Source organism: Uranotaenia lowii, chromosome 2 (assembly GCF_029784155.1).
Source record: "Uranotaenia lowii strain MFRU-FL chromosome 2, ASM2978415v1, whole genome shotgun sequence".
Classification (NCBI taxonomy): Eukaryota; Metazoa; Arthropoda; class Insecta; order Diptera; family Culicidae; genus Uranotaenia; species Uranotaenia lowii.
This window is the reverse complement of record NC_073692.1, coordinates 250543677-250681293: the sequence shown is the minus strand read 5'-3', so window position 1 is coordinate 250681293 and position 137617 is coordinate 250543677. Positions and strand designations below refer to the sequence as shown.

General features: G+C 34.7%; 7 protein-coding genes across 11 annotated transcripts in view; 3 read left to right on the top strand and 4 right to left on the bottom strand.

Moving 5' to 3' along the window:
- Positions 1-21737: 21737 nt before the first annotated feature.
- LOC129747864 (probable arginine--tRNA ligase, mitochondrial) lies at positions 21738-25725 on the bottom strand. Its single transcript, XM_055742241.1, has 5 exons — positions 24330-25725; positions 23280-24095; positions 22818-23139; positions 22120-22477; positions 21738-21955 (listed from the first exon to the last, which is right to left on the bottom strand). Exons 1-5 carry the CDS (start codon positions 24363-24365, stop codon positions 21802-21804), a joined length of 1686 nt encoding a protein of 561 aa, XP_055598216.1. The 5' UTR covers positions 24366-25725; the 3' UTR covers positions 21738-21801.
- On the top strand, positions 24782-81594 carry LOC129747866 (probable tRNA N6-adenosine threonylcarbamoyltransferase, mitochondrial). Its single transcript, XM_055742244.1, has 8 exons — positions 24782-24977; positions 25088-25231; positions 25332-25465; positions 26474-26935; positions 27008-27549; positions 27608-27702; positions 39751-39954; positions 81276-81594. Exons 1-5 carry the CDS (start codon positions 24928-24930, stop codon positions 27433-27435), a joined length of 1218 nt encoding a protein of 405 aa, XP_055598219.1. The 5' UTR covers positions 24782-24927; the 3' UTR covers positions 27436-27549; positions 27608-27702; positions 39751-39954; positions 81276-81594.
- LOC129747863 (muscle calcium channel subunit alpha-1) lies at positions 31543-69705 on the bottom strand. 2 transcript variants are annotated; one of them, XM_055742239.1, is made up of 26 exons: positions 69335-69705; positions 67258-67771; positions 66938-67183; positions 66776-66882; positions 65883-66035; positions 65613-65806; positions 65035-65548; positions 63104-63329; positions 62818-63028; positions 61370-61490; positions 60840-61044; positions 60689-60774; positions 60505-60625; positions 57557-57853; positions 54178-54265; positions 53849-53956; positions 38505-38557; positions 38290-38436; positions 37672-38143; positions 37512-37613; positions 37254-37442; positions 36241-37161; positions 35648-35952; positions 32710-32753; positions 32144-32253; positions 31543-31975 (listed from the first exon to the last, which is right to left on the bottom strand). In XM_055742239.1, exons 1-26 carry the CDS (start codon positions 69429-69431, stop codon positions 31778-31780), a joined length of 5829 nt encoding a protein of 1942 aa, XP_055598214.1. In that variant the 5' UTR covers positions 69432-69705; the 3' UTR covers positions 31543-31777. The 2 variants fall into 2 exon arrangements, with proteins under 2 accessions (XP_055598214.1, XP_055598215.1); XM_055742240.1 differs by lacking the exon at positions 53849-53956.
- Positions 81595-88637: 7043 nt separating the features above from the next.
- Positions 88638-105582, top strand: LOC129747865 (transcription factor HNF-4 homolog). Of its 2 annotated transcripts, none has more exons than XM_055742242.1 (7): positions 88638-88795; positions 100787-100991; positions 101055-101149; positions 101775-102314; positions 102772-102871; positions 103025-103161; positions 105169-105582. In XM_055742242.1, exons 1-7 carry the CDS (start codon positions 88705-88707, stop codon positions 105252-105254), a joined length of 1254 nt encoding a protein of 417 aa, XP_055598217.1. In that variant the 5' UTR covers positions 88638-88704; the 3' UTR covers positions 105255-105582. The 2 variants fall into 2 exon arrangements, with proteins under 2 accessions (XP_055598217.1, XP_055598218.1); XM_055742243.1 differs by lacking the exon at positions 88638-88795 and adding an exon at positions 97054-97473.
- An 801-nt stretch (positions 105583-106383) lies between these two features.
- LOC129745350 (uncharacterized) lies at positions 106384-110563 on the bottom strand. 2 transcript variants are annotated; one of them, XM_055738370.1, is made up of 5 exons: positions 110300-110563; positions 108975-109120; positions 108558-108880; positions 108066-108205; positions 106384-107959 (listed from the first exon to the last, which is right to left on the bottom strand). In XM_055738370.1, the coding sequence occupies exons 1-5, from the start codon at positions 110483-110485 to the stop codon at positions 106421-106423; spliced, it is 2334 nt and encodes a 777-aa protein (XP_055594345.1). In that variant the 5' UTR covers positions 110486-110563; the 3' UTR covers positions 106384-106420. The 2 variants fall into 2 exon arrangements, with proteins under 2 accessions (XP_055594345.1, XP_055594346.1); XM_055738371.1 differs by having other exon boundaries at positions 108975-109110; positions 110300-110440.
- Positions 110564-119875: 9312 nt separating this feature from the next.
- LOC129745146 (uncharacterized) lies at positions 119876-125553 on the bottom strand. Of its 2 annotated transcripts, XM_055738060.1 has the most exons (6): positions 125300-125553; positions 125136-125215; positions 124057-124170; positions 121376-121492; positions 120300-120790; positions 119876-120238 (listed from the first exon to the last, which is right to left on the bottom strand). In XM_055738060.1, the coding sequence occupies exons 3-6, from the start codon at positions 124156-124158 to the stop codon at positions 119992-119994; spliced, it is 957 nt and encodes a 318-aa protein (XP_055594035.1). In that variant the 5' UTR covers positions 124159-124170; positions 125136-125215; positions 125300-125553; the 3' UTR covers positions 119876-119991. The 2 variants fall into 2 exon arrangements, with proteins under 2 accessions (XP_055594035.1, XP_055594034.1); XM_055738059.1 differs by having other exon boundaries at positions 125136-125551.
- A 9409-nt stretch (positions 125554-134962) lies between these two features.
- Positions 134963-137617, top strand: part of LOC129742507 (unconventional myosin-XV-like) — a gene marked incomplete at its 3' end in the record, with an annotated part of 22013 nt that continues 19358 nt past the window's right edge. The window contains exons 1-3 of the mRNA XM_055734408.1: positions 134963-135114; positions 136207-136372; positions 136742-137617. The exon at positions 136742-137617 is cut by the window's right edge and continues 218 nt beyond it. Coding sequence (XP_055590383.1) covers positions 136247-136372; positions 136742-137617 — 1002 coding nt within the window. The remainder of the gene's footprint in view (positions 135115-136206; positions 136373-136741) is intronic.

Genomic DNA, 137617 nt, shown 5'->3' with positions numbered 1-137617 from the left:
CCATTTTCAGAACACAAATCTCCTTCAGGCGACCCAAAGATAAGTTAAGAAAGTCTGACGTCATCTACTCCGCGACATTTATTTCATGTACATTTGAGTTCTGTAAAAACATAGATTCAAAAAGATAAAAATATGCGAGAATTATGTTCTCTGTAAAATTTACAAAAAATTAGTTTTATCTTTAAAACAACTTTTGTCCTAGGAAAAAAAACTATCGTTGGAGTAAATTTTTCAACAGTTTTTTGAATTGCATAACCACAGGGGCTGAAAAACTAGATTTTTATTACTTTTTTGCTTGTAATATTTTAACATTTCATCAATTTATTCCCAAGTTTTGAAACATATATAGCTATAGTGGAATATAGTTTTGTTAAAATTGTTGTTAAAAACTGTGATATTTCAATTGCTAAAGTCTGCTTCATTTACTATTGGAACACAAACAATTGCGTGTAGTTCAGTCATTTATTAACGAATTCATAATTTGTTTTTCATACAAATGTAGCATTTTCTCCACTCTTTCATAAAAAAAATTAAAAAAATTATTCATTGCTGTTTCGAAGAAATTCTCGTAATTTTCCCGTAATACGGCACATTAGGCGGCGCACACACTTTTCGTCCACCGTTTTGGCGATTTGATTCCACCAGTTCTTTATTTGAGTCATGTTCCTAACAAGTTTTCCCTTTGCCTTAAGCCTCCGCTTCGTGATTGCCCAGTATTTCTCTATCGGCCGGAACTGGGGGCAGTTTGGGGGGTTGAGGTCCTTCGGTATACGCTGACCCCGTTCGTTGCGTACCATACCATAACCGTTTTGCTGTAATGGCAGCTTGCGAGGTCCGGCCAAAACATTACTGGACGGTCGTGGGCACGAGTAAACGGCAGAATCCGTTTCTGTAGGCACTCTTTTTTGTAGACTTCTGATGTTATTGTCTTGTCAGTGAGAAAGACTTTGGTTTTCTGTCCACAACTGCATATCCCCTGCCAAATCATGTACTTGCCGGCGAATTTATCCGCAAACACGAACTTAAATTTTGCAGGTACATCCCCCCGAGCCGTCGCCAAATAAAATTTTTGACCTGGGATTTGCCCAAAGTCCGCCTTCACGTAGGTCTCATGGTCCATCAGAATACATCCGTCGAACTTGGTCAGCACTTGGTCGTACAGCTTTCGAGCACGGATTCTGGCCACATTGTTCTGCTTCAGCGTCCGGTTTGGCTGTTTGCTGGCTCGGAATGACCTTATTCCTTCCCGGAGACGAATTCGTCGCACCGTACTGTGAGCGGCCTGGAACTTATTGGCCAAATCGCGGTCTGAAAGATTGGGATTCCTCTTGACGGCCTTGATGACTTTCCCACGCAGTTTCCGGTCGACAGTTCCACTCCGATGAAGCATTCCAGATTGCTGTTGGACACAAAAAAAACTCAGCCTCAGTTTTTTTTTCGCCTTTGCAAAAAATGGTAATAAATCAGAAAAAACCGGGCTTTTCTCGCTAATTCTGCTCAACCGGCCGGACCGATTTTAATATTGCACATTCGTACATGCCAGGCTTAGTTTAACACTAAACATACCGACACTTTGTATATACCTATTCATACCGCGAGCGGTCAAATGACGGTTTACACTGTTTTCGCTAAAACTCTCTTGTTTTTCAACCGATTTCTTTAAAATTTGTAGTTTTGAAAAGCCTATAATGTGACTCAAATATGTTTCTCAGACAACTTCCAGCTACAATCACTTATTTTAAAGTTGTTTTAAGTCCAAGAAATATTTTATGAAAAAACATGCTTCAAGAAAATTGCTATAAATCAGTTATTTAGTGATCGAAAAAATTGCCAATGCAGTTACATCACTAGAACCGGTATGAAATTTGCTTTCTTTTGCATATAGTTTTATTACCTGAACCTTACGTTAACGTACTCAACATCCAGTGCAAAGCTGAATTTAGGTGCACTCCGAAAAATACTATTAAGTTTGCCATAAGATTCTCTTATAAACTGGCGCCATAAGAAAAATCATTGAAATTTATAAGGTTGTCTTATCACGCGAATGAATTCTTCAAATGAACGCCTACTTCGTTGAGAGGTTTTTGCTTTTTATAAGAGGGTCTTATGAAAACAGAAAATGTCATGTTTGATGAGAATAACTCAAGATAATTGATATTAAAAACATTTTATTTATTTTCTAGCTTGTTTCTATCTAGTTACATCATTAGCACTAACAGCAGCACACAAACACCCGGTTCCAACACATTTATTCTGCCGCATCGGATCCTTTGAGTTTTTACTTTTTCCCGGTCAACAAGCTGAAAAGTAAACAAAAAATAATGTGTTTGAGTTTACAAATAATATCAACGTTTACAAAAAATAAACTTACCATTTAGAATGAGATAATCACTTATCCATTAGAAAAACTATAATGGTTTCACGCCCCGTGTTACGATGAAAAATAATGACTGATGGAATGAATGTGTTCATTATTTATTCACAATACCGTTTATTCTATTTTTCATAAGAACTTACTTTGAAAATTGGAAGAATTTCATAAGACTCTTATGAAAATCAATTTTACACTCTAAAAAGCGGTTCATAAGATGCATCTTATGAGAATCATAATAAGAATTTGCCTGAGTGTGTAGGATTTTTTTCTCAGAAATACGAATTGATAAAAAGTTCGAAAAACAGCTTCTTTTGAAAAGTCGTCATAAATTATGTATCTCGTATTTCAAAAACCTCAAAATGCCAAAATCTGACAAATTACGTCAACTTTCCAAATCATTTTTTGAAATATTTCTACTGTAACAGGAACTGCTTTGGCGGTTAATTGATTGAAAAGTACGGGTTTAACACAACTTTTTTACATTTTTGTGGCCATGATCTTAAAAAAAATTGATAAAAATTTCCTTATGTACAGCATAGCTTCATACTTCAGCTTTCTCAGACACTAAGTGAAAATTTTTTCGAGCACTAAATAACTGATTTATAGCAATTTTCCTGAAGCATGTTTTTTCATAAAATATTTCTTGGACTTAAAATAACTTTAAAATAAGTGATTGTAGCTGAAAATTGTCTGAGAAACATATTTGAGTCACGTTATAGGCTTTTCAGAACTATAAATTTTAAAGAAATCGGTTGAGAAACATGAAAGTTTTAACGAAAACAGTGTAAACCGTCATTTGACCGCTCGCGGTATGATTAGGTATATCACATGCGTTATTCGAAAACCACAATACTTAGAAAAATTTAAAAAACGCAAAAATACTTGCATTTTGAAAATAAATATAGTCCTGTCGTTAAATTGGCGAAAAAAAAATTATATAATGTTTAATCATCATTCAAATTTCAAAAACCGTCATTTGACCGCCTCCGGTACGTTTAGTGTTAAATACAGCTTACAACCTTACAGACAAAATTATTACTAGGTAACAATACTTTTAAGAGACATTTTTCATTAAAATAGAATTCGTGTTCCTTATGTCAATTAGTGTGGTAGAAACAATGGAAATTAAACTATTTCATAATCGTCAACATTTCGAATTCATCGTCTCTTTCTTCGAGATTTTGAAGTCTCTAAAATTATGTTTTTTTAAATTAGAAGAAAGAAATTTTTTTTTTTTCCATTAGAATTATTTTTCTTTCCACCCCAAACATGATGCAGTCTTAGGGTGAAATATTTGTGATGATTTAGGCTTCCAGAAAATCTATCTTAAACAGCAATCGACTTATTTAAATTTCTATCATCGGAATTTAATGGGACAAATGTAAGTAACCCTATAAGGAAAAAGAGATAAATTCTAGAGTTTGTTTTGATTAGGTCGTAAGAACCATTATAAACAAAAATTAGTTATTGACTGCAAACGATTGATAAACACGTATTCTATGTTAGATAAAAATTTGGTTTCATTCAGTCAATAAATAACTTGAATATTAAGATTAGAATTTAAGACGTATAACGATTTTCTTATTTTTGAGTGCGATTTGGTTTTAACGTCCTTTTGCGTTGCCTTGCATTGTCGTGCATGCAAAAGGTCTCAAAATAACAGTTCGGCGAGTTGGTTTATGGGTCCTTTTGCATTTTCGCGGAAAGTGCAGTATCAAGAGCCGCAAAATTAAAAGTAGCAATCGGGAATCATTCTTAAGAGTTGTTCTTTGCTTTATCAGTGCAAACAATGTTTCAAATTTATTGCTGGTAAGTTGAATAAACATTACTTTTAGGCTGAGCAAATGTTTACCTTACATTTTTTCACTACAGAGGCAGCCAAAATAAGTTAACACACCAAAGGTCTGTTTCCGCACTCCCTGGGTTTAGCGGAGGCACCAGATAGTAACCAGCGATGAACAATCAACTTTCGAGAATGCTTCCTTAAGGACAGTCTCAAGTAGCCCGATTCCGCAAGCCTCTGAGCGGGCACTCCCACATGTCACTGCTGCTTCCTGCTACCGCTAGTATTAAATTCGGTATCTGAACAGGAAATTGCGAAGTAAGTTACAAATAGAATCAAGTTTTTGGGTAAAATTTAAAAAATGCTAAACGACGTTAGCGCCAGATGTGTAATGCAAATGGTCGCAAGTGCCTGTTTGCTCAAACAATTAAACTGATGCTCATAACGAATACAGTAGCATATTTCTCACTTGATTTTGTATCGCATACTAAATTTGTGAATCTTTCTGAACTATACTTTAAATACTAGAATAAAAAATGTGTTACAAAACTTCAACATCGATTTTCTCGAAACACGTCATGTGGCTGATACGACTTAATCAAAACAAACTCTAGAATTCATCAAAATACACTTCGACTATCACCATTTCTGGTATTCTCGAGTGCATATGAGCGTTGCGATAATTAAGGTTTCTGGACAACGTAGATCTCCCTAACTGTCGTTTCCTAGTTCTTTATTGTTCCTTAAAATTTTTGTTCCTTCTTAAACTGCCTCTAAAAATGAAGTTGGAATATTAAGATTTGGAGATATTTTGAGGCGTTTAGCGATATTATACTGTTCTTACTCTCGTACAAAATGAGCAATTTTATCGGCTGTGGCAGATCTCTTGCCGGAATTTTTTATATTGCAGCAATCTTGCTGCTCTGCAATCTGTGCACGAAATGAAAAGAGTGCGTCAGATGCGAATCAAACCATTAGTAATGAAAAACCATAAACCTTAAGCTTACCTTGATGTTTCTGGTGATATGTTCACATTCGGAACATCACGCTCCTCCTCTCGGCAAGAAAACGACGCAAGAATCCCTTCAGCGCTCGAGGCTGGAACACTAGCTTGACACGCCTTGTTGGGCGGCAATTCCCGGCATCAAACACTGGCCTTTGCTCGGGGCCGGATCACGAGCAAGGTCCTTTTGGCGCTGGGGGCCGGATGAACAAATGGCCACTCAATCAGCACTCACAAACCCGACATCCACTTATGGACATTGCTCGGGGTCGGAACACGAGCAACGTCCCTCTTGGCGCTGGTGGCCGAAATACGAAAAAAAAACAGCACCTTAATCGGCGCTTAAACAACGGCACTCAAATTCCCTTCGGCGCTCGTGGCCGGAATACAAATAACCGCTGACCCGGTTTTGTTCTCCGGGGTAACTTCCCTTACGACGCTAGTGGCCGGGGAATAAAGTACAATAGGCAAAAGTGCCTGAAATGATTTGCAATCGGCTCCGGTGGTGTTGGTCGCTGCGCACTGAGGGTCACCACAGTTCACTTCGAGGTGAACAGCTCCCTCAAGTGCTGGCCGGAATTGACCTTTCTTCGGCCGTGTACACCCTTGAAGCGATCCAACACCGGCAATCTCCTGCAAGCGATGATCCAACGCGGCGACGATTCCACGTGTGTGTGGAAAATACCACACCATAAAAAAGCCCTGCAAAAAGACCACCATGAGTTTTTTATTCCTAACCACAAATTTAATTTGCCTACCTCTTTTTCAGAAGGCCTCTTTTTGCTGGATCACGTCGGATCTTCGCCGGGTCGATTCGCAATCAAAAGGGGTTCCGTTCCCCTAGCACTTTCCGGAATTCCTGTGTGGAAACGGGAGATGGTTACGGTTAGCATTTTGTTAACGAAAGTTTGCCGCTAACCGTTATCCGTCTTGGGATTCTGAACGGAACGGAATTTTTATTTTCGATAAAATGTCATCTGACATTCACTTACCCGAAGCTTCTTAATAATTCGGTTTGATTACCGGGAACCGGAATTCTGCCTCGGATTTTCGGCTTTCGAAATGACGCGGCGTGTTTTTTCGACGGCAACCACTTTCTTTTTTCCCGCTTGATTCTATCCTATGATGTGTGATAGACCGGTCGGCGCTTACGCATAAATTTTATGTGGTATTAGACTTTGGGTTTTTTGTGACCCAGTTAGAAATTGTAACACGGCTTCAATACAACGGAGCCGGAAACCCAATTTCTTCACGAAAACTGAATAACTTCGTGTTTTTTTTACCTTTTTAGGCGAAGCCGAATTTTGATTATGAAGTACGGTTTAAGGTTTTCTACTTTGCAAACTTTCTGAAGCTAAAAGAGTATTTCATTTGGTTGGTTCCATTGGATATGTTTTTTTAAATCATTCCCAGTAGCCGCCTCAATTTATTTTTTACATTTCCTTTGGAGAAAAAAGGAATAATATGCTTTCATGTTTTTAAACATGACATTTTCCAACACAACGATGTTCCAAATGGATTGCTCGACCTGCAACATTTCGTGAAGATATAGGATTTTCCAAGTAATAATTACTTCAAATACGGTATTGAAGCCGAGTAAATTGCTCATTTTGTACGAGTGTAAATACTGTTTAATATGCCTAAATGCCCCAAAACATCTCCAAATCGTAAAATTTTCAACTCCATGGAGTGTTTTGAGAGGTAGGTTAAGAATCCTCCAAAGAACATAAATTTTCAGGAACCATAAAGAACTGAAAAACGGCAGCTAAAGAGATCTGAGAGTGTCTACATGGTCCAGAAACCTTAACAATAAGGCGTCGCGACGCTCACATGTACTCGAGAATATCAAAAATTTTCGTAATCGATGCTTGATTTGAAAGTGGTTACTTACTTTTGTCCAATTAAATTCCGATGATAAAAATTGAAATGAAATCTTACACATTTGGTAATTTATTTTTCCAAAGAATAACTTCATGGTATACTTGAGGGACCGTTTATTTAATAAAATAATCATTTTTTAAGGCACACGAGAAAAATGACGGTGGAGTGGAAAATCTTCTGGGTTACTAACTTTTGTCACAGACTGTATGTAGTCCAAATCATCTTTGTATATTAGAAATCAACCAATAAGCCTTTATTAAAAATCAGAAATGTTAAATTAAAGACAAAAAACGGCGCTCGGGAAGAATCAAGTATTTTAGGTAACACTACGTGAAACATGTTTGATGCTAATTAAATTTCTTTAGATTTTGTTTGCCTTCTAGAAATCTAATACTTTTCATCAGTTCTTAAAGATTAACTTTGCTGTTCCGCGAGGTTTTAAACTGTGTTGAAAGTTGTAAGTATAAATAAACGTAATGTTTACTTCTTTGTTAGATGAAAAAAAAAAACAAGAAAAAAAATAATGGCAATGAATTTATTAAAACCATCCGCATGAAACCGGACCAGTTGCATTAAATCACTTTTCCGATAAGTAAAAGCGTTGTGAGTCGTTTTTTGTAATGTAAACTTGGGGCAGTATTCTTGAGGCTCGTTTTATTACTGCACACGCTTCTGATCTCATTCAAATTCCAGAAAGAAGGTTCATATACGATTGACACAGTATTTTGTCAAGTCCGTTTTCAATAAAAAAAAATCTGATCGTTTCAAATATTTCAGGACTCACATTTCATCGGAATTGTTCATAATTTTAGAAATCAACAACAATCCAACAAATTCGATGAGTCGGTCCACAAAACTCCAGACAAGAATAGATTTCACCTCAGGAATAGTTCGCCCCGCCACGAGCAGGTCAGGTGTTCTGTCCAGCGTATCCAATGTATGCAGTTGCGATCTGTTCTGAATGACTGAGTCTTAGCTGGATGACTAAGAAGAAGGCCATCCAGGTGATTCAGAACAATCTTTAGTTTAATACACCATCGACTATTGCTGAGGTTTGAAACTTAAAGTTTTTTTTAGTTCAATACTGACAAACATATTAAATTAAAATTACCTTTCAATTTGCAATGAATTGTTTAAAGCTTGAACGGGTTTAGATACCAAATATAACAATTTTACACGATAAAGACATATAGAAAAGCCCTATATTAAGTGAAAGCTTAATCAAACAACAAATTATTCCGAGTTGACACATGTGCTAAGTTTGGAGAACATATGCACATTTTTTTTCATTTTAGATACTTGCATGGATCCGTTAGTTATGTCGGTGCAGATTTTTTTTCGAATGGTGTCACTGAGAAAGATTGTTTTTTTTTCGGTGACAGTACAGGTTTAATTGTGGCAACGTCGTTTTAATCTCGTCTTCTCTCGATCTTTCGCGCCTCGCGTAAAAAAAAGTTTTCTATCCCGCTGTATCGGTTTGAAGTTGATTGAAAAGGGCCCAAAATTCGAAATGACAGAAATTTAACGTAAACCACTTGATATCGCTTTGAAGCTCTTCGGTGAACTTTCCTTTGTAAGATACAGATCTATTGAGACCCGTTTCGAGAAACTGCTTCTAGGACAACGAATAATCCTGAAAGTTCATCCCCCGCACTCATCCGGACAGATCAGCTTGCGCCTCCGATATATTCAGGTAGATTGAAGTTCAGCACCTCCAAATACAATAAGTTGTACCACACTCAGTTCCCGAACGAGCTTTGACCGACCGAAAATCTCAAAGCGAGATTCGCACGCAACTACTTAACTACTTTGTGATTCGAGAAACATGATTAAACTAAAATCTCATCCCCACGAGCCTCAATTTGGAAACCACACATGTATGAAAATTGAACGCGTCAGCTCAACTCACCTCCACACGTAACGGTTTATAAGAAGAAAAATATACAATAGTGCGATCATCGGTTAAGCTATACTTACACACATAGTTTATCCCTGAAAAGGTTGTAAATAAATTTGACGATAGCAAGAGGATAAAAATATTTTTTAGATCAAACTGTATCTTCCTTAACTTAACATAAAATTTCACACTACACCTTTCCAAAAATACATCTCTCGATTTTTTGGGTGCATGAATGCTGCAGACTTTGCTATAGAGGTAGCAAAGGAATGAATAGAGTTCTAGCAGATAACATCAGAGTAGGTACACACGTCCATAGCTGGTCCTCTGGCTAATCAGTGATTGAGAAAAGCTCCAACATTTGATGTGTCAATAAAAAAAAACTAATTAATGTAAATGCATATTGAGCTGCATAATGCTTATTGTCGAATGAAGGTGGCGTATGAATGAAACATAGACGGTTGGTTAGTTATATGTACGTACAGTATTTGAAAAGTGAATGCTATTCTGAATTTTACCTATCCAAGATATGAACGTAAAGAAGGAAATTTGGAGATTGATTTCTGAAACACGACCAGAATTTCAAGAAAAGGAGAAAAACAGGGAAATCAGAGAAATTAGAGGTGAGAAGTATCTTGAACTAAAATACCATAATGAAGAATTTGAACAATTGCTTAACATTTTCATGCAACATGACAACATTCTAGACACGCATTCAATATACAGGATCAGGAAGTTGAATTTATTTTTTGAAACATTCGATTTTTGACAAGACGATTTCAATATTAAAGTTGAATGAGATCTGACTTTAAGTTTGAAGTGAAATATAAATTTTTCATCTGAAATTTGAAATTGAAGTCTGAAACTAAATATAAAATCCTAATCTAAAGCTCGGAACTGATATTGGCATATAATCTCGTTCTTTTCAGATTTTTTGAATTTTATTTTTATATTCTCAGGTTCGACCTTTTTTTTTAAATGTTGTAATCCGTATAAGAAAGAACAATGCAGTGAATTCACAACTAGTGCTTTTATTAACGCTTATCCACATGAGAGTGTCATTTTGACATTATTGCAAGTTTGAAGGCTTGTAACTTTTTTCAGAAGCTTCAAAAAACAAAAATTTCTTCGAGGACGCTAAATGAATTCAAAAGTTCTCTAATATTGCATCTTTACTTTTTTTTATGGACGAACCCTGGAAGCCTGGACAAAAAAACTCCCTTTTCCGACTTAGAGTGTCAATTTGACACTACGAAAGTAAAATCTATCTAAGTCGTTTGAATTATTTCATATAAATCTTATATCACTAGAAACCTTGTAATGTCAGTAAAATAGGTTTAGAACATTATATATAGGGGAGAATGAGGATACTTGATCCCTGGGGATACTTGATTCCTTAGCTATATCTCGAAACTGGAATGTCTTACAAAGATCAAATGTTCTAGAAAAATGTGCCAAAATGAGCAAAATAACAATGCTTGTAGCTTAAAAAATTTTAACAAAATAATTGTTTGAGTAATTGAACTTTGTTTGAAAAATTTCACAAAATGCAACTTGAAGATCTTTTTTCATCACTTTAAAATGTTCCTTACATGGGGAAATTATGAATAAAATATTCGTTCCAATGTATCAATCGTTCGAGCGTAAAATGAACTTCATAATTCCATATTTTCAAAGTAATGGAAAACTCTCAAATTTTTTTAGAAAAAGTTTTCTAAAATGTTGATTCTGGGTACAATTGATCTCCCAGAGTTGGGTACAATTGATCCCCCTTCCAAACGGCATATTCTTCCTCTGAATTGATCGTTATGATTGCTGATTTCGAAATTACAGATATTTATCCAAAACTAATATTTATCAAACAATTGTCTGAGGAAAAGAGCAAAAATAATTAATTTTCTCTTCATTATAAAAAAAAGCGCCTTTAAGTATGCAATGTTATTAGCGTTGAGACCAAGTTATAGAATTTTCTTCTTATGTCTGCTATAAATTGTGAAATGAGAACAAACATGACCAAAATAGTCAATTAACATTCTATCTTGGGGTTTTGTTTGATTTTTATACAAGGATTAGGGCTTCCTGAATAAAAGATCAAGTCTCCTTCAATAGGGGATCAAGTCTCCCCTAACTTCAGAAAAATCTCAATTTTTTTACTCCCACGAAAATGCTTCTATTTCATCAACGGGTTCAAGTATCGTTCTAATTTTTGGAGCATAGAAACTTGAAGTTACAAGCTGTCATAAAATGTCAAAGACAACGAGTTTCTAAATTTTTCCAAAAAGATATGGTGAAAATAAGAAAAGGGGATCAAGTATCCCCACTCTCCCCTAAGGTACACCGGGGTAAGTGTGGACGCGGGGTAAGTGTGGACGATGGCTATTAAAACAATACTGTGCGCTATTTTTTCAAACTTTCAATGCAGAATGTTCAATTTACTTGTAATCTATCCAATAACTGTGAAAAAGATAGGATTCAGACAATAACGGATGTTTACAGCGACTTTTTTTGAAATTTTCTATTTTCAACTACGCTTTCGAGTTGATGTGCATCTTTTTCAATTGCAAATTTTTCCTAAACTAGCTGGCTCTCGATGAAAAACTCTACATTGAAACAAGCCTTATATTCCAAACAACCAGTTAGGAAAAGGAACGGCGGTTAAATATGAAGAAAAAAGAGTTTACTTACAAAAAAACTAAAAATTTGTCTCCAACCCCTACCTGGGGTAAGTGTGGACGGCTTTAAAAAGACTTGATGTTTACACATTTTTTTTTTCAATTTTCTGTTCTTCATTCTTCATGAATTGTGTTATTTAGCTATATTTAGCATTCGGATCATGAAAAGTTGGGTAAAGTACTTGTTTGACCGGTGTTTTTGATAAAATCGGTTCTCGTGTATTGCAACATAAATTACACACAATAATCATTGAAAGATGCCTTACTAATAGTATCATGAACTTTTTTCAAAGTTTTGGACGGTTCGAGCAATAAAGTAACGTATTCAACCAAGAAAACACAATTTTTTTTGAAAATTTCCTGAGAAATCCAAGGGAAAATCTACCGTCCACACGTACCCCATAAAGCGGGGTAAGTGAAGACACCAGCAGTCCATAACAATTTACGTGATAACTTTTCTCGCGTTGCTTCTATCGCGCTCATCTCTTCAGCGTTTGTAAACAACATGTTCTGCATTACATTGAACGTAATTTTATCAAAATTGATCCACTGCTGATTTTTTAATGATTTTTTAAAGTTGAACTATATGAGAACCCGTCCACACTTACCCCGGTGTACCTTAACTAAATCTACTAGTTTTCTCGTTATTCAGCATGAAAAAAAAAATCCGAAAAAACATGCCTCAGGAAAACTGCTGTAGTTCATATATTAAACGTTCAAAATTATTTGCTTTATGCCTCTAAAAGCTGAAGTTAATGTCTACATCACGAAGCCATGAAATATTTTTTTAATTTTTTTTAATGAAAGGGTCACAAAAAGTTCTAAAAAGTGGTCTGAAAAACCTACTTTTCATTCGATTGCTAGTAAAAGCTGTTTGAGCGAGATAGAGTTTTTGAAAAAATATGACTACAAAGTTTATTCTAATTCTATCATTTCGTTGTCTTTAGATTTTCGATGCAACAAAAATTGAATTTACTGGAATTTTTCAAAGTTGACTACTTTGCGCGATTTTTTTACAAATTGAAATTTCATCTGTTTTTGTGGTCCACCGTCATGTTGTATCCGGATTTTCGGTGCTTTTACTTTGTTTGGACCTTTAAAAAGTATATTCGTTGGAAAGCAAATTTAATCTACATTCTAGTGAGGTTCAAAAATTCACGCTGTAAGTTTTCACAAAAACATGAAAATTATAAACGTAAAATCATTCCATCTCTAGAACCACAAGCAGCGCGTCCAGCAGAACGTGTTTGTTTGCTCTCCAGGTACGGTGGGTGGTGATTTGGGCAGAGAGCCAAGCCGAGAGAAGAAATAATGATGCGTGTCGTGACTAGCAAACGCGAACTACTATCAATAGAAAATTTCCAACTAAGAAACGCACGACACGCATCATTATTTGGGCTCTCGGCTTGGCTCCACTTTTTGACCACTTTTTTGAACTTTTTGTGACCCTTTCATTAAAAAAAATTTAAAAAATATTTCTTAGCTTCATAATGTAGACATTAATTTCAACTTTCATATGCATAAAACAAATATTTTTTGGACGTGTAATATATGAACTACAGCAGTTTTCCTGAGGCATGTTTTTTTCGGATTCTTTTTTCCTTCATGCTGAATAACGAGAAAACTATATCTAAGCTTTAGCTATATATAATTAGTGATATGAATAAGGTTTAGCAATTGCTTCGGTAGCTTTTACTTAGCTCGAAATCAATCAAAGCAAAAGTCTAAAGCATTTGCTTAGTTTGGTATGAATAAACATTTGCTTAGCGGATGTGTACTAAAGTCTTAGAACATAGCTTTTGCTTCGGAAAATAGAGCTATCCAACCAGCAGAATCTGAAGTTTTCTATAGTAAAATGAAAGAAGACGGTCAGAAAATTGAAAAGTACACTCAGCCGAAAATGGAACGTTGAATTCACCTGGATTTTCACGTAGCCATTCATCACGTGAATTTTTGGTTGATTTACGTGAAGCACGTAGGAGCCAATAAAAATTTACTTGATTCTTACGTGAAATTCACATAGTTGAACGCTGTCAAAACAAAGACACACGCAATTTACGTGAAAATCAAGGGGTCCGCTAAGTATAGACGAATCTGGTGTATTCTATGTGAAGTTCACATAACTCTGAATGGCTCAATCACGTAAAATCTATGTGAAGGAAAACAGTTCTCAATATGGCGTGCATCTAAGTACTATCAGCTTACTATTAGAAGGTTTTTTTTGGTGATCTAGCAGCTGTTTTTTCGTAAGTAGTAAATATGTTAATGTTTGATGGTTATTTCAATCTTTTGCCATTTCAACAGATTGAGGAATTTGAGCCGCTGGTCGATCAAGCGACTGCAACGGAGGCGCACCGAATACAATTTCTGGACGGCGTCGTAAGTCGTAAGTTAAAGTGAAGTGATTTTTTTGTAAACAGTGAAGTGTAAATCAAAAGTTATAGTTGTTTTTATCCCGTTAAATAAAATTGCTTTCAGAATCCAAATCTTAATTTTAAGTATACGAAAAAAAACAAAATACGTTAATATTTTATTGAAATTTACGTGAATCGCATGTAGCAGAGCAAATTCCCCCTCGTATGCTTCAAGTGGAATTCACTTGCAACTCATATGAAAATTACGTGAATTCTATTTGCTGCGCGAGCTCTGTTTGCTACCTGAAATTCACGTAGATTTCAAATGATTTTCATGGTGGCAAAAATCTATGTACATTTTCACGTAGCGTTGATGTGAAAAGTTTTTTCGGTGTACGGCTAGAGTAGCCTTGAATTCGACGAAGCGGGTGGTGGGTGTAAGAACGAGCGGAATTTTTTTGTTAATGCGTGCTTGTATGTTGATGTTTAAAGAAAAATGAATACATACATATTCGAATATTGTCAAACGAAAAATGGCCTAACTTTAATATTTATCATAAGCTCTCCCACATGTATTTGGATCGGGATAATCCGATGTTTAAAATAATAGGCAATAGGCCCGCTTTTAATTTAGATTTTTTTTTTAATCTTTGAATTATAAAAAAATTATATAAAAATGAGAGATCTGAATAATGTTTTAAATTATTACAATTTATTTCTAACTTTGAAACAATGACTACTTCCACGATAGCCGGATTTTTTTTTAATTTGGAATATTTACTAATTGATTTGTTTATTTTCATCTTAGACGAATGATTTTATACAACGACAGGAATATGAAAAAAGTTGGGTTATCACTTCGACTTTCTTTATCCATGTTGAAAATGCCTTTTTGAATTGTTTTGAAGTGAAATATAGCTAATTTGATAAATTCATGACGTTATTAAAGAATTTTTATTGGAAAAGTCTGCTACCGAGCATGCTTAGAAAATAAAGCAATTGCTAGGAGATTGGTCGAGCAATTGCTTCAGATTTGAGCTTTATTCATACCAAACTAGCTTGTTCTAAAAGTAAAAGCTCCTGACTGAGAAAACAGCTGTCAAAAAAACTTTATTCATAACAACCGAAGCAATTGCTTTAGGCGACTGCTCGACTGCTCGATTCAGTTTAGCAAAAGCAATTACTAGGTTTTTTGCATACCACCCAATGTTCTAAACATATTTTACTGACATTACAAGGTTTCCATTGATATAAGTTTTGTTTTGTTGAACACGCCAAAAGTTCTAACGATTTGAGCTTGTAGTGTCAAATTTACACTCCTATTGCTGATAAGGGTAACGAAATCTAATGCGGATGAGGGTTAACTGAACTATTTTTTTTTTCGTGATTATAGACTTTGAGTAGGCTCGTCTCAAGCAACTGAACTTAACTGAACAGCTAAACAGGTTGCCCCTGCCAATAAACGAAAACGAAGGGCTTGAAAAAGTTACAGCTCGAATGCCCGATTGCTTAAATTCAACATGCAACATATGGAAAATTGAGCAAGATGGAAATTTCAAAGCGTACGTGTTTTTTCAGAAAGTACCTAAACCTTTTGTGACGCGGCTTATGAAGCAATAATAGAGCCACAAAGATATATAGTTGTCGGTTATTTTGGCTAGTGTACTGTCTACTAAACGATGATAAACTATACCATTTTGACTTAGTTTCACCTGTTCGCCGTACTAGGATATATAAATAGCTTCAAAATTGTACCAAAACTTGGTTTTCAGTGTTTTTTTTTAGATTTTGCGTTTTTGAAAAAAAAAGTTTAATTTAGCCATTGGGTCTTGCACGGTACATTTAAGTCAGTCTCCATCGTAACCTTAAAAAATGCTTATCTAAATACACTGAAATTTTACTCAGGCTTGACAATTTACAGTCATTCGTATGGACGGCGAAATTTATTTTGGATCACTATACCCAAGAAAATAAGATCAGTCATGGATCATGTCATGACAGAAATATTCAAGTAATGTAAATAGATTTTACGTTTGAGGATGCATAAAATTCGAAACCAAATGGAATATTAAAAAAAGGCGTCTAAGAACGCTTATCTCTATTTTAAATTTGTTTATACTATTGTTAGTTAGCCTTTGTCATAGTACAGGATATTGAAAATTAGCTTGGCAAACAAAAGTGGCAAAAATTGCACTGGTGATCTTTCTCATGACCCATTTTAACCATCATGTCGTGACCGAGATGTTGAAGATCTCAATGATCAATGACATAATGGAAAAATCTTGTTTTACCAAAACAATCATTCATAGCATGCTTGCATTTCGAAATAATCTTAAACTAACGACATGTAAGGAAGAAAACGGGCCACTAGTCGCAATTTTTGGCTGATGACTATGACATAAACCCGTCCCTGATTCTACTAACTTTCGGATAAAACTAATTGTTGCCTGTGGACTGTATATGCGGATATGAACCTTGGCTAAACAACCACTGGTGTGGCACATTTGTCCGCCCCCCTCGTGGGATTGGACCTCAAGGGACAACCACGCATGGTTGTCCCACCAGTGGAGGCAGGTTATCAGAACGCTGCCTGGAGGCCAAGGCTCGGGGGGATCTCGGTCGCCTAGTTGACCGGTATCCAAACTCTTTCGGAAGGGCTCTGATAAGAGCCGATTAATTGCAGCGGCTGAATTTAGGACGAGCAGATGCCGGAGCGAGCACAGAAAACACACTTTTTAGCACTTCATACTTTTCTCTTTATTTTTCTCTTAATAATCACTTTCACTTTTCCCTGAGATGTTACTAGTTTGGTGGTTTAATGCGAACTGACTTCAGGCGCTTCGAAGAAAGCGCCCTTAAATAGGCTAGCGAGAAGCACACAATCACGTGCTTGCGCTAGATGGAACCTCCTAGAACTTTCTATAGCGATTCTCTCGCGGTTATTCATCGTCGCTCTCTCTTTCTTCAGTCGACTCGTCGGACTGAACACTAATACTAGATTCATAAATGAAATTGTTATGAAAATTGTTTTAAAAAGTGAAAACTGCATGATATGTCTCATGGAATAATAAATATATATTGTAATTTTTTTGATAATTTTATTTAACAATTATAGAGATCAAAAATAGAAGAATTAGCGCAAAAAAAGACGCACCTTTTCGCCAAACAGCATTTTTTCGTAAACCCATACGCTAAATTAACGAAAAATTCTCTGAAAAGATTTGTTTATTTAAGCCCGAATCTCACCAAATCATTTTTGTTGCGTTACTTAAAGTGTTGAGATTGAATTTATTTACCGTTTCTTCACTATACATTCCAGAATTATGAGCTACAGTACCGTTCATAATTGTATAGAAATAAGAAGCACGCGCACTGTCACTTCGGCTTTGAAGTTCAATAACTTTTTACTCTGATGATATTTTTTGATCAAATTTTCAGCATAAGATGATCAACTATCACACTGTTATATCACAAAATTTGAGCTTACTAAAATTTGTGTGACCCGAGATACAGTAATTCTACGAAAATCGGACTTTTTGGACTTCTACCTTTCAAACTGCAATATCTCAATAGCATGTTTGAAGTTTTTGAAAAGTTCTATCGAAGGGATCAAAAGTTTCGCGAAGTACAATATTTCAGGCATGAACCTAAAAATCCGATTTCTTTGAATTTTGGACGCATGTTTCCATAGGAAAATCACATAAATTTTCAACAACCAGTAAATCTATTTAAATCAAAACCTCAAATCAACATCGCGAGATTCGGATTTCAAAACACAAATTGATCATTTATTCGATTTTTTCTTTTCTTTAATGCTATTGTCAGACATTTTTTTACTGATTTGTGGATGGGAAAGATATTGTTCTCATGAATCGTCCAAAATTCTATAGAAATCGCATTTTTAGGTTCATGTCTGAGATATTGTACCTTTCGTAACTTTTGATTCCATCCATAGAACTTTTCGAAAACTTCAGACACGTTAACTTTATGTTTCAACAATCACTGTGCAAAATTTCAATACAAAGCGTAGCGTAGTTTCTGAAATATCTCAGTTAGAAAGGTAAAAGTCCAAAAAGTCCAACTTTCGTAGAATAAATTTTAGAAAGCTCAAATTTTGTGATATAATAGTGTGATAGTTGATCTATCTTTTGCAGAAAATTTGATCAAAGATTATCATCAGAGTAAAAAAGTTATGGAAGTTCAAAGTCGAAGTGAGAGTGCGCGTGCTTCCAATTTCTATACAATTATGAACGCTACTGTACGTAATGGAATGTTGATGTACTTTTTTGACTGCACTAGTTAGCTCTCGTATGCCTGAATTCATCGCGAGCAGATGGTTTTTTGCTTGTATGCTTTATTTATCAAGGGATTAACTACATGTTTTTACCCTGAGCAAATTGTTATAAATTCTGTATTTGCTTCAACTTCTGAGCTTCTAAATTCTTGACTGTCGGATAAATTTTAACAAGATAGAAAATTTTGTAAAAATAAACCTAAGTAAAAAAGGTTATAAGACAGAAATTCCTAAAATATCCTCTTCGCTGACGCTGACTCTGGATTCATCTACATGCATAACCTTTTTTATTTGCTAACATAGAAAAATCAAGAATATTGACATAAAATTTCTATAAACGGCATCATGTGATTTGAAATTATCTTCAAGTTTTAAAATTTTTTACCAGTTTTGTGAATCAACAGGTCCTAAGCCTTCCAAAAAGTGAAAAATACTTCGGGCCTTTAATGTTATTTGGCAACTTGATCTGGAATCTGTATCTGAATCCAATTCTAATTTTCTTTGTTTAGAGAGGATTTTATCAATCATAGCCATTCGTCCTCTGTATGAATATTTTATGGTGATAAAATGTGGATAAATTAAGGTTTTTAACAAACACACGAAGTATGATACTAAACGGAAGATAATAAAAAGGTAAAATTTACCGAGATAGAAAGGTGAACGCTCGTGAAAGCCAAAAAGGTAACTTCTACCTCTTCGGGGTGAAACTCACCTCACAGCGAGGTAAAGTTTACCCGAATCGAGCTGGAAAAAAAGATACAATTCACCGAGAAAAAAAGTGAATTCAAAAAAGGTAAATCTTACCTCGTAGTGAGGTGCAGTTCACCTTTCATCATAGACTAAATGTTGAAACTCAGAAGATCTTGTTCAGCAGAGCATCCGACTTTATTTCTAGGTGCATTCGTTCAAAATGCTGGAGCAAAAACATTTTCATAATGTTAATTTTTCCGGCAAATCAGTCACATTTTTTTATAAACGAACGATATTTATTTTACTCCAACGTTTCGGTGTCGTTTAACACCATCCTCAGGGATTCTATAAGTGTTATAATGTGTTTTACAATTTAAAAATAGTGTTTGTTGGTTCAATTAGTGTTATGTTGTACTCACAAAATGGTCGTTGTTTCTGTGCTTTATGTGAAAGCGTACTATCCGGATTTTGTTTTTGGGTTTAGTTTCAACATAATTTAAATTTGAGTTCTCACTATTTCCACAATCAACTTTCAGGCGGTACTTGTATCGAATCTTCTTGCGTTGTTTTCGGTGTTTTATCACTATCGATATTTTTGACGGATTTTTGACGTTTCTTTCTGTAGTTGTGTTCGTGTAATATGCTTAGAACAGAGGCAAAAATTGTGCTGAGATTTTTGCAATCTGTTCTCTGGTTTACGGTGTTGGGTGTATTGAAAATGTGACACATTTCCAAGAAATTGAGTGTGTGTTTGTTGTAGCTTGTGTCTAATACAGATGTGTTGCTTATATTAAATGTGTGTCCTGTTTCGATAATATGGTCGATGAGAGCCGTATTATCTTTCTCTCTGGTTTTCTCTGTTCCTATTGGTTTGTTTATGTTTTTGTCTCTCTTTTTCTTTAATGTTTTGATGTTACTACGGTGGCCCGAGAGCCTCTGATCTAGTGTGTTCTTGGTAAGACCAATATACACGCTTGAGCAGGGCTCTTGGCATGGGATTTGGTATATTAAGTTGGACTTCTCACCGATTCGTTTTGGGTCCTTCACTCGGCTGAACACACTGAAAATCGAAAATACCCAAACTTGAGAACTGTCACCCGCCAAACCTAAGTTCAAGATTGACAACTTAAGTTTGTGAAAAAATCACAGCTTGCCAATAAGCCAAACTTGTCCTTCAAGCGAAGAACTGTTTTTTTGGGGGGTTTTTGTTGTAAGCGCATCTGATTCTGTTACCTCCATCGTGGCAGATTTAGGTTTGGGGGGTAAGTTCAAAGCGAAGAACTGTTTTTTTTGGGGGATAACTTTTATTCCCGCTTCATTCGCAGAAAGTCTCACATATACGATGATGTAGCTGCCTCTCTCAACAACTCTTCGGTGGTCGAGCGGTTAGCATCCTGAGATGGCAATCGCAAAGCCATAGCAGGTATGGGTGTGATTCCTGAACCTGGCGATAGTTTTTTTATTTTGATTTCCATTTTATTGTGGTATCAGATTTTGGGGGATGAGTTCTCCTTTAAGAGCTTAACTTTGAGCTATGCCACCAATAGCCAAACCTGTAGGGAGGGAGTTTCATTCGGGTTGGCGGGGAAAGTTCTCAAGTTTGGGTATTTTCGAGGTTCAGTGCAAGTCTCCCACTGTCATGTTTTTTCTGCTCGCTACTCTGACGTTGGGATAGTCGGTAGCTAAGCATTGGATCAGTCGATCGGTGAGCAGCGGTACATACGGTACTGATCGGTATGACACTTCTGGTTGGCATGCTGGATCGTTGATCTCGATGTTGACTTGTTCAGCCGAGTGAAGGACCCAAAACGAATCGGTGAGAAGTCCAACTTAATATACCAAATCCCACGCCAAGAGCCCTGCTCAAGCGTGTATATTGGTCTTACCAAGAACACACTAGATCAGAGGCTCTCGGGCCACCGTAGTAACATCAAAACATTAAAGGAAAAGAGAGACAAAAACATAAACAAACCAATAGGAACAGAGAAAACCAGAGAGAAAGATAATACGGCTCTCATCGACCATATTATCGAAACAGGACACACATTTAATATAAGCAACACATCTGTATTAGACACAAGCTACAACAAACACACACTCAATTTCTTGGAAATGTGTCACATTTTCAATACACCCAACACCGTAAACCAGAGAACAGATTGCAAAAATCTCAGCACAATTTTTGCCTCTGTTCTAAGCATATTACAGGAACACAACTACAGAAAGAAACGTCAAAAATCCGTCAAAAATATCGATAGTGATAAAACACCGAAAACAACGCAAGAAGATTCGATACAAGTACCGCCTGAAAGTTGATTGTGGAAATAGTGAGAACTCAAATTTAAATTATGTTGAAACTAAACCCAAAAACAAAATCCGGATAGTACGCTTTCACATAAAGCACAGAAACAACGACCATTTTGTGAGTACAACATAACACTAATTGAACCAACAAACACTATTTTTAAATTGTAAAACACATTATAACACTTATAGAATCCCTGAGGATGGTGTTAAACGACACCGAAACGTTGGAGTAAAATAAATATCGTTCGTTTATAAAAAAATGTGACTGATTTGCCGGAAAAATTAACATTAAAATATACAGTCGACATCTCAAAAATAACATTTTCATAATTTTGACGATATCTTTTCCCTAACGTAAGATTTCTAAGATCAAAAGAGTCGACAATTTACTCTCTATTCAAACTGCTTCCCATTCGCCCAACGCAACGGTTCAAACTTATAAGGCTTCGTTTTTAAAATAAATGGGTATAAAACAATAGTTTTTTTTAAACTTATATTCTTTGAACTCTATAACATGTGTTGTTCAAAATTCACTTTTGTCACATTTCACATTTCTTTTAGCACCCGTAGTCCCAAAATTTCCATACCACGCTCCAACGTTTTGCGAGCAGCTATAAACAATGCCATCCGTTGTGCAGCTTTCTCTTTGCAAGACTCATTTTTGATTGACAGCTTGGTCATGGCTCGGTTTATTGCATTGCTGAGAGAAGAAAAATCATATTACTTCATGTTTTTATTTTCGTATCTGCTAATTCTTAAATCTTTGATCTTCAAGACTATTGAAGTTCTATTGGGCTTAATATCCCAGAAAAAAAAACTATTAAAGTTATTGAACAAGCAGGGCAGTTGTAAAAATAATATTACCTCAATCCGAACAGATAATTCACCAGTACGCAGGATTCTAAGCTATCGGCACTCTCCATTAATATTTCATCAAATTTTGAAATTTCAACAACGATAGCTAGTGCCTCTGGCTCAGGTAACAGTTGAGGGTTGCACGTTGTACCGCTTTGAACCAAGTCAGCGTTCAAACACTGCAAGCTCCATAATCGGCAGTGTGTGTATTGTAACTTGATGCCAGTATCACCATCAGTTTGGAGAGCCTTCTCCCAGCTGAAATTGTAATCACGCATGCGTCTCTGTTTAAGATCATTGACAACAACCGCTGTAGCACCCAGCACAGAAGTAACAGAAGAATGTACATGTACGTCTATTTTTGTAGCTGAAAGTAAATGTGTTTTCAGTCAGTTGAATAATTTAATTATTAAGTTTTAAACGGTATAGTAATCGTTGCGATTCCTTTCTATCAATAGACTATTGTGTTTTGCTTTTGTTTAAGTATTTTTAGAATATTTCTTTCCTTTTATTCCACGGGTACGAATGCGTTGCGATGTGTACATTTCCATTTGTTAAGATTGTGACAAAAATAATTGTTTCTCATGGTCCTGATACTTTTCTATTTTTCCTTTTTGGAATTTCGCTCTTTGATCTGTTTTTCCTTTCCGGGTCAGCAAGGCACCTTATAAACCCATAAAAAAACGAATATTTCTTTTCATACATACTTTTGCTTTCAATCTGCTTCTTTTTCATTAGCGCATCTGCTTCATCCAATATGTCTTGCAAGAATATTGCCGTTCCCTTTCTAGTACTCATTCCCAAAACTCGTCCAAATTTAACATGTTTTATTCCGGTAGCACACGGTAAGTTCATATTCCGAGCAATCGAACTTAAGGCCGCAAAATGATCACTTTGTGCGTTATCCACCACGTACAAAGCGTTGTTGAATTGAAACTTCTCAAATCGATCGATAAGCGCCGCAATATCTCGTGCAATGTACAAAGTTGTACCATCGCTTTTCACTATCGGAATCACCCGAGTGCCAACCTATTAAAAATAAAATGGATTTGGTTATAAACTGGAGTATTTGTGCACCTCTTTCTAGGTTTAACATGATTAATAATGGGCAATGAAAATACTACAAAATGGGCTCATAACTGCAGAGATAATATAACTGTTCGACTTACCTTGGTTACCCGTCTACCATCATCCTGGAGGGATAAAGTGTTTGTCTTTTCCATCAGACTCAATACGTTGTCGATGTCCTTGATGCCATATTGGGACTCCCAGAAGTAGTGATCGAATGAGATTCCTAATCGGTTGTAAACATTTTTCAATTCATCAACCGTATATGATCGAAGCTCATTCCAGTTTTCCATGTGCAACTGTGAATTGTCTTCCAGATTTTTGAAAATTTGGCGGGCTTTCTCGTCGAGATCGTGTTGTGCAGATGCCATTTCGTGGGCATGGACATATGCGTTATACAGACATTGTATGGGATTTATTTTTATTTGATGTTTGGTTAGCTTTTGCAGTTCAATACCAAGCATAAGGTATCCCAGCTGGGTGCCCCAATCGCCCAAATAGTTGATCTTTGTAACGTCATGCCCTAAGTGATTGAATAAGTTCGATAGGAAATTCCCTATAACTGTAGAACGCAGATGACCAGCGTGAAATGGTTTAGCAATGTTAGGCGAACTAAATTCTATTATAGTTCTAGGAGTTTCATGCAACTTTTTCCTGTTTAATGATAACGTTGACATCGTTTCATGAATGAAAGAATTTCTGTTCAAATGAAATACTAGCGCTTGTCTTCTACCAACGCGTGATGAACTGACGTCTTCAATCGCGTGTTCATGCCTCAATGCAGTTTTAATTGAATTGATTTGCTTATCCGAATATACTCCGTCGCATGGCCAATGGAATTGTGGAGTATTTGAAACATTCGAAACAATTGGAACCAACCGATTGCTAAGCGATTTCCTATCACTTATTTCCAATATCTGGAATAGAATTGTAAGAAAGCCTGACATTATTAAGCCTAGTTGAGGTGATTCTGATCGCTGCAATGAATTCTGATGTTCAGAAGACTTGCAGCTACCAAAATTCAGACAGCGCTGAGATAAAAACACTAGCTGTTGATTCTTTTTAAAAACTCTGATACTAAACTCTTTACTACACTAACGGAGTTCACATACAAATTTGTAATGTAGGATATTGAATAGTAAAATACACACCTTTTCAGTGATTAATTTATAAAACCGTTGAGCCATCGCTACTACTATTTAGCTCTGGACCGCCTGACTCTGACCGATCTACCACCCACCCACCGGCTACCAACAAAAGGTAAATATTATGATTTTCTCATCTTTGAACACGCCCGTTCATAAGTAATCATTGATGGGCTATATCAAACATATCAAGCAATTTCTAATAATATGAGCTTGAAATTAGAACTAAAAATAACATTTGTTCAATGCCCGTTGCAAGTTACAACAAATTTAGAATTATGGAATTACCCTAAATTTTTGATTTTTGCGTTAGATAATCATAGCGCTCGGTCGAGGAGTCTCCCAATTATCTTAGGACCTAAGTATTTGACCAAACTCTTGATACACAGGAACTACTCAGAAATGAGTTAAAGGAGTGTAACATTAAAAATATCCCAAATGCTTAATATTTTTTTAAAGTGTTCAAAATAAAAACAAAAATTCGCATCACTCATCCCACCGCCTATATACCCCATATACGATTGTGACCAGTTTCGCGAATTAAAGGAACCGGTAGTTCTGCAGGATGCTGTAAAATTGTTTTAATCAACCGCTGCTTTGAACTATGAATTGGATTAAATTACAACGTCCTGGTTTGAAACTAGCTTCATATCGGTAAGGAAAAAGCCATTTAACCATCTTCATCAATTCTAAAGCTTGGATAATTTACAACTTTGAATGTCTGAATCTTTAATCTTATATTTTAACATTTAAACGATTTCCAGGAACTATCATCAGAGGCCAGAGCCAATACGGCCTTACGTTTTGGGAATTGAAACCAGTTGCGATGACAGCGGGGCGGCCATTGTCAGTTCCAACGGAATAGTACTAGCCGAAAGCTTACATTCGCAACAAAATAGTCATTTAAGGTAAGACCTTTAACATGATTTCAGTGGAACAGAAGTTTGAAAATTATTTAACAAGCATAACTAACGGTGATTAAAATTAAAATAATTGATTATTTCTCAGATTCGGCGGTATAATTCCTCCTCTCGCCCAAGATTTCCATCGATATAATGTTGAAAAAACTGTGCAAGGAACTATGACTAAGGCAAAGTTAGGTTTCTCCGATATTGATGCCATCGCAGTGACCAATCGACCAGGTACGTGTTTATTTCATTCTTCTCTAGAATATGGCTGTTTACTCATTTGTTTTATTTTTGGAAGGCAAACAAGCTCAAAATTTTTGAAAAAGTACAGTATGGATATTTTGAATTTATGATGCATGTATGGGAATTTATATTGGAAAACCAAATTTTCTTTCAAAAACCTCCAGAGATGTACTGAAAGTTCATAAAAACTTGGGATGATACATGTTCCTTATTTCTTGCTGTACCTACATTTCATGCGAACAAATCGCACTCTTAACTTATATCCCGAAAAAAAATCGATGTAATACAAAATCAAAATTTAAAAAAAATATATGTTTCTATATTTTTAAATTTTGAAGTTTTGACAGCTAATTTCAAGCTGTTTAACCGTAGAATGAAAGAAAAAATCACAAAAAAAGATTTTTTGAATTAATAGAACTTTTGCGAATCATTTAGGCAATTTATGAAAACTTTCAAGCAATAACTGCCATTTTTTCCAATGGATTCAGATTTTTTTATTTTCCAATGGTTATAACTTTGTTCATGAAATACAGAACTGCTTGTCAGCTAAGGAAAAATAAAGCTTTAGAATAGACAAAAAATAATTTTCACGCTTATTTGAATTTTTTTGATAATTGATAACCCACTATTGATGAACGAAATAAAATAAATCTAAAAAAAAATCTTAATCTAATAATGCTGAAATTTCTCCCATATAGATTTCCATACAAAATTGGAAAGCGTTGCGTTTAGGAATCAATTAAATTATCCCAATTTTACACTGATGCTTGATAACCCAGAAGGCATCGAAAAAGCACATACCTAGAAGCTAAAAGTCAACTTTGCAGCGGTCTAAAACACATTGTTTACCTCGGTCAACGATTGGTCTGAAAATTGTTCATGCCACATCACAAATTCATTGTTGCTATTTTCCAATAATTATTTTTTTTAGTTATTATTTTCGTAAGTTTGATAGGTGTGAATATATATTTTAAATGACGAATTAAATTTTTTTTGCAGGTCTACCGCTCAGTCTTCTAGTTGGAGTGCGAAAAGCCAAATATTTAGCTCGCAAAATGAAAAAACCTTTAATACCCATCCATCACATGGAAGCACACGCCTTGATGGCAAGAATGGAGAACGAACTCCCGTTCCCTTTTGTATGCATTCTGTTGAGCGGAGGTCATGCCATTCTGACGTTTGTTAAAGATGAATCAAGTTTCTACTTACTTGGAGAAACACTTGATGATGCTCCTGGTCAGGCATTTGATAAGATTGCCAGAAGGCTAAAGCTTAGGAATATCCCGAAATATAGTTTGCAATCAGGTGGGCAGGCGGTCGAAACTGCCGCTAAAAATTGTGTTGATTCTAGCAAGTATCCATTTCCTTTACCGCTTGCCCAATACAGAGACTGCAATTTCAGTTTTGCAGGACTGAAAAATACTGCCTTCCGTCACATTACCAAAGAAGAAACAGTAAATGGTAGGTATTCTAAACAAAATCGATCTTGTATTTTTGTACACAAGTGTAAAAATGATATTTATTTATTTGCAGAACTACCAGCAGATTACGTTATTCCAGATTATAAGGAATTTTGCTACGGATTTTTGCTTGCTTCAGCCAAACACATAGTCCAACGAACGGAGAGAGCCATTCGTTTTTGCGAAAAAAATTTGTATGATAACACCGATGTGCCAAGATCACTGGTTGTTTCTGGGGGTGTAGCGAGAAACGATTTTATTTATGATTACATTGGACGTATGGCATCGTCCCACAATTATAAAATATATCGCCCCTCTAAAGAACTTTGTTCTGATAATGGCGTTATGATAGCTTGGAATGGAATAGAAAAGTTTCGTGCTTCAAAAGACGTTATCTTTGAGTATGATTCTATTGATATCTACAGTAAAGCTCCGCTCGGTATTTGTTTAAAAGAAATGGTAGCATCTGCCAATATACCAAATAAATGGAAACAAAGATAGTTGCCTTCAGCAACCTCAATCGAAGCTTTTTTCACTACATCCCTAAATTGAAAAAAAAATCAACTTAACAATATGTAGCGGCACATCGAATGGAATTAAATAACCTTCAAATAAGTGAGTATGCGCCATTGAATTTAGTTATGAATGTTACAATTGAGGCGTGCTTTTACAGGGCCGTTGACGGAGGAGAACCTATTTCACGAGTGAGCTATATCACCTCCTTAGGACACTTGACAAAAGAGGAGGTCCGGTTTCCGTTAAATGCAGGTAAGTTTACGATAAATATAACTTAGTCAAAACAAGCAGCATTTTGATTGCCTGTTAGTAGTAAATGCCAAGCTTTAAAATAATAACTGAAGAATTGAAGCAGGTCTAATTTAATTTAATTTATTTTATTAGAGAGGCTTGCTTGGAAGATTCGCCTCTAGCAGGTCTAATCGGTTGGGAGACAGTTTATCAGTGATGTTATGGAGTGGAAAAAAAGTTGTTTAACTAACTAATCTTCAAAGCCTCGTCCACATTCGGCAATTTGAAGTGCGATTTCGGTTGATGAGACTTGTTTATGTTTACATTTTGGTTTCTGAAAGGCCGCGTTTTCACAAAACTCATTATTCATGTAAACGTATTGATGCGTTCATCTTTAAAATTTTATACGTAATATACATACTTTTAAAGATAATTTTGAGTTTCGAAATATCAGAATATTTTTTTGAAAATGAAATCAACTTGTTTTTATACTTATAGAAGTTTTAAAATACTATATTCAATGATTTTTAAAACCATAATTTAAGTGCAATTATTGCACTCATCAATAGAAAAAGCCCCTAGATGTAGACTTTTGATGTCTGTATAACAATTTAAGGCTCTGCAGGAGCTTTCAAATGAGCTGTCAAATCTGGCAAACAATATGCTTCTCTTTCCAACATAGGTGAATTTAGGCTAAGGAGGAAAAGGAAGACAACATCTCCAACTGCTCGATTTTTCGACTGTTATAATGTGTGTAACATTTCATTTATGCACGCATCAATTAGAAATTTTGTGAAAACGAGGCCAAAGTATCCCATACTTGTCGGGAGACTTGAGACATGCATCTCTTCATCTAGTTCAAAATGTGAACATACACAAGTCTCAGCAACCGAAATTGCAGTTAAGTTGCTGAGTGTGGACTAGGCTTAAGGATACAGTAAAACCAATGGATACTTCAACATCCCCTTCTATTGACGCGTTTAGAAAGTGGAGTGCTTCCTGGAGTATTTCTTGGTAGCCAGATAACGCCTTATGGAAAAACATCGAAACCCGGATCAGAAAGGCCGGATTTGCGTTTGCGCGTCTCCGGAACATTTCTACGAACAAAAATCCGAATCTTCAACTCAAACGTCAAATTCGTATTGTTGTACAGGAGTGGAGCTTGGTACACATATGCGGTGACAACGCGAAAACTGCAAGTAATTGTGAATCGCTGCCTACGGAACATCATCCGCACTTGGTGACCTGGCAATTGGATCTCAAACAAAGAATTACATTGCCCGTGTCATCGAAAGGCGCTAAAAGGAGATTCGGAAACGTTAGTGGAGATGGATTGAAAATGAGATTTGCAGGGAGGAATGGAAACCAGAGGGACATCGAAGGAGAGGCAGATCCAAAAACTCGTGGCGGCGAAGCTTAGCCGCCGAAATCCGAACTGTCGACGAGAATCTTGACAAGTGAAGACGCTGGCTCCGGATCGTCAACAGTAAAGGTCTTTTACCACGGCCCTATGCGCCGGGTAATCGACGCAGGATCATTAAGTTTATTGTTTAATGTTTTTTGTTAGGAGTACGTGAGCCTGTCAGTTATAAACTATAGTTCAGGTTAAGGATATGTAACATAAGGATTTCACTAGTTGATGTTCGAATGGAGGTGAAATAAAACCTAGATCTAATCTAAATACAAATTAAGTAAGTAAGTAAGTAAATAGAGTCGTTGCTGATTGCCGCGACTTCGGTTATCTCCTCGCAATGCAACGCAGCTGTCTCGTTTTTCGTCAAATCATAAAAAATCTAAAATACCTCTAAATTAGAGATGTACCGAATATTCGGTTGGCCGAATATTCGGCGCCGAATACCGCCTAAAAACCGTTAAGCCGAATATTCGGCTCACCGAATAGTTGAGCTAAGTATTCGGCCGAATAGGCCGAATTTTTATTTTTAAAATCTATACAATAACATAATTGTCAATTTTTCAAATGAATTTGGATAATTTATAGAATAGCTAAAGTAATGTTGAAAAAGTTACGCAATCATCAAAAACTTATGGTTTCAGTTAAGCATCTTAGGTGTATTCGTGTATCTTTCACTGTAGATCGTACAGGAGAATGCTGACAAATATCACTTTATACTTTGATTATAGTTTATTCCAGATTTTCTCAAATTATTCAGGCTTGCCCATATATCCAATAAAGAATTCAAGATTACTCAAATCTGGCCGGGATTCCCAGATATTGTTCAAAACTTCCCGGATTTTTCCCGGCTTAATTCAAATAGTTTGCTAAATCAAATAGTGAATTCTGATTTTTCTATGAAAATTTCAAAATTTTGTGATCAAAAACGATTTCTAACAATGCCAAACTAAACATAAATTTTTGTTTAATCCTTAGATACGTTTTTAATACTGCTCCTGCGATTCAATGAAAATATTAAATTTCTAGTTATTTTCTTTCACTTTCCTATTGTATGTTTTTGGCCATAATTTTGTTCAGGTTTGCCCATTTTTTATTTTTTTTCCTAAAATTGTTCTGATTTGCCTAAGGTTAAAGCACAGACTGATAAAAATCATCGTAATTTTTAACAACTATTTTGAAGATATCTTGCTCAAATTCGACTTTCATCTAATTTGATGTCAAATAAGCAATTTCAAATTGCTTGGCACCAGTTTCGACATGTTTTTTTCCCCAGATTTCAGAGGAACCCATCTCTTTGGTGATAAACGCCCTTGAAGCAACAGGTCATCTGATATCCTTTCAGTTTTTGGTAATTTTTTTTTAAATGAGAGAGACCCCTACTTGAAAAAGATCTTGTAATATATCATCAGGTTGAAAATAATCGACTCAAAAACATGAGGGGCATTAAGATGAAACAAAAAGAAGGAAATTGAAATAATCGCTTTTGTATTTTTATGGAAAACTCAACAGTATATTCGACCGAATATTCGGCCGAATATTCGTTTGGCCGAATAGTTGAAAAGGTCAATATTCGGTATTCGGCCGTTCGCCGAATACCACTATTCGGTACATCTCTACTCTAAATGAGCCTCTGTCGCCATAACCACCTCTACGCCATCAATTGCTCATACCATCTTTGCTGCGGTTGCACTCGTTACACTATTCCAACGTTTTATTCTTGCATTTGATATTAACAGATGCATTTAACAGATTCAGTAACCTTGTCTTCCGTCACAACGTACGAGATCACATTCTCTGCCTTTGAACGGGTTTCTGTCATCACCTCCATCACGTCTGTCTAGTCCATAACCGACTCTGCCGCTACCGGAAGCACCAGTGCAACGATTCCACTCGTGATGCCAGGGATTTTCATCTTCATGAACAGCGTCGTCACCAGCATCAATCGCAACGGCTCTAAAACAACTGCTACCTCGTTGTCCACAAGAATCGCTACCATCGTAATCGTCACTTGAAATCTCCAGGATCATCATGATTTCCCAAGCTTCCTTCCTTTTTCTCAGTTCTCCGATGGGATTATACGGCTTTCCTGGCACTGCTTGTCATTTCCAGTTATTTTCTTCAAAAGTTCTTTAAGCTATCTTGACAAATAAATGAAATTTTCAGCTTGTCTCTGGGTCCATATCCTGAAGAAGTAAATCCGGGCTAATCGTTTTGGGATATAGATTATTTGTGATGTTGAAGAGAGAATAAAAAAAGTTGTTAAAAGAAGAATCCAGAAAAACCAAAGGCTAAAGGCTTCAGCAATAAAAAGTTAAAAGCAATAAAAATATCGAAGGAAATTCAGAAAACTCTTCTTACCGTCAGGCAACATGATGTTTAGGTTATCCATTTAGAGACTTCAATTATTAAAATTGAACATATTTTTCGATTTGAAAATCAATAGGTTTTTAAACATTTTTTTCTATTGAAAATTTATTTCAGTCATTTTTATAAAAGAATCGAGTTTTTACTATAACCATATTCGCTTCCGTCAATGAGTGTTCTAATGGTAAGGGATCTAGAAGATTCTTAGTAATCGACTTATAATGTTTTCATTCCATGTAGTATTTGATCGGAGTTTGTCGGTTTCACAAGCAGATCCAAAAGATAAAAATATTAACCCAATGCATATTTCAAGGTGTACTATAACGCTTGATTTTCTCGTTTCCTTTGTGGTTTGGAAAGGTGGTTGTTTCTGTTAAATCTTTCTTGTAGCATTAATTCATGCGCTGCTAGATCCATTTCTTCCTGGGTCATCTCCAAGGCCTCTTGCATTTCAATTTGAGCACAATGCACTAAATCTGGATCGCAATACTTTCCTAGACCTTGTTCGATGAGAACCTGTTGAAATATAAATCATGTTATTCTTCATTTTCAAGTTTTAATGAATCGATTCCGGTCAGAAATTCGAATCGCGTGAGTATGTTGATGAATCAATTGCCATTTTTTTAAAGGAAATTTTGTGTTTCGCCTTTTGCAACAACTACCTACAGTGAATGAAATACTTACCCGTCCTACTAAGCTCTCAGCAGAGCCAATTACTTCTATACCCTTATTATTTTTTTCTTTGGGACTACAAGGTGTAGAGTGTGTCATCCTTGTAGTACTTGCACTATTGGCTGTAAATAAAATAAAATGTTTCAATAAGTACGATTCGAGAATTTTGTAAAGTGAGTTGTTTTGGACGATTAGCTAGAAGCTGTGTCTTTTTGTCACTAATAAAGTCATGTTTGGAGATCTCTGCGAATCTGGCAAAGCAAAATAACGTTTTTATTCCGCATGAACGCATAAAGCATGAAACATTAAAAAGCAAATGTACATAGCTCAAAGCCTTCAGTCACTAAGCCAAAAACGAAATTCAAAATCAAAATTCTGAACTCAGAGTAATAAGTAACAATTATAAATTGTAAATTACAATTCAGCCTCAAACATAGAACTCATATTCAAAAGCGAAATTCAGAATCGGAATGCGGCATTTAATTTCAAAATATATTCTGACAGCGTTAAATAACGAGAAAAAAATCACGCTAGTTGAAATATTTAGCGTTCATGAGAATAATAATAAATCGTCTTACCGCTTCTTAACCGGACTTCTGGTTCGATATCACCCATGTCAGTGCTGAAAGTAAAGAAAACAATATATATTTTACATTCCGGAAGATTAATTTAAACTTCGGATAGTCACATTCTGGAAATCCCTTTCGAGTTTTTGCGAGAGTGTTTGGTAATCTTTACAACCAGCGATGAAAGGAAATGTCGAATCAAAGTATTCTAGTACTACTAACAATAAGTTTTGTTCAGTTATGTGAATTCATTTTTTTTTTAAATTATGCTAAAAAGTTCTTGAATATTTCGAGCAACGCTGCAGAATTTATTTGTTATTATCTTAATATTTATCATTAATTTTCTAAAAACTCAATGTTGTTAATTAATCCAAGAAGGCTTGCCGAGTTGGATAAGTACGTCGAGTGCTGAAAAGTCGATCTTTCGCAACGAGTTACATACATACACAGTTTTTTGCAATACCTCTAAACATTCTTCAGAATCAAGTGTTTTTAACCTGAAGAAACGGATTAGAGTTTTTTTCCTGTTTTGAAATCTGTACAATTTTTCGAGTAGCTTTTGTATCATTCCAACAATTAAAAATTTAGTCTTTTCTGAGTCATTTTAAGGCAAAATCAAGTATTCCCAAGCAACCAAAAGTCTCATATCTACTTAAACTCGTTCCTCCAAAGTTCGAATTTCGCTGAATAAAGGTTTCAAAGGGAATTGGTACCAAATTTTCTCGGATGTGAGCATGAAAGTTACAAAAGGTTCCTCAAATAGCCTTCTATGAACTTGAAGTTCCAAAAAGTTCCTCAAATAGCCTTTTTTGTGACATATCAATCGCACCCACACAGTATAAAAGTTACAAATTAGGTGTCAAATAGCCTTCTGTGAACTTCAAGTTCCAAGAAGTTCCTCAAATAGCCTTCTGTGAACTTCAAGTTCCAAGAAGTTTCTCAATTACCCTATTTTGTGACATGTCAATCGCATCCACACAGTATAAAAGTTACAAATTAGGTCTTAAATAGCCTTCTGTGAACTTCAAGTTCTAAGAAGTTCCTCAAATAGCCTTTTGTTAACTTCAAGTTCCAAGAAGTTCCTCGAATAGCCTTTTCTGTGACATGTCAATCGCATAATTCAGAATAAAAGTTACAAATTGGATCTCAAATAGCCTTCTATGGACTCGAAGTTCCAGAAAGTTCCTCAAATAGCCTTTTTTGAGACATGTCCGCCATTTCATGAATATGAAATGTGAACGAACGTCTCAAAAGGGCATATAATAAATAAATCATTTTTTGGAGCTTGGAAATTGTTGAAATGTATAATTTATTTTGAAACTTCAACTCAGAACAACTTAAAGCTAACTCGCAAATAATTGGTTTTGAAAAGTGTAAATACTTTGACTTTATAAAGTTTCGTCCAACTGTATTTACTTACCACGAATTTATTGAAAGTCAGTTGAAGCAATTCATTGATTATATATCAAGAATTATTTTTTGTTTTTGCTGATTAAACGTTTACTTGTGGGCTGAATAGAAGGTCGTTCAAATCTGTAATGGAACTTCAAAGCTTCAATAAGAACTTAAATTTTGGGCTGAGTAAAAGGAACTTCAGCACATTGATTATGCTGATTAAGCTGTGTTCGACCTTTTTAACGAGACTTTTGGTTGCTTGGGTTTGGTCGGTGAGTCTATAAACATTTTGGTTTTTTGAAAATCCGTTGTCCATATTTTTTCAATGTGAACCTACAAATGCCATTTTTGAAAATCGAATAAGATGAAATTATTCCGCGTTTAATTGTGATAATTCACGTTGTCCAAGTGAAACAAAATATATTTTGGAAACATTGTTTTGGTTAAGTAAAACTTCAAGTTAGATAAAATACAATAGTCCAACATCTATTGATTAGTTTTCTCGAAATATATATTTTTTAGAACTCTAATCTGCGGTTTGAGACTACTTGATTGAATAATTTAACTGAATCAAAGTAATCGAAAGATTCCAATTTCAACTCAACCACGGTACCTTACTCGATTATTAAGAACCTTATTCTTTGAATTCGAAAAAACTATAGAATTTCTTTTGACGTTAATTTAAATCAATTTAAAAGTTAATTTAAAAGAATTCTAAAAGTTTGTCTACAACTCTTTACGTCTGTTTTATGCCGAAATGACGTTCATGCCATTTTTGTTTCGTTAATAAGAGCGTTTTTTCTTTATCCACATTTTCCACTTCTCCGCAACTTTTTTTGAAAGTGATCTGTATTATAGACACTATAATTTCGCGAATGACAGTTCGATTGGCTCCCGTCATTCTCTTTGCCAGACTATATGAAATTATAGTGTCTATAATCTGTATTATACAGATCACATTTTAAGAAAAGTTGCGGAGAAGTAGAAAATGGAGAGAAAGACAAAAACGATAGTATAGGCGAAAACAAAAAAAAAGGCATGGCCGCAGGCGAAATGGAAAAAAATAAGATCTGCGGCCGTCAAATTCTAAGGAACATTTTTTTCTATTTTCGCATGCTGAGATGCAGAAATATTGGGATTTATATCAAGGAATATTGAAATTTAAGTAGAAACAATGTTGGGAAAAAATTGACGGTTGCATATTTTAAGCGAAATTTCGCATTTCGCGTGCTTCAGCTGTCAAAATTCCTAATATTTTCTCCGACATAAGTGAACTTGCTCTAAGCAATTATTTCGATATATTTAGAAAAAATATAGTCTTTTGAAATTAAGAAATCAAACCCATAACAAATATTTGGAAAAAAGTTGAGAGTTGCTTTGAATATATGGCTTTGAGAGGTTTATATTACAGTCTTATCAATGGCATATTCGAATGAATACTTCAATTATAATTTTCCCATGTTTTGAACATTGTCGGTCTGTTTGTTCTTAATTTTTGTTTCATGTTTTTCAATACAAGCATATCATAGTTGGAGTGTAGAATCAAAATACTTACTTGTTCGAATTGTACACCCGTCCTGTTTGTTCCATACTGCTGCCATCGAGCAGTAACGGGTGTAGCGGAATATTGTCAATTTTGATATCACTAGAAGCATTGTTCGTAAGACGACCGAAACCATTGCTCATTTGGCGATACGTGGAGGAAGTGTATCCTTCTGCGCCTGAAAACACCGCGTGCATCGCTGCCGTTGCGGCTGCCGATGTTGCGGAAGCTTTCGGTGCTACGTTGTTGGTTTTCTTTGGAAACTGGCCGGGTCGACGTATCGATGACCACATACTTCCGAACAATGTGTGATTTCGCTGAAAATTTAAAAAAAGTCATAGTTGGAAGCGGTTTTATTTCTTGTTTTGAAAAACTTCCTGATGTACAAAAACAACGTAGATTTGTGTGAAATATTAAAATATTAGTTACTGATTTCCGAAGATATGTAGTAATGATCAAAATTGAAAATGCGCGGCAATTGGTACTGCGCGGCCATTGGGTCCCGCATGGTTCCAGTAAAACATATCCCATTACTGTTTTTTTGCCAATTCCTAATCATATATAAGTTACCCTATATATATGTAGGTCGTGTAAAAGAAACTTACCCTGTGCATCGGCTCGGGATTGTCGTCACCCATGTCTTCCAAATTGCCGGAAATGGCTCGTTTGAGTTCGGGACCCGCCTCGTGCAGGGTTCGTAATCCAGCTTGTAATGTAACTGTGCGCCTGTCGTAATCGGTATGTTTATTGTCATTTTCTTTCCGTTTCTTGAACCGTCTGAAATAGTCTTGGATCAAAAATGTCGCATAAAATTTACCAACAGTGACTTCATCGTCTACGCCTGGTGGTGGCACCACCTGATCCAGCAGTTTGGGAGACGTTCGCTTCCAGATCTGCTTGATGGTAGCGCGAAGTTCAGCATTTGCGTCGTCAATGTTTCCTTCGGTTTTGATTTTCAACGATGTCCTCACGACCGCAAACAAAGTTGCATTGAATAGGACTGTTCCATCACTGTTCAAAGGCATATTCATGGACACCAGTCTTTTGCAAGCCACTCTATGAGGACAAAGTTTACCGAATCCAAGGGGTGGAGAAATTTTTCTCAATAGAGTGACGACGTCGAGGTGCTTTATCCTGCCTTTAGCATCGGGATCATATTCACTCCACAATCGTACAAACTCGTCCAGATGGTGTGGTCCAAGAATCGACCAATCTCTTGTGAGATAATCGAAATTGTCCATGATGACGGCGACGAATAAGTTTATAATCAAAAAGGAGCACAACACGTAAAACGAAATGAAATATGGGAACGCTATGCTAGAACCACACCCGTCGGGCGATCCAGCATCGTCGGAACGTTCGTCGCAGTTCACTTCACCTGGTCGATTTGAGCAATCCAGCATAATATCTTGCCACGCTTCTCCTGTCGCTGATCTGAACAAAACGAGTACAGCTTGAGGGAAGGTTTGGAAGTTATTATTCCTGTGAATAGATGTTTCGTCGTTCATTGCTATTTTGCCGAAAACCTGAATAGGAAACGTTTTTAGAAAGCAGGCAGTTAGAACATTTCAGTTCGTGATTGGAATCAGTAATTCTGATCCAACGGATGAAATATTACCTGCATGCCAATAACAGCGTAAATGAAGAACAGCATCACGATCAGCAGAGCAACGTATGGAAGTGCTTGGAACGATTTGATAAACGTCCAAAGAAGTGTTCTAATGCCCTCACCTCTCGCCAAAAGTTTTACGAGACGCATAACTCGAAACAGTCGGAAGAAGTTGATGGAAATAATACTTGAGCCACCCTAAAAGACAGTTTGAGAAAATATTTGTTATCCATATCAACAGCCATGTTCGTTGATCTTTAGACTGACCTTCATGCCTTTGCTCACGTTAACTTCTGAATAAACTATATCTATGAAACTGCCTAAGACTATTATAAAATCGAAAACGTTCCACGCATCACCGAAATAGTTCTGAAATGTTTCAAAAGTTGTTAAGTTTTTTTCCTAAATGTGATATTTTTAGAAATACCTTAAATCTGAATGCTGCTAGCTTGAACACAAATTCTAGGGCAAATACTGCAGTGAATATCAAGTTCAACAAATCTAAAACTTCTGTATAAATCTCCGGTTGTCGATAAAATTTCATAGATAATGTTATGGTGTTGATCATAATCAGCACAAATATCATGTATTCGAATGGTTGAGATGTAACGAACCACCATACTTTATACTGAATTCTGTGTTTTGGTATGTACCGCCTGATAGGCTTTGCCTTCAAAGCAAATTCTATGCAGTTCCGTTGATTTTTGTCCAGATCGCAGTTTTTGTACTCTTGTTCACCTTCGTTTTGGAACGTCACGATAACGAAACCCACGAATATATTGACCATGAAGAAGGCGATAATGATGATGTATATGATGTAGTATGCGGCAACAATTGGTCGAAAATTGTGAATTGGTCCAGAATCTTCCTCGTGCGAGTCAATAGAAACGTAAAGTAATCTGAAACAACAGAGATATTATAAATATTCACAGTCAATGATTTGAACTTAATATCTTGAATATGACTTTTCCGGAATTTTATATTCAAACTTGAAATCTGAAACTGAAAATTGTTGTCAGATAGAATCAGCTAAACTTAGCATTACCCTGGCCATCCTTCAAACGTTGAAACGGTGAAGAGAGTAAGCATAGCTTTGGAAACATCGTCAAAGTGAAATCGATTCCTGGTCCATTCTCGTTCTTTCGATACCGGCTTATCGACTTTTCCATCTTCATATACAAGATATGTGCCACTGGAATGAAAAAAAAAAAAACAGTTATCTGAGCAAATGCCCACAGCAAAAGATCTCTCTCCACTCACTGGCAATCGGATTCTTGCATTTTTGATCCATCTGAACAAGAGAAAAACTTGCCCTGTGAATAGAAAAAAAAATATTTTAAGCTTTAAGACACCCAACGTAGATGAAATTAGCACGAATTCACACCAACTTTGTTCAAAATGTAAAACAGTTATCATGCGAACAAATAGAAAACAAAAATTAGTACTTACATAAATATGTTTTTATTACGCTTGATTGTAGCCTTATAAGCGTTAGATACTTCATGTAAAACCGTAAAAAGACTTTTCCATAAAATAAAACGAATACACAAAAAAAGCTTTACGAAGCTTGCTGCTTTGATCAGTAAATATATATTTATCAAATTAGAGAAATAATGAAAGGGATCAGCCCAAGTTAGCTATTAGATTCTTGAAACTTCAATTAAAATTCGAAGTTTAATTCAAGGGATAAAAATTTGAAATTTATTGATTTTTGTTTAAAATTTAAATATTCAATAATAGTTTAGGTACCTATTATGTTAAGACAAATTTACTGTTTAATTTAATTTTATTAGGGATTTCATTTCATCTGGAAGTGTTCTTCCCTATATGCGTAAAGAACAACCATTTTACCTCTTATTTACATTTTTTCCCCATACTTTTACCATTCTACGGTTTTGCATGTAAACGAAAAAGAAAAAGTGGTAGAAATTTAGATACTTGCAGCACATTTTGAAAATTTGACCATGCAGAATGTTATCAATATCTTTAGGCGTTGAATTTTTTTACAACACCGTTTCTATTTCAGCCGAATGTGATAGAAATCGAGCTAGTTTTGCATCACAGCATACGGAACAATAACACGTGTTGTAAAAAAACTTGAAGGCTGCAGATCTTGAAAATGTTTTTACATAGTAAAGTTTTCAAAATGTGCTACAAGTGTAAAAATTTCGACCACTTTTTCCCAACACGAGTAAAATTGCTCTAAGTTTTGGATATTGCCAAAGTCAAGCTCGTGTTTACTACGGCATAATAAATTTGAGGATTTCAGAGTAGGCGAGTCAAAACTCTGCTAAAACCATAACGCGAGAAAATTAATAGCTAACTGGTTCAATGTCAGTTTTAAGAAAGCGTTGCAATTTTACATTTGAATTCAAAACTTGACTTTTAATCGCCTCAGTAGGCCATTAACTAGTGTCTGATTTCAAGCTCTTAAGAATTGTTGCATGTAAGATGGTGGAGGTGTAACTTCAAACTTATTACTTTGTTATTTTGTTCACTTTTCCAGGTTGGTCTTAATAAGTTTCTTCAGCGGATTTGCTGAGGAACATAATCTACCCTCAGAAGCCTTAAATCTCATCAGGTTCGTCTTCATGTGTTTATAAGTACTCGGAAGGGCGAACAGATTAGCCGCAGTGGGTTTCCCCTGAAAACTTTTTACCCGTATTAAAAGGCTTCGCCGCACACTCGTCATACGATGACAACAAAATAGGTGAGTCAAATCTTTACTTTATTTTACTTCATTCAAACAGCAACAGGTTTAAATATTTTTCGTGAAAGAAAAAAAATGTACTGGGAGGCTTTGTCAGACAGACGGTCAATATCGATCCTATGTTTTGAATTTTGGGTCAGCTTACAAAGATGAAGGGTAAAACGTTCATCGATCTTTTCATCGAATTTAAGGACAACGTTCAGGGAAAGGCCTACACAAACTGTAGCGTCGAAATACAAAAAGTTTGCAATATCGTCATGTAAATGCGATCTTTCGTATCGAATTTTGAGCACCTAGAATATAAGTGAAAATAATCGACAATTTTTTATTTCTTAAAACTGTCATCGCAGGGAGTATCCAAAAGTAATGAAGAGATTAATCACCGCAATGTATGTTTGTTACTTAATTTATCGGCCTTGAAAAGTGATGTCCTTTTAGTAAGGACATCTCAAAACTATGAAATTTTATAGATGGATAGAAAGTTAGAAGAAATGAACTGCCGTTGGAAGCATAATTGTCACATGTTACAAAAAGGCAAAGCGAGAAAAACGCAATTAAAGTTTCACCAAAACATTTTGCTGTTATCGCACAGTTTCGCAACTTTTGTTGAATTCAATGCCATAGATCTCTAAAGTATACTCCTATCATATGAGCCTCGATCAAATTTTTCGAAAATGAACTGTTTTTTCAATGAAAATCCTTGTGTGACATTTATGCCGCGAAATTCTATGAATAGTCGAAAAATGGACGCATATTTGTCACACCACGAACACTTTCTCAGTAGTTGTTTGGTTTTAATTTCGTGCGTGGCTCTTGTGTTCTATTCGTAAATGGAAGCTTAAATTGAAAAAAATTAGGTCTGAATCGGATTATTCGAAAGCGTACATTATTTGGTGACTAACATGAAGTGTTTAACGGGTTCGATCAATAAGACTGCTCGGGGAGCCAGCTCACTCACTGTACAGGAGGCAACATTTCTTCAACAAACTGTCAGCTGCCGTGCTGAAAATGTCGCAACCGCGATAAAAGCGATACCAGAAGAGGACAATCAATCCGTTTGAAGTGAATACGGTCCTGGAACAAGTTCCGGATGAAGTAACTCTGGCGGCATACTTCGTAAACATTAAAAAACGGACATCTTCGGTATTTTGCAAGGTGCGTCAAAATAAAATTTCAAAGCAAAACCAAAGAAGAAATGGTCTGCTAAAACCACTGACAATCACTTATGGCCATCCTGGACAATTTTGGATTACAGTTCCACGACGCCGGAAGAGTAATATTTGACTAATGTTGTGAAGTGGGTTTCGTTTGCATGCACTCTTCCAAGCGCCAGCAACGAACCCGCAGCAGTTCGCAGAGTTTTTCTTGCACATGCTGGGATGTCGCGAAAACAGTGACCCTCCCCCTCTTTTTATCTCCATGATCCCCTCCCGACTATCAAGGACACGTATGCCAAGTTTGGTGAAAATCTATTTAGACGTTCCGAAGTTATAATACATTCATTTATTGAGTGTGACAAATATGCATCCAATCGTCTCAGTGTGACAGTTATGCGTCCATTTGTCCCAGTGTGACAAATTGACTTTGAATTTTTCTCGAAATTTCTAGAATAAACTGTATGTTTCGACAAAGAATTTCAATAATATGTATAAAATTATCACGATTGGCATCAAAAAGTAAAAAACGTCGAAATGTCACATGTGACAATTATGCGTCCAACGGCAGTGAAATGGTGAAAATAAGTAGGTAGAATTTATTTAGAAGCATTATCATCACATATTAAATAAGATGCCCCTACTGCATAGGACATCATTTCTCACCGATAAGGCCGATAAAATAAGTAACATTAATGGTTTATTGCGGACGATTCAGAAGTTTCGCACTAAAAGAAGTAAAAAGATAAAAACAGGAAAATGAAAGAACAAAATTGTGTTTATAAGAATATTCTATGAAACTACGGACACTTTCTTTAATTATTGAGATTGTGGAGGCATCAGTAGAACGCACCAAACAAGGGCCTTGTTGAATCTTACTTTTTGTAATCACGCCATGAAATATGTTTATAGGAATTAAATTAAGCGGAAGAATTATGACAACACTTTTCTTACTGAAGCCCTTGTTATATGATTTAGGTTGAACGTTTTATATGCCTTATCTTATGGCATTGATTGGTGGGGATTATCGTATGTATTATCGTACAAAATGTACCGGTAATCTTAGCTTAACTCCAGCATTCCATCGAAGCTTAGTTTAGACGTCTACTATTTTTTTTTTTTTCAAATTTTCTATAGTTTAAATCTTGATGAGTGTTCATTTTAACTTAAAAAATGTATTTAATAAAATTTATTGAAAATTTTTCAAGCTTTTCGTTAAAAAAACAATAAATTTGATTTTTTTTAAATAATTTATCGTTTTTAGTAGAACAGGAAATGGCGGTACAGACCAACATCTTTAGTATAGGGGGTTCTACCAATAATTCACCTACATTTAAATATGAGAGCTTCGGTGAAAAGTGTACAATAATAAAAAAAAAAAACGTTCAGTTAATTAAAAAAAAAATGACAAACAAGTAATATTGAAAGAAAAAAAACTGCACATCAGTACAATGGAATTTTTATTGAAATACTACGAAAGTGTTTTTGAAAGATATTTGTCAATTTTGCGCATCACAAACAAAACATTCAATAATGAAATGTATTCTCGTTTTCCTCGAAAGTAATGAAATTTTTTTTACAAAAGTAGGTGTGTAAAAGTAAAGCAAACATGAATCCTAAAACAATTTTAATTTTAATTTGACTATAAAGTGAATAATAAATGTATATAAAGATCCAACTGTTAATCATATATATAAACTTTCGGAATAAGGAAAACTATTGAAACATGCAGCCAGTTAGACCTTAGGATAACGTTAATATACAGTCTGTTACATTAGATCGTAGTCACTGTTTGGAGAAAATGAAAAAACCTATTACGGAAATTCTTTTTACTATTGATTTGTTTTATCAAAAAATCCAACATGTACATTTATAGCAGGTCCAATCACCCTCAGCATTAATAATAGCTTGAAATCTTCGAGGCATACTTGGGACAAGATTTTGCGAATATTCCTCTAAAAAAACGTTGTCCAAATTTTGTGAAACAGGCGAACAAGCTGCTTCAAATTGCTTGGTCGATTCTTCTCAAGGTTCATCTTTATTTGAGCCCAAACTTTTTCAATCGGATTGGCATCAGACAATTGAGACGGCCAATCCAAAGTCACGACCTTTGAGGTGCGAACACAAAAAACTGTTTCAAAGCGCGAAGCGTTTACGGTTCTCATTTTGAAAAAAAAAATGCTGAAAGCGTATTGGAAACAGTAGTCAGCTGATTAATTTTCACGAAGCATGAAGGACAATGTTGCCCTCTGTTTGAAAAAAAAAATTACACCATTATACTGCATCAATCAAAAGTAATTAAAACTACGCTCTTATGTAACATACTGTATCAGACATTGCAAGTAAATATTTAAAATTGAAACTCTACAAAGATGAAAAAATATAATATGCAACTTAGGAATGCAAAATCCAAAACAAAGTCTAGCATACAGTTGAAGTTGGACAGTAAAACATCACTTCATAATATAATATTAAGATTTAAGTTTAAAAATTGAAAGGATTCGAAAATAATTTAAACAAACATCTACGAAACCGTAAGAATAGATTTTTGCCATTAGTTAGTTATGTCGCTATGATTTCTTCTATACAGGGTGCTCAATAAGTGCGAATTTACTTTTTAACTTGTTATTGCGGTGAAACCACATAAATAAATTTTTGAGTAATTTTGTACTATCATCAGACAAACTATCCGTGATGTTAAAAAGCCCATTTGAATTAAGTGTTCATTTTTGACCTGCTCTTTAAGACGATTTTAACTTAATTCTCATAAGTTATTCCTCATCAAATATAGATGATAAACATCAAATACATACACATGTACTGTTGTGTTATGTTTACATTGGCCATTATTTTTTTTGTCTTTATTATAGAGACTCTCAGCTTTAAGCTAGTTTGTCTATGCGATCTTTTATACGCCATAAACTTGATAATCTCCGTAAAATTGTTTCTTTTTGTCATATTTGTGTCCATCCGAAGACTCACAAAATTTTCTTAACCTAGTTTTTAGGGTGGTGTGATTCGATCCCTTGACCTCATACGCCAGACACGTTAGCCATTAGACCAACGGAGTGGAAATTCTTGGTGCTTTTGGGTTTTTTTTTCATGTAGTGTCCATTTTTATCGATAATCTCACACAAAAATACTGCGGACATTTTGGCTTTAAAAAAAAGGTTTTCAGTCCTGAAAATCTGACTCTCTTGGATTAATTCATATGTTTTGTCGCGAATGAAAAAAAATACAGGAAACCTATTTTAAATTTTATTCAAAATCGTTATCATTCGTATATGAGACAAACTGTCCATTACAGAGCGAGCGTGCGGTCTTGAGAAACGTCCGAAGCTCGATATAGGTGGAATTTTTTATAAAGTTGAACGAAAATTACAAATTAAAAAATTCGAACTTATGGAACACACTGTAGTTTGAACTAGCTATTATTACTTGAAGAACAAACTTTTTCTACAGCCCTAATCATAAATTGTTGCATCTGATTTGTCGATCCCGGATTTGCATAAAAAAATGTTGAATTTACTTTATTCTACACAACAAATTGTTCATTCGATGTTTTAAGGGTAGAAACTAAGAGGGAAGCATCTAGAACCATTTTGTCTAAGGAAGGTAATTGATTAAAATTTTTCAAAATTATAAGGTATAATTGAATCGAAGACTTTAGCAACAAATAAAAGTTTGTAGGAAAATTTGCATAACATTCACGTCATAACAACAGAAATTTTTGTTTGCTTGGAAAAGTTTCTGGTTTGTTTCTACGAAAATGAAATTTCTTCACTACCAACAGCTATAATCAATCGAGCAAATCCGTTTCAAATTGGATTGTGGCAGACAGTTGAATGTTTATTGAAATTGGTATTTGTATCTCAAACAAATTGGGAGTTAATCCATTGCACAGTAGGGGCTATAGGTTTCAAATTTCAAAAACCTGTAGTCTAAAGTGTTTCCTTTTTGGTCAAAACGAACGACAGAATTAGTACATATTATTAATATTTTCCTATATTTTATTATTGAATGCAGTGTCATCTTGAAACTAAAACGTGCAAAAATGAAATAAAATCTGCTTTAAAAATGTCTAACTGGTAGTAATTGAGTGTTCAACTGATTGTCATGATTTTTATCCAACCGTTTCACCATAAACAATTCTTACGTAGATAGAATAATAAACATCAATAAATGATTGTCAATTCGGTTTACTAAAAGATTATTTGATTTTGATTATTCAATGTAATACGAAGCTGAACTGCCTTGAACATTTCATAGTAGGTTTCTAACTCATTCTAAAGTTTTGCAAATTTATGTTGGGAAAATGCTCCACTTTTTTAAGCTTCGATAGTCTATTTTATAGAAAAAATTCTTGAAAATCCAACTTTTGTAGTACCGGTCTTGAAGAACAAAAATCCTCCTCGAATGACATATGTCTACAAAGTGGAAAATTTCTATCAGATTTTTTGAATTATCATCGAAAAAGACAAATTTCCTAGTAAATTAGCAAATTTTCGTGATTGTGACGTGGCACTACCTTCTTTAAATATTCCTTGAGGTTTTTGATCCTATTTTTTTCTTATAAAGGTTGTTGATCACTCTCACTGTTTATTGGGTTACTTGAGGGCCAAAAAAAGTGTATTGTATGTGTCACTCTGCTCGAAGCCCTTTGTAAATAAAACGGAAGCGCGTACCTAATTGAAACTAATCTGGTTTTTGTTTATTAGGTGTGTAGCTGTTTCATTTATATTTACGAAAAAGAACGAAGTTAATAAAACCTGCTAATAAGCTTTTGTTCGGAATTCTCTAGTTCTTATTTCATTAGGATTTTGCACTTCAATCAGCTTGTGTGATAACGAATTTCTTGGTCAACAATTGTAAATGAGATGGATTTCTATTCTATTCTATTCTATATTTTTTATTTATAGAGGATTTTAACCAACTTGGTCATTCGTCCTCTTAGTGGGATGGGGGGGGAAGGATTTATGTATGAATATCAATATGAATTGTTTTAAGTATGTTTCATTGTATGCTTAGTATGCATTACTGAGTTTTATTTATGGACGACACCTTCTCAGCATTTGTCATCTTGCTAAATTTATTACCGGTATAAAACGTTTCCAGTTTGTTCGCTTAAAAGCCAACTTGCGCAGTGGCAGACTTTATTCATTGTAAATCTTATGAAATTGCCTAGCACCGTGGCAAACTGTAGTAACCCAACTTTTATGCAGGGTTTCACATAAAAATCACTTTTTCCACAATTTTTTTAACGCCTAGCTTACTGTGATAACATTTAACTCTATGTAATGGGAGAGATTCCTTAAGCAGAGCGTAAAACAGTCACAGTCATCAGTCAAAAAACTGTGACTATGAAAAAGTTAAAGCAGTCGCATTAAATACAGACGCCTTCTTACGAGTAACGAAGCAAACAAGCGTCGAAATAATGATAGTCGTCTTCAGTTCGTCCTCGTCATTTTGACTGTGACGGAATATTGTTTAGATTAGAAAACATTTTAAGACGACGCCGAAAAGTACACGCAGAACAAGCAATCCAAATACTCGATTTTTTTCGATACATACACAATCGCTTTGAACCGACGCCATCAACTTGCTTTGACGACCGTCGTTTGAAAAATAACATCCGTCACGCGAACAGAAATCCATGACGACAGTCAAGGTTTTCCAGTCTTTTGAAGCTTGACTAGTAGTCAAATGAGACCTGAAACGTGATGGTGAAGGAAAATCAGCAATCAAGTCAACTATGATGTTTGAAAAATTTATGCTCTGTCCTTAAGTATTGTGTTCCGCTTAAAAAATCGATGTATTGTTGTAGTTATAGAGGATATTGAAATAGTGAAATATAAAAAAAAACGTCGGTTTACCAAACTTTGAAAAATTATTGTAAAATCAAATAACACGATATAGTGACAAAATTTAAAATTTAAGTACCTACTTGAAATGGAATATCTAACTCATTTTTGTTTTGGCTGATGGCCAGCGATTTCCCACTGTGCATTGGGTAGCTCTCATGCAATAATTGTATGTAGTGAGAAAATAATGAAATGTTTTGATCACCTTCACAGAACTTATAAAGAAAACATGATATTCAAGCAGTTCAAAAGAAAAAAATTCGACATTATTTGCAAAAAAAAAACTTGTTTTAAATATTCTACAGAGTAGTTTACAGTGATTTCAGTCAAACACCAAACGATAGAAGCAAAATTATTTAAAATTTAACGTTTCTCAAAAAAAAATCCACACAAACATATAAATAGACCATTTCGCTTCAGTCAAAATCAAAACCTAACTAACAGCTAAAGTTAGTACGCTAGTTATTGAGACTTGAAGGGACCCGATGTAATTTGATGCATATAAATTCTCAATTCGAGCCGATTATTTTGTTACCGCGTGTTTGCCTTTGAACAACTTAGAAACTGAAATCCATATCTTGTGAAGCTATGAAAAAAAAATATGAAATATCTGAACAGTTTGTTTGTGGCTTTATTTACATAAGTAAAAGCTAAGTTATTTCTTGTAAAACGCGTGGATTCTTTTTTCACTTTCCGGTTTATTTTTCTGTAGTTAATCTATTAAATGTGGATAGAAAGGAAACAAAACAATTTAAACATATTTCTAACAGGTGTTCAAGAACATGTACTCATTCTAAGGTAAAACGGAATTCTAATTCTAAACACAACATAACGGGTGCATATACATAGAAGTTAAATAAGGCATACTGTTTTCATTAAATTACCTTGAACAACTGTACTCCTATAACTGCAAACATAAATTGAAGAAGATATGTCACTAGCATAATGTTTCCAATAGTTTTTATAGCAACTATCACACATTTCACTACGTACTGATGTACATTACGGTTCGTGACGTAGGATTTTATTTTCAATTGGTGCAGTTTCATCCATCGTTGGTTTGGTTTTTAGCACAATAATCGATTGTTTCAGGTTTGGATGGGCAATGATAGTAGTAAATGAATCAGAATAATGAAATAAATATTACCTATTTATATTTGGTTGTAAGATATGTAAAGTTAGTTTATTAGTAGAAAAAGTACAATGGCCTAATGAAATGCAGGGGTGTAGAATTTAATTTGAAGGTTCTTATATAAATTTAGAGTTAAGATCTTCTGTAACCGACTTATGTAAGTGAAAAAAAAATGATTTGATGAATTTGTTGAGCTTCTTCGAAAACTCGTTTTGTTGGACTTGTTTTCTTGGTTGATGAAAACTATCTGTGTCATCTGATTTTTTCTCGAGGTTTGGGGTCTATTTGAAGAGCAAGAAGGGAAAGCATTGCTTTTTATTAAACGTTATTTGATTGGATTTTGCGTAAACCTATTTCTTCGGTGTTTGAATTAACAAGGCGATATGATGGGAAATATAGGGAAATTTTAAGATAATAATGTTCTATATCAACGAAACTATACTCGATTCTTACACATTATTGAGAAAAGCTTTCAAGGCACTCGAGACAAGTGACAGTTTGTTTTCAAATTTGTTCTAAATAATCAACAACAGATCACCATAATGTAGGAAATCCTCTAAATATTGTTAGTTTCATTGAACAAGGTGAGGTATAAAGTTCTCACACATTTAAAGTGAGCCCTGTATGGGCTATAGATGTCAGGTTTTATTCGGTAGACTAATTTCAAACATGGATTGAACCGGTGATTCTCGTGGCTCTGTAGTTCAAGCGTACTATGCAAACCAGCTATCTATGATAGCGACGCGGAAAGCGATATCGATGTGGAAATTTACGAAACGTTAGGGTAGGTCAACGGAACGCTAACCGCTTCGTTAGCGACAGATAGCTTGTTTTCATAAAACCGTAGGACTTGGGCCACGACCTACTTGATCATAAATTTTAAGTCGTTGGCATGGTCGTTCACATGTTGTTATTTGTTGACATGTGCTTCTTGTAGGTTATTAAATGAATTTTCAAGAGAATTTTCAGAATTTGTGTGTGTGTATAAAGGAAACTAGGCAAAAATGTATGAAACTTGGTTTTCTCGTGTACCCGAAAGTGCAATACACCGTTTGAAAGATCTTGACGAATAGAAAAAAAAATCACTTTTAGGGCCAAAAAATCTACCGTGGGAGGAAAAAATTATGTAACAAAGAAGCTGGTTCTAGTATAAAATCAGTACAAAACTGACCTAAAGGGCCAGAATAGGCAATTGGGTTTTCTAGTGTACACGGATGTGTAATATAGGAGAAAAAAGTAATGTAATGAAGAAGTTATTACTTCAAAAAAAAGGGGCAAACATGTTCAATTATCGAATTTGTCAAATAATAACCGATTTAAACCATTTTTGATTTTCAGGATCAGGACAGAAAAACAAAATAAGAGCGAGAAACTGTTTTTTTTTTGCTTCGCAGTTTTCAACTGCCGGGCTACGTACCTGCACACGCACAGCGCTCAGTCAATTCATACGAATTAATTCTTGCTTACAGCTGAGTAGCTTGGCCGATAATTGTTTTTTCTTGTGATATGGGATATATTTTATTTGGTTACTTTCTGATAGGGTTGCGCGGGTAGGAAATGCCAGCAACCACAAAGCTCATTATGGTCAATCGTGTCCATAAGATTATGGCAATAACATGCACATTAGACTGAGTCTATTTGGAGTCGTTTTTTAATTTCTCAAACACTGGTGTCTAAAAAGCTTTGTTTTGGTTCAAAACTCATCCATGATTTTTTTCAGAATTTTTAAGTAACGTTAACATGAGTAAATTTGAACTTTTAGGTTTTTATGGGAAAATTAAATGTTTTGTACTGGAAAATCAACATCATTTTTGTTTCTTCTGTGGAACCGAGCCTGCTAATGGTTTCAAACAACAATCAAATTTCACCTGCGTTTATGGACTTAATTAGTATGAGCGAACAAAATAATCAACAGACTATCTGTGATGACAAATTCAGTAGCTGCTCGCTAATCGAGCTATAATCTGGCCCAGTTGCTTAAGCATAATACTTAAAAAATAACCCTACAAATTTTCGAAAATTTTCAACTTGTTTATTTATGTTTTGTCCAGAATATCCAGAAATAATTTCTTATAGCAACAAGTTTGAAGCATAACGCGTAAGAACAAAACACCCGCTAGACTTAATTTTAAAGAACTTAATTATTTACGATTTCTGGTATTTTAGGCTCGTTAAAATAAAACGAAATTTTAGTAAGTATTTTTTAATCTCTTTCCAAGATCATAATCTTTTTTGGCGAAAAGTTTTTTTAAAGTCATGTATTGTACAGCATGGAGAACTGCAGATTTTCTCCATAAAATGTTTCACTTTTTTGACTATGTAGTTAGCAAACGGCTTAATGTTTTTGTCTACAAGTAACATTTTTATTGTTTTTTATGTTAAATGTTATTTTTGTGTGGTATTGAACGTGTTAGGAAAATTATAAAGCCTTTTGGAAACTGATTTGAATGTGGGTAAAAATATGAATAAAAAAGTATAAAATGAAATCATTGAACAAAATAAATATAATCATGATTATTTGCCAGTATGTATGAGTCAAAGCCAGCCATTTTTCAGTTCAAAATTGCTTGATCGCAAAAGAAATATAAAAGAAATGATTATGATCCTAGGTATGATAAACGCAAAGATATGGAGGTTTTTTTCTTGCAACTCTGCACCAAAATGCTTGTTGTTGAACACACAAATTTGGTTGCCGGAAGAAATAATTTTCAGTTTATTTTTCTTAACAAACAGTTCGAAAAGTAGTACGAGTTTTTTTGTTGATAGAAAAGCAGGAGACTGTATTGAAGAACTAAAACAGACATTTTAGTGCGGAATTGCAAAAAAGTGTAATGTTTCAAAACGCGATTTTTTTTTATTACACGTACAAGTAATTATCCAACTCAACAAGTCTCGTTGAATTAAAGTATGATATGTGCTGAAAAAATTGATTTGAAACTTGTTTCATAACAAACTATTCGAATTATGTTTGGTTATAATTTAGTAAATGAATAGAAGATCTAAAACATTTGTTGACATGAAAAGTTGTTGTTTAGTATTGTCGATGGCACGAATTTCAAGACTTTTGCGAGAATCTGATTTGCCAGATAAAAATCTCGTACTTACTAATACCATCGTATTCTTGATGAAAACAATTTTGTGATACAAGTTAGGGGGGAAATACGAAAACCCCAATATCAGAATATTTTCTTTTTCTTCTAAAAACTTTTCAAGTTTTTAACGATTTTATTTCAATTAATTAATCAATCAAACAATTAACCAATTGTTATTATCGGAGTATTCGTTAACCGATTTATGTCCGCATCTTCTTGAAACCAACTCAATATTCAAAGCAGTGTGCTTCTAAAAATGTGCTCATAAATTGCCATAATCCACATTCATATGCCCCGTTACTACCTTTAACGAACTGCGCTGATAGCACTAATTAAGGTCCCGTGCAAATAATTTGCGCGCAGTAAAATCTGCTCACTGACGCATACAGTGTACTTCACATATTTACACATTTTCGCATACAATCTTTTGATAAAATTGAATGAAAAATAATTGTCGATGATTTCTTAAACTTTAGCTAATTTTTCAGTAATTCAGACAACATGGATTATTTGTTCCACTAACATTCGAGTGTCAGAATGTACAGAATGCATTCTGTTTTCTGTTCGTTTCTTGTTATATGAAGGTCGGTCAACTCTTATTATACACGATTATGCCGTTTGGAAATGTGATTCGAAAATTAGAAGCGACAAAGAGCTGATTTGAGAAACTGTCATCGATTGTCTAAGCGTTAGTGCGAAAATATTTTTGCGTGAAAATATTTTGCACTGGAATCTAAATGGGTGCAATTTCCGCAATAACATGTTTTGCCAATTAATTAATGCAGTTTGTAAATCTAGCCATCAACTTGTTCGGTTGGCAAACTTGCAGGGAAATTTCACCTGTATGCCTTCGAAATGCCAAAATGTTGGTATTCCTTGCAGTACCGTACATTGTGATAGACGTAAGAATCTACAAGTTCAATTCTACCATAGGAAAACTCAACCAATATCTGTGCAAATTAAACATGTTTATTAGGGTGATCCATTAGTAGAGGTTTGTTTCAGAATCAATATTTTGGGGGCTGAAATCGATCGAGACGAGACAGTTGGATCACTCAATGGGCGAACCAATCTACCGTGGCAGAAAAAAGTTATGAGTTGAACTAGATGTTTGACATATATTTTTTTTGCCTCAAACTTTTTCTTGTCTCGTCAATATCTTCGAACCGTACGAACATCCGTTTTTCCCAGAAAACCAAATTATTTAGATTCATTTAAATACAGAAAAATAATCTAAAATAAGGCATCGAGCTTTCTAACTAAGGACTTTTTTTCAGCCCCAAGGTTTTGATTTCGTAATTTGCTCCTATTTTTGGATCACTCTAATGTACAGTATCATTCATAATTCTATATATTGTAACTATTCCTAATCCAGAGGGGGAATGGCTCTGCGTGATTAAACTCCTCTTTAAATAAATAAAATATCTTTCTATCTATCATCATTCTATACACATGATTTTGAAATTTTCAAATTCGTGTTACGTTTCCAGACCTTAACCTACTTCCAAAGTCTTTTGTCAAAGTACTTGTATAATTTTAAGCACCCATACTGCCCCCATCCTCTCTGGCGTAACAGTCCCATATTGTCAGTCATTAATATCTAAATGGAACTTTTATACCCGTACATAAAGTCAGTCTAAAAAAATGTTCGTACAGCACTTGTGGTACTTTTTCTATCAATAAAGGAACTAAAGTATCCTCATTTAATGTAAGAAATATTTTTTTAGATAAACAATCACTTCCGAATCCGAAAAGTATGCCCTGTACACTGTAGTACATAGTGTTTTGAAATTCTAGCCAAAAAATCATATCATTACTGAATCAGTAGACCGCAATTTCTGGAAAATAAAATATACTTTAACAATGTTCGAAACTGCGTGAATAACAATCCCAGAAAATACGGCGGTGATCTGTGGAAAATTGAGAATATAAAAAAAAACTTTATTTTTCGGTGTACGGACAATTTTTGGCGCAATTCTTTTGGAATCCTAAGTTAAATTTAGTGCTAACGCCATAATATACTATTCATATCACAAAATCAATTATACCTTCGAGTTAAGTTATTAATGGTCTAAAAAGGTAACTTTTTACTGCATACATTAAATGAAGTTCCACTTTTGCTCATCTCTGTTGATTGAAGTAGCTGTTAAGAGTATTTCAATTATAGGTGATTGTGCTGTACAAACATTTTTTTATTAACTGTATATGGAAATGCGTGTTTATTGATAAAACAGTTTTCGATGTTTCTTTTAATAAGTTCCTGAAAAAAGAGTTTAACATTCGCTATGTTCTTGGTTTGGCTAATCAAATGTTCATTCAAAATAACTGAAAACAAATATTCAAACCATAATAAAGAAAGAAACATGTAGTGCTTAGTAATAGATTTGGATAACCTTTCTTAAAAGATTTGTTGACAACCCGAAACACATTGTCAGATTGTTGATTCATACAGGGTTTTAATCTTTGCTGATAATGAGTTGAGTATTTGTTTTCATTTTCATCTCAGGTCCTTTAAAATCTCTTTCTCTGTTAATAATCAAATTGAAAATTATGATTTTATAAAATTAAAACGAAACCAGAAAACAAACAGGGTTGATCGTGTAACAAACACAATTAAAAACAAACTCATGTATTCCTTAAACGCCAGCGTCCTACCTTATACAACTGAACTCCTATAACGGCGAACATAAACTGTAGCAGGCAAGTTACAAGAACAATATTTCCAATTGTTTTAACTGCTACTATTACACATTGCACTACATGCTGAGAAACGAAAGAGAATCGAAATAATAAACTGGTTTCTTTTATTCTTATCAAAACCAATAGTTCATTGAAAATGACTCCGCATCTCGTAAAACATAATAATGTGATTAACCCCTGCACTTGATTCAACTATTGCAATAGGCATGAATGAATGATGAATGATTTTTTTTTCTTCGTTTATAATAGACAGATGATATGTAACATAGCATTTTGTATTTTACCTTTAATCCTTTAGCACGGTTAATAGCTCGAAGTGGTCTCAGCACTCTCAAAACACGAAGAATTTTGATGACTGATATTGCTCCAGAGCTGTAAAACGAAACCAAAATGAAGCAATTATTAACGCTAATCAATCCGCTTATCTTCTGGGAAACCTCAATGAATTCATGAAATGTTTTCTTGTTTCGCAACCGGTTTGTATAGTAATTTATAGTTTTTAAAATCTCGTAATGTAACTCAAATATGTTTCTCAGACAATATATAGCAACAACACTTTAGTTTTCCGTTGTTCAAAGTCTAAAAAAATCCGAAAAACATGCTTCATAGGCCATGCATGTAGATCAGTTACGAAATACTCAAGGAAAATTTCACTTGTGTCCGAAAAAGCTAGAGTTAGAAGCTATACGCTGCGCCAGAGGACTATATTTTTCGTATAATAAACTGTCAAAATTGTTTCAAGTCTTACCAGATTAATTTTGAGAAAGGATTGGAAAGTTGACGTAATTTGGAACCTTATGGCTTTTTTAGACTTTCAGAATATGAAACACAAAATTTCTAACCCTTCTAACCCTTAATCAACTTTGCACTGGGCTCTGAGTTTATAAACGCAAGGTTTTTGCAATAAAATTATAGGGGGATCGAAGTAGTCAACGACACAAATATGACGTGCTTTTTTCAAGCTTCTAATTTTCTTCAGTTAATTTGAAAAGAGGGGAAAATTTATAGAAATAAAGTGAAATTATCGTTATTAAGCTGATATGGAAGGGTCATATGGAGCAACCAAAGTGTGTGGATGGATATTATAGGACTGGTCACGGTCATAAGCCTCCAGCATGCCCGTCAGTTAATAAGACAGGCGGTCAGCAATTGCGAGCAAGCTAATCGAGCGACGGAAACTTGTTTCCTCTCAGCGGACTAGCAGTACAGCATCGATCAAATCTGTATGTTTGTGAAAATTGTGTTCCGTGGGTCCTTTCAAACCTGAGACAAATAAATTCATGGAGAAGTAGTAAGAAACCCTCAAGCTAAGTATCCAGAATTTTATCTACTTTTACATTACTTTTAACTATTGAAAAAAGGCATTTTATTAACTTTTATCTTAGATTAGAATATAGTTATTAGTTCGTTGCTGCTTTAAGAATTTTTTCAAGGTGGTTCTGCAAAAATTTATGATTTAGATCAAGTAGATTCAGAGCGGAAGATCATTTTTTCATACTTTCATGTTTCGAAGTCAAAGGAAACACTCGCTAACTTCTGTGCTTAAGTTCTGAGCAACTTTAGATAAACTATTCTAGCAATGCTTTGATTGGCTAGAAAGGTTCGATTATTAGAAAATTTGGTTGTTTTAATTCTTTTTTCTATTCGAGATTCACATTTGTTGCAATTGCATAGACTATGGAAATAAGTCTTTAAAACTCTTACCACGCAATGTTTACCGAGAAAATTGTTTTTTCATTAGTCGCGTAGAGGTTTGAAAAACTGTTATTTTATTTGTCTCGATAAGATTTGAAAAATCAAAATTAGAAATTGCAGCTCCGACTAAAGAAATTTTTTCGACGAAGAGTCACTTACAGTTTCAATATATATTGAAAATGAATTCGAAATGAGGCCTTTCTAGAGGATAGATATTTGAATTTACGAGTCTTAACATGAATTATCATTTTTCTTTATTTTCATTTTCTAGAGATGTATAAGGCTCAATACAGTATGAATAAAGGCTTCAGTAAAAAGTTGAGGAACCTTAAAATGGCACAAACAAACAATGTAAATTTATAAAATAAGAGAATTAGACACAAAATAGTCCGGTTATCCATACAGTCCGCTTATTTTACAGTCCGAATCAAGAGTTTCAATAGGAAATTTTGGCATTTCAGGGAATCAAGAGAATAAGTTTTGAGTGGCCACATCATTTACCAAAATGATTTCCTTTGGGGATGTGGTCTTAACCCCCAAACAATCAGCGTGAGATTTGTAAAGGGATGACGTGCAGCCGGTCTCCGCAAAATAAATCATCACATGAGCTGCACTTCCTTTCCCTCTATCGACTACACGGACTTTATCGGCGTCGTGTGAGACAGTGACAGCGAGATTGGATAGAATCTTCTATCCATCTATAATTTTTAATTCTTAAAATGTTCTCACTATGAGAACATAACATTCACCGATAAGGCCTTAAAAATTAATTTCAAAACCAAAATAACAAAGTTTCTGGATCTTAACTATCGGAGTCCAGATTCGTAGAGAAAATATTCTTGTGCGCAACGTATGGCTTCTAACTTCAGCTATTTTGGACACAAAGTGAAAATTTTTTCGAGCATTTCTTAGCTGATCTACATGTTTTTCGGATTTTTTTTCTTAGACTTCGAATAACGGAATACTTAAGTGTTGTAACTGAATATTGTCTGAGAAACATATATGAGTTATATTACGAGTTTTCTAAAACTATAAATGTACAAATCGGTTGAGAAAAAAGAGGTTTTTGTCAGAAGTGTCAAAACTCGGGTAAAAATTTCTGGGACGGATGAGAGTTAAACCGTTCTCTAATACATTCCGTCATACTGTAGCCCTTTTCAAAGATGCTTTAAATAAACTATCCTTGGCTACATTATAAGGGGCCGTTCAGATACCACGTAAACCGATAAATGATATTTTTGACCTCCTCTCCTCTCCCCTCCGTGGACAATCGTAGATATTCGACAAACCCCGCCCCCTCCCCGGATGTTTACGTGGATAGATTCGAAACATTTTGTTCTCCTAAATATAGTATTACAGTTAGAAAAGACTTTTTTTTTAATTTTTGTTATTAAATAGTAGATTTTTAATAACGTATAAGCATTTCCTTGCACTGATCATTTGCAATTAAAACACAATAATATTTTTTACCTTCCGAAAATATTGAAGAGGTTAGTACGTCCACGTCAACATGACTCAAACCCCAACCTCTCTCTCCATGGACAAGCGTGGACAATTCCGAACCACCTTCCCTTACTCCTCCCCCCCTAAGTTGTTCACGTGGTATGTGAAAGCCCTTAAGCTGCACAAATTCATCCAGATGTGCATCCATTGAGCCGATATTCATATGTGATATCTTACTGGGAACTTCAAAGTTAAAGCAGCGCGCTTACGTTATATTTGAACGGCCCCTTGATATACAGTGCAAAATATAACGGCGCGTTCGTAAATTGATTTTTTTGGGTGATGCATCAGTCGATTGGTAGATGTCAAATCACTTCCCAATGCTTTTGCATACGTTTGTTTGTAATTTACGAACGCCAGCATCGATAGAAAAAATCACTTCGATAGAAAAAATCAATTTACGAACACGCCGTAATAGTTCTAAGTGATGTCATAGAACTTTGCCATTTGAAGATTGATGCTTACCTGAAGAACATCGAAATCAATGAAACACAAACGACCAATAGATCGAGTAGGTTAAACGCTGATCGACAAAACGCCCCATCGTGGAACAAAAATCCATAGGAAATCAGTTTGAGAACCAATTCTATGGTGAACACAGACGTGAAGAAATAGTCAAAGTAGTTTAAAATTTGGTTTCTTTCAGAGTTGGCATTCAAGGGATCTTCGGCAGCCAGCATAGCGGATGAGAACATGATGCAAACGAGGATGATATTTCCAAACGTACTGTGGTTGCATAGCCAATGACAGAATACACGAAACCTAGAATATTGAAAAAAACATCATTAAATAGTGTGAAAATACAGACTTCAAAAAGTTAGTACACTGTTCATAGGAATAGAAGGTGAAAAACAAATGTGTGTGAGTAGGTTTGTAGGAATGAGTCTGTGGTTGTTAGTTGACCAACTCGAACAAAATAATTTCAAAGCATCGGATAGTTTTTCGATCTAGCTTTTCAATTGCTTTTCAGATCGTTACGAATTTTTATGTTTTGAAACTTACAATAAACACGAACAATTTGTCAAAGATCGCGTGCTATTGTTGTACTCTAGTGAAACCTCACCATTTCCCTTTTGTAATATCTTTATTTGAACCGTCTCATACCTTGAGGCTTTAAGGAGCCGAATTAGTTTCGTATGTTTACAATTGTTTGCTTAAGTCTGGATCATTACTTTTTGAAGAGAACAGGAAATAGACAGGGAAATATGAAAATAAAAGAATTATAGACGAAGATCGATAGCTTAACATAACCCTCACTGGAACGTCAGGTGGTTTTCCTCGGGCCCGGAGGGAATTTATGAAGTTAACTCTGGCGACAAGGTGGTCCTCATACGACCAAACAAAATGCTCGAAGTCATGGTAACCTAGGCCGCACCCGCATAAATTGCTGCCAGCAATATTTATACGATAGAGTACCGCATTCAGGAATAATGATTGTACATGAGACGGGAAAATATACGAATAAAATTCCGACTCAGGTTCAATCTACCATTTCCCTTCCGGAAACATATTTGGGAATTTGAAAACCATAGGTCTTAGCTTTGTAAAAAAGTTCGTACTTTTCCATGAACGAATGTTGTTCAGCATTATAAAATTGAGCAATATTCGATGGTCTTGAACAACTTTTTTTCTAATCGCCTTCGTTTGTTTTCACAAAACGAATTTCCAATGTTGCCAGTTTTGAAGCATAATATTACTTTTATATATAAATTCGCCAACTTTCAAATGTCACTATGGCTCTAGGATTAGAAGTAGAAGGTTCGTTCTAAAGTTCGAGTCGGTCAACATATTTACATTCATACATGGATGGTGTGGATAGGTGGATATTGTGTTAGAAGTTTCAAGGTGTTTATGTACAATGGAAGAAAGAAACACGGTCATTATTGGTGACACTGGATTCTCGGCACACCATAGAGCAAAATTTGCGAAATATCTTTTAGAATGGTGTGAGAGGGTTCTCCAATAAAGGATTCAAACTAAAGCCACGGAAATCATTCAGGATTGTTGCCAAGGTTGCCGAGCTCGGGAGAAAACAGTTAATGCACATATTTTTAGCAGATCTTGTTTGTCACTCATTCCAGAAGGAATTATTCTATGTACAATACTTTGAATGTTGTTTTTAACATGCTGTTGAGCTCAAAACTCAGAACTTGAAAATATTATACATCACTACTCTTCGTTTTTGAAAGCTGCTGTGATAACTGTTGTCAGTGCTTTGTGCAGTACAGTAAGCAACTTTACGACTACTTCTGATTCTTTGCACGAAATTTAGTTTCAATTTGAATTTCTTCAATGACAATTTTTTAGCATACTTCATTTAGCACGAATTTATAGACGAGGTATTCCAATGCATGTTGTAATTATCTCACGAAGATGTATTGTATTTTTATTTATAAAGCTACTGTATTAAAAAAAATCATATTTTAGTGTTATCATTGTTCAATCGTTCAATCGACAATATTATTTCATTATAAATTTATCGTATTGTATTTCAATAGTCGCTCGCTCACCCGGCCCGGACACCTGAGCCACGAGAAATCGTTCGAAAAGAAAAAAAACCAATGACGTCTGATAAGCGAAATTTTTTACTCATTAAACGGCCAATGATAAGATTGGTTGTAACCAAACGTCCTTTTTTTGGCATTTTAAACCAGTTGGTTTATTCATCCCGCAAACGTCCGTTTATGGACTAGCGACTGCACTAGGCTTAGCTTTAAATTAATCCGATTACCGAACGAGTACTGTATATTATAATTCTATCATATTATCATACCATCACTGTACCATATCTTATTATAATTGTTTTACCATATTATTAGTTTATTACATTCAAATTATATTTTGGGATAATCATATTATGATATTGTTTGTTTTATTTTATATCCAGGTTGTTTATATAGAGCAGAGCACAGGTTTATCTATTTTCAAATTTGGGTCTTTTAAGCTAACATCACAGCGCAGATTTATATTGCCAATTGTTTTATTAGTTATGTTACATTCCAATTTTGGTACTGTAACACTTTTGTTAAACATTTGTTGCTATTCTAATTTGCAATCATGTTAAGTTGTGCTTGCCAATCGAGAAGCAGGAAGTCATTATTATTATTTTTAGGATTATGAAATTCAGAAACAATTGTTTACTCATCGTTACTCTCTTCAGAGCTTTAAATCAAACTTTAGATTAACCTGTTTGTTTGCGACAATATGAAAAATGCCGAGCCCGCAGGAATTGGAACAATCTTATTGGCAACATTCAGCTCAGACATACGGCGCGGTCTGGCTAAATTATATTCTTTATCGTGATCATCTGTAAATAAAACATAAATCTCATACAGCTTTATGATCTAACGGAACATCTGCCAATAACGAAACCTTCTGGAAATTACAGTTATTGTAGATGTTCCGAATAATACCTGTTTTTCTCAGAAAAGATGAAGAGTGCGTTCGACTTCGGTATAGGCTTTTGAGTTTTCTGAACACTGATTTCAGAAAAACGTCGTGGCCTGGCAGTGATGTGTTCTTCGTAGATCTCACCTGTTGAAATAAAAAAAAAGGATGATAAGTGTTTTACCTCCTGATATTTGAATTTGGAATTACCTTGGGTTTCTTGATCTTCGTAACCTTCATCCTCATCCGGTAGAGTCATTTTTGTTTCAGACCCAATATGATCATAAGCATCCGATCTACAAGTAGAGTCAAAGTTATTTTCAAACGGTTCATGCTTATTATACACTTCATCATAACTTACAATTCATTATCCGAATCTAGTATATCCTTGTCGTGCTCCATGAACCCATCGTCGGTCATGCCAATCGGGGTAGCTTCGTGCGACAATCTTTTCTCTTCTTCCATACCTTCTTCGCCTTCTCCTTCTTCTTTTTCAACAGTCGTCAATGAATCAGCGTCTGCTAAATTGTCAACGGCAATAGCCAAGAACACATTCAACAAAATATCTATTTCACAAAAACGGGTTAAGGAAAATGTTTACAGGGATAATCAAATTAATTTATAAAAAAAGGGGATTACAACCCAAGTTCAGTTGTGTTTAAAAGAAAGAAACGCCTTGAAAATGTAACTCAAATTTCTAACAAGATAGAGTCACATTCTATGAGGATGTCTACGAAGAAGTGAAAAATTCCATTTAGATGTACAGCTGCAGTTGGTTTCATATTGGGAAAATTGTTATTAATTAATCCGCACGATTGTCACGGCTATTAGGTTAATCCAAGTTCTTGACTGGAAATTTGAAACTAAACAATTGACCATTCAAAAGGATACAGTTACCGCAGATGAACAGAATGATGAAATATATGCTGGCTAGTATTCCAATTGACGCCACTCCACCATAGGCTTGAATTCCATCGTACATAACCATGTTCCAGTCCTCACCTGTTAGTATCTGAAGGAAAGAATGATCATTTTTTTAAAAAAGCTATGTTAAATTTGATTTAAAAAAATAGGGTAGTAGCAATGGTTATTTCATAGGTATGAACTATTGAACATTGGTAAAACACGAATAATTTAAAACCGCTATATGAAATAGATGAAAAACAAAAATCTTTGTGAAATTCAAATATCACAGCATCTTCTTACACTTTTAAAAAAATCCACAAGAATTTCTGACAAGAAACTTAAGCACAAATTTTGTAGTTCTGCTAGGGAAACAGACTTTTCTTCCCTAATAAATATGTGTTTATTATGAGCCTACTTGGTTGAATTCCACTGAAACAAAGACTTTGATTGAGGGTAGAAATTACGTCTTTTTATGTCTTCTGCAAGCATTATGGCAGCTTTCATCATCAGCTCTTATGTATGGTAATTTAAAAAATAGAAGTCAGAGATGACAGGGATTCGATCTCATAACCATTGGTATAGCAGTATTGAGTTATGTCCACTATGTCATAACCTGTGCTCTGCTCTATATAAATATGGCATTTTAAATCTTTTTTGAGGCAACACTTTAAGTTTACACTGATATAAACATGGTTGAAGCGCATTTCTAGAGCAAGTTCACTGTTGTTGGGAAAAAGTGGTAGAAATTTGGGCACTTGCAGCACATTTTGAAAATTTTACCATTCAAAAATGTTTTCTAAATCTTTGGGCGTTGTATTTTTTACAACACTGTTTCTATTTTAGCCGTATGTGATAGAAATCGAGATATTTCTGCATCACAGCATGCGAAAATAGAACATGTGTTGTAAAAAAAATTGAAGGCCGAACTGAATTGAGGATCATGAAAATGTTTTTGCATGGTAAAGTTTTCAATATGTGCCACAAGTGTCATGATTTCTACAACTTTTTCCCAACACCAGTGAACTTGCTCTAAGTAAAATTACCTCTTTCAAAATTTAATTTAGCAATATTTGTATAAATTTGACCATAACAAATGAGACCAGATCGTTTATTTAACTTTTTTCTTGCACTTCTTATTATTTGTACGATTTAAATGTGACTTTTCCACAAAAAATAAAAGGGAATGCATTTTGCATTGAAAATTAACAAACTTTTTTTCTCTAGAGTTGCAGAAATAATAGATAGAAGTTTGAACTTCACAACGCTGTCTCTGTGTAGTTTTTTTACCTCTTTCTATTTCTAACTTGTACTATATTTTCTTAATTGCATAATGTGTACCTTTAGTAAATTACTGTTAAGGAATTCGCCGGTTCTGTAAGATGGTGCTTTTACTCTATTTTTACTTCGTTTGTACTATCTATCTTTGAACTTACCTGGAAAACTGTTAGAAGACTTTGCACAAAGCTGTCAAAGTTGGATCGTGGTTTATCAACGGCCTTGTTGAAGTTGAATTTGCCTCCGAACACTTGCATACCGAGCAAGGCAAATATGACAATGAAAAGGAACAGCAACAACAGTAGAGATGCGATTGATTGGATCGAATTCAAAAGAGACGCCACGAGGTTAGACAAAGATTGCCAATATCTGAAATTTAAGAAAAAAAAAACTCATGTCAAGTGATACCTTTACGCTTCGTTCCATAATAATCTACAATCATACTTTGTAACTTTGAACACGCGGAGCAATCGAACACACCGAAGAACCGACACTCCCAATGGCGGCATGATTTGTGTGCTAGTCAATATCATCTCGCCTATACTGCCAATGACGACAAAACAATCGAAACGGTTGAAGAGAGATACAAAGTATCCCTGAAATCCCAAACTGTACATCTTCAGTAACATTTCCATGGTGAATAACGCAACGAAAAACATGTTTGTGTATTCTGAAACGAGAACGGAGAAAAAGTTAATATTAGTAGGTTGTTTATTTGTGTTAAAGTATTATAAAAAGCCTGATGTTTTACAAATAAGTCTTATCGTCGTTCAAATTACAATACTCATTAAAAAAAACGATGAAAATTGTATGCTTTCAACATAATTTTTTTTAGATGTGAAGGTCATTTAAAGATAAATGTACATGTATAAGTTTGACCACTCCAAAAAATAAACTTTAGGGGTTTGGAAGGTCAAAATCATTAATTTTAAATGTTGATACATAAATACTGCATTCAAACATTCATTTTTTACTAACTTTTCACATTTATGAATTGAAGAATGTGCCAGGCTGAAAGTTTAATCCAAACATAATTTCAAAATTCAACGAATTATGTTCATTAAAAAATGTTCATAAAAAAAACAAATTTATGTCTATACTGGCAATACCGCCTTCTTTCGGCAAAGTTCATAAAAAGTCTTGGCTTAAGACTGAAATTTTAGATTTAAAACATTTGTTACCCAACCAATTTCAAATAAGGTTTCAAAAAAGCCCAACAGAAGGCTAAATATGACATAGACTTTTTCAGGATACGGTGAGCAAAAAAAAACTTTTATATGTGTTGTGAGCCTACTCGGTTGAATAATTCTACTGAATCAAAGCAACCAAAGATTCCTTTTATTTCAACGGTACAAAGAAAGTTCAGATATCTACCGATATATCGATAGCAACTTACTATATTCTTCAGTGAGCGATTGCTTTGATTCAATACATTGTTTAGTTCTTATCGATAAACAAAAAAAAGCGCAAGAATTAAGTTTGATGATAGCATTACCTCCTTTTTTAAGAACCAATCTGGCGTACCTGAAGGAAGTAATTTGGGCTCCGCACTTTTTACGACCTAATATTCAGTTTTTTTTTTTCTTTAATGGCCCGCCACACTCCCCCACACCAAAAAACTCAATTTGAGCCTCCTGGTAATGGACACATCAGTTCTCGGCACGTCTGGCAGCTAAGATAAAAGAATTCAAGATCGCGTTCAAAATTTACTCATGCCGAGAACTCAATTTTTTTTTATTTAATGTGCGAGGTAATGTAACTTTAAGCAAAACAAATAACACTAAAAGTGAATCTCAGTGGAAAAAGTTTCCTTTGAAGAGATCCACTTAGAAAAAAGGGAATTAAATTAAATAATTAAATAACTACTTATACTAATACTAATACATATAATTATAAGCAAAAAAAAATTAAAACTTATAATTAGGATTGATTAAGGAAAATATATAAAAAAGCTGGCTTAAGGCGATCCAATGGAAGGTCTCAAAGTCCTTATAAGAAACTTTACATTAAAATACCAAATTAATATTACGCAGCTGATTGTTTTGAGCAACTCGGATTAACAGTCAGAATATTGTAATTTGAACCCGTGCATCAGAGTAGAATTACATTTGCCGATTTTCAGCAAAGAACTTCAGGGCCCATTCGAGGACTTAACAGTCTTTTCGCTAAGTCAAATTTTAAGATTCTGAACAACTTAATTGAAACCGGGAATCAATCAATCATTGCATTCTTTGACAGTGATCCAACTAATCTACGATTAAAAACCCCATTTCTAACCTATACCTTAAAAATTTCTCACGAACACATGTGTTCCCTTGGAAAACATATATGCACTCTAGGTAAATATCATAGAATATATCACGATTTAAACTCACCTTGAAAATCGTCCAACCACGGAGGCTGTTGGTAATGTTCTGTGGCTAAAACTCCAGTGTTTAAAAATACCAGGATAATAATTAACCAGTAAAACGCTTGTGATTTCACTGCTTTGCGGCATGCTCGTCGAAGTCTTCGATTTACCCGGTCTATACTTTTGCGCTTTCTTGCCAACCATGATTCTTGTTGTATTTCGCCTTCTTCGCCCAACTGCTCGGACAAATCGATTTCGTTCGCTGTAATCGATTTGCCTTCTTGAGCCAAATTGGCTTCATTCTCCGGATCGATGTCTTCAGCCTGAGTTATCCAGTCCAGATAACCTCGCAGATCTTCTTCAATTTGTTGCTTTTCGCGAAGTTTTTGAAAATCACCGCGGTTCTTGGCTTTATTTCTTTCTTTAGAAAATTCACCGCTCAACACACCGAGAATAAGATTCATGACGAAAAATGCACCCAGTATAACCATCGATATGAAATAAACCCACTGCCAAGTGCTTCCCATTGCGTCTTGAATCTGAAATACATATTTTTAAACTTTATATCGTAAAACTTCTGCGTGTCATGTATAGTTTACTTACATAATACAACATGTCGGTCCAACCCTCGAGTGTAACACATTGAAAAACCGTTAACATAGACAATCCAAAGTTATCAAAGTTGGTGATTCCAAAGTTGGGCCCTTCCCAATAGTACTGACAAACCATATCGGAAGATATACTGTCGCACTGGAACCCATCATCTCCGCAAGGATGTGGATCATCCATTATTTCACCTATAAAAAAAGAATTTTTTTTTTATCAATGTTTCTACGCCTGTAAGCATAGGATTTGATCATATTTAATCCTCACCTGTGCTGTTGTGAAAACAGGATTTATGAAGCTTTCCAGAGAATAGCTCCAGTCCGATGATTGCGTAAATTATGATAACAAATAATACTAGCAGAGCAATATGTAATAAAGGCACCATTGCACGCAAAATTGAATTGAGCACAACTTGTAAACCTGAAACGAAAAACAATAAACATTTTTTTACATTGTTGTATTTCCCACAAACAGTGTTTGTTCCAAAAAAGCACTTTCATCAATTTTGACATAAATAACATCGAACTGCTAAGGTTCTTGAAATCAAACGCGATTTCAAGCATTCAAATCAATCTGCTCTGATGACGTCCAAAACAAAGGCGTAGAACTGAAGGAGATTTAGTAGAAGCCTTAGACATCTTCTGGGGCATTAGGAAGGTCGTCGTCGGGCTGAAACCACTTATGGGAAGTCCTTGAACATGAGCCACTGTGAGTTCGTCGAGTCAGGAACCAACTGGATAAGAACATTGGACTGCAGCTATTGGGAGAATGTCGAGCTGAAGTCACGGAAGGTCGTCGAGCTAGGGCCATTTTGGATGCCTTCGAACAGGGAAAAGTTATCGAGTCGAAAGGCCGGATGTCAAGTCAAAAAAGATTGTGGTCGAAAGGGAAGGAAACCGCAAGAAAATTTGGTAGCGATGGGAAACGTTCATGTTGAGGAGAAATAACCCTATTTTCAAGAAAAATCCACTGGATACAGTTGTTGAACTGCGAATTTTTCTGTTGAAGTGGGATAAAACTCAAAAAACAATCACCTCAGAACGAATTTTTCACTAGCTTTTACTGCTGGTGATAGGTTTAAGCCTCGACTATCACCAGTGGAATCGTCTGGCGAGGCAAAAACTTAATATTATAAATACAACAGTATGAATGATACTTACTTGGCACACCAGAAACTAGACGTAAAGGCCTGAGCACTCGAAAAGCTCGTAGAGCCTTTACATCGAATCCTTCTTTCATCAAACTAGATAGTGCAGTGGAAATCATTCTAGAAGCAACAAATTAAATTAGTATACGTTACAAAATGTTGATATAGTACTTACCCAATAACAACGATAGTGAAATCAAGAATATTCCATCCATTCCGTAGATATGATCCAGGATGTAGTATAAAACCATATGCTATAAGTTTCATAAAACATTCCGATGTAAAAATTACTAAAAAAATATATTCAATTTTCTCTAGTGCAGCATTTGTGGTGTTCGAATCACTATTTGGGAAAGGTGTATACACAGCTAAGGCTACGCAATTCGCGAAAATAGTACATAAAATGAGATACTCAAATGGCCTGAAAGATAATAATAATTATTTAAAAAAATTACTTCCAATCTAAATGGAATGATTCAATAAAAAAAAACTTACTTCCACTCGACTATATCTATGCAGAGTTTGCGTATAGGGTTTTTCAGAGTCAAACAAAAAAGAGCTCTCAGGGGACGATCGGGTTGCGGTTTGACGCCAGCCCTCCGCGTTGGTTTTTTGGGGGCAGTTGGAATAGCTGCTGGGGGAACGTCTGAGGCTGCCTGAGCGGCCTGCGATGGACTCGTTCCTACATCTATCCCCGAACCGGGAGTGTCCTGGCCATTCATTCTTGCAGCTGCTTGACTCATGGCAGTTGTCGATTTCAGTGTTGCTTGCCACACATCGGACAGCGAATGACGTCGGCGGCTGAAAAATCTCGAGCCTCTGGTTTTGGATTTTTTCTTCTTCTGATTGTCTTTTAATCCATTGGTTCTACCCAGCAATCCAACAATGAAACTTTTATTCCTTTTATTATCGCCAGACTTGAGGCTCACTTCTATCCTAAAACTTGATTCTGTCCTTTCAACTGTTGGTTTCTGTGTGCTTATCGGAACCACCAACGAAGATTGGGAATCTGCAAGCATTGAGGAGAGATTATTTTAAAAGATGCTATCATTTATGATACGAAAATATTTTTTTTTAACATTTGCCAACGTGTTATCTTAGTAATTCAATATTCAAATTAAATCCAATCATAGTAATCAGGATTGTTAGTTGAAAGATTTACATTCATTCTGTAATCACAAGACACGAATGCCACCTCAAGGATGGTAAAGTGTCATTAGTAAAACCTTTAATAAAAAAATCGGTAATCACCATTCGAAGAATAAAGTCATATTCAACAAGGTCTCTTATGAATATAATACAAAAAGACAGAATTAAAATTAACGTTCTTGGTGGACAGTAACATTAGTAAAAGTCTATTAAAAGCTAAATCAACTCAAGTTCTTTTTTCAGAGTTTCAAAATCAACTTTCTCGATTACCAAAAATAGTCATATGATTTTAATAATTATGAATTGACATGAAACGGAAAAATTGTACGGAAAAATGTAGCTCCAAACTAAATAAACAGTATTTATTATCATCATGTTTATTATGGACGATGAATTATATTCGTTATTCAGGTGTTAATTATGATTAATGGGATTATTCAAGTTTAATTAGTATGTCTAATTTGGCTTTTTAATAGAGATTTAAGTAAGCATCGTTTGCCTATAGAGGTGTTTGACAGCCGCTTCCGAAAATGTTTAAAATCTGCATGGAATTTCAAAAAAAATCAAAATAGTAGAAACTACTGAAGAAACTAGAGGTTCAGTGAAAGTCGTAAAACATTGACTGAAAATTGAAAAGAACTGAAAAAGTTTATAAGTTATATCGATGGTGATCAACAGAAATATTTAAGAAAAATACAGCATACAAATCCCTCTTTGCTGCAAAAGGGTTAACTGTGTCAAAGTTTGGATTTCCTTTTTGAGTTAACGTCAAACTTTGGAAGTTTCTAGTGAGATCCATCCAATTTTCTATTCTTTTTATGATTATAACTTTAGAAATTCTCACTTTATGACGAAACTCTATACAAATCATATAATGCGTTTGACAAATTCCACGCTTCGTTCTTTTCTTGTTTCTGTATCTTTTGTGTTTTCATCACCTGATTAGCCTAGCCGTAAAAGTATCTTCAATGCATGTTCTATATAACATATAATATGTAGTTATCTTGCTAAAACATCAACTAATCCTCAATAAACATAAATTTATAGTTAAAAAAAGGTTGACGATTCTATCCGAAGTTGAATTCTGTGGTTAATAGCTTAAACTATTTCAAAGTAGAACAAATACATTTTTAATGAAACCTTTTTCCATATTAACTTACAATTATTGATAGTAGAACAGTCATAGTGCATAAAAAATTGTATTTTATTTGGAATCATATCACAAGGATTCAGAGACATTTGAATTAGATGCCGAATGAGGGTTGGTTTAAAAAATAGAATCTCTTACTCGATAATCACAGCATTTTTTTCAATATGCTGAGTTACACTTGTGTTATCAATCATGTATATTATACTTTTTTCACATCTGTTTACACATAAAAAGTAATTTTATTAAACTCACTATTTCTTTAAATACACTCACCCAAGTTGTTACCGCGATCCATCTTTGCTAGTTTTACGTTGTTCTTTAGCAGGAAATCATTAGTAAGTTGCCTTTTATAGCTTCTATTTATCTCCATGTACAATTATGATATACAATTTTCACCACCTCTGCCTTAACATTTTCATGTTTATCATATGCTTCATTTTTTATTCAATTTTGGCATGATATCCATGCTTAATCGAGCATGAATGAACTTAACAAAACACAGCTTTGAAGCTAAAGAATATCCGTAAGAATTATTCCAATACATAACTTGCAAAATGTACCCATGATTCTTAATTTATCTTATTTTTCAGAATTTTTACTATCCGACGATATCGAAAAATAAATCGCTCATGAACACAGAGTACCTATCTGTGCTAGCTGTCAAAAAACAATCCGATGCGCAGAATCGGAAATTCCACATTCTGAAGGGAAGTCTGAATGCATTTTCAGTGAATTGATGATAAGTTACCACGTAAAGGTAAAATCCGATGAATTCAAACAAAAATGCTAAACATGAGTATGAGCTGAGCACAGCATCTGAGAAATTTGTTATCATACTGCAAGCCTGTGCTATTGGGTGGGAAAGAGGAGAGTGGCAAAATTCGTGAAATTGAATTATGAATTAGAGGTTTTTTTTTTAATCTAAATAGTCAATTGCTTTCGATTTTTGCAATTTGAAAAGTCCTTATTTTTTATGTTTTTGGATTTCGATTTCGAAGTTTTGAATTCGAAAACAATGGGCCGCTTCTGGAAACTTCAAGTCTGAAATTCATTTTAAAATTCGTTATCATGGGTCACAGCCATTGGTGACAAGTTGAACTTGAAATGTGGAAAGAAAATCATAGAAATCTATTTGCAAACTTTTAAAATGGTTTACACTAAGGTTTTTTACGCGGTTTGATTTTGCTCAGTTGTTCAAACACGGCAATTTTTACACGTTTTTTTTCATCAGCACGTTTCCTTCACACGGCTCTCGCAAATTCACACGTTTTTTGAGAGAAAATATTCCAAGTCCAATACGTTAATGACGGTTATTGTACCGCGCAAAAAAACCTTAGTGTTCAGCCTTTAAAAATATGGATATTTCGAATTCCCAAAACTTTGTTGGTTGTTTTTACTGCTGAAAAAAGCAATCATAATTTTTCAAGCGATTCATTCAATCATGAATTAGCTTAACAAGTTTTAATTTTGTATGGAAATTTGTATAGGAGACCAATTTTTTTCAATAAAAAATCACTAAAAAATAATTTTTTGGATTTTTAATATTCTAGTTGGTATACTGGTTGGTTCTTGTAGTACATTTCAGATGATCAAATAACAAACCTAACTTGTACCCAAGGATGGTTATTCGATGTTATACAAAAGAAAAATACCAACTATATTTTTGGCAACCTTGGCAAGAACTTTCCATGAAATTATTGAAAGCTCTAGCTCATGTAATTCTTAAACACTTTTCAATGGATTAAGATGTTTAATTTCGAAATGATTATAACCTTTTTCATAAAATACTTCGCTTGTTCTCATGTTAGCAAAAATAAAGCTTAAGAATATGCTAAACTAATAACTTAATTTTTAAAAAATCTTAGAAAAATGCTAATTGAGATCGTTGCAAAACGATAAGCTTTGACATTTTGTTGTAGTATAATTTGGAACATTAAATGAAGCACATACAAAAAGTGCTATAATTAAATTGAGTAGACTGAAAAAACAACACATAAACTATCAATTGTAACAAGACAAAACTAGAAATGCATTCAAAATCAATTGCTTCAAACCTCAAGTTTATAGCATTTTTCTTTTTCGTTTTCATACTCTATTATCAAATCTGTAACATCTTTTGAAAACAGATTTTTTTAAAAAGGTTTTTTTTTTGCTTTTTTTAAGACAATACATTTAAAAGATTTTCAAGCATCGCCTTCCAAAATTTATGCTTTTCAGTATAACTCAAATTAAACTTACAAAACCCGATCTGCCTGTGATTGAGAAATCCAGAGACAAAACATTGTTTTATAAATCTGTGAACGTAATAAGCTTTTTGTCCTTCAGCTGGCTTTATCCCAAATCTTAGAATGATTTTTTCGTGAAAACAACCAAAGAAGTTATGTTAGCTGTTCAAATTCATATCGTTAAAAAATTCTGCATACGAAACAATATACCCAAGCAATAGTGCAAATGATTCAACAAAATCAGGTAAATCATTTAAATTTTAATAAAGACAATTCAAGATTAAATTTAACAACTGATAATAATTTTAAGGAACTTTGCGTCTAATTTAATTCCCGATTTGATTCAGAAAATCTGCTTAACCCTTTAATGCATATTTTTTTTGTTTCGATTATACCTAGTCTTTTTACCATCTTTATGGCATTCGCTACTCTATCAACGTTACAGTTGGCGGATCGTTATTGAAAAACTTATCCGGTACAACTGTGTTCGATGTTTACTCTTGGGCTCGGACTCGCGGACATCGGCTCAGGAGACAACAGACATGCCAACTGAGCTATACCACAAGCCCATAACACTTTAATGCATAATGTTGTTTTAAAACAACAGTGAAATAAGTCAATTTTTATGCATACCTTCTCAAATAACTCACATATGATTGGAAAATCAGTTCCAACAACATCCTGGGCTGATTTCCTGTAATCTCTAGCACAACTTTAGTGAAGGAATGTTCCGTGAATATCAATGTGTTGTAGATAAATATTATAAATAAGAGATAAATTTGAGTTGCATAAGGCATTAAAGCAAATATAATAATAGGAGGAATATTCATCACTCCCCAGAAACTTGAAGGACACATGAAACGCGCCTCCATGTGAGGAAAGTTCTTACGAACATGAATAAATGCTATCGAGAAGACCTAAGTTGCCTTAGACTAAATTTCGAAAGCTTCTGGCAAAAACTGTTAAGCTCATTATCACAAAAACTTTGTGTCCCAATCTGACAATTATACTAAATACAACACAAGTTTATCTACTTTTTTTTTCATAATATCTTTCATGAAAAGTAAGTTGACTTCGTTAATAAATTTTATACTCAAAATATGATTTTGATTTATCGGTTCAAAATGTTTTGGAGTTTTCAAAAAATCAGATGTGCCTAAATGAAAAGAATTAAAAAGAGCTAATTATACACGAAGAATTTTTTCCTTTACCAATTTATTCATTTTTAGAGAAATGCTTATTTCTATTTACCAAACGTGCTCCAGATAATAATAATAATAATGATGATGTTGTCATCAATAAATCTCAAATCATATTGTAGAGTGGATTTTAAGATCAATTTACTTAGTAAATTGTTGCGTTCATATGATTTCTTTTTTGAAATATTCAGTATTGTCCGAAAAGTGAAATTTCCATCAATGATTGTTCCAATTCAAATGACATTAGAATTTCAAATTGTAGATTAATTAGCATACTCCGTCAGTCGGGCTTTTTTCCATTCGGCAGAAAACAACACAAATTGAAAACCATAGCAACATACTTTGCTACACGAAGAAATGTTGGAGTAGGCTGAAATTCCTATGTTGAAAATTAAACATAAACAATTAAATATTAAATATAAACAAACATGCGTGGTCATAGAAATATAAGTGCAAACACGAACTTTTGTAGTTGAGACGCGAACCCACGGTTGATGGAAAGAATGTTCAGAGTTTCCTCAGTACCTCAATCCCTCAATGCTTGAAATTTCCTTCTAGTAAGAACTTTCTCCAGGAGGTGGTGCTGATATACATGTCCTTGCTGAAGTTTATGAAGCATGCTGAGAGTTACCAATGTTGATTATAATATGTTTGATTAAAGGCTTAAATATGAAACATACATTTTAAATCAATATCAAGATTGATATTGATTTAGCAAACTTACGATTTTTACAAAATTTATAGTTTTTAAAACCTCGTACTGTAACTTAAATATAATTTTCAGACAATATTCAACTACAACATTTCTGTTTTGAACATGCTTCTTGAAAGACTGTAGATCAGTCCCTCAGTGTTCAAGAAAGCTGAAGTCAGAAGCTATACACAGCAAAAAAAATGTAACGATGGACGATGTAATTTCGGGGGATTACGGGTTTCTGTTGCAATAATACATCTAAATGATGTACACAACTCGAATACGTCGTAGCGTGTAATATCACAACCTTCTATGCGCATCAATTAGTCAATGTTTTCCTTTTTTGACGTTCAAATTTAATTTCATCTCAAAAATTAAGAAACGGATTACGGACCTCAGCTGTAGTTGTTTGGCTTGTAAGTCCAACCAAAATTAATTTAAAATATAAGCAAACCCACTGCTTCAAAAACAAATTTCATTATATTTCATTTTTTAGGAAATTTGGCCCATATGGATAAGCGATACGAAAAATATTCTTTGTCTCCAAACAGCCGGGTACACCAAATTAGGTACCTTTTGCAACTCAAGTTATGTGCAGGTATTTGATGTAATATCGCAATACTTTTTTTTTGCTGTGTACGTTGTGCATAAGGATATTTTTTTTTTTGAGATCATGACCACACAAAATTTAAAAGAGTGGTGTTAAAACCGTACTCATCTAACCGATTATACTTGAAGTTAAATCTCATGATGGTTTTGCTTCTTTATTATCAGATTTAACCAGCAGACATTCCAGTAACAACGTTTTTAAGTGGCACAAAAATAATGAAGTTTTGTTCATTTCAAAACCAGTTGAATCCCCCAAATTGCCCTCAGTTTCTTTCAAAAGAGAAGTATTAGGCCAAAAAGTAGCGAAAATTGAAGAAGGGGGATGCAGCTATGCAAAATACAGATTTGACGAAAAACTTTGGGAAAAACTGAACAACAACTAGTGAAATCTTTATGTCACATATCCTTAACCTGAACTATAGTTTATAACTGACAGGCTCACGTACTCCTAACAATAAACATTATTCATTAAACAATAACATGACTGATAAAAGTGCTGGCCGACGGAAGATACCAAGAACAATGAAAAATATTTCTTTCAATAAACGCTTTTTTTTTCAAATTTTGTCATGAATTCCCATCAAATTACCTTTAATTGGATTGAACATTCACACATTATTAGCAGATATTTTCGCGAGTAACGCTTTTCTGAAAAGAATTTAGAATAAGTATTCATTATAAGAATTTTGGCATAATGAACCAAAATTTAGGAACGGATCATGAATGCAGAACGAAAAAAACCATCAGATAGATATTAACAGATTCAGACTCAATTTACTTGAAACGTATACTGGATTTATCTGTTTTTTTTTTTCGTAAGAAATAATATAAAATTGATAACTGGAAGCGCCTAGTTCTGCTGGTAATTTAAATTGATTAAAAATCGATATATATATATATATATATATATATATATATATATATATATATATATATATATATATATATATATATATATATATATATATATATATATATATATATATATATATATATATATATATATATATATATATATATATATATATATATATATATATATATATATATATATATATATATATATATATATATATATATATATATAGAATATATATATATATATATATATATATATATATATATATATATATATATATATATATATATATATATATATATATATATATATTTTGAATGTGCTTATGCAAAATTCTGAATTTATTTCCTGAAGTTATACTACTATATTAATGTGATTGTGCATAACTTTTAACAGTTCATATTTAAAGAAAGATGAATAAATACTGAATGTTTATTTTATTTCTTCGCACTAAATTTAATTTCTCTTTCTGTGCTGTGTATCTGTGATCTGAGTTTTTAGCATGTTTCTGAAATCTGATTTTGAAATTTCCGATTCAAATTGTTATATTGAACTATGATTTCAAAATTTGGATTCCAATTGCAATTTAGATTTCAGTTTCTGATTTCAGATTTTGACTTAAAATTCAAGTCCAAATTAAAAATCAGATTCCCTTTTTAAAAAACAGATTTTGTACATCAGAATTAAATTTTGAACTTTGTCTTGATTTCTTATTATGAATTAGTAATATTGATTTATGGTCGCTGATCAAAAAGGTTTCTTTCTTATGTGATCAGCGGTAGAGAAAAGAAAGATGATGATAATTTTCCAAGACTTTGGGTTTAAATCCACCGGGAGGCAGGCGAATTATTCCTCTACCTTTCAACATTAATTTTGCATTTTCTTATCAATTTGCTGAAATTTCCATTATGTGAATAAATGGGTGGAAAGATTGCATGAGAGATGGTTATTGAAAAAAAAAACATACGAATGAAAACTTGAAATCACAACAAACGAGCAATAAAAAAATGTTAACTGTAGGAACTCCACGGAAGCGGGAGAGGAGGGGAGTGGTGGAGTGCGAAAAAGCCATCCATATCGGTCACTAATAAATACTTTTCTCTTTTCCACCTGCACTACTGCACTATGTGGGTATGTACTGAACACCAATTGTGAGCTTCATATGTAACATGTCATGGAAAACGCGTATGAGGATTAGTGAAATCTACACTAAATAATTAGAGGATTTTTTTCATTTGTTTCGATTTTTAATCATATATGTTAAGCTTCTCGGAAACGTTAGTTTATTTACGTGCGTAAATCATCTGCATACGCATGCGTTCAATTTCAATGTGTCTTACGAATTGTTTTTCAAGGAAATAAAAATAGACATTCAATTAAAAATGAATCGATAGTGACGAACTATTTCATATAAAATAACCGAATTTGCTCGACAATGAACGATTTTGGCTGGATCATTTCATTCTTCTTTTAACGGGCTTCAAGTTAAGCCCATTTATGATTATACACTCTTTTCGCTTTTGTGGTTTCAACTTACCATTTAATTATTCTTATTCTATTTTACCACATGTATACATCCATTGTGCTATTCAATATATACTTTTCAACACAGCATTCTCATCAATTTTCTCCAAAATGTACAAAAATTAACGTGACTAATATACTGTCTTCTAATCGTTGTTAAGTTTTTCGAAAGCTAGCTAGAACTAAACCCAGAAAATTAAGAATATGGTAAAACGTCTCTCTGCGCAGGCGTTTTCACGTGGACAGGGTGAGTACGTTTGCCAATTCAGCTTAGACATTTTCTTGAATCCATGTCAAAATTTTCCTCGTTTTTTCATTCGACTGTTACTTTGGGGATGTTTGGTTTGAGGGCTTGCTTTTGCAACAAATATCCTGATTCGTTTTGGAGCATTGTAGGATTTGATTCTGCATTGAAACTGATGTTTGCTCTATATATGTTGTAATTTGCCGGAAATTGCCAAAGTAATTAAATTATAACTTATCATAAAGGATCGAACAAAAAATGAATTTATTGCCAGAATACAAAATAAGAAAAAATAATAAAATTCGAAATAGAAATTTTTGAATCGAAATTTGAAATCAGAATTGAAAATGAAAAACCTCTCAGAGTTTAAACTATGAAATGCAAACAGAACTTCAACTCGTAAAAAAATTTGGAATTCAAAATGTTGGATTACGGTAAAATTTAAGCATAAATTACAATTCGGTCGAATATTGTGAGATAGAACATTTAAAATAATAACAAAAGGTAATTTTTTAAATAACCTTTGGGGCCGTTCACATACCACGTGGACAACTTAGGGGGAGGGGGGTGTATGGAAATGTCCACGCTTGTCCACGGAGAGGGGGGTAGGGGTTTGGGTCATGTCCACGTGGACATACTTCCTGTTTGAATCATAGAATTACAAAGCTAATCAGTTTAAGTTTAAACAATCAAAAGCCACTTGAAAGCAAGTAATAAATACGATTATTAAGAAAATTAAAATTTTAAAATTATTTTATATCAGGTTAAGCTATTTTTTTTTTTTTTTCAATCAGCCATTCCAATAACAGATAGGCAAAAAGTAGTGTTTTCTAACTGTCAAATGAGTTTTTGAAAAAAAAACAATTTCAAATCTGTCCACGTGGACATCCGGGGAGGGGGGTAGGGGTTTGCCAAATGTCCACGCTTGTCCACGGAGGGGGAGGGGGGCGTCAAAAATATCATTTTTCTGTCCACGTGGTATCTGAACGGCCCCTTTCTTTATTTCTTCCATCTAAATACCCCTCCTGTTTTAAATAACGTTGCCTGGAGATGAACTTCATAGGTTCAGCATTGCATTGGTCTAAAGCTGGCTTCAGATGGCATTGGAACAAAAACAATTGCTTGTTTTTCAGTTATTTATTATTGAATTCAAGATCTTTCTTTATTTGTTGAGCGTTTTCTTCATACTTTTAAGAAAAAAAAGGAAAAAACTATTCGTCGCGGTTTTTTGCTTGAATTTTCACTAAAACACGGCTCATTAGGCGGCGCATCATGCAGTCCATCGTTTTAGCTATCTTATTCCACCAAGTCTTCATCTGATTGATGTCTTTGACAACCTTTCCCTTTGCCTTGAGTCTCCTCTTCATTATTGCCCAGTATTTCTCAATAGGACGGAACCGGGGGCAGATGGGTGGATTAAGGTTTTTCCAAAAAAAAAAACTGGACCTCTTTATCTGCATACCATTCTTGAACGACTTTGCTACAATGACAGCTTGCCATATCTGGCCAAAACATTACGGGATGGTCGTGGTATTTTTGGTATAGTTCCGTCGTCATTGTCTTATTTGTAACGATGACTTTCGTTTTTTTTTGCCACAGCCCACAGCTACAAATGCTCTGCCAAATTATAAATTTTCGTGCAAATTTGTCGGTAGAAACAAATTTAAATTTGGCTTAAACGTCCCCTCGAGCCGTTGCCAAGTAATTTTTTTGACCTGGGATTTGCCCGAAGTCAACCTAGACATATGTAGATTTCATCATGCATCAAAAGACACCCGTCGAACTTGGTCTTATAGCTTCCGAGTACGGATTTTGGCCACACTATTCTGTTTTAAGATTTCACTGTTTGCTAGCTTGATGCGACTTGATTCCTTCCCGGAGTCGAATTCTCCTCACGGTTCTATGGGCAGCAACGTGGTTCGCCCCACATGGCTTACTTTTGTGTGATGGTAGCTACAATTCTATCTGTATCTACCATTGTAAAGTAGTAGGCCCGTGAGGAACAAAAAGATTAAATGTGATGAACAATTTTTCAAATTAAAATTACCCTTCCGCTCATTTTCAACACCTTTCACCTTATTCTAATCTTCTATCCGTCTATAAATTTTCAATTCTTAAATATTCTTTTTCAAAGAATATAAAATTTTACCGATATAGCCTATAAAATAATTTCATATAAAAAATATTTTTTGTTTTGATTTTTTAAGATAACAGTATTGCACAGTTGTCCAGAACGGGAATTTTGTGAGACAACATAAATAACGCAGAAACTATTGGATTTAGACAAACGGTGTCTTCAGCAAAGATGTTCATCAAATAATTCGCTTTCATAATACAGTATCAGATATTAGGACGTGTCATTTTTCCATGATTTTGACATACAGAGTTTTGGAAAATCATGTTTGAAACTCAGTTTTCTGCTTCTGAAGTTACAGTCCGTTGTTCCAAATCCAACTCTAAGATACAGTTATGAGGTTCGTTTCAATTCTGAGAGCTGATGAAAATTTTAATTTATTATTTTCATTTTACATTCAAATATCATTTTTATAATGTAAATAATACGATAGAAAGGATTGAGACCGCTGTTTTCCGTTCTAATAGTAAGTTATTTAAGAGTTTTTAAGAACAAAATTATGTTTTGTATTTTTCTACACATTAATTCAAATTTCTGACATATAAATATAAAATCAATAAAAACAGAAACGGAATTTCATTAGTTGATTTGCGTGTTACTCCACTCTCGTGTTGACGAGAATTAAACATAGTTTTGGAGATAATAAATTTTTTTTTTAATACAAACAATTTATGAATTAAGCAGTAAAATTGAACAAAATTCAGGCATTTTTCCAATACATTGAAGAGTAAAAGTGAAAGTAAATTTTTCATCAAAGCTCAAAGCCATCAGCAGCGTTCAAATTCTGCCACAGATCCTTAGTAGGCATAGTTTTGCTTACTCTGGAGAACAATCAACAATCAACGGACTGGACTTGTCTCAAGTTTATCGAACAATTTGAGATGCTTACTGCTAAAATAAACGATAATCGAAGATTTTATCTGTGTTTACGTTGGTAAAGCGATACTTTTCACTGATGAAAGACACCGATGTAGAGACAAGGCATTGAAATTTGTGTTTTCAATTATTGACTGTTGGAATCCATCAACAGTCGAAAATTTGACCTGAAAATAAACATAGAAATCTATTATCGACCCAACTCACTGTCTACTGCGCCTAAGGCCGTTTGACGAAATGGCTGACGAGACAACATATGTATCTAATCAATGCATTTTGAGGGTAATACGCTTTGAACATAAGGCAAGAAAGAATTTTATGAATAAACCATGCAACTCAAAATAATTTAAAAATTCATACAAAGTTTTAATACCTTTTGCTGTAATATTTTGACTTTTAAAAATTCTACGTAAATAAGCTCAAAACAAAAAGTTGGGTGGTTTTTGTTTCTTATTCAAATGAACCTTTGAAGTAAAACAAATTTAAGCTTTCATGATGGTTTCATAATTATGGGAAAGTGAAATAAGAGAGTGAAATAACAGGTGAAATATAATAAATATACGATTTTTAACATTAAAACTTCAAATCTAAGCTCTAATTAACATCTTAAGAGCAAATCGATGATCTTAAAACAGATTAGATAATATTTATCTAAGGAATGAAATTCCTCCATATTATGGCAACCCTAAATTTGGTTCATAAAGTCATAAACGACATAGATTTTTATAAAACTTCAATTTTGTCGTATGAAAGTTATAGTTTCTATAGCATTTTCAATGAAATTATACAAAAGTATTGCCAAAAAACAGAAATTTTACATAAAACATAAATAGGCGCGTTTATCCCGCACGGTTTGAGGTTCGGCAATTTTGACAACAGTTATAATAAAATAAATTTCTCAAAAACGGAAGGAGATTTCAACAACAAAATTACTCCAATGTATAGAAAACAGATGTGTATAGAGTTTTTGTACACATATTCGATTTTATATTCGATTAAATCAGTATTCTGCTTAATAGGCGCATATAGCCCGCATCCCCTAACTACAACTCTACCTGCTATGATATAAATTTAAGCAACTTGCAACTACTATTGGAACTATTGGAAAAAAAATCTGTAGAATATTCGGCCGTATACTACTGGATATAAGGGTGATATTCGACCAGAACCATAAAAAAAATTCTCAATCGGTATTATTTCCAACTCCTAAATTTATGTACCATCTCGAATTGGGTGTCAGAAAAAGTGTAGCAAATTTAGATTTATGTTTAAAAACAAGCAGTTTGAATCAACACATTATTGGGAATGTTCAATCTTATATCGAATAATTTTTAACTGTACTTGTAAATTTGAGTTTTGATTTTGAATTTAGCTCTGCTTTTGAATTTTCCTGTTGTGAAGTCTGTATCTATTTCACAAAACTGATTTTGAATTTCGATTCTGACTTTGATATCGGAATTCCAAATATGGATCTTATTGCTGAATATTATATCTGAAATTGAAATTTCTGAAATCTTGTTTCAGAATTTAGATTTGGGGTTGACTCTTGAATTTTCAATTTGCATGATTTAGAATTTAGCATTTTAACTTTAGATTCTGAGTTTTCTAAACCGCTTCTTAAATTTTAGTTTCGTGCGCTGAATTCTGTTTTTTCTCATGATAATGATTCCGTTTAATGATAATTTATCAATATTATTTATTTAACTTTTTTTTTTGCAATATTTTTAAAACACTCAAGTTCAAGTTAGGTCTTATTAAACATTAACTTTTCTTCCTTTACTTTTTATGTTATTCGGTGTTATGAACCTGTGGAATATCATCCGCACTTGGGGCCTGGCAACTGGATCTAGAATGAGGAACTACATCGCCGGTGTCATCAAAGGGCTATATAAATCGAGATTCGGGAACGTAAGTGGAGATGGACACTTGCGAAAAGATGAAAACGAGATTTGCAGAGAGGCTCTAGATTGAAATCCAGAAGGTCATGAAAGAAGAGGCAGAAACTCGTGGCAGCGAAGCCTAGCCGCTGAAATCTGAACTGTCGACGAGAATCTTGACTGGGATCAGGTGAAAACGCTGGCTCCAGATCGTAAACAGTGGAGATCTTTTACCACGGCCCTATGCACCGGAGGATCGGCGGTATTGCGGTTACTGGGAAAATTTCTAATCGCGCGACGGTAGGCTTCCGTGCGGTAGGCTAGCCGGAGCATCAAACACAGTTAAAAAATTCACTCTTACTCACTAATTTCATTGAAAAGTTAAGAAGTAAATTCTTGAATCAATCTTCAAATAATTATTTTGCAAGAGAGGACAAAACATGAAGTCATCGGAATGAAATATTATTATTCTTAGTATTCATTGAGATTGAATTAATTACGGGCGTTAAAATTCCAGACAAAACAAAAAACAATCTACATTATTGAAAACACATTTTTACATAGCCTGAGAATCAACGAATTTGGCATGACGAAGATTTTTGATGCGATAAATGCGTCTTTGATACTTTATATGCTGGTCGAATTCAATTATTTTGTCGTTAAAATGTAACAAATCATATATGAGAAGTTAAAAAAAGGAGTTGTGTGCGGTGAATAATCTATTATAGGAAATAATACCATTCGCATCGCAAAAAATTGGACTGCGCACTCATAACTGCGAAATTTGTGCGATCTGTCAAATCAGTATAAAATCTGACGATTTTCTACACGCTAACCGCTTTTCAGTTAAACTTTATACGGATAACTCCGACTGCAAAACATAGCACGAAATCCAACATTCAATGCATGATCGCTACCGTGTCGTCGAACTCTAAACTTATTTAAACAACTACAGGTTTTCATTTTTTTTTGTGAATTTGTCCGCTGATTGACCCCATCGCAAACAGGGTTTTTTTATTATTCATTTTTCCGTGATTTTGACCGCTGATTGACCAAGCTCAAGGCAAACACAATTTTTTGTTTTATAAACAATAGATAATCCGATAATAATATTTTTTTTTTTTTTTTAAATATATCTTTATTAGTACCAATTCATCATTACATTTATATTACATTAATACATTAAATTAGGTGTTCGGTTCAATAATGAACTTTCAGAGCCCTATAGTTTATTAATCACTATAATTTATTTATTTGAATTAATTTTGCTGAGTGCAATCATGTATTTTTATGTAGGAGAACATCCTGTAATGTCAAAAAATATTTTAAACTTACTACTAAAAACTAAAACTATCCTAAATTAAAACTAATTATAGAGAGAACGAATCTCTGCGATGGAAGACTGCATCGATTTGCCTCTGAAGTTGGAGATGATTTTGTTGGCCATCTCTTCGATCGATTCAATGCCCGCAATCCGATGAAGATCTTCGGTGCTGTGCCAAGGTGGAAGCCGCAAAATCATTTTCAGAACCTTGTTCTGAATCCTCTGGATGGCTTTCTTCCTCGTCGCGCAGCAGCTAGACCAAATCGGAACTGCATACATTATCGCTGGTCGGAATACCTGTTTGTAGATTAACATCTTATTTCGCAGACACAACCTGGATTTCCTGTTGATGAGAGAATAAAGAGATTTAGTATATTTATTACACTTAGATTGAATATCTTCAATGTGATTTTTAAAAGTAAGATTCCGATCAAGTGTAAGTCCCAGGTACTTCACGTGATCAGACCATTCTAATGAAACCCCATTAAAAGTTATGGAATGATTTTCATTAGGTTTTAAAAAATTTGCTCTTGGCTTATGGGGAAATAAAATAAGTTGAGTTTTGGAAGCGTTAGGAGAAATTTTCCACATTTTCAAGTAATTCAAAAAGGAATTTAAATTTTGTTGCAATCTACTGCGTACCACCCGTAAATTTCGACCTTTGGCTGAAAGCAAAGTATCGTCAGCAAATAATCTTCTACCTTTTCCTTCTGGGACATCAGGAAGATCAGAAGTAAAAATATTGTATAAAATAGGCCCAAGTATACTACCCTGAGGGACACCAGCTCTAATGGGTATCCTTTCAGAGCATGAATTTTGATAGCTTACTTGTAAGGTTCGGCTAGTCAAATAATTTTGAATAATTTTGGTGAGATATACAGGAAAATCAAATCGAGCTAATTTAGCTACTAAACCTTTGTGCCAAACACTGTCAAAAGCTTTTTCAATATCAAGAAGAGCAACACCAGTTGAATAACCCTCAGATTTGCTAGCGTTAATCATATTAGTTACACTCAAAAGTTGATGTGTAGTAGAATGTCCATGACGAAAACCAAATTGTTCATCAGGGAAAATAGAATTCTGATTAATGTGAATCATCATTCTATTCAAAATAACTCTCTCAAATAGTTTACTTAAAGAAGGAAGCAAACTAATTGGTCGATAACTTGAAGGCTCTGAAGCACTTTTTCCAGGTTTCAAAATTGGAGTTACTTTGGCATTTTTCCATTTATTGGGAAAATAAGCCAAGTGAAAACATTTATTGAAGATTTTAACTAAAAAATTTAAAGTGCTTTCAGGCAACTTTTTAATAAGAATATAGAAAATCCCATCTTCCCCCGGGGCTTTCATATTTTTAAATTTTTTGAAAATCAATTTAAGTTCATCAATATTTGTCTCACAAGAACTTTCAAACACAATTTGCTTAGAAAGAATATCATCAAATTCTAGGGAAATTTGAGCATCAATTGGACTTATAACGTTTAAATTAAAATCATGAGCAGACTCAAATTGTTGGGCTAATTTTTGAGCTTTTTCTGAATTAGTTAAAAGAAGTTTATCCCCATCTTTCAAAGAAGGAATTGGCTTCTGGGGCTTTTTTAGAATTTTAGTTAATTTCCAAAATGGCTTTGAGTAGGGTTTTATGTCCTCTACTGCTTTAGCAAAATTTTCATTACGGATGAAATTTAAACGACGTTTGATCTCTTTTTGAAGGTCGCAATAAATTAATTTCAAATAAGGATCCCTAGTTCGTTGAAATTGGCGTCGACGAATGTTTTTCAGTCGTATCAAAAACTGAAGATCATCATCAATTAAAGGTTGATTAAATTTATGTTTAACTTTAGGTATTGAAGCGGCTCTAGCATTGACTATTGAAGTTGTCAAATTTTCTACAGCCAAATCAATATCTTCTATTGAATTCAATGGAACGTTTACATCTAGATTACGTTCAATAAAATTCATATATCGCTCCCAGTTAGCCTTTTGAAAATTAAAAGTTGATTTTAAAGGGTTTTCAATGGGACTTTGGGATAAAGAAAATGTTACTGGAAGGTGGTCTGAATCGAGGTCCGCATGAGTAACTAATTGACTACAATGCTCGCCTAAATCCGTTAGAACCAAATCAATTGTGGAGGGATTTCTAATTGAAGAAAAACAAGTATGCCCATTAGGATATTCAACAGTATAATAACCTGCAGAGCAGTCATTAAACAAAATATTCCCATTTGAATTTGATGAAATATTATTCCAAGATCGGTGTTTTGCATTAAAGTCACCAATAATAAAAAATTTAGATTTATTTCTGGTGAGTTTTTGTAAATCTCCCTTCAAAAAATTTTTCTGTTCACCGCTACATTGAAAAGGCAAATATGCGGCAACAATTATAATTTTCCCCATAGAAGTTTCTAATTCAATTCCAATTGTTTCTAAGACTTTTGTATTGAAAGAAGGAAGAAGTCTAAATTTGAGACGACTATTGATGACAATAGCTACACCCCCACCTTGTCGATCAAGTCGATCATTTCGTAAAATTTTAAAGAAAGCATTGCTTTTCAAGTTATTGTCTGGCTTTAAAAAAGTTTCAGTGATGGCAGCAATATGTATGTTTTGAGTTTTCAAAAATAAAAAGAACTCGTCTTGGTTAGCCAGCAAAGATCTAGCGTTCCAATTCATAATATTTAAACATCTATTTGGATCCATGAGGGAATCGTAAAGTCATAATAATTTTGTTAGCATAATTAAAAGAAGTTTGGAAAGCTTCAAACATTGAATTTGCTTTCAACATAAGTTGCATCATTTCCATTAAATTTTGATGCAAAAATTTTAATTTTTCCTCAGTAATCTCACCCAAATCAACAAAATTGTTAGAATCAGAAGAGGAAGGAGAAGAAAAAGTATTTGAATTTCGGGGATTTTCCCAAGCCTTCGCATGAACGTTGAGACTTGGTTTTTTCCCATTTTTATTAGTTAAACCTGAAGAGGGAAACCCATTTTCAACCACCTCTGAGAACGATAAACAACGAGTCTGGGGCGCAGAATCAGCCCAGGTAACATTAAAATCACTTCGGGTATTACCCAGCCGTGATTCCAATGTAGACCGAGGCTGAATGCGAACAGGCAGGTTGTTTGCCGGCCCGACGTGTGAAGACGAAAAAGAGGAAGGAGGAGAAGAAACTTTTCTGGAAACTTTGGGATTTTTCCTAGAAGCAATAATTTTTGCCCTGATGGGACAGTCTAGCGAATTCGAGGAATGATTACCTGCGCAATTTGCACACTTAAAAAATTCTGTTTTTGGCTTATCACCACCAAAAAGGCATTTAGATTTTTCATGATCGAATGAGCCGCAAAACATGCATCTGGCATTCATTCTACAATTTTTAGTGCCATGACAAAAAGCTTGACAACGGCGACATTGCGTAATATTTTGAAGAAAATTGGTAGAAGATTTACGAAAAGGTTCGAATTTGACTCGACAATGAAACATAAGACGAGCCTTTTCAAGAATTTGCAAATTATTAACCTGATCCTTTTTAAAATGGATCATATAAAGTTCAGGAGCAAAACCAACACTACTGATATTATTCGTGTTGGTTCTTTTCCTCATTTGAATTACTTGAATTGGAGAAAAACCTAACAAAGAATTTAATTCAGCTGTGATCTCATCCGGTGTCTGATCGCCAGTGAGACCACGAAGTACAACTTTAAATGGACGATCACTTCTAGTGTCGTACGTAAAAAATTGGTGTTTTTTATTATTCAAATAATTTAAAACCTTTTGAAAATCATTAAAAGATTCCGCCAATATACGAGCAGTTCCCCTTCGACCGATCTGAAAAGAAATCTTCACATCCTTGACGGAAGTGACGATTTCTTTTCGAAAGGCATTGAAGTCAGGAATCGTGACCGTTATTGGTGGAATCTTTTCGTTTTTAAGAGTATAAGAAGAAGAAGAAGGTTTCTTAGTACTCTTATCAGAATTAAATATGAATATTTCCTCATCACCGATGTTATGAAGGACATCGAATGAATTGGAAATTTCAACTTTTTTGGCAGATGGCCCTGGATTAGGTTCAGCAATCCGTTTTCTTCCGGCCCTTGAGCCGGCCGAAGACTTCCCCATGCTGGAAAGAAAAGAGAAAATATGAATAAAAGAAAATGAAAATAATTTTAGCACTGAAAAGTGCTGATTGAAATACAGGTAAGGAAAAAATAAATAATGTAAAATGTTCCTGCAGGTACACAGCAACGATACGATGCTCCGGCGTACGTGTTGACGGCTCAACGGTACAGATGGAAGTGACGATAATAATATTTGGTATACATGTTTGTTTGACAACTTTTTATTAAATCATCTTTCAATGTTTTCCGCTTGTTCATCCGATTTAATTTCAGTCGATAAATAATCCTTATGTGAAACAATGCTCATTTTTTTCTTGAATACTGTAATTTTTTTTACAGTGGTACCCTACGGGAGCCCAAATCAGCTATCGCAGAAATAGAAAAAAAGAGTGGATCAGCAATAAGTAAGTAAGTATTATGAACCATCGTTTTTTTTTGTGTATGACATTCTCCAACATAGCTGAACGTTAAACTGATTTGTTTAGGTAGTGCGAGCAAATTCGATTTATTGAAGGAATGTTAAAAATTTGGAAAGTAAATCCCTTTAAAATTTGCAAAATATTCCTAAAATATATCTAAAACCTTAATTATTATTAAAGCGGAAATTTTTGTGTATGACATACTTCACATTTCACGAAAATTGTGATGAAAATGTCTAGGAATTTGCTCGAAGTATTTAACAGATACGAGCAGAGGGAATAACGCAAACATTCCTACGAACCGGAATGTTTGAAAATTTAAAAATATATGGTATAATTTTTTTCGTAGTAATTTATAACTTGAAAATGATTTGTATGAATCATTTGGATTAATTGATTGTATCTTATGATTTTCAACGGGATGATATACGGCATCTGAATTTCTGTAGGGGAGAATGGGGAAACTTGATCCCATGTTCTTGTTTCATTCTTTTTTTTTAACAATTCAGCAACTCGTCTTTTTGCGATTTTCTGACGGCATGTAATTCAGAGTTTATATGCTCCAAAAATAAGAACGATCAATAAATAAATAAACGTAGATAATTTTGAAGCATGTTCTTGGAGCACGAATGGTATTTTTGAAGTGAAAGAGGAGATTCGATCCTTTATCCGGGCGACTCGAATCTTTGGCAAAAATCAACCAAAATTTAAAGAGACTTTTTTACCATATTACTTTTTATTTCAAAGTTTATAAGTGATAGAAAAAGAGAATTCTGAAATTTTGTCTACAACTCTGTAGTTATAGCATACTTTGGGGCGAAAATTTCTATTTTTGGGCAAAATCAATTTTTTGAAGACTTTTCATCAGGCATTCGTTATACGAATATTATTTATTTATTAAATACTCTTTCTAAGCAATGATCACGATATATTTAAAACAAAATTATGCTATTATGAAGATCACTTAAACGATTGAAATATTGAAATAAATATATTTATTAGTATTTTTGCATGTTGGAAACATTTGAAAGTGATGTAAAAAGATCTTCAAGGTTAGATTTTGTAAAGTTTTTCAACCAAAGTTCAATAACTCAAAAAATTAATATGTTATAATTTTGTGAGCTAACACGAACTTTTGAAGACTTTTCTTTTTAAAGGAGCTTTCTTCCAGCGCTTTTGAAGACTCTAATAAAACTTCTGTGATAAAACTCCGATGCTCTAGTAGACAAAATTAATTTTTTTTTAAGAATTGGGCCCTATCCATCTAATTGTTGAACAGAATGAATTTTATCGTTTGTCCAGCCACTACATATTTGTTAAAATATGTGAACATGAACCAACCAGCTGATCATTTGACAACCCACCTTCCTCAAAACTACTCAGTTTCAACAACCCATTCGATGGTTAATCTTCAATCGTGTCAGTCACCCACTTTTAAGTCTCCAGTGAGCCGTTTGGCTCTGTCCGTCTTTGTACACAGATCCGTTCAAGCAGGCATCTGTCATCCCCAGGCCAAGTTGTATGTGCCTCCTGCTTGCGCATGTGCATTACGGATACCAAAACAAAGTGTGAAGCTGGCAAATGTCGTAACTCTGTCTTAAGTATCGTTGTAATGGATACGAGTTTCAAAGGTTCGTACGTAAAAAATTGCACTTATTCAGTATTAAAAGGTTCAATGGTTAAACGGAAGCCTTTTGATTGAAAGGTCTAATTAGATTGTAGAATAGATTAATGATACGGGATCATATGAAAACAAACACTTTTTTTCAAAAACGGCTTAACCACTTAATTGTCACCAAATACCATTTCTTGTGTTTAAACGTTAATATATTACATCTTAGCATGAGTCACTCAGTTTAGCATTAAATAAGACATTTTATATAATTGCGTTTAAACAGTGGGAATTTTAAAGTAGGGTTTCGTTGCGAAGAGAAAAATAATTTTAATTGGCGGGGTACGACACATTAATATCATCCAATTGGCGAGGTCTATCCAGAATGTTTGTATCCATTTATTAGACGATAAAGTATATCCATACTTATAGAAATCATCCGCTAAACTGAAAGAGAGCGAAACCGAACATTCATACATTTGTTTGCTGGGAAAACACGAAACATTCTGTTTTTATTTTCGTTTCGCTGGCAGATTTTCCTGCTTCTTTATGATTCAATTTCGTCACAAACTCGAACGAGCATTTCAGTTCACATTCAGAGGGCAGTGCGATTCAAATGATTATGTTATGAATAAATTTAAGTTTCTTTTGCCTACCAAGACATATTTTCGATTTTGAATATTGTTTCTGATAGTAACTTATGTTTAATTTTAATTCTAAGAAAGTGGTGAAAATTAAGTACACAAATTAACAATTTAGTTAACGCTCTTTTTGTCCTATTTATCCTGTCTTTATAAAAAAAATGTTGTTTTCTTCTGAATCCTTAACCTGAACTATAGTTTATAGCTGACAGGCTCACGTACTCCTAACAATAAACATTAAACATTAAATCAAAGCAATCGAAAGATTATCTTTAATCCAACCACGGTATAATAAAAGTTCAGATACCGGTATTTCGATGGTAGCTTACTATCTTCTTCAGTGAGCGTTCTAGGGTTAGTCGATCTTGGATCGACCTTACGAGAACGATCTTTTGAATTAAAAAATTCGATTTTTTTTATTGATTTGGATGGATCGGTTTAGAATTTTCGATCCGATCTTTCGATCTTTTGAAGTTTTTTTTTTCTTTATTCTGGAGATTTTGACATTCAGTTTCGTGTAGAATTTTGATACCTGCACCATCCAAATGACTGTTTTTCATTATTAACCGACTTAATAGAAAGCGTTTTTTACCTTTACAAATTGAGGAAAACCTAAACTTTTATCGAAAGCTTCATAAAATGGTCATTTGAAAACTTACTTAACCTTTAATAAGCATCTATAGCATTTAACTTAGCTCAAGATTAAAGTTCGTATCAAAACTTTCAATTTTCATAGTCGAAACTCGGTAGAAAGCTGATCAGTTTTTAAATGAGACCACAATATCTACTTTTGAATTATATCATTCCTCAATCAATGTTTTAGTATTACCACTACGCTGCCGTTCTAAGCAAGACTGTCCCATGTGACTTTTGGGTAATTTTCACTTTTTTGCTGGAAACACTCTTTTTTAGTGTTAAGTTTCGAATAAAAACACAAACAAGTATACTTTGTTCTGAACTTATACGAAATTTTCATCAAGGTGGTTGTCTCTATGTTGATGTTTCTACGCAAGAATGTCACACTAGAGAAAATTCTATTAAAAATGCAAATTTCATCAAAAAATTCTCTTAAGATAAGTTTAAACTGTTGAATATAATGTTATCCACTGAAAAAAACACTAAAATTGAGGGCGGAGGAGGAGCGAGAAGCCTTGAGTGTTTTATTCAGAGAAACTTTCACAAACATTTTTCGGTAGGCACTACTTAAAGGATCCATTCTCAACTATAAATTTTTATAAACAAAGAGGAACGTATTTCCCAAATTAAGGCTTAACTTGAGTTTTTAGGAAAAAAGGAACTATGCGAACTTTTAAAATGGTAGAAAAATTGTAGCCGTGTGACAGTTTTTCGTAGAACTAGCATCGGCATGTGTTCTGATTCTACGCAAAAGTGTCACACGGGGCGTTTTTGGCTCTAATTTGCTGTTTTTTGTAGGAAATGTTATTTTCTTTTGTCAGAAAACTTTGAAAAATGATTAACTTGAACTGTTCACTAAGAAAAAACTTACGGTGAATTGTTAGTTTGAGAGAAAAATTGAAAATATAGCTGAAATTTCAATCGCGTTTTTCTCGTTTGCACGTTTATTCACATGTGACAATCTTGCCTGGAACGGCAGTACGCTCAATGAAAATTACACTTGAAAATTTTGTTAGCCTTCCAGATAATAGCTGAACTGGTTTCCTTTGTATCACGACTAAGCTTTCTAATTCTTTTTTTCTGAACGTACCCGGGCCGTATCCGGGCGTTTTTACCCAAAAAACCGGGCATTGGGTTTCAAAATTATCGACTAAAAACCAGACTATATCCGGGACGTAAAAAACATGAATTATGCAGCAAAATTTTAGTTTTGGTCTAGATTTCTCTGTTGATGAGTATAAATCCGGGCAAAATCCAGGCTATTTTCCTCCATATCCGGGTAACCGGACTAGGCCGGGCTTTTTTTTTCTCTAAACCGCGCAATCTGGAATGCTTGACCTGTGGCTGAATTGATGGTAACAAAAACACCAGCGTATATAATATATAATAAAAATCCTGCCTTTTTAAAAAAAACAGCATTTCATCAAGTAAACAAACTTAAAATGTTTTAATTGTTATAATCAGTCATGATGTCATTGTTATAATTAGTGTATGATGCCTTCGAATTGTTTCTTAGGCGTCCACAGCCGATGGGTCGTCGAGAAAAGGCATCCAACCTTCAAAGAGCTACAATGGTTGGAAATCCACTTCGCTTGCAATATACGATCAACCCCAGATGCATTCCATCTGGAATATTTATAGCACATAGTTATTTATACAATTAAACACATCTTACCTGTCGGCAACTTATGCGATTCGAATCCATAAGTCTTCTTGCCGATACCGGAATCGAACCCAGTACGCCTGGGTTACCAGACTCGTGCCAACCTATCCGCTAGACCACATTAACGCTCCCACAAATCAATCAAATTGCAATATTTAGACGAATTCCTAACTAATGCGCTGATAATTTGAACCTTAAAGTATATTTTTTATTGCTCATACATTTGATATTCATAAACTTCACCAAAAAAAGCCCTCAGACAAAAAATCCTTTTTATTTGATGTTTTAGGTGGGTCGATCCTAGAACCATTCAGTTGAATCGATTATGGGAATCGATCTTTCTAGAAGATCGAACAATCCTAGACCGTTCACATAACTTCGTCTACGGAGTTGTAGGCCGATATATTGCTTCACTGAAAGTACATAAGCCGACACCTTTCGATTGTTGGACATGTGTGTTGGGGGACAGGAATCAAAAATCTAGAGATTCTTGATTACACACTCTTTCCGCACCATGAATGAAGAGTGCCTGTCCTATTTCTGTGAGCACTCGGCAGCATGATGCCTCTTTTGGTTGCACCTCTAGCTAACTTGTCAGGCTTATCGTTCGTCTTCTTAGGTTGACTTCGATGATTGCTATAATACGCCCTATCGCAACTCGTCATGTTGATTCCTTCGAAATCAATCACCAATGATGATACCCATGAGAAGAATGTTCTACAACCACCGGTTGGTTGACTTCGAACCCGATCTCAGCTAGTTGGTGTCACGTGGTCAACAGCAAATTGACGTATGCCTCGACCAATTCGTAATCCACTAGCCGTACTTCGGTCGTCTGCCAAAGAAAACCAGATATCCGGACTAAAATATCCGGTTTCTTGTAATGCTGCTCTAAGGGTATTCTATCCAGATGGTTGCCAAAGCTCTTTTATCGCTCGCACGATGCTTAGCTTCCATCGTGATCGCAGGCAGTAATCGGCAGAGGCAGAAAAACTATGACAATAAACATAACCGTCTCAGATGGTGCCCTGGGTAAGTTATCGGACTGGAAAGCCGAGATGAGAATGTTGCAGTGAGTTCGATTCTCACTATATCTCGCGTAAGCTTTCATTACATCGTACACACTTAATCTTTTCTCATGTGGTCGGAACGATTTTGTCCTGTATTTTCAACAGCTGAAATTACAGGACGATTTCAGGACAGCAAAACAGCTCAGGAAAACACCTGTCAAATTGTCCTGTAGGCTCGCAACGGCTTTCTCCTGTGATTTGTAGAAAGTTTTCGGACTATCCTGTAGGCTCAGAACTGTTTTATTTCGATGTTTACATTTAAATTGGAACTGAATTATGCAGAAAAATAAAAAAAAATATTTTTCAAATCAATATACTTTTATTATTCTTAATAAGAAGCCATTAAAAGCTTTGTTAATAAAATAACGACGCCGTTGCTGGTCTTGGCACGTTTAAGCATTCATATATTTTACCTGAAAACAAATAATGGAAAAATGTCAATTCTCAGTCATTTAGGGTTCATTTTTAAAAACTTACCAGCTCAACCACATGTTTGACGGTAGCATCATGAGACGAACTGGGCCGCGAGTTGAACGATTCCAGCACCATTCGTCGGGCAGTTGATTTTTTTTGGTATATAACTGCGCTGGAGGATCCTTCGGAAAGAACTGTTCCTCCAGCACGGACTCCAGCAACTCCCCTTTTTCGGGAGGACGGCTATAAACACATGACGTACGTTGTATATAGAAGAAAGGAGACAAATTGAAATCATTGTTAAATGTAAATAGTTTAAAACAAAAGCCACATACTTTCACTTCCACGATGAAACCGACAGCGAGCAAATGAAGTCTTAAAAAAACACATTTCGAAACCACCACAACTGTCAATTTAGCAACGTCGCGAGATACAGGACACTTCTACCTTGAATTTGTTCGTTTTCCTGAACACTCGAAAGGGAACTCCCTTCGAATTTCAGGATTAAGGGTTTGTCACGTGATGCGGTTAGCTATCTACCCGCGGTCCAGGAAAACATTTGTTTTTGACAGTTCCAAGTGTCATTTTGGGCTGTTTTCCTGTAATTCAGAGAATCATGGTCCCAAGCGGAATAATTGCAATCTTAGTGTGTACACACTTAATCTTTTTTCCTGTGGTTGGGAAGATTTTGTCCTGTATTTTCAACAGCTGAAATTACAGGACGATTCAGGACAGAAAAATAGCTCAGGAAAACAACTGTCAAACTCGCCTGTAGGCTCCCAGCGATGTTTTCCTGTAATTTGCAGGGAGCTCAGACATTTGCCTGTGAGATCGAAAAAGGTTTCTCCTGTGATTTGTAGTGAATTTAGCTTTCCTTTTTCCTGTTTCTACATTCTATTTACTTTAGAAATCAATACTAACGCACAAATGAACACAATTCATGTTTTAACAATTTTAATATATTTCAAGGTTTTTTTTAATTTACTTTTTTCAATTTTACAACACAAAACCAAATCAAATAGACGAAAATAGTCGTTCTGAAAATAAAAAAAAATCATTAAATATCTTCATTACAAAAATACTGGAAAACAGTGAAAATAACTTACCCGTTGCGAATCATACACACAACGAAAAAAATCTGTAAAATCACATCACATGTGATGTAAATAAAAAGAAGCATCATATATGACGGAATTTTCAGTGCTTGTTGGAAATTACACGCCAGTAAAATTCTGCAACATGTAAAATGAAAAATGATGTAAAATTTTGCAACGTGTAAAATAAAAAAGATGTAAATTATAAACCACTGAATCTTAAAAGAAAAACATTCCAATTGGAATTTGTTTTATTTTATTTATTGTTATTATGATTAAATAATGGAATTTTCTCAGCTGTTAATGAAAATAAAATCTTTTTATTATAAATATAATTTATTTTATCAAGCGGCAAAATTTTTTCATCTCACAATTTTATTTAATTAGGAGCCACATTCACACAATTATTTTCTTCCCCTAAGTACCGGATCCAAATTTGGGTATCATGCAGCAACTTCCAGAACCGCATCCCTGCTGCTCAAAGATCTCCGGGAACCATCAAAACCGAAAAGCTTACTCACGCGCGAGGAAAAGGCTTAGACAAAATACTTTGGTGCACGACTTGACCTAACAGTTTGTTTACATTTTTCTGTATGGTCCTTTTCCCATTCCTGCCTCTCGAAGATCTCCAGGAACCAGCAAGATTGAACTTAATCGCGGAAAACCTTCTTCAATAAAATATTGTTGGGCACGACTTGACGCAACACTTTGTTGACATTTGTGTCTGCCTGTTTTCAACAGTTTGTATTTTTACATGACATCATCGCGTTCAGTGTATTGTAATATTAATTAAATTCAAATTCAATGTCCTATAAAATTCCATGTCGTGTAATTTTAAGAAATTTCTAATTCAGTGCTGTTAAGAATTTTGTGTGACCCGAAAATGTTGTAATATTACATCACATATGATGTAACGAAAAAAAAGCATCACATATTTTGGAATTTTCAGTGCAAGTTGAATATTACACGTCTATAAACTTCAGCAGACGTGTAAAATATGAAAGACATGTAAAATATTTGAGACGTGTAATATTGAATTCGCATTGAAAATTCCGTCATATGTGATGCTTCTTTTTATTTACATCATATGTGATGTAGATTTACATCAAATAATCGTGTTCCGTGTCAAGTTATGTTCGTGTCATTAGAATTCAGTGCTGTAAAGGATTCAACTTTTTTTATTTTGTAAATTTACATTAATAAATCGCGTTCCACGTCATGTAATAATAAAGGTTTTCTATTTCAGTGCTGTTTAGGATTCAGATTTTTTTTCTGTGTAGCATCTAAATCCTTTCGCACTTAGGTCCAAGACAGCTGAGTCAAGTTCTTTTTGCTAAACAAACCGGAAGCTTCCAATCCGGGGCGAAAGAATCTAACATCCGAATCTTCCAGTCATAAATTTCACCACCGTTCTGAAACCGATTATTTATAGGTACAAAGTTTACCGAAGCCTGGTTCCTGTTGCCGTTCTTTGTTTGCTCTCCACTTCCATTTCAATAAATATAATAAATAAATACTTTTAATCTGCGTGAGTACCATCAACTTAATACAGTGAAAACCCGATTTTATCACCCCCATGATGAATTTTAGAGTGATAAATCGGGGAGAGTGATAAAATCGGGAGATTTTGAAAAAAATATTTTGATCCGTCATTATCTAATAAATTACTGCAAAAAACGTATATTATCCCAATAAAATAGTGTAGAAGTTTTGTTGTAGATATTCCCTTTTTTGACATACTACTGTTACAGGTCCTTTTTACATAAAAACATCATACAATATTGGTTTTACGCATCTTTAAACACCTTGTTTCGACCGGTGTTATCAGAAAAATTAAATAATCTTTAATGGTTCAAATCCTAATGATCTAATTATTTCTTTTGGTTATAATTTACTGAAGATAAGATTCAAAGCATCCGTTTAAATCAAAATAAAAAAAAATAATGTGCCTGTCACATATTTCGCCTCTAAGACTGTCTGGATGACTCGAATGATTTACCAAAACTGGTTCCTCCAGGACTTCGTACCACACTCAGAAAAATACTATTATGTATGCCATAAGATTCTCTTATGAAGTGGCGCCATAAGAAACATTTATGAAATTCATAAGATTGTTTTATGACGCGAATGAATTCTGAAGATGAACGCCTACTTCAATGAGAGGTTGTTGCTTTTCATAAGAGACTCTTATGGAAACAGTAAATCACTTTCTAATAAGAAAAATTCTAGTTATTTCATGCTGAAAACATTCACTTTATTGTTTGCCAAATTTGTTTAAAACTAAATTCTTCATGGTCACCATCAGCAGTGCATCAACAGACGGCTCCATCAAAGTATTTTTTTTGCCGCATCTTAATCTTCGACCTTTCGTTTTTTGGCGATCAGCTTGCTGAAAAGTAAAGAAATAATGTATTTTTGTTTACTAATATATACAACGTTCATACCAAAAACATCAAATCGGACTTACCATTCCGGAGATAGCAATAACATTTAACATTGAAGGAAAACTATAATAACTATGAACTGGCGATTGTTTCGTACTATTAGATGATGAAAAAAACTGATGCTATGAATGAATATGTTCATTATTTTTTCACAATGCCATTTCTTCTATTTTTCATAAGAACATCGTATGAAAATTGAAAGAATTTCATAAGACTCTTATGAAACATTATTTTACACTCTAAAAAGGGGTTCATAAGATGCATCTTATGAAAATTATAATAAAAATTTGCCTGAGTGCAGCAGTACGCAAATTTTCATTCCTCCTAAAGCTGTGTTGTTACTGGATAATTGCTCAGCACATCATATGAATGATGGGCTAAAAAGCGATGTTTGATAAATGTTTTTTATGCCTCCAAATGTGACTGCAGTGATTCAACCCATGGACCAGAATGTAATTCAGAACTGTAAACTAAAATATCGTCAAAAACTTTTGCTACATGTTATGGCTCGCGAAATCGATATCGGTCAAAGCTTGAAGAGCATAACGTTGAGGGATTTATGTTTTTGGATGCACGATACTTGGAGTGAAATAAAGCGTACAGTAATCATGGAAGAAAATTGGAATTATTTTAAATAACAAACTCGTTCACGAAGATGTTGTTCCCTTGATCCATTTGATTGATGTAAACAACCGCGATGAAACTATTTTGCCACAGCACCCTGAGGAGAGATATGTAAGTAAAGCTTTTACGGATGAAGAAGTTCTGAGCAGGACGCTGGATGATCAGTAAGCATTAAACGAGCCCCTCGAATCATTGGAGCCATTAAAAATTTCGGATGTAGCACCAGACTCAGAATCACAAATGATTCATGTGAAATTTCAAGAACCATAATTGATGTTGAAGCTGTACGTATTTTGGACAACATAGTTGATTGGGCTGATGCTTCAGATCTCTCTATAGATGATGTCATCTTCTTGCAACGTATCAGAGAGATTGCTTTGAAGAAAGCTCAAACAAATAAAACACAGCTTAAAGATTACTTGAATATGTTCTTTTATACCATTATATTTAGTTATAATTGTATTCAACAACTTTGATTAAGTTTAAAATTGATATAACAAAAAACCTGTTAAAACTTGACTTTTTTGTATGAAAATCTTGATACGTCCCTGATCAATCATCTTCACTTTCAATATCGATGTAATCATCCATCAGTTTTGTCCTTTCAGAATGATTTCAACCCTAAGATGTTCAACGGAAATGAAAAAAGGCGATATTTAGTATTTTTGCGTTGAATAAAAAATGATGACAAAATCGGGTGAAAAAATGAGACAAAATCGGGGGTAGACAAAATCGGGGGCAGACAAAATCGGTGTGTGACAAAATCTGGTTTTCACTGTATTCTCAGCTCAGGTAAGGATTTTCAAGATTCACACATCAAACACCGATTTGTCTCCATTGTTTTGTGAAACTACTCTGGTGCAAAATTAGTATGAGACGCCATTTTTACAAAGCATTATTTTGCCGGAAGATGTTTTGGAACAATGTTTTCGGTCCCGATTTCGATAAATCATCACAAATTCGGCAAGCTGTCTGAAAATCCACGAGGAAACTGACCAACTAAAACTAAACAGATCCGAATTGCTATCTAACCTCAAATTTCCAACACTTAGTAGCAATTTCAATTAGATAAACGTTGCTTCTGATATTGTTTCAAAAAATTGTGTTTTTCAGCCGGTTATATGAAGGAAAACATTGATTGGAAAATTTGCCTGTGAATCTTATGTAACCTTTGTGAAATTCCGAAGAAGTTCTCTGCGTTTAACTGCTAATAAATACTAGAATACTTTCCGTGCGCGGCAATAGAAACATTCAAAAATCAAGTGTACCAATGGCCGTGCACAACAAAACTATCACTTTTCCGCAACAGAACCTTCAAACTGTTCACTTTTCTTCACAATTGATTCATTATACAGCCACACATAACTTACGTTCGAAAATTTTTGCCAAGGTTCTCGAATTAAACACAAAAACCGAATTACAAAAAGCGACTCGTTAAGCTCACTTGCTAAGGAGAACAGAAAAAATGGCATCCGTCAAAAACGATGTTAGTTTTTATTTTTTCCTGACCTCAAAAAGCAGAATGAATTTATTTCTAGTATGGCAAGTGAAAGATACTTAACGGAGGTATTCGAAAATGCGAAACATAGAAATTTTCGTTGTTGAATTTCGGAGAAAATAAAGATTAAAGTTGAAAGTGCGCGGCCATTAGTACTGCGCGGCCATTGGTGCTTTCACGGTATGTAGCCTCAGGGTCGGCAACACTCGGAATTTGGAGTCAAGGAAACATCTTAATGCGCTCAGTCAAATTCCCACTTCATTGTTTCCAGAACAAGGCTTGTGAAACACTTTTCTTCCCCCCCAAAAGTTGTTGGTTGTCCTACTTTAAGGTAATGCGGGTTGACCAGTGGCATAGACGACGTGAACCAGGCTTGGTCCGGAGATGGTACGTTTGGTCCACGAGTTGAAGATCAGATCCGGGTGACTCGTGGGTTGTAGTATAGTATTGTTGTAGTGGGCCAGTATCCGACCGATAGCGCTCGGACCTGGCCTTCAGAACACCGAAGGGCGTGCCCCTGCGGGACAGCAACAACGGAGATCGGTTCCGGATCAGGCGGCTTACTGAACGGCGGCTATCATAGGAACGTGGTAACCGGCGTATCTGGTTTCACGGTGTGTCCTGAACCTGCCACGAATACGAGTCTATCGGCGTCGTAAGCGGTCGTCGGTCTGCAGTTCTTACGCGTTGTGAAGGCTGTGGCGGGAGAGCACTCACGTTGGTCGGCTCCGGATCAGGTGGCTTAATCCCCTGACTAGCACTAGCTATCTAAGTAGCTCGGCAACCAGGCAAGAAGGTTGTCGACGTTGTGGATAGTGACCGGTCGCAAGGCGCTTGTCAGGCTGGAATTTGGGAACGGCACCGCTCGTCGGTTGGGCCGGATCGTTGAGCCCAGCACCGCAGGTTATGTTCGGGGTCTTGTAGGGACATGATGGGAGAAATATTTGCCATTTTAGTGTGTTGCCTGGTGTGGGGTTCACAATGGCTATTACCTGGTAGTTCGCTTGCTTTATCTATTGAACTAAAGCAAGGCTGTGGTCGCCTCAAGATGTCCATTCAAAGTGTGGCCGTTTCAAAGCAATATCTTTGACCCCATACGCAAGCTAGCGGCTTTGTAGTTGTCTTTCCGTTCTTCCCACCATGCCCTATTGCATTCGGTGATGCGTTGCTAGTGCGCCATCTCTTGCCATATTTCGGTAAGTTGACCTAAGTGTTAGGTTACCTCTGTTCACGGGAATTTTAGGGTGATCCTCCTTCTTTACTGACTTAGGCACTTTCTTGACATGCATTCCAACACGCGTCATTGATTATCCTTTTCCTACCAAGCAGTAAGTAAACTTACTGGTTACAGGTAATGCATCATTTTGCTTTGGAGCTCGAGTCTTTATGCCAGTAGTGCTTCTCCAATCATATCATCTTAGGTACAGTACACTTTTTAGCGCATATTTGGCACAGAGATTTGCTTGATAAGTATTGGATTTTTGAAACCTCTTCTATGGGTGGACGAATTTTGTAAGCAAGTATTTTTTTTTTGGAATAATTCTTTTGCTTTCTCCTTGATCTGACTAAAAGGCCTTTGCTAGATAGTTTTTTGCATATGAATGCAATAATAATTATAACCTTTAAAGTTTTGATCCTCTTTCCGTTTTAGCACATCTATTCGGCATTGTTGAAATTAATAAGTTTGCAACTTTTTCATATATTTATTTTACATTATCATAGAGACAGATATAAGATAGTTAAAATAGGTCATTACATTTCACGGAAGCCTCAATACGAAAAACTTACTATCCAGGGTGTAAATTCCACACTACGGAATGAAAATCTCCAAAGCGTTGAAGCCCTTTGAAATGTTCAAATATAAGTCCCTTAGAAAATCATAACGGATATTGTACTTTTCACTTACAAATGATCTTTTTTTTACAGATAAAGCTGGATCTAGCTCACAACCCACCGGCTCTAGTCTTTCACCGAATCAATCGTCTTTGTTTGAAGAACAGGAAGGTTTAATGATTCTATGTGCAATATGCAGCGATAAAGCTACCGGAAAACATTATGGTGCAACTTCTTGCGATGGATGCAAAGGGTTTTTCAGGCGAAGCGTCCGTAAAAATCAGTTTTACACATGCAGGTAACACGAAAAGCCGATGATCGATTGAAGAATTATTTCTAAATGATTTTTTTTTGGTATCAGATTTCAGCGCAACTGTTTGGTGGACAAAGATAAAAGAAACCAATGTAGATATTGCAGACTCAGGAAGTGTTTCCGGGCCGGAATGAAGAAAATGGGTGTGTATGGAACTATAAAAAAATAATATAAAATCTCCTATTATAAATTTGAAAACAAATGATAATATTAATGTGTGTTACTTAATTTATCGGCCTTATCGGTGAAAGGTGATGTCCTTTTTAGTAGGGACATCTTAAGATCATGAAATATTATAGATGGATTGAAAGTTCGAAGAAATGAAAATGAGCGGGTATAATTTATTAAGAAGCATTATAATCACATTTTAAATTTTTGTTCGTTCGCACTGCAAGTTTTCCCGCTTGTGGGACAAACCACGCTTGGCCTACTAATGTGTGGTGGTAGCTAGGTTATATATCTACCAGTCATAGTGGTAGGCCGTGCAGAACAAAAATTTGATATGTGATGATAATGCTTCTAAATAAATTATACCAGCTCATTTTCAACATCTTTCATTTCTTCTAACTTTCTATCCATCTTTAAAATTCAATGATCTTAAGATGTCCCTACTAAAAATGACATCACTTTTCACCGATAAGGCCGATTAATTAAGTAACACAAATGATTCTACTTGAACGTATTTGAATTTTTAAAAACATCTCACTTCGTACCTTTATGTCTGTAGGTTTAAGCAGTTGTAATCTTAACCCCTTTCTACTCTTCCAGCTGTTCAAAACGAACGAGACCGGATAAGCAACAAACACCTTTGCTCGGCAGATTGTGAGACTTCTAATGGCCTTTCGGTGCATTTTTTACTGCGTGCCGAAAATATAAGCCGACAGTTTGGAGCTGCCCTTGATAACTGCCACGGTGATGCCAACGATTTGACCAACAGACGATACGCAAGCATCAACGATGTATGCGACTCTATGAAGCAACAGTTACTAATCCTTGTGGAATGGGCCAAATCGATCCCGGCATTTGTGGAACTGCAATTAGATGACCAAGTGGCTCTTTTGAGAGCACATGCTGGGGAGCATCTTTTACTGGGCCTATCAAGGCGATCGATGCATCTGCCCGAAATGCTACTATTGGGCAATAACTGTATCATTACCAAACAACGGCCTGATTCAAAGATGGCACCGAATCTTGACATATCGAGAATAGGAGCCAGAATAATTGATGAACTTGTCAGTGCCATGAAAGACATTCAACTAGATGATGCAGAATTAGCTTGCATAAAAGCTTTGGTGTTTTTTGATCCAAGTAAGAATTGATTAATCTAACTAGGTTTGGAAATCTCAAATGTAATTTAATTGTAGGGATTCCAATTCACTAAAATAGTACTCGTCATCTTCTGTTTAAATCTTCCATTTCGCTTTTTCAAACTACTATGGTCACACGTTCGCTCTCTAGATCTGTCTCTCATTTCTGTCCCTTTTCCATAGCCACCTCGGTTTGTTACAAATATTTTTTTTGTCCAACCATCAGTTATATAGGGGCGAGTCTACACTAATCACATCCATCATTTTAGATACACTTTGTAAATTGAAATCATTGCACCTTTCCATAATTTGTCAAAAATAATAGAACAATTATTAAAATAGTAATAACGTTCGAATATTTTCTATTTCTTTTAATGATAGTCGTCCGAATTAGATGAATCGTTTTGAAAAACTTGAAACTTATCTATTTTCTGTTTTTTTTTTCATATACATCGTAGGTGTGAAAGGACTAAGTGACCCTCAAGCCATCAAACAACTGAGACGTTTCGTACTTATCAATCTTGAGGATTATGTTGCCGATAAACAATATGCATCTAGGTATGTTTGATGATCATTCCATTTTTTTTCGCTTTTACCAATAAATGTTCATTCATATAACAGTTGCTTTAATCTAAGTACATTAATGATGAATCCTGTTCGAAGTGTGACACTGATTTTTACAATTATTTCATGGAATTTGTGTTTTTGCAGGGGACGATTTGGTGAAATTTTACTCATTCTGCCGATATTGCAATCGATTACATGGCAAATGGTGCAGCAAATTGAACTTGCCAAAATGTTCGGCGTTGCGCAGATAGATAGCTTGTTACAGGAAATGTTGTTGGGAGGTAAGTACATATGATTAAGATCATTCTTCCTCGAAGTGAAGTAATAGGAAGAATATCAAATGAAAGTAATGAAAATTAGAGACGAATAGATTAGATTAGGAAGCGTGAAAGGTGTTGAAAATGAGCTAAGAGCGTGTCAGGAAATATGAATTACCATTGAACAGCAACTTTAGGCGCTTAGTTCAAAACTACTTGTTGTTTTCTAAGAAATTATCTGACTTAAAACGTTTATTGAAATGAACTTGAATTTTTTTTACAATGAGGTCGGAATTATTCATGACTTTTTTTTAGTGGAAAAGTTTACTATGTTTCATAAATGCTTCAACTTCAATTTTGAAACTTATGGTATTGGTGGTATACGTTTCTTATTTTGAATATTGTTTGTCAGTTTTAAGGGATGGACGCTGCATAATTTTGACTTATGAAAAGCTAAGGCATAGCTAGAAAACATATTCTTATATGTATCTTCAAATTTTTGGTAGTTCTAGCGCTTATTATTTTTTTTTTTTTTGTGGCGTTTAAATAGAAGAGAGAATGAGAAGCTGACGCTGAAAAGGAAATGTGGGTAGAGGGGTCAGGGAAATAAAAGTTTAGAGTAGGCAGCTTAGAATAGTAAGCGATCTTGAGACGTTGGCTATACCATCTTGCACTTCCTTAAGTCCACTTCGGATGAATATGAACTTAAAGCAGAACAAGATAGTGAACTAACCTCTCATGATACCAGTTGGAGGAAATACGTTGGCGGTTTGAGACAGGTCGCTTAATTAATCCCAACGAAACTAACTACAGTATTTATATATAATTTAAAACAAAAAAATAAAATGGAACGCTCTCACCATGTTATAAAACACTGTTATAGGTGTTCATTAAATCCTTGGGATTCGAAACCATCTTAGGGGTCCAATGTTGAGAGGATATGGCTTGAAGGCTCGTTCGTCATCATCAGAAGGTCACATGCAAAGAAATACAAAAAAAGAAAAAAAAAAAAAGAGAAAAAAGAAAAGAAATATAGGATATTAGTTCATTTTATCTATCAATATATAATATGAAGCCTAGCTCAAACCAGTAATAATCTAGCTTTAATATCTTGATCGATATCGTCTACTTATCAAAAGAACTGGAAATGCACAATGCTGTTCTTCTAAAACCTAATCACTTATTCTGGTCAGCCTCTCTGACAAACTATGCTAAGTCTACATAGGGGTTCTATTAAAATATACCGTGTGCCTATTTAAAATGCCCGAAATCAGTTATTTGGACTACCTACTCATTGTTATTCTTCAAAACCGTACATTCTATTATATACTTCCATAGATGAATTTCAAACCTAACCGAAAAACGTAAAGATCTGCTAAAAGTGAATAATTAAATAAAAAAGCAAAAACGTCTAACCAAATGAAATATAACATTCTTCAACAACAGCATTTCCATCCAATGAGCCTCTAGTTCTTGTAAAATGCTTGATTTAAGAATAAGCCAACGAAATCCATAAACCGCAAATACACACTTACTAGAGCATTGGGGAGGCGAATACCATAACCTTTACCTAACATCCATTACAAGCGTACGTTTTCTCTATTTTTAATTCTATAAGACTAAACCAACTAACTACCTAACCAAACGAATTATGCCCTGTTGAAAGTATCAACTTTTATTATGGTAAATTGTGATACTTTCACTACCAAATGTTGCGATTGTTCTGCGGAAGGGAGGGCAAGTGTTTCAACTCCCATTCATCTTATCAACATGGATCATGAAAAAAAAATAGACATCTTTGAACCTACTGCTGAATTTAAACTAAATAAAGATGTCCAGCTCCTCTTCTAATTTAGGCCATATTATGACACCATGTTTAACAAGATTGTGTGTAACGACACTGTCAGGAAAATGATGGTTTGATCTATCATTTTCACAAACATACACACCGCAGCCGTTAACCCATTGCAACTTAGGGTACGGTAGTTCTAGCGCTTATTAATTTATATCTATTTAATTTTTCCCCTATAGGTGAATCACTTGAGCAGTGTGCAAGTACGAGCTCCATTGAAGTTAATTCCTTAATCAGTGATCGATACAAGTCGGAATGTTTGTAGAAACAACAACAAAAATCAACTCCAAAACACAAACACCCAGAGGACTGCTGAGCAAAATTGTTTTTATGTTATAGGCTAATGATAAGTTTATGCTGTGTTTGTTCAAATATTTCGAGACAAAACTGTGCGAGCGAAAAAAAAATTGAGAAAGATTGAGAGAGAAGTTATTTTTTGGGTTGGTGAACACTGTCAAAAATCGTTATAGGTATATTAAAAGTTACATTCTCATACAAAAAAACTTTATTGATGAATTGAAACAAAATATACAAACTACAATTCTCTGTTGTTATGTTAAGGGTAGAATTATAAATTGAATAAAGAAATTGACTGCAGTTAAAAACACCATTTTTATTTTTATTATTTGTAGAGAACTGTATCCCGAAAAACACAAAATTGTTAGAAAACTAACAAATACCGTTAAAATGATCTTATAATTTGTTTCAAAAGGACACACTTTCTACATTCTCAGAACAAATCGTACGCCAAATAACTATCAATCAATCGAAATCACATGGTAATAAGTTTTATAATTTTTGTATAAGTTTGTTATGAGTATTTCAAGTACCTGGCCAACGACCTTGGTGTAGTAGTTAGAGTTCAAATCATCTATGCCGATAGTCGTAAAATGCTACACATTGCTTTACCTGGTTTTAGCATGCGAAAGATGTGTAGTCACTTACCGTAAATCACCGTCGTTTCACCGGAATGCAGTTTCTTCCCACATTTTTGCCTCCATTCAGGTTGTGTTCGAAGCGTCCTCTTGGTCCTCTTAAGATTTCCTTTACCTATGTCATCTTTTGACCCTTTGTGCTAGGGTAACTGTTTTAGATGTACATAACTGCAAAAGTTGGAAAATTTCAATTATTTTTGAAAAAAAACGTGAGTTTTTTTTTCTTATTTAACGTGTTAAAAGAAACCATCCCACTTTTCCCGGTATTTTAATCTTAATCAAGATCGCCAAGTTTCGTATGCTACTCGTGTTCAATTTCTAAGTGTATTCTATGCATTCAAAGATTTTTTTATGAGATGTGTTACGCAACACGCCACCAAGCCTCCGTAGCCAATAAGCCTCGAGAGACGATTTCAGTTAAACAAAATTATCGTATTTGAAATTCAGAATTTATTTTTTTTTCTTTTTCCTCCATATAATCACAGATATGATTCACCTAATATATTTCAGCCATTATTAAAACAACTAAAGCACTCCACCCTGTAAATGGATAACATCCTCGACCTTTGCCTGTTTTATCGTTATAATTTTCCCAAAGGTATCCTGTTGCCTGATATTGGTTAAACATATTTCGAATGACATTTTGTCGTAGCTCACTGTATATTTCTGCTGCTTGCTTTTGGTAAGGACCTTGTCTATGAGAGTACGTTTTCAAGGCACTGAGAATCATATAATTTATATTGATCCATATTTGCCCTCTCCAATATGGAGGATCATCTTTGGTATTACTTTTCATATAAAAGGGAGATGTTTTAGACAGTGATCGTATTCCGAATTCGGTCCATAAAATGTTCGAATCTCTTATGTTAGTCAGTACGGTCAAGAGTTGCGTAGAGTCTGCGGGAATTAGTTCCATCAAAAAAGGAAAAAGATTAACATATCCGTACGACGAGTAAATGTAGTTGTATTCAGGTTTTTCTTTGACTTCGCGAACTACTCTATCATCTAAGTACCTCAACGCAACTTTGTCAGTGTGCAATCCATAATCTGCGTATGAGTTTGTTTTGTCAGAAAGGTGCAGTTCATCCAAAAACTGAATGTTTGTGAGACGGTCATAAGTGTCTTTATAGTGATCGTTGTTTTTTTCTACGAAATCAGCAAATTCAACCATAACATGAGACGCCAGCTGCATCCAACAATATAAATCAACGTGCCGTTCTTGATCATCGGGATGCGAAGCTCGAGGGAAGTCATCTAATCCTGACGTTAGAGTTTTGGGATTTATCTCTAATGTTTCCGGATTCCGTCCTCTCCATCGATAACTACCATTCATTGTGCCTAATTGTGTTCGATTGAACCATTGATACCACGTTTGGATACGCGGATAAAGTTTGACCATACGTGTGTACCTTTTTTGTTCTAGGAGTTCAGTTCTGTATGTTTTCAATAAATACTTCAACAACAAGAAAAACGTTGGGGGATTGGCATTCACGCTATTTTGAACAACAAATTCATCTGGGACTTTTGATAATGCCTCACTATCTAAAATTTGTTCCCTTGGTATCCAACCTTCCGTATTCATTAGATCAAACCAGTGCATTAGAATATCTAATGATATATCTAGGTCCCAAGTTGATATGAGCAAACCATGGAAACCTTCATCCCATAAGAATCCTCTAGGAAAAAAGGACCGCGAAGGAACAGCAGTATACAAGGGGGCTTTCCAATAAGATACTGGGTCTTTGTTATGCTCACTCTTCACTTTGGATGCTCCGTAAAAATAGCCTATTCCACCGATTAAATTGCTCATGGCGGCTTGAGCAAATTTGATTTCAGTCTGATTGAATCCTTTTGCATTCAAGGAAAACGTCGATTCAAATCTATCGGCAAACATGTTGATACTTTCTTTTAATTGCGTATCATATAATTCCGGATTGATGCTGTTTTTGGTGCTGTCGATATTTTTTGACATTTTCATGAATATGCTCCCAGAGCCCTTGAAAGTAAACATAACGGCGCCTATACTGCAGTTACCCTACAAAAAGGTTCATTAGAATAATTTTGTTCAAACATTGAAAAAAATGGCAGCATTAAGATCTAAACTTAGGTGCTCTCATTACTGTTACTTTTTTATAACTTACCTCGGCAGCTTGATTCAGTAAATAATATCTTATATTTTGTCCATCATTTTTAACTGCAATTTTCGTAGCGATAGCTTCTTTTATTTTATGCATGCCATGCGTCTCCAAGCAAACATAACTTACATCCAGTTTATTAACAGCTGGAAAAAGTGTAAAACACACGATTTAGAAACAATAAAATAACGTATTTAAAAACAGTTGATAAGCTGAATCTTCTTACAGAATTTTTAAACTTTGAGTGTAGTTACCCATATAATTTTAAAATAACGGTAAAGTTAGGTAGAGAAGTAGGTAAGTAATTGGGACTGGGATCATTGATATGCGAATCTGGTTGTGTGAAAGTTCAAAATTTGTGAAGCTGTGTATGGTGTAAATAGTGAAGCTTGTATATATTATTTTAATTCATTATTTCTTCATGAATCTTGAAATGTATGTAAGTACACTGAGCTTATGATTTTCTAAGCTTATCTACATTTATTTTTATTTACTTACTTGTACTGTGAAACGAAAAAGAGGTAGATGGTGTATAGAAAGATGTTGTTTGTATCTCCGGAAATTTCGATGCTTGAGATTGTATTGTAACTGAGCCATCTTCAATCGAATCAAACGCGACGTACATTATCAGAGATATCTTTCGATGGGTGTTGACTTTGGAAATATCAATTTTAGAGATCCAATTGTTATTATCTTTTGAACGAAGAAACGATGTTTTGAGAAGAATTGGATTATCCTTAATTTCTTGGTATCCGAATGTTCTTCCATCATGAAGCAACCAACCATATTGATCCAGGTTATCGGAAATTTCACAGTTATGCCTTGAAAATAATCAAAAGATATATTTTTCATAATATCAAACTCATGTCTATTATGTTTGTCTTTTTTACGTTCAAAGATAAACTATTTTCTCACCTTATATCCGTCAGTGATCTCAATTTATCCGGATGAAACCACATCAGACCAACAGACAGTGGTCGGCTTTCTCTTGTTTTCAGTCCGAAATAAACTCCAGGTCGATATGTGCCCCAATGAAGAGATTGGTCGTATCCTGAAACAAGCTAAGATTAGACATTATGATGAAAATAATTATAAAGAAAACTTCGAAGTAGAAAAATGGAGAATAAAAACTAGTTAATTGACATAAAATTTGTATAGCATGTTTGAAAATTCTATAAAAGAATATACCTATATCACATTGCAGAAAAAGTTTGTGTGTTTTTTCGCAAGGAACTTTTTGATAGATTTTAATTAAGACATTCGTTGTATAAAGTAGCATAAATAATTTTTTTTTCAGGGATTTTCATCCTATTGGATGATTCATCGCATCTAGCGTAAATAAATGCAACAGTTTTTGTATAAAAAAAAAGGAAAAAACGTATTTTCAAAACAAAAATTCTTGATGTACAATCCCAACTGTATAGAATGATTATCTGTTTGACCTAATATAAAATACTTTTACCAAGAGCTTATCGTCACTGAATAAAGAAACAATTTTACAAAATTATTCCAATTTTCTTGTACGGAGATGTCATCTACTTCCCTGGTCTATCGGCAGCACTCAAAGACCAACTGCTGCGCTGCTTTAAATCTGCCTCCAGGTTCATCTATAATCTTAAAAGAAGGGAAAGTACCAGCGCGGTGAGAAAAAGCATCTTAGGTCGAGATCTTTTAGACAACTATCATCTTCGCATTGGATGCTTTATGCGACAAGGTTTCTGCAACCAACTTCCTGACTATCTCACTGAACATCTTCAACATGCCAGAAACAGCAGAACTAAATGTTTTATCCTGCCACACCATACAACCAGCTGTAAGAAGAGTATTCTTCTGTACGGTGCCTCCTACTGGAACAGTCTGCCAATTTCCGTGAAAGAGTCAAGTAACCTACGTAGTTTTAAGGAAGCACTGAATAGTGTACTCTAGAGATATTTGTATTTAGATTAGATCTAGGTTTTATTTCATCTCCATTCGAACATCAACTAGTGAAATCCTTATGTTACATATCCTTAACCTGAACTATAGTTTATAACTGACAGGCTCACGTACTCCTAACAATAAACATTAATTAAACATTAATTACAATTTTTAGGAATGATTTTTATTTCATTATGAAATGAAGGTTTAAAACATCAATGAGAAAACATTAAACGTTGATTAAGAAGAAACCGGGTATGGCACCGTCTTGAAAGCTTCAAGTACTTAATGGTAAAATATCTGAAAGAAATATTGGAGCTTACCTTATCACTGCTGAAAGGAGTTATGACACGTGTCTCAAGATATCCTTGATAAATAAAGGCAATCACAACTGACATCAGTACCAAGACAACTGCTGAGAAGCCGATCTTTCGCCACTCGGTTCCATTTTCATTTTCAGCAGCAATTTTAACTCTACGGCTCGGTAATTTTTTCGACTTGGGTTTCATTTCGGAAAATAACACTTCGATTCGCGATCCGGTCAAAAGGGATCGACGGCAGGATAAACAACAACACGCTAAAAGTGATGATGTGAAACTAGATTGTACGCTCGTCCATGTTTATCAATTATTGGTTCAACGTTAACTCTCTGTTTCATTTGTTGATTTTAATCAGATTCTGGACTTATTCATTCTCAAAAATTCAAAATCAGAATTCCCATGATTTACGACTTTTTCCGGGAATTTTACATCATTGGTCATTCTTCCCAAAAAATTATTTACGACAATAATTCGAAAAGAACTTACTCGAGCATTACTTTTCATTTATGGCGCATTTCCCACTACTTTTTGCTGCAAGCCGGCCACTTGTTTTTGATTCTAAATAATGATCTGATTCCAAAGTCTGATTTTAGAATTGTGCTCTTGTTTATCTAAAACATATTTCAACAAATTCGGTTATGAATTTTAAATTTCAAATGCCGATAAAATGCATAACTTGTTGTTATAATTCAATAATAAAAATATATTTTTTTTTATTTTAGTTATCGTCTTTGATCAATGTGACCCGTTGATTTGAAATATTCGAAAAAACATAATATCTACCTATTTAAAACACAAAAGCTTTGTTAAATCAATGAAGAGTGTAAAAATTTGTAAACTTTGGAGAGAGAGATAATTTTAGTGAGACGGGAGAAGATGAAAATTTGAATTACTCGAATTAGTCGAATTACTCTTTTTTCGCTCTCGCATTTCCTCCAGACTCCAGCCTCCAGTCATGCTAAGCGTCGGGCAGCGGGCTGTGCCTTTATGCGATGTCGTGCTTGTAGTATCGTAGCTTAAAGCCACAGTGCATTTTATACCCAATTGCCCTTTGATATTATTCATGGCGTATGTGTGTGTACATGTTCATGCTTCTCTCCCAAACGAACGTAGCCCGACCGAGCCACGAGGGCCATTGGTAGCTAGACACCCGAGAGTAGCAGACGGTCTGTGTAGGAGCTGGTTGAGCGACATTACATTGACGACGAGGATGTTAAAACGGAATCCAAATTAGGTAAGTTTTCTAAAAACTGGACGAAATAAGAAAATTGAATGCGCTTGAATGCGGATATCGCTTAAATGCGGGTGTCGCTTAGATGCGGGTGTCGCTTAAATGCGGGTGTCGCTTAAATGCGGTTGAAGTACACATTGCTTAAATGCAGAGAAGAAAAGATTGTGTTTGTTGTAGCTTTAATGCTGTAGCTTTAATGCTGAAAGTGAAGATGGCGGATTTGAGTAAAATGAAGAGAACTGTGTGAATAGAAATGGGTCAGTCGCTTAAATGCGGAAAATACTAGTCTGATTCCATTCTGCGTGAGAGCAGGGATGTTTCTTGAAATAGATCAGTCGCTTAAATGCGGATGACGAAAAGGTTCTGATCTATTCTGCGGTAGAGCAGGAAAAGGTGTTATCGCTTCATTGCGGAAGGCTTTGGTTTGGTTTGCGGGTGCCGTATAGTAGATGGAAATGGAATTGCTTGAATGCAGTTAACCTTACTCAAACATGGACAAATGTAACCAAGAGAACACTTGAGGTGTTGGAAGAACAAGGAAGACGGAAGGTTCAGTTTTCCAATTCTATTTGTTTAGGTTTACATGTACCTAAAGAGTGGAACGAGAAAAAAGGCAAACGGTGTTGATTTGTTACGAGCGTACATCGAGGTAGGCTTTGGAAAAAATGAAAGAGGAGAGTTATTTCTCCGTAATATGTATTTGCAATGGCATTGCAGAAGAGTTTTGACGATGGTCTTGCATGCGCGAGTGGGAAACAGATTTTACTCAACTTTGCTCGTGGAATTCTCTTCCGGAGTGTGAGATATTTGAAGTATTTGGGTCTGTGTCATTTGATGGATGAGAGTGAATATTGAGAGGAGTGAAAACCCAAATATGTATAATGTTTGACAGGATGATCTTGTCCAGCATAAGTGAGCATGAGAATGAATTATCGTTGCATTTTACATACAATCAGTTAGCGTTCGTTGACATGTAGTCCCCTGGCAAAAAGAGGGGTATGTTCGCCAAACATGATGTGGTTGTTGGCAAATTGGGCACTACTTGAGAAATGTTTAAGTTTACTTACGAAAGGGAACTGCTTTTCAAACAAACAATGGATTAATTGTATTGTTTTCTGATTGCGGAGTGTTGCATCAATAATTAGTAAGAATTAGAGAAGAACTATCTAACGTTCAAAGATTGACTCAATTTTGGAAGATGTGAAGTCGAAGCAGGGATGCTATGTGTAAAAAAAAATAATCAGGGCTAATTATGAGCAATCTGGAGTAATATCTGGAAGATTGGTCAAAAGTCCGTGTTTTACTGACAAATAAGAGCACCTGGCAATCTAGAGTCGTAGGAAAAGTCTTGGAAGTTGAAAGAGAGGTGAAAGCACAGAGTGGATTAAATGTTTCGAATTGGAACTTCTCACGTTGTCGATGACAGTACGGTTGGAATATGATAGCTGCATTTGTATCAGTAATAAAGATTGACGACAAAGTCTCGATTAAAAAAAAAAAAAAAATATGTTGGTTAAGGCAAATTTTGCACGAATAGCGTCATAGGTGTGAAGTATTACTTATAAAGACAAAAGGCGAGTTTTGGCATTTTTCTGAGCGAAATATGCGATTGAGTGTGACGAATTGTTGACAAACACTGAAGAAGAGCGCAGTAGGTTGATCCTCGAAGCTAGCCCTATCATTCTTTTAAGACCTACGACGATTGGATTAGGCGGGGAATATGGGGTATTGCAGTAATAGTGATGAGCTAGATAGATTTTTTGTGAGAATCTGTATGCAGGCTTAAATGGTTGCAAAGAGTTGCATATTTTTTTTTTTATCGCTTTATCATTGATTAGATCATAGATTATAGAATTTAAGATCAATAACAACTCCTTAAACGGCGAAGCCATTGGAGTACTATCTAAAATGTATTAATTTTATGTATCTGTTTGCAATAAATAAATAAATAAATAAATAATAGAGTGATTTATGGTGGTCAGAGGTTTCGAAGTACTGGAGATCTATTGATATGATGAGTTGTTAGTTTCGGGAGCTTTTACTTCTGTAATCAAACAAGGTGATCGAAGTGCTACATTAAGGTTGTTGTGGTCCATTTTATTGAAAAAGTAGAAGTTGCATCTGCAGTCTAAGAAGTATAGAAGTTGAATGACGCGGGATATTTTGGATTATGGATTATTCTAAGGACTTTTTCTTGCAGGCAAACTAGGTTTGTGTGAAATCTGACAAGATTTGAATCGTTAACTATACACCACTAGAATGATTCAACAATAATCAATTCAAACTCATTATTGATATCAGCCTTTATTGCCTAGTGAGTGTTTTTTATGAAGATCTAAGAACGAGGTAGTTGCCTAACTGAAGATACGTTTATACATAAAAAGGAACTGTAGAATAAGTTAAGGTGACAGAGTATTTTCAGTTTTGTTCGTATGAAAATCTATTTGAATCAACAGAAACGAATGGTGAACGCTTAGAGGTATCAGTGGACATTTTGAGTATTTTCTATTTGCTAGAGCCTAAATGGTCATGAGATGAAGATTACAAATCATGGTATTGATAATAAAACCCGGCACACCGATTAAAATAGATATCTAAGGACTGTCAAGAAGTTGTAGCAGTAGTGCTACGAATCCAATGAAACGTTGAGAAGTAACTTGGACAGCTGAAAACGAAGAACTCATTGGGTGAGTTTATTGTAATGATAGCATATTATTGGCAGCACCAATAATGGTGATGAAATGTTTATGCCAATCAAATATTATTCAAATAAAATAAAGGGAAGTTAACGTTCTTAGGCGAAACATAGAAACACTAATTGTTAATCGTTCTGCTCGATAATTGATGTTTTCAAGTACAGTTGCTTGTATTTGGTAGTATGAAAGATAATGCATCGATTGAATATGAAAATCGTGTTGAATAAAATCAAGAAACTAGCTTCAAGTAATACTGACGATTATCTTATCGCAGTTCGACATACAGCTTGACAACGGTCATTAAAGAGGAATTAGAATCAGTTGAAGATAGTAACATTTTACTGGCATTCTGGCATAAGTGTTGAATGAGTAATCAAATATGTATCGGACATCTTCATAGACAACAGCAAAACAACAATTTTTTCGAAGATGTTGTTGGTGGTATCCAAGACAAATTTAATCCATATATAACCCCAACAGTGTTTAGGATGATGAGCTGAGGAACTGGTTTAATATAACAGGAGTGGCAATGAAATTAAGAGAGACATGGATAAGATACGCAACACCTAACAAAGTCTGATACCTGAAAAAGATATATAAACAAATCAGAAAAAAGAAGACGAATGAGTAGGCCACAATTTGAACCTGATATGAGTATCAGAAGAACAAGTGGAGATCGAGTTTGGTTTCATCAATAAAAACGATAAACGTGATGCTGCACCCAAATCTGAGAGCACCTTATATTTAAAGAGTTATTTAAGTGACAATTGAACTTGAGACTAAGTTGGGAATAAACTCAAAAAAAAAAAAGAAAAGAAAAAAGTAAATGTAGTATCGTAGCTTAAAGCCACAGTGCATTTTATACCCAATTGCCCTTTGATATTATTCATGGCGTATGTGTGTGTACATGTTCATGCTTCTCTCCCAAACGAACGTAGCCCGACCGAGCCACGAGGGCCATTGGTAGCTAGACACCCGAGAGTAGCAGACGGTCTGTGTAGGAGCTGGTTGAGCGACATTACAGTGCTCAGAGCAACTCTTCAATGAAAAGTTGGGTTTTTCCGATTTTCTATTTGATCCATCCGATCGGGATTGGCGATTATGATTATTGCCATGGAAACGATCTCGTTAGCCGCGGTAGTTTTTTTTTGGATTTGTTTTTTATTTGATAGCGTCTCAAGATAAGAAGAGTACCTAGTGAATATTTTAATGAAGATGGAAACAAAAAGAAAGAGTATTTCCTGTGTGGCAGAGTTTAAAATGAAAAGTAGGTAGGTATATTATGTAAATGTTTGACACAGTGAAATCGTCGATCATCAAATTAAGTAGATTACCACATTAAAAGGCGCTCATATAGGTAAGTCATCCTTTCCAACATATTCCATATTCCAACACCTACATTAGGGTGGCAGCGACTATCAAGTTTCAAATATGTACTGACGATATTATATTATTCAGAAATGAAAACAAAATTAAAAACCTAAATTTGAATATTCCGTTTTGGTGAATCATAATAATAGCATAGCATATTATGGGATGACTACACACATCTTGCATTGGCTGGTACAAGAGATACAACTGATAATCATAACCAACACAAGATGCCAGAAATTATTTAATAAGTACCTTGATTCATTTCTTATTTCAAGTGTTACTATTGAAAATCAGTGTGGTACCATATTGCACACAGGGGGGCAGGTGGTTTCGACAAAAATCAGGACATCGCGAAGCTAAAAATCAGGATTTTTCAGGACACCTCTGGATTCTCGAAAATATAAAGAATATCTGCTTAAATTGCATAATATAGGGGCAATACAGGTGCTGTAAACGCAACAACAGTAAGCAGCTTCTTGGCTGGCCTGTAGTTCATATCGAAAAACACCATTCAAATATCATCGCTGAACCGAAGATTACCATCTGTTGAATGGTATTTCGTAACCTATCGATTCGATAAAGAATGCCACAAAGTGGTAAATTCCTGGCAAAAAAAAAATGATAACCTATTTACTTCGATTTTCTTGTAGTTTAACTAAGATATTTGAGAAATTTTTATGAAAATCAGGACAAATCAAGACATTTTAGGAACCAACTTTAAAAAATCAGGACAAATCGAGAGTTTTTGAAAAATCAGGACGGTCTCTCGAAAATCAGGACAAATCCTGATAAAATATCAGCGAGGTTAAGGATCATCGCTCTATTTAAGTACTATTTGAAGATATCTTGCTCAAATTCGACCTTCATCTAATTCGATATCAGATCAGCAATTCCAAATGGCTTGACACCAGTTTCGACATATTTTGTCCCAGGTTTCACTGTAATTTATTTTTTTAATAAGCTCCTTAGAAGCGACAAGCGATGGATAGTGTTAAGCCGAAAAAAGGTCAAGGTTAAGTAATAATATATAATATAGTAATAAAACCAATATACCTACCTCACTCTTCAGAAAACAAGGCGACACATTAAGCACGCCATGTTAAGTAAGTAAGTATTAAGCTCGCCATAATATAGAAAAATTTGTAACTGTTTTACTATATTTGATAATATTTTATCTTCATTAATTTTCTTTATTCATTTTGTTGAGTCAATTTCATAATTCGGAAATTATTATTTACATCGGGGTCCGTCTCACGATATAACTTAATGAACAATATTACTCCAATTCACTCGGTTCATGGCAACCGTTCTCCAACTTCTCGGGCATCCCACATACGCCAGATCACAACAAGTCCTGCCAAGCGCATCCGTCCAGACTTCGCCACCTTCTGGATACTGGGTTTGCCGTAGAGTTGCACTGACTTCATCCTCCGCCTCCACATTCCGTTCTCCTGCACGTCGCCTAAGATGGTTCTTAACACTCGTCGCTCGAACACTCCCAGTGTGCGCAGGTCCTCCTCAAGCAATATCCATGTCTCGTCCGGTCTAAGTCTTCTCGACCGCAGTTGCTTGTGGAGTCCATAGTAGCCACTACTTCCGCTGATCATTCGCCCCCGGATCTCACGGCTGCTGTCATTGTCTGTGGTCACCAGTGAGCAGAGATAGACAAAATCTTCGACTATCTCCAGCTCGTCGCCGTCGATCGTGACTTGTTATTACTGGACAAGCAGGCTTGGTCGGTCTCGGATATCGCAGGCCCTCAAATATTTCATCTTGGACGTATTAATCATCAACCCTATCCTTCCTGCTTCGCGTTTCAGTTAACGGCAGATCTCCTCCACTGCAGCAGATGATCTGCCGTCTATAGAGCTCATTCTGAGAGTCACGTGACGTGATGTGCAAGATTTCACATCGTTATACTGCCGTTGGACGCATAATTGTCACATGTGACATTTCGACGTTTTTGACTTTTTGATGCCAATCGTGATAATTTTATACGTACCTATTATTGAAATTCTTTGTCGAAACATAAAGTTTATTCTAGAAATTTCGAGAAAAATTCAATGTCAATTTGTCACACTGGGACAAATGGACGCATAACTGTCACACTGAGACGATTGGACGCATATTTGTCACACTCAATAAATGAATGTATTATAACTTCGGAACGTCTAAATAGATTTTCACCAAACTTGGCATACGTGTCCTTGATAGTCGGGAGGGGATCATGGAAATATAAAGAGGAGGGAGGGTCACTGTTTTCGCGACATCTCAATATGTGCAAGAAAAACTCTGCAAACTGCTTCGGATTCGTTGCTGGCGCTTGGAATTGTGCATGCAGACGAAACACTTCACAACATTAGTCAAATATTACTCTTCCGGCGCCGTGGAATTGTAATCCAAAATTGTCCAGGATGGCCATAAGTGATTGTCGGTGGTTTTTGCAGACCATTTCTTCTTAAGTTTTGCTTTGAGTTTTTATTTTGACGCACCTCGCAAAATACCGGAGATGTCTGTTTTTTAATGTTTACGAAGTATGTCGCCAGAGTTACTTCATCCGGATCTTGTTCCAGGACCGTATTCACTTCAAACGGATTGATTGTCCTCTTCTGGTATCGCTTCTCTCGCGGTTGCGACATTTTCAGCACGGCAGCTGACAGTTTGTTGAAGAAATGTTGCTTCCTGTACAGTGAGTGAGCTGCTGCAAATGGCTCCCCGTGCCGTTTTATTGATCGAACCCGTTAAACACTTCATGTTTGTCACAAAATAATGTACGCTTTCGAATAATCCTATTCAGACCTGATTTTTTTTAATTTAAGCTTCCATTTACGAATAAAACACAAGAGCCACGCACGAAATTCCAAACCAAACAACTACTGAGAAAATGCTCGTGGTGTGACAAATATGCGTCCATTTTTCGACTATTCATAGAATTTCGCGGCATAAATGTCACACAAGGATTTTCATTGAAAAAACAGTTCATTTTCGAAAAATTTGATCGAGGCTCATATGATAGGAGTATATTTTAGAGATCTACGAAATTGAAGTCAACAAAAGTTGTGAAACTGTGCGATAACAGCAAAATGTTTTGGTGACACTTTAATTGCGTTTTTCTCGCTTTGCCTTTTTGTAACATGTGACAATTACGCTTCCAACGGCAGTATATCGCCTCCAGAAATCACTCTAGGCTAGAACTTTCAGCGCAAATCTCCTGTGACGGTTTTTGGAGCTCCTGCATACTAACGTTTCTTCTCTGAAACATTTCCTGGAGACAGGATAAAGAATTGAAATTTTGTGAGTCACGTCACTCGACTCGCAGAATAACCCCCTATATCAATGTTATCGGCAAAGCAGATAAGTTGACTGGATCTGGTGAAAATCGTGCCCCGCATTTCGCCCCCCGCTCGTCGAATAACACATTCTAGCGCCACGTTGAACACCATGAAGGATAGATCGTCGCCTCGTCAAATAGATCATCGCACTTCGAATGAACTCGAAAATTCTCCAGAAATCCGCACACAGCACTGCGTTCCAGCCATCGTCGCCTTGATCAGTCTGGTCAGGTTCCTGTAAAAGCCGCTCTCGTCCATGATTTTCCAAAGCTCGTCACGGTCGATCGTGTCGTATGCGGCTTTGAAGTCGATAAATAGACGGTACCTAGGGACTTGATGTTCACGGCATTTTTGGAGGATTTGCCGTAGTGTAAAGATTTTCCAATTTCATAAATTCAGCTTCTGTATGATGATAGTTTTTGTAAAACGAGCGGATTGTTCAAAGGATATTTCATCGCGAATTGATGCAGGTTTTGATGATAGATTCTGCGATAGATTCGAATTCTTGTGCAAATTTGTTTGCAGTTTCCGAATTGTATTCAGTATTGGGTAATTTATATTCCTTAGAATTCACATAAAAATAACACTTAAATACTTTCTGTATTCATAAGCTGAGAGTTACAAGTTCAGTTAAAAAAAAAGTATTAAAACTTATTTTTAAGGTCATATTATATGATTTTAAGAAATATTCTCAAAAATTTGATAATTCTGAAATCCGCATTCCGATAAAGCCCGAGTAATTTCTACAGTTGTTGGCAGAAATTATTCGTGAACGCATATCTATTCTTCGTATCCACTGGACAGAATCGGTTTCGCTAATCAACTTATAATGGGGTTACAAAGCACGAACCAAATGTTAAGGTATTTTCTCTAACTTCATTCATCGATACTAACTATAGGCCCTATCCAACGCATTTTCACAAATTCACATCAATAGAAACCGAAGTTTGAAATTACTTATTGATTTTTATTGGAGTAAAAAGCGATTCATATTCAAATGCATTTGGAAAAGCTAGCTATAAATATCATTATGCAGAAGATAGTATAATATAATTATGTTATTCAACAATTTTTTCTGTCTTTGTCAATACACACATCTTTTTGTAAATTGTCTTCGTTTTCCTTATCTTCTTCGACATTGCTTACATTCGGAGCAAATGTTCCACGAACACTTTCAAACGCTTTTCTAAATCCTAGTTTTGTGTAAAGACTACGTGAAGCATTGTTTTCGGGTCTTATCACAACGAACGGTATATAACCTCTTTTCATGACTAGTTTTGTTAATGTCTGTGCAAGTTGTATGCCGTACCTAAAAATGAAACAAGAATGGTTAGTAAAAAAAACTACAAATCCTGCAAGAAAAATCTTACCCTTTACGCCGAAATTCTGGTTTTGTTTGCATTGAAAACATGCCACCGTAGTAAGATTGAAGACTCCAGGCGGCAAGCTCATGGGTATTTTTGTTGAAAACACCAAAGCCCGGCAATCGGTTGACTAATTTTTCAAACAGCTCTATGCTTTCGATATCTGCTGCCGGATACAAATCATGTATATCCTTCACATTGTTCAGCGTCAAATGTTGAAGAACAGCTTCGTTGCTCGGTAAGGGTTCTAGATCTTGATGCAATTCTGCGTGACACTCGTGAATGTACACATCGCCGTAAATTCGTCCTGTCAGTTGACCATTGACTTTTGTGCGAAATATTGAATCCATTTGGTTCATTATGCCAACATGCGTAAAATTCATGTAAATTGGTTCATTCCAATTGAATAATATATCTTCCGTTTCTATGAGAGACATTTTATCTAGTTGATCTGGTGGACAAAATATGCCCACACTTTCGTAAATTTTATCGTATGACTGAAACAAAGCAAAATAATTAAAACTTGAAAATCATACTTATAATTTATATTTGGCGGGGAATCATGTAAAGCTGTAGAATTTTGATGCATATTGTTTGATTATGATTACCTTACTGCATATGAGCGCATATATGTCCTCGACATTTTTTTTCACATTTTTAAGCTTAATTCAGTATTGTTACAGATTTCAAACAATTTTAATGCATCGAAAATTCAATAAGCAATTAGGGAAAACTAAAAAAATGTATTTTTTTTTTTAAATCGCTTTATAAATAAAACTAGTTTCTTTTAAAAAAAAAAACAATTTATCAACGTGCTCAAATCTTTGTGGTTTTTTGAATAATGAATAAAAAATCTATTTTATAATATTCATATTTTCCGAGAGTATCAGAAAATTCTTGCTCTAAAAATGTTTGCATTATCGAAAACTGAACTACAAAACTGAAATCTGAAACTTAAATCTTGATCCGAAAAAAGGAAGTTTTCCATCTATGTATGAAATCTGAACACCTTACATTGAAAAAATTAAAAGTAAGCCAAGCCTAGGATTTTGCATTTCAATTTCTTCGAACTGGATACTTACCGTCAACGTGCATCCTGGGAAATGTAAACATACAGCATCCTCGGGCCATGTTTTCGATATATAGAAATAAAAGTGCCATATTTTGTCTTTCAGGTACGTTTGAATCGTTTGATGAAACTGAAAAACAATTTGGAAGTGTTTATCAAAACAATCGAAATCAATATTGAACAAATAGAGTAAACTACATATGTTGAAAGTTTTTACGAATTTTAGAACCGGCATTTTCAGGGTACGGTGAAAAAATGACGATTTTTCGGTTTTTTTCATTAAAAATATAAAAGTTTTGTAACGAAAATGTGTTCTTTTACTCATTCGGCACACCAAGTTTTTAATAAATGATTTCTTGTAAGTAAGCCATGACTTTTAGAAGACGCCCTCATTTTTGTTTTTGTCCATCAAAACCAATTAAAGTTTTAATAGAAATTTAGGAACAACAAAGTAGTAAACGCTTGGATGTGCCCGGCGGAAATTCTCAAAGTGGTTTTTCTTTTTTTTCCAGAATGCTGAAGCTTAGTTAAGAGCTAGTTCACTCGTGTTGGGAAAAAGTGGTAGAAATTTTAATACTTTTAGCACATTTTGAAAACTTTAACATGCAAAAACATTTTCAAGATCTGCAGCCTTCAAGTTTTTTTACAACACCTATATTCTATTTTCGCACGCTGTGATGCAAAAATAGCAATATTTCAATCACATACGGCTGAAATGGAAACAGTGCTGTTAAAAAATACAACGCCTAAAATTCTTGAAAACATTTTTGCATGGTAAAATTTTCAAAATGTGCTACAAGTGTCAAAATTTTTACCACTTTTTCCCAACACCAGTTAACATGCTCTGCATACTTGCGTGCATACATCCTAATAATTTCCGGTGCTGTTGGGAGGCAATTTATTCGTTAATACTTCGAGGTGATTAAGTTAAGGTTTTTCAGTTCACAATATAACTAGAAAGGTATAGTGAAAATATTTGGAATAAATAATTCTAAACAGGGCATTCCCTGGAATTTGTGTATGAAAAAACTTTCAACAGCGTGAGAGTGTGGTTGAAGAGAAAAAAACTTTTAGCAAGCGTTAGAGCAGGTTCACTGGTGTTGGGAAAAAGTGGTAGAAATTTGGACATTTTGAAAATTTTACCATGTAAAAATGTTTTCAACATCTTTGGACGTTGTATTTTTTACAGTACTGTTTCTATTTCAGCCGTATATGATAGAAATATTGCTATCGTTGCATCACACATGCGAAACTACAACACGTGTTGTTAAAAAACTTGAAGGCCACAGATCTTGAAAATGTTTTTGCATGGCCAAATTATCAAAATGTGCAAAAAGTGCAACAGTGAAATCGATGAAATAATGAATGGTGCTTGCTGTTAGAAATGGGCGGGAGTGTTTGTAAAAAGATGATAGTAACAGACTGAGGCGAATTGGGGTGATTTTTGTATTTCTCAAACCCTGGGGTCTTGAAAGCTTTGTTTGTCGTCCATGAATTTTTGCAGAATGTTTAAGTAACGTTTAAATGAGTAAATTTTACTTTTTAGGTTTGTATGGGAAAATTGAACATTTTGTACTTATAAATGTAATCTATAAGATAGAAAAAAGTCTGTCAAAAAAGCATTTGGGGGCGTTCTTAGTACCTTCTATAGCTTCTTCAATTAAATATCCACATAATCGTTTCCACTTGTTAGCAGATGATTCGAGGTATACCAAATGACTCTTTTTTAGAGAATTTCATTCTTGGAAAATACAACCTTCTAGATGAATTTTGCGTCTGCTTGGATACCTTTGATGTGATGTCCAACAGACCTCTTCTATGTGTGTGTAGCAAGAGCCCCTTTGTAGCTGCACAGAGATAAGTATCGTAATTATTAATTTTTTACATTGTATTTTTCACCATGTTAGAGACGATTCCGAGTGTGAATGTTTTTTCAAAGAATGTATATTATTTTTCATGCATTTGAAACACCACTATCAAATTATTTTTTTTTAGAATGTTCCAATTACAAGTAACTTCGTTTAAAATACCTACACTTATTTTAAAAACAACTTATCCTCTTCAACCTGACAAATTTTCATAGATGCCGAATTTGTTGTTTAAAAGCTTCAAAAGAAGACAGCATGCCATACGAAAAGATTATCTGTACTTTGTCTTTGAAACGTGACTTCAAATTTGTATGCAATTAACCTCATCTCACGTAGGAAATAACTAACAAAATGCACGATTTTTCTGTGCTGATGAGACCAAATTACTCCGCTCTGTGGCAAATTTATTAAACCTTTCAATATTTTTATTACACTTCCCCTTCTTACTCTCCAGCTGAAATAAAAAAAAATCTGAAAATCGTTAGTAAACCCGGCTTGAATGTTTCACACATTTATGCCATTTTTTTTTAAATATAAGAAAAAACATTTTCATATTCGTAAGACAGAACGCAAAATATCGTTGCGGACTTTACAAAATAAATATCTAATGATCAAAATATCAATAGCTTAGATATTTATAACTTTTGCCAATTTTTGACCAAATTTTTAAGTTATGAATGTTAAAGCACACTATAAAATATCAGTAGCAAAATGTGTACCTATGTACAATTCATATGCTATGAAAAACAATTTTGAATTACAACTTTCAGTCGGGGAGTGTCTATTGTTTGTATAGTAGGAGCATCATTCCAAATAGGGACTTTACCTTTATTGCATGAGGCAAGAAACTTTCGATTGTTTGTAGTATTTTTGGTAGATCCTCCTCTTTCACCAGTACAAAATTTCTGCCAACTGGAATAGCATCCATTGTTTTTGTAGCCTGAAAATATAGAGAGAATTAAATTTTAGCAAATAGGTTATCAATCAAGGAAGGCCTAGTTTTCGTAGAAATTATTTGAAAGAATCATTTCAATTGTTCAAATTGTTTACAGTGTTTCGAATGTATGAGTCATACACCGAGCGGAATGTGAAATTTCATTGCCTGAATCGCTGTTCGGTTCGAAACACCCATGAAACAAAAAATCTTTTTTTAATTCAGATTTTTTGCAACTTCTCGCAGTTGTCCGCAGAAAAACCACTAACTTTAATTTCTCAAGAATGCAAGAACATGTTTAACGAACCGAACCGTTTTTTTAACTCAACGTTGACACATACCGACTGGCGTAAAACAATTAAAGTTGTACTGCAGAGCGTGATTCAGGATAAAAAAAGTCACGCATAAATGTTGTTGATTTTCCGGATAAAAATCGATACCGAATTCACTCACAGCTGTACGGAAGATGTTCTTGTAATGTATTTATTTCAGGTATTTTTTGAGCAATTGAATTTTTTTTTTGATTTTTTATGAATTGAAATTTTTTAGTTTAAGTATTTGCTCGAATAAGCGAAATAAAACCTGGAAATTGCGGAGAGAAAAATGGAAGGATTTATCGGCGGCCATGCTGTATAGATAATTCTATTCAGTATTTGTTCATACACCTATTCACTTCCCGGTTCACTTATTTTCAATTTTCATAATAGAGTCTAAGATTTTTTATGATCTGTCGAAACTTCCATTGGAAAACGTGGTCATTGGCAATATAATATTTTTTTTTATGTTTTTCACGATGATCTGTGTAAATCACAGAAATGAAAGCAAGCGTAAAGAAAAAACTGTGCGTTCTTTTCCCAAGATTGTTTCCTGTTATTTAAAAGGTAGATTCATATTTCCCAATATAAATGTAGCATGTCAAGACGAGTATTCCGCTCTGCGATTGTAATGGATAATAATTTTCTGCTACTTACCCTTAAAACTATAGTAGACTTCAAATTATTTTATGCTGGACGACTATTTTTGACCATCACATCAATTTCCAAACGTTTTACTGAGGGCAATCAAATAAAACACAATCGGTGTGAATGAAATTTTGTTAATACCTGCACCATAATAGCATCACTGAATATATTACATCAAGGATAGGTGTCCATCTTTTGATATAAAATTACTTTCGATTAAGTCTTTGTTTTGTAAGAAACGCACAAATATGCTTCACAAAAAATGTTTAGTTCCTGTATTCATTGTTCTGCAATTTACGTTAGTAACTATAGCTGTGCATATCGATACCCGATTCTGCGCAGTCGAGGGATAACATCAAATCCTGTAGGGTGAAACATTCGAAATCCTGCACCCCTTCAGAAATCTTGCAAGCAATTTATGGCGGCCGGCCTATGCCATGGAAGGTAAGCTGCTGCAGTATGTCATCATCACTGGTGGTAAGTATGGGATTTCTCACTGAGCATTCGTTACGTCGTTCGTTGCAGGACAACAGCAAGGATCCATTCTCCTTCTTGCTTTTCTCCTTTCATCAACTAACATAACTTGCAGTCATCCTGAGAAATAAGAGACTTGCGCTCTTCATTGTTCTTTTCAAAGTAATATTTGTTACATTTTATTTAGGTGTAATATCTATCAGACACAATCACGTATAGGCCAACCATGTGGTGCATAAGGCTTTTGATCTTTTGATTAAGGTACAGAGGAAGAAACGTGCGTTGAATTCTGTGCCAACCACTCACGTTGCCAACATATTTATTTTAGTAAACCTTTAATACCTAAGTTTTTAAAGTCTTAGTTTCATAGTTGGCGACAGTAGCTTAAATCTGTTTCTGGATATTTCAAAATTACTTTTACAATTTTCAAAGGGAGATCATAAGTTTGTGCATTGAGAATGAATTGCTAATCCCGAGCTGCATTCTATTGGGCCATGTAGGTAGAAAATTTATGGCCTTGATCAACCAGTAGCAACCATTGGTTATGTTGAAAACGTTCTACTTTGCCACGTCAGCGATCATGGAACTCGAAATGTATAAAACACAGAAACATAATTGAATAAATTTACAGAAGAATGGATATGTTTTAGAACTGTTAATGAACCATTTCGGATTCAATGATATAAGGTGGATATGAGTAGTCATTTCAACCAAGCTGAGCTAAGTTAGCATTATTAATTAAAAACTTAATAAAAAAACATTTATCTACAAGAATTTCTATATAGTTAGAATAGCAGCAGCAATAATAAAAACTGGAACAAACCTGACCTCGATAGAAAATTATTTTAAAATTTGGTTGTAATATGTTGGTTATATGTACATGTTTTACACCTTATCTTGATAGGGGAGAAGCAGGCTATATGCGCCTACTAAGCAGAATACATATTTCAACAAGTATGTGTACACGGCAAATTTTTTTTTTTGCTGGAAACCAGCAAAATTTTGCTGGTTTTTGTACCGCTGACTTTCCAGCAATTTAAATTGCTGGAAAAAACAGCAAACGTTAATGCTGGTTTCCAGCAATTCAAATTGCTGGAAAATCAGCAATCGGATTGCTGGAAACCAGCGATTTCTTTCAGAACATTCGGCTGTATTTGGTATCAAATTTATATTTCAATTCGAAATTAAATATTGGATACTGGCTGTGGTATGAGAAGAAATAAATAACAATTATTTTCTTCCATTTTTCATTTATGTATTTATTCTCAAAATCACATGTTATATTAATGTACAAACACCGGGGTGATAATCATCCACCACTTGAAATAGAGTTTTGATTAGTATTTTTCATGAAATTTCTACCTACCTTTTGAATACCCACCCTTGGCTTGATGTCTGGTTACTAGAATATAGAAGAAAATAATAATAATTGTATTAATTTTATGAAATTAATTTGCGGCTTTATCGGTGAGGGTTAAAGAGTTGAAATGAAAGGCGGATAGAATATCAGAAGAAAATTCTAAGGTGGTGAAAAGAGCGAAGAGCATTTGAAATAGAAGCTTGACCACATACTAAATTCTTTGTCCCACACCAATTAACTGTATTGAAGAAGTAGTACCCGGTGATTTCTCTTCTTAAAATAAAAAAAAATTGTATTAATTTTATCAAAGTTCGGGAAATAAAGTCTCACCTTGCTTCAGCGTACGAAAACAAACAGACTCCAATTTGACAATTCGATTGCTGATTTTCCAGCAAACTAGATCAATTGATGGAAAGTCCCAGCAACTTGAAAACCGATTGCTGGTTTTTCAGCAAAAATGACAAGAACACAACCGAATGCTGAAGAATCCAGCAATTTGAAAACCGATTGCTGGTTTCCAGCAAAAATTTGGATTGCTGAACATTTCCAGCAAATTTTTTTGCTGGATATCGAGGCAAAAATTTACTGTGTACAGATACTATGTTTACATAAGCAGACATTTGTGTTCTATAAATTGGAGCTATTTTTAAGATGAAATTTTCTTCAGTTTTATCATAAAAGTTGTCTAAATTGTCAAACCTCAAACCATGCGGGCTAAATGCGCCTATCTATGTTTCAGTTTCAGTATTATTTCAGAAAACTTCAGTTTCTCTGGCAATATTTTCATATAATTTCATTGAATATGCTACAAACAGATAACTTTTATACAACAAAGCTTAAATTTAATAAAAATCGATGTATTTTACAATTTTATGACATAATACAAACGTTTTGGTTGGCATATTATGAAATCAGTTCATCCACAAGAAAAAAGTTTTATAAAATCTGTTTGAGACCTTCAATTTTTTCTAAAGATGTTGATTAGAGCTTAGATTTGAAGTTTTAATTGTAAAAATCACAAACCTATTCTATTTTACCTGTTTTTTTTTTTTTTGATGGAGGCATTTTACAAACGTGATACGAAAACATAAACTTTATTCATGAGTAACGATCTTGACTTAGAACTGATGTTCAAAAATTAAAAAAAAAACTAATCGCAGGTTCAGAATACTACAGTTTTTCAAAATTTTCTCACTTGTTGATGAAAATTCAGTTCTGAATATTAAATTTGGAATGAGACTAAACTCATTCCGAACGTTCTGGTTCCATGTTTTCAAAATCAAAATTATATTACTGTTTTCTATTTTTGATTCTGTATTCAGTTCATGATTCTTGATTTTGAGTACCAATCATCAATTAATCATTTTTATTCCCAGGTTCCTTTTATTAAAAAAAAACTTTCTTCCTTTGGCTGTTTTTTTTGGGACCACGTTCTTAAAACCAAAGTGTTTATGAATCAATAAATTATATGAGCTCCCTCACATTATTCTGGAGGCTTGAATCGAGTAATATTTAGTCTGGGGAAATACAAAAACAAAGTATTTTAAGAAAGCAAAACATTGCATCTGCAAAATGTATGCAGATGCAAAAATAAAAGTTCGATATTTATACCGCTCCTCATGCCAAACTAACAACCAGAAGTCGGCATTATTACCTCTCACAATTTGCTAATGACATCTCATAAAGTTTACAGTTCCTACGGGACTCGTAATTTGCTGCAACCGATCAAGTTTCCCATATTGTACGATAATCTAGAGACTTGCCAATTGAAGCCTAAATTGCTTCAACCAAAATCACGCATCCCATTACATATGCCGGCCAACTCAATAAAACCTAATCGATAATGAAATTGCAGCATAATTGACCATTTTTCAAAAAAAATTCTTTTTACAAATTCATTTAAAAAAGGAATTGTAGATGATAATAAAAATAGCTCGAGGAACTGTAGTATCGTGACTTATTAAAAGGTTTTCTTGATTTCTATTTTTGGATATCAAAGCAACACTCGACATCATGAAAGACAACAATAAACATTCTTCTTCGAACTATCAACGGGAGTTGACAGTCCGTACTTTGGAAGTTAATTGCCCCTTTCCAGAATACTACAAGTTTCAGGATTCTACATTGGCGACGAGGATAAAGAATATTTGCGTTGGGTAAGAGGAAAAGGTTCAGGTATGTTATTTTAGAGATTTATTTTCGTGAATTTTAAAGAAAAATTAGAAACGAACCAGTCGCTTAAATGCGAATCGGAAGTCTGGTTTCGTTCTGCTAATATGCAGGTTGTAGTAGAAATGGATCAGGCACTTAAATGTGCATTGAGAAGGCTGATTCCATTCTGCCGAAAAGCAGGTGAAAAACTACTGTAAAAGTTTGTTTTTGTAGATTAGTTTAGAAGTTGAAATGGATCAGGCGCTTAAATGCGCAATGAGAAGGCTGATTCCATTCTGCCGAAAAGCAGGTGAAAAACCAGAAAAGTTCGAAATGGATCAGGTGCTTGAATGCACATGAGAAAGTCTGATTCCATTCTGCCAATAAGGCAGGTAAAGAATTTCAGCTAAGAACGCTTAAATGGGGTTCAATGTTTGGTTTCAAGAAATTCTGGTTTCATTCTGAGGAAGCATCATATTGGTGGAGGATCAGTAGCTTAAATGCTGTTAAAATTAGTCTGATACCATCCTGTATACATATGAATATGAATGCTCGAATACATTAATTGGTAATGGAGTCATTTTAATGAGAAAGCTGAAAAGTGGTTGGACAATGGTGGTGGGGAAAAGTTATCAGTTGTAAGGTCCAACAACAAAAGATCTTGGAGACTAGTGAAGCTGAGTTGTGATCTTGTACTTGGTTTGGTCGGTTATATTCAGTGAATGTGAGAAATGCTTTTATGGTGTCGTACTTTGCATATTTTTATAAATGCATGCATGGACAGTTGAAACAGGAAACTTTGTTTCCACAGGATAATTTTCAGTAGCGTAGATTATAAAGACCATGATATGAATCCGCAGAACAGAGGATCGATGGAATTGAATAGTACAGTGCGTGACCCAATGGTGGCACATTTAAGGAGTGATTGAAATTCTTTGTCCTGTAAATAAAAATCTTTTTTTTTGGGCGATTCTGAAAAGAGAAGAACTGAAACGTAGTATGATTGGCGTACTTCAAGTGAAAAATTTAACATAATAAATTTTCTATCGCAAAGAGACAAGATGCAATTTGGAAAAAGGATCAATGTACCAATGGCCGCAAACGCAGTTATCTTTTGTTCCGATCGCCTCGCTTTGCAAAAATTTAGTAAGTTGTGTATTGAGTCTGTAAATGTTTTTGAAGAATAAGTGTGTGAAAATAAGATAATCTTCATGGCGGAAAAGGATACTTAATGCTTAGTCGTTTTGGGAAAATCGAAGAATTACTTGAGTGGAAGGAAGGTGTTAAACATTGATGTTTAATTCGGTATAACGTCTGACATATGCAGTGCCGATACTGATCTTACACTACGGCGGTAATAAAAAAAAAAAAAAGAAAGGAAGTAAATGTAGTATCGTGACTTATTAAAAGGTTTTCTTGATTTCTATTTTTGGATATCAAAGCAACACTCGACATCATGAAAGACAACAATAAACATTCTTCTTCGAACTATCAACGGGAGTTAAGGTGACAGTCCGTACTTTGGAAGTTAATTGCCCCTTTCCAGAATACTACAAGTTTCAGGATTCTACAGGAACGAGCTCACCAATTTCTGAGCAGCAAAATGCGCATCATCCCACAAACACTCCCATTAGGTACTCTTTCCACGATTGGAATCCGACCAGATGGAGATCTGATAGTGACAATTTTTCACCAATCAACCTGTGGTCGTATATCTTGAATTTAACCACTAATTTTTATAAACACTAACGTTTGTTTTAACTCTTCAGTTGTTCCATGCATCGCACTTTTCCTATTCGTTCAACCGGCCGATGACGTAATGAATGATTTTTGAATAACAGCATCTTCATCATAACATCTCTAGCATTCAACTTTGAAACAAAAAAAAATCACAAAATCATCAACATCAATTTTATCCAATGTGAAGTAAAGTAATCTTAAAAATCCATGAATTTTTTCTTTAAAATTTTGTAAAACATTTGCAGCCGAAAAAACGCGTGCTGCCGGTTCAGCATACGCCTACTGATCAAATCATAAATTAGTTATTAAAATAACTCAGAAACAATTCATAAGCAAAGCTGTAGTTGTAGTAAACCTTCGCATTCCAAGAGCATCAATTTCATCAGGAAATCTGTTTTGTTTCGATTATAGTCGTTTTAATATCTTTATGCCATTCGCGACTTAAATCAACGATGTAGTTGGCGGACAGAGAAACTTATCCGGTACAACTGTGATCGATTTTTACTCTTGGGCTCGAACTCACGGACATCGGCTAAGGAAGCAACTGACTTGCCAACTGAGCTATATAACTAAGCCCTATAAGATCAAATAAAAATGAGAAGAAGTATTGTATTCTACGTTTGTAACGTATCTGTAACTTCTAAAAATTGAGTCAGGGAGTCCTATCGCTTATGCATCAAAAGTTTTAAAGTTGATGGGGCATGAAATTGACGTAGTCAGAAAAAATATTGGTTTCACCGTTAACTTTAATTTTCTAAAAACATGTGATTTTCAACTTACTCAGAAAAAGGGGCAACTTACAACAAACTTTGTTTCCAATGAAAAATCTAGTGAAAACGTGAAATTTGTGATGCTTTTACGCATAAAACACCGATGGCAGTCATTTTTGGTTTTGTTCGAAATAAATTTTACATTCTTTCTGTCAAAAATGCTTTTATAAGAGAGCATGGGGATGCTGCATACATTAAGGGGAAACATACTACACAAAGTTCTACAAGCTGAAATCATAAAAATAAATGTTTGGTGGGTCAAGTGTGTTAACAAACGCGTGATGCAAAACAATCATATTTCATGCAATGGAAACGAGATTTACAAGGTGTCAAATTGATTTGTATTTTGTTGCATCTTACCCCAGACTTACTTATAACTGAATTATAAAAATATTTATTAAAAAAAATGGTGAATGTCCGAAGAATACTTTTTACACCAACAGTGTTGGTAAAGGATAATATAAGCAATATAAAATTTGTAGGATATGACTGAACCAATCCGTCATACGTTTTTTACGGCATCGAAAAATGTTAAAATTTTTATAATTGATTATTGGCTAACTAGATGGTCATACTCATATGTCAAATTTAAGCTAGATCTGACTACGGGAAGAGGTTGCATTTAGCCTGAAGTGTGAATGAGATTTGAGACATATTGTTGGGGAGAAGAAAACATAGATGTTAGTTTTTCATATTTTTTTTCTTTACTACCTATTTGATTGCTAAGTACCTATTGATGATAGATTCTTAAAGCTTAAATGAAGACAAATATTTCACCCCAGACCGCATCACGATTGAAGTTATAACGAAAAAGTTATTGCGATTACAAACAACTGAACTAAACTAAAAAATGATATATTTTTTTACATTTGCCAGAATAAAAAATATGTTAAGTCTAAGATGCAATCGACGGGTATGGAAAACTAATGAAATGTTTTCATGATTTGTATAATTCAAGAATTAATATCATTCAAGAATCAATACTCTACTCTATCTACTCCCGGATTTTATCCTATAATATACTGAAAAATCCATAGCCGAAATTCGTCTGCCAAATCACACAAATCTATAGATAGATTGAAAAATGAATCACAATTGAGAATTATTGTTCGCAACGACTGATTCCAACAGCAGCTAACGTCTTTCAACAGCGACGCCTTCGCTGCCTGGCAACGGCGGCGCCCGGGAAAGGTCGAGAGCAGGCATTGAGAGCTTCGTATTGACGCATCGACGCGAACGCACCACAGGAGCAAAGGCAAACGAAGACAGCCAGTCTTTATTTGTAGTTTTAGCGACATCTAGGCGTTGTTAACTGGTGCGAGCACGTGAGCAACATAGGTTTAGGTACAACTTGTTTGCGCATCAGCCTTAATAAAGCTATGTAAAATAAGAACAAAAAAATAGAACTAAGAAAAGTTAATTAAAAACAGAAACAAAATTTTTTAGTTACATTTTTTTTAAGTTTTCAACCGGGAAATAACTCGATTCAGATTCTGTGTGCTGTGTCTGAAAAGTTTTGGTTCATTTCAAATAAATCATCCTTTATTTACTTTTCAAGCTTCAACTGTTAATGAATTTAGAAATTCAACATATAATACAGTGCTTATGACAAAAGTTCAGTTTAAAAAAATGAAGCATGTTGTTTTTTTTATTTGTCGATTCCGGACTTTTACGTTAGTAAAACTCATTGAAGTTCCTCTTGCATCGAAACTTTTCCTTCTACTGTACCTATACTGCCGCTATTCGCAAGACTGTCCCATATGCATTTTCGTAATTTTTCCGTTTATCTCAAAAATCGTTCAAATATAGTTAGTTCTTCAATTTATATTAAAAGCTTTCATAACTTTGTTCTCAACATATATGAAAAAAAATACCAAGTCATGTCTATCCCATATGAAATATAACCGCAAAGCTGTCCCATATGTCTATTTTTACAGAATGCTTTAAAATTGCTCCTTTAATTTACGTTAATTTTACAAATATTCATACAATGTGTGCGACAAAATAAGCATTCATTGAAATTACGAAAGTTAGACTAGGTAAAATAGTACAGTAAATTCAGAAATAACAATTTCCATCATTTTTACAAGCTAAGTTTAGCCTATTTAATGGGTAAATTCCACCAAATTGTTTTTTTTTATTTCGCATGAGGCTTATTGAATTGCTCGTTGTAGAACATGGAAAATAGTCAGCTATAAAGGCATATTTTTTAGGTTTTTGTCATGCTGTTACTTGCTGCTTGGACTTTCATAAAATCTATGAACCAAAATACGCGTATCTGGTAGCACGCGCGTCAGTTATATTGTAAAGATTTGTCTCATTAAATATTTGCAGCCAAGATGCTTTGCTGTTTCTGATTCAGCATTAACTTAATTTGTAGGTATATGTAGTTTTTTCTAAAAAGATAATCGACCGAAAAACTTTCCAAAAGATGAAGGTACAGGTTGTTTTATTCATGGAATGTTGTTATTCATTTTATTTCAGACCCACTCAATTCTTACGATAAACTTACGTTATCTTTATCTAAATATGTCATTTCAAACAAATGTCACACCATTTCAAACTTATTTTCATCAGTAAACAACCAGTAATGTGAATAATACAGTGCAGAGAGAGAGAATCAAATGATCAACTGACCATTAAAAACCAAATATGGGACAGCTTTGAGGGTACATTTAATTCGCATGCGAAATATACTCGCAAGGCTGTCCCATCATTATTTTCTCCTCTGCATCAACAACTTCCAAAGCAAAAAAAACATTGGACGAGATTCTACAATTATCTTAATATCTGTGAAGAAAGAAATAGAAAAGGTAAAATTTCAACCGAGAAATCCACGAAAGTTTATAAAAATCTTTAAAGCCGTTTTTCTCGGTTTGGTGTTTTTGCATATGGAACAGCCTTGCCGGCAGCGGCAGTATACCAAATGATAAAATTGGTGGTTAACGATCAGCTTCAACTACCAAGTACTGGTTTGAACCTGCTTAATCAACGTTACATTCTACTTCGTACATAGCCGGTATGCTATATGTTTCCGTGTAGGTAGCAGCCCAGGCAAAATGGACTGAAAGCAAATCAAAAACACCCTTAGAACGTTTAGGTGTTTTTAAATATCTTCACAGAAAAATCAAGGGGCGGACTGAAATGTATAGCAAATGTTCAAAACATGTCTGTATTGGATTATAAAAGCTGTAGTATCCTTTTCGGACATTCCATGGCCCACTTGATAGATCTTTACCTAGTGAGGTGCTCATAAATTCCAATAGGGAATGGCCGTGATTAAATTTGAAGCCCGATTGCCATAATCTGTTTTACCGTGTTGGTATACGTGGTATATACATGTTGAAGAATTTGTATTTATTAAGTAAATAAGCTCGCGTGAGAACTGTTCAACAATTTAAAGCATCAGAAAAACAGTTATTAGTTCTGAATTTTTGAAAGTCTGTATGATTTGTGAACGTTAGTGAAACGTGAATATTGTCTACAAAACAAGGTAAGTGATGAAACCTCGTTTGTGCTGTTTCTCTTCTGCTGATTTGGAAAGTGATACATACATGGCAAAACGAAAGATTTAAACGAGTGTTCTGGAAACAAACTTTTACTAATAATTTCATGTACAAACGGAAACTATTTAACGTTATCTGTATTTAATTCGGATAGTTCAAACAATACATAAACCATTATTCTTATTCAATGAAAGACAGGTCAGTGAGGTTTAATTAGCACACGGAAATGATCGAATTCCGTATCATTTATTGTAGAATCATACCATTTTTTGGACGTTGGAGGAATAAAAAAGGTGGTTAAAAAGAAGTTTCGTATAGAATAATATGCTTTTTTGTGGGGATGAATAAACCTACTGGTTTAAAATCCCAAAAAATCTGTTTTTTTTTCTTCATTTGCACAGGTACCTATATCTAAAACAAAACAAGTTGTTGCCGCCCTTTTATGCAAATTGTCCTATATGACAATATAATGCTTGACCTACATAATTAGAGAGTCCAATTTGTGTACGCAGTCTTTCGTTCGTTTAAGCTGTTGCGCGATTAGGAAGAAAACGATCCATTGGTTACAGAATAAGAATCTTGCAAATGATTTTGCGGCTTACACCCTGGCGGTTGCAAATACGGTGATCAAAAATGTTAGGAGACAAATCGCTGCAATATCGAGATTGTACGGATTCGTTTTCTGCGTATGTAATAAGGCTAGTTTCGGGATAAACACCATATTTACTGAAATCATTTTATGTGTTGAATAAAGGAGACGAACAAAACATATTTCAAAAGTATTTTTAATTGGAATTTGACGTAAGCAGTTCGTAAGTTTAATTTTTATAAAGTTTAATTGATCCAGTGATGCTTTTACTGTGATAGCAGTTCATTTGTCAATTGTTATAGAAACACATACGAAAAAAGGAGTTAGTGGGTTTAAATGTTATTTTTTTGATAATGATAGCTATATTGAAAACGTGAATTCGTAATTTTACTAGTAAGGTTTATGTTTGTGTCACTGTAATTTATATTAACTAAGAAGTGATTTTTTCGTTGGTTAAAAACATAATAAAACTGTCTTCTGTATTTTGAAGTTCTGTTTTAGTAATGCACGCGTGATCGACAACTATCAACATGAATTGGGCTACTGGAGATTTAGTGTGGTTCGATCCAGGACATGGACCTCCATTACCAGGAGAAATAGTAGAGGTACATCGAGCAGCCCAGGTCATCATTGTCCAGGCTGTTATAAATGGCAAGGTAATTAAAGAGATTCGATTATCCTTTTTTATTCACTGTTTGTATGTACATACAAAGGGACCGAAAAATCGTCAATTTTAGGTTTAAAGGTGCATCAAAAGAAGAACTTAGGCCGTTAGGGAAAAAAGTAAAATCAAAACAAACCCTTAAAATGATTTTGAAAGAGTAATTTATGAAACCAAACTTTTTACCATTAAAATTTTTTCTAAAACTCCTTAATTTGGATCACATTTAACTCACATTCGTAATAAAAACATTAATTAAAAACGTAATAAGTTTAAATGACATTAACGTTCAATTGTTCGATTCAAGAATTCAGGTCATTGAAGGTTCTACTTGCTTGTTTCTCATACATTTGTCTTATTTCAGCAACAAACATTTACTTTTGGATCAAATGAAGGATTTTTAAGACCCCGTCAAGATTTGGGCAAAACAGGAGTAGATGATATGACCCAACTGGATGATTTGCATGAAGCATCATTACTCTGGAATCTGAGATTACGCTATGACAATGGATTGATTTATACATATGCAGGCAGTATATTGATTGCGGTGAATCCGTACAAAATGTTTGCAGATTCATATGGAATTGAAATGGCCAAAATGTATTCCGGAAAACCATTGGGCTCATTACCTCCACACTTATTTGCGATCAGCTCTGCAGCGCATGCATCGCTGCCCTCGCCACAGGTGGTAGTTATATCAGGAGAATCTGGTTCTGGAAAAACGGAGTCTACTAAATTAGTGATGCAATATTTGGCCGCTGTAACACCAGTTGGTGGTACAGCCTCAGCCGTAATAACCGAGCAAATTCTGGAAGCAGCACCTTTATTAGAAGCATTTGGAAACGCTAAAACAACTCGTAATGATAACAGTTCTAGATTTGGAAAGTATCTTGAGGTGTTTTTCAAATCAGGAGCAATCGTTGGAGCGAAGATTACACAATATTTGTTAGAAAAATCACGCATAGTCACCCAGGCACCTGGAGAGAGAAATTATCATGTATTTTATGAGCTGTTAGGAGGTCTGTCGGAAGGTGATCGTTCGAAATTTGGGCTTCTGGAAGCCGAAAAATATTTTTATTTAAATCAAGGGGGCTCAGATTGTTCAGCTGGAAGAGTGGATTGGGAATCTCTTCAAGGGGCGATGCAGGTTTTAGGCGTATCGGAGAGCGAGCGAGAAGGGATAATGAACATCCTTGCATCAGTTCTGCATCTTGGCAATATATACTTTCACCGTCGCCAA

What these genes read in the sequence shown, in the direction of transcription:
- LOC129745350 (XM_055738370.1), bottom strand. Translation starts at nt 110,485, where the DNA reads ATGAAACCCAAGTCGAAAAAATTACCGAGCCGTAGAGTTAAAATTGCT. An exon ending in TTTTTCGTTTCACAGTACAA is followed by an intron (nt 108,206 to 108,557) that starts GTAAGTAAATAA and finishes CACTTTTTCCAG; the next exon opens with CTGTTAATAAACTGGATGTA. An exon ending in TACTGAATCAAGCTGCCGAG is followed by an intron (nt 107,960 to 108,065) that starts GTAAGTTATAAA and finishes ACCTTTTTGTAG; the next exon opens with GGTAACTGCAGTATAGGCGC.
- LOC129747865 (XM_055742242.1), top strand. Translation starts at nt 88,705, where the DNA reads ATGTGCATTACGGATACCAAAACAAAGTGTGAAGCTGGCAAATGTCGT. An exon ending in AATGGATACGAGTTTCAAAG is followed by an intron (nt 88,796 to 100,786) that starts GTTCGTACGTAA and finishes TTTTTTTTACAG; the next exon opens with ATAAAGCTGGATCTAGCTCA. An exon ending in AATCAGTTTTACACATGCAG is followed by an intron (nt 100,992 to 101,054) that starts GTAACACGAAAA and finishes TTTTGGTATCAG; the next exon opens with ATTTCAGCGCAACTGTTTGG.
- LOC129747863 (XM_055742239.1), bottom strand. Translation starts at nt 69,431, where the DNA reads ATGGAGATAAATAGAAGCTATAAAAGGCAACTTACTAATGATTTCCTG. An exon ending in TAGGAGTTCAGTTGTATAAG is followed by an intron (nt 38,558 to 53,848) that starts GTAGGACGCTGG and finishes TTCTATTCACAG; the next exon opens with GGCAAGTTTTTCTCTTGTTC. An exon ending in ACGTTTGAAGGATGGCCAGG is followed by an intron (nt 38,144 to 38,289) that starts GTAATGCTAAGT and finishes CTGTTGTTTCAG; the next exon opens with ATTACTTTACGTTTCTATTG.
- LOC129747866 (XM_055742244.1), top strand. Translation starts at nt 24,928, where the DNA reads ATGAATTGGATTAAATTACAACGTCCTGGTTTGAAACTAGCTTCATAT. An exon ending in TTGAAACTAGCTTCATATCG is followed by an intron (nt 24,978 to 25,087) that starts GTAAGGAAAAAG and finishes AACGATTTCCAG; the next exon opens with GAACTATCATCAGAGGCCAG. An exon ending in CAACAAAATAGTCATTTAAG is followed by an intron (nt 25,232 to 25,331) that starts GTAAGACCTTTA and finishes ATTATTTCTCAG; the next exon opens with ATTCGGCGGTATAATTCCTC.
- LOC129745146 (XM_055738060.1), bottom strand. Translation starts at nt 124,158, where the DNA reads ATGGATGCTATTCCAGTTGGCAGAAATTTTGTACTGGTGAAAGAGGAG. An exon ending in TCTTGCCTCATGCAATAAAG is followed by an intron (nt 121,493 to 124,056) that starts GTAAAGTCCCTA and finishes ATTGTTTTTCAG; the next exon opens with TTTCATCAAACGATTCAAAC. An exon ending in TCCCAGGATGCACGTTGACG is followed by an intron (nt 120,791 to 121,375) that starts GTAAGTATCCAG and finishes GCTTTGTTTCAG; the next exon opens with TCATACGATAAAATTTACGA.
- LOC129747864 (XM_055742241.1), bottom strand. Translation starts at nt 24,365, where the DNA reads ATGGCTCAACGGTTTTATAAATTAATCACTGAAAAG. An exon ending in ATGGTAGACGGGTAACCAAG is followed by an intron (nt 23,140 to 23,279) that starts GTAAGTCGAACA and finishes TATTTTTAATAG; the next exon opens with GTTGGCACTCGGGTGATTCC. An exon ending in GAAGCAGATTGAAAGCAAAA is followed by an intron (nt 22,478 to 22,817) that starts GTATGTATGAAA and finishes ATTTACTTTCAG; the next exon opens with CTACAAAAATAGACGTACAT.